General features: G+C 46.6%; 3 protein-coding genes, 1 long non-coding RNA gene and 1 other non-coding gene across 8 annotated transcripts; all 5 read left to right on the top strand.

Annotated features, from left to right (window-relative positions):
* The first annotated feature begins 5380 nt into the window (after nt 1-5380).
* On the top strand, nt 5381-19504 carry Pdlim4 (PDZ and LIM domain 4). Of its 3 annotated transcripts, none has more exons than XM_057775168.1 (7): nt 5381-5541; nt 10417-10568; nt 14214-14292; nt 17986-18167; nt 18353-18513; nt 18828-18945; nt 19080-19502. In XM_057775168.1, the coding sequence occupies exons 1-7, from the start codon at nt 5449-5451 to the stop codon at nt 19282-19284; spliced, it is 990 nt and encodes a 329-aa protein (XP_057631151.1). In that variant the 5' UTR covers nt 5381-5448; the 3' UTR covers nt 19285-19502. The 3 variants fall into 3 exon arrangements, with proteins under 3 accessions (XP_057631151.1, XP_057631150.1, XP_057631152.1); XM_057775167.1 differs by having other exon boundaries at nt 18353-18516; nt 19080-19500; XM_057775169.1 differs by lacking the exon at nt 18828-18945 and having other exon boundaries at nt 18353-18516; nt 19080-19504.
* A 21672-nt stretch (nt 19505-41176) lies between these two features.
* Slc22a4 (solute carrier family 22 member 4) lies at nt 41177-98460 on the top strand. The gene is made up of 10 exons (XM_057773553.1): nt 41177-41943; nt 69084-69187; nt 71290-71444; nt 78789-78960; nt 83527-83653; nt 89761-89861; nt 91039-91253; nt 92727-92909; nt 95269-95404; nt 97967-98460. The coding sequence occupies exons 1-10, from the start codon at nt 41551-41553 to the stop codon at nt 98040-98042; spliced, it is 1662 nt and encodes a 553-aa protein (XP_057629536.1). The 5' UTR covers nt 41177-41550; the 3' UTR covers nt 98043-98460.
* Nucleotides 52141-52247, top strand: LOC130878834 (U6 spliceosomal RNA). Its single transcript, XR_009057460.1, has one exon. It is a non-coding gene; the product is annotated as a U6 spliceosomal RNA (small nuclear RNA).
* Nucleotides 98461-101368: 2908 nt separating the features above from the next.
* On the top strand, nt 101369-133785 carry LOC130876873 (solute carrier family 22 member 21-like). 2 transcript variants are annotated; one of them, XM_057773554.1, is made up of 10 exons: nt 101369-102210; nt 112050-112153; nt 122469-122623; nt 123483-123654; nt 125159-125285; nt 127793-127893; nt 128957-129171; nt 130659-130841; nt 132045-132180; nt 132513-133785. In XM_057773554.1, the coding sequence occupies exons 1-10, from the start codon at nt 101818-101820 to the stop codon at nt 132577-132579; spliced, it is 1653 nt and encodes a 550-aa protein (XP_057629537.1). In that variant the 5' UTR covers nt 101369-101817; the 3' UTR covers nt 132580-133785. The 2 variants fall into 2 exon arrangements, 1 of the variants encoding a protein (XP_057629537.1); XR_009057367.1 differs by lacking the exon at nt 132513-133785 and having other exon boundaries at nt 130659-131959; nt 132045-132178.
* A 4145-nt stretch (nt 133786-137930) lies between these two features.
* On the top strand, nt 137931-142050 carry LOC130876874 (uncharacterized). Its single transcript, XR_009057368.1, has 3 exons — nt 137931-140843; nt 141071-141308; nt 141773-142050. It is a non-coding gene; the product is annotated as an uncharacterized LOC130876874 (long non-coding RNA).
* Nucleotides 142051-142591: the final 541 nt, after the last annotated feature.

Genomic DNA, 142591 nt, shown 5'->3' with positions numbered 1-142591 from the left:
CATTTTTTCCAAATGAGGCAATACAGTGTGTGTTACAAAGGCTTAATTGTTCAGCTCTCAGTCCTAGAACAGTGCCTGACACAGAAGGCTCAAAAATATCCATTGACGAAATGGACAGACCCTAAACAGCATGTGCCACAATCCCAGAAACACCGTTTTCACATTCTCGTTTTTATTCTACTGGAGGCGTAGAAATAGAGACGTGACCTGGAAGTCCCCAGCCAGCCGAGGAGCCCGGGATGTCAGTTCCAGATGCTGGGAAGGGGCAGAGGGTCCTCAAGCTTGAGAATAGTTGGTTCTGGCCAGGCCACTGTTGAGTGTGTCTGTAAATGTGTCACGAGAACAAGGGTATAGCCCTACAGCTGTGCTGGGAGTCCAAACCCCGTACAGCCACACAAAGCAACGTGTCAGGCAGGGGAGCCACGGTAACCCAACTGCTGTCGTGGCAGTCCCTGTGGTCTGTCATCTCTGCTCTTTTGGTGTCGCCTTTCCTGAACCACACAGCAGTGTTTCTCTTTACTGGGATGGGAGAAAGGAAGGTTCATGAATCCCTGCTTTCGTCTGGGAGTGGTGATGGGCAGGCCATGGTCAAAAGTGTTGAGGATGTAGAATAAACACATCCCAGCTGCCAGAGGATGCAAAACACCCAAGAGCTCTCAGTAGGGCTCTGTTTCAAAGCATTGGGATTAATTCTCATCTTTTCACTGTCGACTTGACTATGTTTGGAATCACCAGGGAGACACATCTCTGGCATGTCTGTGAGGGCATTTCCAGGGAAGTGTGACTTGGGGAAGGAAAACTCGAATGTGAGTGGGTGACATGATCTGGGTAAGGTCTCAAACTGAATAGAAAGGAAAAAGCAGGAGTGTGAGCGTATGTGTTCATCTCACTGCATCTTGATGGGTGATGTAGCATGATGGGTGACCTCACACTCCGGCCTCTCTGTCTTCCACACCACGGTGGTCTGAAGTCTCAGACCAGGAGTGAAAATCACCCGTTCTTCAAGTTTTGTTTGTTTGTTTGTGGGGTCTTTTGTTTGGCTTTGTTTTGTTTTGTGTTTCTGGTCAGCTATTTTATCCTAGCAACAAAACCAGAAAGTAGTGACTATGGGGGCTGCAGGGAGAATTACAACATTCGGAGCTGGGAGAGGCTGGAGAATCCTGGGCAGGCTGCCTGCATCCTTTGGCCTGACTGACAATTGGGTAAGTAAAAAAGATGAGGGTCACCCTAAGGCAAGGGTGAGGCTGTGCTGTCTTTTAGGACTGCTACCTCAAGGACTCAGTTGCTCAACACCCAAATCACGTGGGTTGCACGACAGTGGCTGACTGGCTTCTTGTCACCTCCCTATCAGGGCTGGGCCACCTCTGCCTCACCCACCTGCCTTCCGCCTCCCCTGTGTGTGAGATGCTATCCACCCCAACAGGCCTCAGGGCTAGGGCCTCACGGGCTCAGCTGCAGACACCTGTCCACACCCTGCCACCCAACAGTGTCTTTGTTGGGTCCCAGAGTGAGCTGGTTTCCCCTGTGAAAACAGACTCCGAGCAGGTCTGACAGGAGTGACGGAAGCACAGGTGGTGACTACAGGGACAGCTGAGATGTAGCTATTCAACTGCAGAAGGACTACAAAAGGAAGGCGCCTACCCAGCGTCTATGACCAGATCAACCACTTGAAACTCTGTGAACTTGGGGTGGCCCTTCAGAACTCCCCCAGAATCGGTTTTCTGAAAAGCTTTGTTTCTGCTCTGAATTCTGCCCTGGAATCTGGCTCAGGCCCAGCAACTGGGCCCCTGTTGGCAGAATCAGCTTTGTTACTGTTTGGCCCCAGGAGACTGACTCTCTCCAGAGCTTCCAGCATCTCGACCCCCTTAAAGATGGTACCCGGCACCCCAAATCCCAGTCTCTCAAGTCCCATTGACCCGCTGGGCTAGATGCGCTGTCAGCATTTCCTAATTGTTGTTGAGGGATTGAATGGCACAAAACTGGAGCTGGGAAAGTCCCTTTGTCACAGCCACACCCTCTTCTGTGTTCTGTGGAACCAAACACAGCTTAAAGGCCAGCTGAGGCGCACTCTTGGTAGTGTTTTGTCCTCCCTGGACATGCTGGACACATTCCCTACCACCTTACGGCTGTACCACTCCAGCCCTCCCTCCTCCTGCATGGTGCCTGGCCCATGCCTAGGGCCTGACTTGGCTCCCTATTGCTATAATGGTCAGTTAAAACCCCTCGGGAGGCCCAAACAGTCCTCCCATGGCCTGTTGTCCTATGTGCATACAGATTCTCCAGCCCCGGACCTTAATCACAGGCTACTGAGAGAACACGTCCTTGGGTGACCACAGGTAATGTGGCCTGGAGCTGGGCCAGACAGGACACAGAAACAGGAATTTTTCAGTTCTCTCCTCTGGTGGCTCTCTTGGACCCTGCCATGGTTAGAACTGTGGATTGGGCACAACAAAAGGAGAAGACTTCCATCCAAGGATGCAGAACTCCACTAAGCTAGTGGCTGGGGCTTGAAGGAGGGACACACTGGCTCCGAGGAGTTGAACCTGAACAGAGCAGGCTCCACCCACAGATCAGTGACCACTGGGCCACAGCAGGTCAAGGCTCTTAGTCGTCTGACCCACACTGTGGCCTCACAATAAGGTACTTCAAGTGTGAGTTGACCCACCAACTTTACTCCACCCCACTCATGGCTGTGCATGCCCCTGGACACTGAGCTTAGCATTCCCTAGGCCTGAAGTTGTTCCTGTCCCGCTCTCCCCTTCGCCCTAGGCTCAGGCCCAAGGGCATCTCCCAAGGGTATTTGTTCCTGTTGGAGCCTGCCAGCTCTGCCAACCCATCAAGGAAAGAACACTGTGGTTTCCTCTGGCCTTAGACAGTCCTGGCTACACGTAGAGGGCCTGGGCATCATGCCCTGAGCTGCCTGGGGCTCCCTTGAAAGACAAGACTACTAAGTGTGGTCTCTAAGGCAGCAGGAGAAGAAGTCTTCATTCTCTTAAGCCCCCTCAGATCCTCCTGGTCTCTTCCTGAACCATGGCCAAGCTCTAAGCCAAGATAATGATTCCCATAACAGTTATGGTGTTTTTAATAGTCAGGCTCTCTATTGGGTACCAGAGAAAAATGAGCTGGACACAGTTCTTGTCCTCACTGGGTACCTCATCCCCAGCCCTTGGCAGCCTCAGGCCTTGGCACATGGAGGCCACTCAATACATTTTTTTCTGGTTGAAGGAGGAAGGCGTGAAATGAGCTGTCTGGTTTCCCTAGGCAGTTCATATGCCCGAGGAGCCATGAAGGCCCCTAGGTGAGGTGAGCCGTGACCATCCACCACCTAGACTCACCTTAAGAAAACCTTTAGCTTTCATAGCTACCTTGTGACCTGTTCCACCACAACCATGGGGGTTCAGCAACAGAGCAATCTTCCAGGACCAAGGACATCAAGGCAGGAAGGGAACTCCGACACCTTCACGGAGGGAGTCTTAGAAGTGTTGGAGAAGCCGTAGGACCTGATGCTTAGTTGACCTGCTGTTCCAACTTCAAGTTACCTCAGGAGTAGCCACACGATATGTCCATGCTAAGGACTACAGCCCAGTCTCCAGGAGCACAGCCTACCAGGCTTGTCTCCTACGGCAGAGACGGGCCTCTGATGTGCTCAGGTCAGGGGCATTACCAAGAGCCCATGCAGATGATAGCAGCCCTGGGTTTGGATATTCTGTGTCCTTCTAAGCTGCCCAGACCCTGCACAATGGCATGGGAAACTCATATAGCAGATTCTACAACCAACCTTCTTCTCCCCTCCTCCTCATAAAAGCTTCTGGAGAAATATTATAAGGCCAGCAAGATCATGTTCAGGAAGACTTGAATCACCCCCATTCCCCACCAAGAGTAATGAGGAGGTTTCTGTATAGGCAGGTCTTGGAGATGTGTAGATTAATAGAAGAAGCAAGAATGTCTGAGGAAAAGTTTCCAGAACCCACTATGAGGTGCATTGGGTGGGAACATCCTCGGATTCTGGAAGACCTACCTGCTCTTTTCCCCCAGCTCCCGGCAAGGTCCATCACCTTCACATTTGCTGTGCTCTCAAGTTCACCATGAGGGGTCTCTGACCAAGGCCCACGGTGTATGCTCAACCCTCAGGACAACCAGTGGTAAATGGTGGCTGAACCCATTCCACTTCATTTAGTGAATCTAATTGTGTTCCCCCCATGTTGTGTGTTCTCCTCACCCCCCCCACCCCCCAAACATGCATCATTGTCACATACACTATGAATGTCACTCTCCCAACTGAGGAGGGCAGCACCCTCCCTACCAGGAAGACATCCCCAGATGGGGCATCCCTTACTTTGTACCTGTCAAGCCATCAGTACTTTTTGATGCCAGAGGTTAAAGATCTAATCGTCCCTCTCATCTTCCTAACCCTTACCTTTAACTAAGAAGGCACCCCATGGGTTGCCGAGAATATTGACTAATCTAGGAGCCTCCTCTGGGTCTAGAGAAGCGGTTGATGTCTGATGTGGTAAGACTGAGGTACCCAGAGAGTGGTCTGGACAAACTATGGCACCTCCAGAAGCTGTTAAAGGACATCCCGGCAAGGAGAGAAGAACCCTGGGGAGGGGACTCCAGACACTTCCACTCCTCCACTCAGACAGAGACAGTCACCACTCCAGCCGGTCTCCTCTCCAGAGTGCCAAGAGACACAACACTCCTTGCATACAAGATGGCTCTAAGGGAGATGGCAGCAAGAGAACCAAGAAGCGGGGATACCTGGAGCGATCGTGCACCTTGCTTCTAGACGCCTCTAGGAAATCAGCCTAGCCTCTGCAAACTAGTTTGAGCAACTTTCTGTTTCTACTCCACCCATTCCCACCCCATCCCCCTAAGAGACCCACTGCCTGCTGCTGGCCTGGGTCGGTGTCCCTAGTCCAGGGTTACGCAGGCCCGAGGTTCTAACAGCGGTGTTCACAGAGCTCCACATGCTGAGAGGTGGGGAGGCAGGTCGGGCCCGCCAGAACCTGGAAGTAGTTTGGAAACAAGGCGCGGCCCCATCCCCCATCAGAGCCACCGCAGCCCTGCATCCCTCCCCGGGCTAGAGCACCGGCCCGTAAAAGCGACTTCAAAGGGCCAGTGCCTGGTGTCTGAGCTTCCACAGCCTGCTCGGCTCCGCAGCCAGGCGGGACCTAGACATCGGAGCGGACCCTATTCTGGGGGACTTCAATAAGCGGGTTGGGGGTGAGGGGCGCAGCCTGAGAAAGTGAGGGGCGGTCCTCGGAGCCCCCCAAAGTGGGAGGGGTCAGGAGCCCGCGGGGCCAATCGGTGTGCTCGGGGCGCGGACAGGACGGAGGGGGAGTTCGGGGGCGGGCAGGCCGGGGGCGGGGCGCGGCGGCCAGGCAGCGGCAGTGGCGGCGGCGACTCCTCCGTGTCCGACTCCTGCTCTGGCTGTAGCTCCGGCCCGCGATGCCCCACTCGGTGACCCTGCGCGGCCCTTCACCCTGGGGCTTCCGCCTGGTGGGCGGCCGGGACTTCAGTGCGCCGCTCACCATCTCGCGGGTGAGTACGACCCCCGCGGGGCAGCGGGGTGGTCCTGGGGCTGAGCCCCTGCTTTTGTGGTAGACGGAGGACCTGGATCCTCGACGTGCCTGAAGCTTGAAAGCAGAGTGTTGGTCTGGGTGACCTGCGTGCCGTGGAAGGGAGTTCCAGCAGAGTAGCGCAGCCCCACCCCCCTTCCCGCACAGTCTGCCCCATTTGGTGGTGACTCCCCAAAGGGTTCACACACTCGTTTCCCACTGACTTTCTTTAGGGTAAGTCACTGTGGGACCAGGGAAGAACCCTCAGACTTGGTCCAGGAGTCTGGGCAGCTCTACAGAGGCCCAGAAACTCCTCAGACCCAACCCTGCCTAAAGTTTTGGGACAAAGTAACTGAAAGTCCACTTCCCCTATCAAAGGTCTGGGTAGTCCTAAAGGGTCTGCTGTCCTGAGAAGTCCATCCACTTCCCCACTCGGACCTTCAGTTTCTCCTCTCCTCCCAGTCACTCTAGGGGAAGCGACCAAGAGGTACTGTTGGCTTCCAGGCAAAGGGGAGACTATGAGGTGTCATTCCACCTCCTTTACAAGCCAGGAACCAGTACACCCCAGTCCAGGTCCTCAAGAGTCCCGGGATCATACTCTGCTCCTAGACCTGGTGCCGAGGAGGAAGAGGAAGGGGCACAGCCCTGGAGAGGTAGTTAGTCTGATGATAGAGGGGAGGAGCTCAGGGCCTGAGGCAGGGATTCCCCAGCCTTGGAGCCCAAAGAGAAGAGAGCCTAGGCTCTGCCCTTGGTGGCTCCCAGGCCAGAGGGAGGAGACAGATATGGACATCCCTTCTCCCCACGGAGACTCCTTGAGTTTTGGGGACTTGTGTCAGGGGACTGAGATCCACTCTCCTGCTTCCACTAGCCCTAAAGGCTGGGCCAAGCTTTAGAGACTTCTTCTCAGTTCTTGGGAAGGGATAGGCACCCACCCGGTGGGTGTGGAATCATGGAATCCTCTATATGGGAGCTTGGGTGACAGGCAGGACCAGCTGTCCTGGGAGGCCTCCCACATCTGTCTTCTCCACCAGGTCCCTTAGACCAAATGAGGTCTGCCTTCAGCACATCCGGGAGACTTTCATCTCTTTGTTCCTTCCCCCTTGAGATCACCTCTGTCTGTCTGTCTGTCTGTGTGTGTGTGAGAGAGAGAGAAAGAGGCGGGGGGGGGGGATGAGAGCATCTATGTCTGCTTGGTGGATCATGCTGTGTATCTACAGAGGAGGGCTGGTGAAGGTGTTAGGACAGTCAGCGGGCCAGGCACCCTGGGTGTGAGGCCGCTGACAGGCTCAGTGGCCACGGCTGAGTGCTGCAGGCGGCTGAGAGCTAAGACATCTGTTGCCCACGCGGCTGCCTGTCCAACGGGGGAAAGGCTTCCACACGTCAGCAGAGGCTGCCCCGGCCTGTTTGGCACTGGTAGGGGCTTGGAGGGAGGAGGTAGAGGCCCCTGGTGGACAGATGACTTGGGAGAGAGGCATCCTTTTCATCCCCCAGAGTCATGTGGCAGTAGTACCAGTGGTGGAGCCAGGATGACTGAGCCTGGGTTAGGGTGGGATTTGGGAGCTTTACAGAGCTGGGGAGGCGCAGGCCACAGCTTGCCTAGCAGGTACCTCAGGGGCAACACTACAGGGACTGATGATGTGTGGGCGTGTCCTCGCTAAAGGGCTTCTAGATCCCTTCCTGTGTCTTTCCAGAGCCTCTCCTATGTTTCCAGAGCCTCCTTTCCCCCAGAGTCCAGTAGAAAGGAACAGCCACATGCGGACCATAGAGGGGATGATTGTTTAGCTGGGCTGGGAGCTTACAGTCTTTGTCCAGGTAGCCTCTGGGGTCCCCAAGGTCAGTGATAGGTAAACTATGATGACTACGGCCTCTTCCAAGCATCGCAGGATGCCAGACTCCACCCTCTCAAGTGTTGGTACTAGCACCTTCCCAGCAGCCAGTTCTTGGAATGAGCCTTGCTGTATACCTAGCCTCTTATAGAGATGTTATATGCCATGAAGGTCTCTGGAAGTCCCCATTGCAATCCTTAGACTCCTGGCCTCACATTGTAGATTGGGAGACCGAGGCACAGAAAAGTTAAGATACACAGGGAAGGGGAGTATGAGCTGGGATCCAGGCCTGCTTGGAGTTTGCAGTGACTGTCTGGTGAGACGATGCGACCCTCTGTGGCTCCCACCCACCACAGCCGTCTGCAGTGGGCACAGCAGGGCCTGGAATGTGGCAGGTGAGGGGGCTGACTCATGCCCTAGATTTCCATCTGACCTCACTACCCCCATCTTTCTGCTGTCTCTCTGGTTATCTTGTACTGCACAGCTCGACGACTGGCCAAACCCCACCACTTCCAGTGATTTCCTTGTTTGGAATGTTCCAGGGTTCCCAACCCCATGAGAGACGTCAGCATCTCACCCCAGGGCCTATAGACCCTGCAGTATCTGGCCCCTGCAGCTTCTCTTACTTCTTTGCTTCCACTTTTCCTTCACTAGTGATGCTCCAAGTCGCACAAGGCCCCTCCTTCTCTCATGGATGAGCCATTGTATGGCTGGGTTTCCACCCGGTGTACTATCTCTACGCTTCCTTTTTGCACAGATGCACAGTAGCTTACAGGGTAAGCCTTCATTTGGACCCAGTTACCTAGGTTAGAATTCCGACTCAGCTGTTTATTGATTAAATATTTCCTTGTCTTCTTTGGACCTCGGTGGCTTAGTCTAGGAAATGGGCTTGCCGTGAGAATTCAGGAGACAATGCGTACAGAGGGCAGCTGGGAGTCACGGTTTCCTGGCTTCGAGCCCTCTTTGACCAGAACTCCCTAAGCTCAATGGCACTGGCCACATCCCAGCCACCTCTGCTTCCAGGAACTTCCTCCACCTACAGGGACCTGAATGCACCCCTTGTGCTGGCTGAGTCATCTTGTAGCCTGCTAGCGCTGAGGAAGAAGACTCCTGTCCAGTGGGGGACTGGGCCACAGTGCCCTTGCTCCAGCCCCCTCCTTGTTCATCTGTAGGCATGAGAACACCTTTGGCCTCACTTGGTGACTGAGAGGTTACCCTGTGCCAGATACGGAAACGTTCTGGCACAGATCGGGTATCCGTGAAGAGCAGGGAGCTCTGACAGAACCTTGTCAAGAGAATGGGGCCGGATGGTGCCAAGTGGGCACCTGCCCCAAGAGGACAGGCTTGTGCAAATGCTTGGTGCCCAAGCCCAACGAGTGAATATTTATGGTGGACTGGTTGGCTAGAGCATCACACTCTAAAAGAGAAGTTTCCTTGAGCAAGATGGGGAGATAATTCAGTTGGGAAAGTGCTTACCATGTAAACACACGGCCTAGGTTTAATCTCCAGCCCTCTCATAATAAAGCCAGGTGCAGGGCCAGGGAGATGGCTCAGTAGGTAAAGTGCTTGCATAAGATTCTGAGTTTGGACCCCCGGGACGCTTGCAAAAGCTGGATATGGTAAAGCATGCCTGCGACCTTTGCACAGGGGTAGGTGGTGACAAGCAGATCCCAGAAGGTCACTGGCCAGGGAGTCTAGCGAAAAATGGTGAACTCCAGGTTTGGTAAGAGTCCCTGTTTCAAAACGATAAAGGCAGAGAGCCATAGAGGAAGACACTGATTCTGGCTTCTACACAGGTACACACAGGCAAGCACACACACACACATACTCTCTCTCTCACACACACACGCACATGCACACACACGCACACACCACATGTATACACATGGGGGTGGGAAGAGAAAGCATATTTCTTGAGGCAGCCTATTTCAGAGCAAGGCAGCTTGGGCAGTGCCCACACCATGCTTCTAGCCAAGGAACTGCCAGCGCCTGGCTTTGTCCACTCTCTTAGAAACTGGCTGAGCTGAGCCTGCCAGGGTTGCCAGGAGCTCCCACCCCCGGTCCCACTGATAGCAACAAGGTCATTGGCAACTCTCAGGCCACAGGCAAGAATGGAGACTCCTTGTCTGTTTCCCGTCTGTCTCCAGGGTGCCCTGCCACCTCAGTCCCCTGGGGTTCTTATTTAGACATCTCTGTGTCTTTCCACACCCTCATCATATGATCTGTTGGGTTAATAGAGGACTCTAGGGGTCCTGCAGGGGACACAGAGTTGGAGTTGTGACCCCAGAGTACAGGCTGTCAGCTGGAATTGGATGGCTTTGAACTAGCCTAAGGAGGTGATGTACTCACCCCACTTCTAATTGTAAAGGTGTGTTGTCTATGCAGGGGTGCAGGTAATAGGGGCACAAGGAGTTACTGGCGGAGGAACTGGACTCTGCGCTGAGGCCTAAAGGAGGAGTGGGCTAGTTAGTAAACAGGGTTAAAGAGTCAGCAGAGTGTACCAGCTGGAAGGAACAGCATTTGGGGAAGATGTGAGTGCTGGCTGGTGCTTTTAAGTACCCTACAGGTGTTTAGATGGGATAACCACAGCGTGATGGAGCAGGTGAATGCAGGTGGGCATGAGAGGTGGGATGAACTAAGTAGGGTCAAGGGCAGCTTGAGTAGTGCGTTGTCAGTGTAAAATACCTAATACATATGACATGTCCACGCTCTGTGTGTGTCTGGGCATTTATGTCCTTGTGTGTCTGAGTGTGCCTTGCATGTCTTAGTGTACCTACACAGACTATAGCATTGCCCTTGTTCCAGGCTAGAAGCCCTTCCTTCATATATCCTTACATCTAACCAGGTTTGCAGGGGCTGGAGACGGGTTTTGAAATCAGAGGCCACAAGGGGACCTCCGCCACCCTCTTAGCTTGTCCACCCACAGGTCACACTAGCACAAGGCCACACTGGCCAGGTGCTGAGGTTGAAGGAAATCTAGCGCAGAAGGCCACATGATAACTGTGCCAATCATGTGATGTCTCTAACCACAGGTTCATGCTGGAAGCAAGGCGGCCCTGGCTGCCCTGTGCCCGGGTGACCTGATCCAAGCCATCAACGGCGAGAGCACAGAGCTCATGACACACCTGGAGGCCCAGAACCGCATTAAAGGCTGCCATGATCACCTTACCCTCTCTGTGACAAGGTACAGATGGGCAGGCTGGGCTGGAAAGGTGATAGGCCATGGGGGTGGGGGGGAGCGGGTGCTGGCCAACCTAATGAACTGAACCAGCACAACCTTTCTGCCTCAACTTGGAGCACACCATCCAGGCCCAGTCTTAGAGACTGGTGCTATCATGGAGCCTGAATAGCACTAGTTAGCCCAGAGTGCTTTGTTGCCTTTGCGGTAGAAGAAATAAGATCTTGAGCTGGGTAGCACACACCTACAATCCCAGTTCTTAGAAGGCTGAGATAGGAGCAGCAAGAGTTCAAGGTTAACCTGAGCTAAGTAGTCAGATCTTATCTCAATGCAAAACTCAAAATAAACAAATGAAAAATCCACGTCAGTCCTTTTCCCTCCTCCAGGGACCAGTTTGGGGACCAGCTCATCTGCAGACTAACTTAAAAATGCAAAACCTAGTGTAGGCCCACTTTACAGATGAAGCTAGCAAAGTAGAAGACACTTTTTTTAAAAAAAGTCACATAACTAGGCCATAGAGAATAAGTGTGCTCTCTCCTCCCTCTCCTCCTCCTCTTCCTCCTCCTCCTCCTCCTCCTCCTCCTCCTCCTCCTCCTCCTCCTCCTCCTCTAGTGGCTGCCAACCTTCTGACCAATCCCACAGCTGTTCTGCCTCAGCAGCTGTCTTTACCAAGGCCTATGACTCTGTTCTGGTTAAATCTGGATTTGGAACAAGCTTTCCTTCCATGGACCACGTAATACTGTGCAGCCCATCCTGAAGGGATGGGGGTGGGGGCAGGTAACTGTGCTCCAAAGATGGTGCTGGGACGAAGGTTCAAGCCTCTGCCTTTGCCTTGCTCAGGCACTGGCTCTTTAATCAGTTCCCATGAGCAGTTGTGGGATCTCTCCATCTGCCTTCCCCGCCTGGGTCCAGAGCCACAACTCAGTTTGCCACATTCACTGCTAACAGGGACTTTCCACGACCCCCTGCAGATCTGTGTGGGCGAAACCATCCCAAAACCACAACACAGTTAACCCATGCCTGATTGATCCATTGGTTCCAAGCCTTTAAACACGACGCAGAGGGTTATGAGGTAGCCCCTGCTTGTGCCTGGCCTGTGACCAGGTCCCTGTTGGGGTCAGGAATCTCGGACATTCCCTTAGCTCTGAGCAGCTCAGCTGCAAGTCTCTGCTCTATTTGGACCCAGAGGGCTCCCCAGTCTCATCTAGACCCTTCTATCTTAGGTACCCACACGAGCTCCGTGAGCCTGTGTTTCCTTTCCCATACATCCCGTTTCTCACTCTCTGCCAGACTGAGGCATGGCTGGTTAGGGGAGGCTTTGCCCACAAGTAGCCTCCGAGGCCTCCCAGTTTGGCAGGGTTCCTGGGCCCTGACTCACCTCTGGCTTTGTTCTCTAGCTGAATGGGGGCAGCCGTGGAGATGGCGGAGCTGGGGGGAGGCTCAGAAGGGTCCTGAGTCAGGAGATTCCCAGAGAGAATGATGTCAAGGATGGGAGCGGGGTGGAGATCCCCCTTCCTTCCTTCCTTTCCCGGTCATTTGTTCCAGTCTAGGCATGGATGGAGCCAGGAGGCCACTTCCCTATTGCATTTTGGGAATTGCAGTCTCAGAATGCCGTGTGGTCATGGAGCAGATGAGAGCACACGGTCCATGTCACAGGGCCATGCCTCCAACACGTGCTTTACCCCACCCCACCCCTGACCCCAGACTTCTGTCAGGGGCCGCCTTGTCGTCTTGACGCTGAGTGGTGAGGTTTTCTAACCTTGCTCAGTCAGAATGAAAACTCACGGCTTTCCCTCCCTCCACCACCTCCAGTCTTCACAAACTAGACTTGGAGGATTTAGCAACATGGCTACCTAGACTAGACCCTCAACCCAACCCTCTTCCTATTGGGCCTACCTACAAGGCCTTTGTCTCTGCTCCCTGTCCAGCTCACTCCTCGGGGCTATGCCAGGGCACAAAGCACGTCTTCCTCTTCCTTCATAGATTCTGCAGAGGGTCAGCCTGGCTAGATGAGGGACTTGGCATTCTGCTTAGAGCAGCTTCCCTGCCTCTGGCACCCTGCTAGCTTCCCCTGCAGACTGAGATGTGCAGGAAAGGCCTTGTTTCCCTCTAGACTTACTTTACATGGAGCCAAAAGCAGGCATCTAATAACCCGAGTCAGACCATATCTCTCGGGCCTGTTCCACGGATCAGAACCTTCCTCCTCTCAACCACGCCCTGCCACAGGTAGTCTCTGTTGCTGTCATTAGCACCTTTGCATAGCCCAGCTTTTACTTCTCGTTTCGTTTAAAAATGGGCAGCTGGAGCCACCTGCATAGCCCAAAGTGGAACTCAATATATGCCTAAGCCCTCCATTCTTATCTGACATCTTGGGCTATTCTCATGGCACGGGGTACTTGGTGCTCTTTGACCCTTAGACCCCAGGCTTATGCCATTCTGGGCAGATGTTTAGAAAAATATAAGGCAAAATAGCCAAACAAGGCATCCCTGTTTTGTCATACTGGAATTCGGAGTAGGAAGATGTGGTTAGAGCTATTTCAGAGGCGTCACTGGGGAACCTAGCTGAGAGGCTAGCGACAAAGGCTGCGAGGAAACCGTTGGCCTCCAGAAGACGGTGAGCAGAGTGAACAGAGGTGACAGATCACAGAGTCAGTGTGGATACCGTATTAAATCCCTGAGCCACTGAGCTGGGTGTGATGGCACACACTTTTAATCCCAGCACTGGGGAGACAGAGGCAGGTGGATTTCTGTAAGCTCAAGACTAACCTGGTCTATATAGTGAGTACCAGGACACCCAGGGCTACATAGAGAGACCTTGTCTCAAAAATAAATAAATAAATAAATAAATAAATAAATAAATAAATAAATCCCACCAGCAAGGGGGAAGGAGGCAGGGCTGAGCTCTGAGAAGTCCCAGGAGGCTTCTTGGTTGAGGGACATTATTTCCACAGCCTAACCAGACTTGCTATATGTCGCCTGCCAACCCAGGGTCCACACGCCCTCCTGGCTTGCCTCTCCTAGAGCTACTGAGTGGCAGGGCTGGGCCCAGAGCCCTTAGGCCCGCCTGTCCTGCTTATGGCAGGTTTATGATGTTTTTTCCCTCCTGAGTGGTGTTTGGCTTTTGGTTTCTATGGTGAAACAGGAATTTCCTAATGGCCTGTTTCCCATCTGGGCTGGGCAGACATCAGTGATGACTCTGCCTGAGAGGGTGGAGGCAGCAGGAGGGGAGGTACTCCCCCACAGCCTCCATTTCACCTCCCTGAGAGCCACCCAGGCCCCGGCCAGAGGCTGTGGAGGTCAGAGGATGAGCAGGACTGGCTCCCGGCTAATCCATGTGTGAGGCCTGGCTTGCTTTGCTGTGATCTGAGCCTCCCGGAGTGGAGTTTTTACAGTGAGGGAAAAGAGTGGCTGAGCTGCAAGCTCTTCAGGAATGAGATCAGGGAGGGAACACGTAGCCTTGCCTCAGGAGGGCAGACCTGAGCTTGTGGCTTCTGTAGACACTACTGTGCTAAAAGGGGAAATGCTGAGACATAGCCTTTCTCCCTGCTGTGAGCCCTAAACCTAACCCCTCCTGTCCCTGGTTCCCAGGCATGGGGGCGGGGGCTGATAGGCAGATACATCTCACCCCCCACCCTGAAATTCCTGTTGCAGGCCTGAGAACAAGAACTGGCCCAGTGCACATGACGACAAGGCTCAAGCACATAGGATCCACATTGACCCTGGGTCCCAGGTATGTACAGATGCGGCTGGCCTGGCGCTGCTGACTCGGAGTGAGACCAGGGCAGAGGAGCAGGCATGGCCCATATTCCACCTATACCAGTGAAATTCTTGATGTTCAGATGGTCAGGACATACAGTGAAAGAGAAGGCTCTTCTGGGCCTTGCCTGCCTATATCCCATGCTCTCGAGGTGGTGAGCACCTTCAATGGGCTTGTCCCGACTCCAAGCAATCCTGCATTCTTGGCAAAGGTGCCTGTGATGGACTGGGGCTGGGCTCCGTCTTGGCTCAGGGTTTCCACACACTGAGCTAAGGTTTACTCCCATACCCAGAGATGTCAGATCAAAAAAAGTCAACATACTTGAAGAGAGATGGGGTGGGGAGGTGTAAGCCTAGAGTCATGGGTGAACTTAGGTTATGGCCGCACCTGTCTTGTGCTAGCCTTAAATACTCTGTCCTTAAGAGAGTGGGGGAACCCGGATGCTGTAGGATCTCAGGAGGAGTAGCCAAGTGCAGCAGGTTCAGATCCCTAGAGCTTGCTCCATAACTGGACAAAGTGGACCCTGGGCTAATCTGTGATATAGCTTGATCCAGAACACTCAACATGCAAGGTGTGCTTTTGTCTGCTTTCTTCATTTGGAGGGAAAGACCAGGCAGAAAGAAGAGGTTTTAACAAGAAGTCAGAGGAGAGGGCTCCCCAGAGAAAGGAAGGGTATCCAAGCCCAGACCTTAGGACCCAGACAAAAGGGTGTGGGAAGCGGAAATGTACATGGGCAGGCGGGAGAGCATTTGCAAGCCCAGGGGCGAGAGGCCAGAGCAGAGAGAGGGTAGGGAGGGGGGGGAAGCATAGCTATCAAGAGGCTCTCAGGTCCTTTGTCCTGGACTTCAGCTTGTCCTGGAAGACATCTGCATCTTTGAAGCATTCTTTGCTTTATCTGAGGTCCTGCGGGCAGGGAGGAGGGGACAGATTTGGCCAAAAACAACCAGGCAAGGAGGACCAGAAGGTGGGCAGTTCCTACGAGAAGCCTACCCCCTATCAGAGCTCCAGTGCTGAAAGGGCAGTGGAGGGACTCACCGGAGACCAAGCCGGTGAGCCCCAAAGACCAGGGGCTGCTCCCCTTTAGGGTTGGAAGATGGGGTGCAGAATGGCTCCCCTTTAGGCTTTGGAGACTGCGACTGTCGAGTGGCTTCCCTACAGGGTCAGGCGGCCGGGGCTGCAGTGCAACTTCTGTCCCTATTCTTTTCCTCACGGTTTCCTTCAAAGGCCACTGTGCCTGCAGTGGTGGCCCTTACTGTAAGGAGACTGATTTTCCACAAACAACAGAGCAGTCCCCACCAGCTGCTGCCCCCCTTTTGTACTTAAAAGGTCTGGGCTCCATGGGTGGCGACAAAAACACCCTACCCACCCCTGCAGGGCTGTGTCCCCAGAAGCACAGACACAAGGCTCATTGTCCCCACACTGTTCCCACCCTCTGAGTGCGGGGGTGGGGCCAGCTAGAACCATCAGAGAGGGAGGAAACCACACTTAGCCCTAGGCCAACACGGGGCACCCCTGGCATGCATCCTCCAAGCGGGGCAGGGTAACTATAGCCTTAGAACCACATTCTCTGCAAGGCCACAGGAGACCCCCTTTTCTCAAGGTCCATGTGAGACAGAGGGCCTGTGGGCCACCCAGAGTGGAAGAAGCTTAGCACCAAGGAAAGCTTTCTGGTGTGTGGGGTGGGGGTGGGGGTCTTGAACACCCAGACTGCTGCGACTCGGCCTTGAAGAGAGCCACCTGTCCCTCTGGGTGCAGTGTTCACCTCCATTCATGTTGAGTGTCCTGTCGTCCTGTGTCTAGTCACTCTCTCGTTGACATTCTTCTGAGAATGCACCAAGCACACCAGTACCAGGCTCAGAGCATAAGGTGTGTGGTACACTGCCAGCCAGAGAGAGGAGACAGAGGAGAGGGCATGCAAGAATTCCCATAATGGCCATCCAGCCTGACATGGGGCTGTGCAATCAGTCATCTTCATCCTGAGTACTTCATCCTGAGGAGCCATGATCCTGGGCCCATCCCATTCTCCAGGTTAGGGGAATTAACGGGTTCAGAGAACAAAGTGCTCCAGGGGGTGACAGAACTGCCACTCAAACACACACCAAGGTCACCACTGAGTTCAGACCTAGGAAAACCCCTGCATGGGTGGCCATGGGAGGAGCCGTAGCTCACTGATGACCCTGCAGTCAGCTCCCACACCCTGCTGGGTGGGGGTGAGAGGGTGAGTGAGGGACCACCATCCTCCCAACCTCTGCTTCCTCACTCCCATTCCCCCCCTTTCCCACTGAAGTCGCATGCAGCGCTCAGCCCCACCCCCTCCCCAGTCCAACCCCTACCGACCACAACCCATCTGGTCCCCATTATAGGCCGGGCCTGCCTGCCTGCCTGTCTACCCTGCAGAGGCATGTGTGCGAGTGCTCAGGTTTCCAGGGCCTTTCACTGGGGACCAGGGGTCCTGCTGCTGCTGCTGTCGCCACCACAGCAGCATTGGTAGGGCCCTACTTGGCCTGCAGGACTCTGGCCTTTGTTGAAATTTGAGGGACAGGGTATGCCCTACCCAGCTGATTCTGTCCTGCAAAGATCAGGGGAAATCAAGGCAGAGCCTGGCCAGTTTGACTGCTTTAGTGCTGGGAGCTGCCTGAGCCCAAGATGGTCTCTTTCCCGTTAGGGAGCATTCTCTTTCCTTCTCACCTGGGCTCCCTGTCCACACTGCAGAGCAGAAATACACACACACACACACACACCCATGATGATATATATATATATATATCATCCCCTGGACTGAGACACAGCGATGGTCTAAACTTGAGCTTTATCCCCTAAATGAGGCCGCTTCACCTACCAGGCCAGGTTTAACCGCTTGACCTTCCCCAGGATGACAAGCACTGGCACCCAGTGTGTGTGACCTTGCAGGCATGAACAAAGGTGCACGTAGGGAGATTGGCTGGCCTGTGTGTATTGTCCTAACCCATGTATATGTCTTTAAAGGCACTTGTGAGAGTATGTGTGCCCCAGTTCACATGGCTGTGGACACACTGTGTGCCTTGTGCCTGTGGGCTGAGGTCAGCACAACTTTGGACTCCACACAGACACAGGCCCCCGGACCCTGTTCAAACCCACACCTCAGAGCTCCTATCCTGTCCTTATAGGCTGAGGAGCCAGCGCAAGCCACTCCTCACCCAGTTCTTTCAGCCATAGGCACTGGGCTTCTCTTGGGGTAGTGGGGCCCAGTTTCCACTCCTTGTCTGCTGCTCTTCAGGAAAGCTACAAAAATGGGGAGCAGGGATAGGATGCAGGCCATGAGGAGCTGACCTCATGGCGGCACGCTTTTACCTCAGACTTCCCTCTGAGGGGCCTTCACAAAAGCACATGGGGCCCTTCCAACTATAGGATAAGGGTTTCTTTTTGTATTTCCAGTCATGGACCCCTTAAGTGCTTGGGTACAAAAGCCTGGAAATGTCAGAGCAGAGGTAGCTAACCAACATAGAGACCTGGGATAGCAGGGTGAAGGAAAGAGCATGTCAACAGGAACTGCCCAGAGCTCAGAGAACTGATGCTGGCACCATAGCCTAGAGATGTCAAAGGAGTGGCCAGCAGTGGACAGAGAGGACTGGAGAGTCAGCAGCAGTGGTCAAAGGTCTCCTAGTGCCTCAGGCCTCACTCTTCCAGGACTGCAGTCCAGTGACCAGCAGGCGGTCCTCAGTCTCTGGGTTTGGGCTGGACGACAACAGATCAGGCCTGGGATCTCCATACGGTCAGCCATCTCGCCTTCCAGTCCCTCACAATGGCAGCAGCAATGAGGTCACCCTGCCAGCCCAGATGAGCACTCTGCATGTGTCTCCACCTCCCAGGTAGGACAGAGGCCAGGCTTCTGAAGCCACACCCAGATCCATCCTAATCCATCAAATCTCAGCCATTCCCATCCTGGCCCCTAAAACTTGATCTTGGAGCCCTGCGTAGTTATAGTCTGACTTATAAGGCCACCGGAACCAAGGCTGGAATGATCACATTAGTCTTCCATCTCTCTCCTGTCCAGCGCTGACACAGCCAGGGTTCTCCCTCGGAACCGGGACTGCAGGGTGGACCTGGGTTCAGAAGTCTACAAGATGTTAAGGGAACCAGCAGAGCCAGCAGCCTCGGAACCCAAGCAGTCTGGATCTTTCCGCTACTTGCAAGGGATGCTAGAGGCTGGTGAAGGTGGTAAGGCTCCCAACACCTCTCACCTGCCTCCCCTCTCTCCACAGGACCCCAGCTCACCCTCTGTTTCTCCAGCCCCCAACCAATGCACACCTTCCAGCCATCTGCCCTTCTTCAACTCCACCACGTCTGTGCCTTCACCAAGCCTTCACCCTCTGATTTCCACTCCACCACCACGTGGCTCCCCCCTTACCTCATACCAACCAAGCGCTTCCCCTCTAGGCTTCTGTCCAGGGCCCAGAAGTAGCATCCTACAGAAATGGGGGTTTTAATCTCACCTACCCCATTCATACAACCTGCCCTCTGGATTTCAGGGGAGCGGCCTGGGTCTGGTGGTCCCAGGAACCTCAAGCCAGCAGCCAGCAAGCTAGGTGCTCCGCTGAGTGGCTTGCAGGGGCTACCAGAGTGCACGCGCTGTGGCCACGGGATCGTGTGAGTACCCCCACCCTGCTGCCCACCCTGCTGCCCACCTGCACCACCACTGCCACACCTCTGCTCTCCAGGGCCCCGGATGGAGGTTTGTCCTAGAATACGTCCATCACCTGCCCCTCTTTTCCCCACCACAGGGGAACCATCGTCAAGGCAAGGGACAAGCTCTACCATCCTGAGTGCTTCATGTGTAGCGACTGTGGCCTGAATCTCAAGCAGCGTGGGTACTTCTTCCTAGATGAACGGCTGTACTGTGAGAACCATGCCAAGGCACGAGTCAAGCCACCCGAGGGATATGATGTGGTGGCCGTGTACCCCAACGCCAAGGTGGAAATCGTCTGAGCTGGGAAATCTTGCCTCGCCTGCTTCATTTAATGTCCCCCAATGGCCCGTGTAAATATATGTCCTCCTGGCCTCTCTAATAAAGTCCCTCTGCTTGCTGGTGTCTGGTCTGCCAACCTCCAGTACAGGCCAAGGCTCCAGTGTGCCGCAAGATCAGTTCAGGTGCCAGGCCTGTTCTAGACACCAAGTTCGGTGACGAGGCAGGCAGGTCTCGTGTTGTTCCTGCAGCCTAGGTTGGATGGCAGACTGTCATAAGGGATAGCTTCGTTAATACTGAAGTCAGGTGCTGCGGTGTAACAAGGAGTTTGACCTGGGTGAGCTTAGGAAAGATGATAGCTGAGACCCAAGAGATGAGGGAGGCAAGAGTCACCACAGAGTCAGGAAATAGTCAAAGGTAAGCATGGGCCATGAAGGCCCTGGTGTGCCTCATGTCAGTGTGAGTGGTCAGAGGTGAGCCCTAGCGACCTCCATGAGTGGTATTCACTTCCTGGTTCTCTCTCTTCTCAGGTTCTTCCATCCTTTCTATCCACACAAACTCACTCCCTTTCCCCCACCGCTTCTATCTTCATCCTCCCACTAGGGGGCGTGCTTGATTTCTCCATCATGAGACTAAAGGCAGAGATTTAGAAAGAACACGTGCCAGGGAAAAGAAGATCACATCCTCTCTCTCTGGGATCCTTGGTCCAGCATTAATAGAAATGCTGTACTTCTCAGATGCCCCCCAGTTCACTCAAAGTGGGGTCTGTCTTATGCCTTGTGGTGATATGAACCTATTCAGATTATCATCTTTAAAAATATAAAATTTACAGAGTTGAGGAGTGACTATTGATGGCTGTGTTTTGTACAGTCTGGAGAATGATCTACAAAAGCCATATTCTCAGTTTTGAATGAGTGAGTTCATTAAACATATAGTAAGGCGAAGTAAAAGAATAAATGTCAGATGGATGCATGGTTAGACACAAAGCAGAATCAACAGCACTCAAAACACCCCAGCAAGAATTGACTAGGGGGAGCCCCTTTAAGGCAGTCAGCTGGAGTTTCTAACAAAGAGAGTTCCCTTGGACGAGGCTTCCAATGAAAGGACAAATGGCAACAGATAGGGATGACATCATCAAATGGACAGTCACAGCATCCATCAGATACTGGCTGGGGAAACCGAGGCAGTAGCTGAAGTTTCTGAGTGAACCTTCTGTAGCTGAGCTTTCATATCGAGGGATAGCCTGCAGTAAAGCCTGGTGGAGACGCACTTGTAGCCGTTCTCAGAGGCGCTGTGTCCTTCCACCCTGTCAGAGCTAGAAGGAAAGTCCATCCACAGAAAGGAGCCTTAGAAGGCACTTTGAGGGGGCTGGAGAAATGGCTCAGCAGTTAAGAACATTGGCTCCTCTTCCAGAGAACCTGGGTTCAATTCCCAGCACCTACATGGTAGCTCACAACTGACTGTAACTCAAGTTCTAGGGGCTCCCATTCTCTCACAAGACATCCATGCAACCCAAACGCCAGTGCGCATAGAACAGAGGAGGAGGAGGCACTCTGAGAGAAACATGCTTGGGTTCGAAACTGATAAGGAGAGTATCCCTGATTCCAGAATCGGCTTCTCAGTGAACTCAAAGAACACACAGTAATTTACCAATACAATGTGCATCCCAAGCCCGCAGCTCTCCTGGATCCTAAACCTGTGGACCCATCTCCCTGCTTGCTCTGGGTGAGAAACTACCATGGCCATTCGATAATGAGCCCAAATAATGTCCATTTATTGTGCGTGTTCTGTGCTACCGCAGGCAGCACAAAGCTGTTGTCTAGTCCCATTCTACCCATCTGCGTGCAGTAGGACCCCTTTCCTCACGCTCTCCGACGCTGTTTGCACTGTTCCTATATGATAAATAAAGCGCAGCATGGAGGAGCTTTCCTTTTCCCTTGTTCTGATGATTAATGATGTTAGTGATGAGCCTTCAGCTGTCATTCACTGTGAGCTGGCTGCATGTCCAGGGCTGAAGTAGCAGCAGGGAACAGGGTGTCCCTCCCCTCACTCCCTAAGAGTAGTTCCCATAGAAATTATCTGAAGAGGCCGGGCGGTGGTGGCGCACGCCTTTAATCCCAGCACTCGGGAGGCAGAGGCAGGCGGATCTCTGTGAGTTCGAGACCAGCCTGGTCTACAAGAGCTAGTTCCAGGACAGGCTCCAAAGCTACAGAGAAACCCTGTCTCGAAAAACCAAAAAAAAAAAAGAAATTATCTGAAGCTTTTTGTCCATTTTCCCTGAGTTAATTTAACTTCTTATCAATAATTGGTAGGAATTTTCCATACCCCACTGTGTGTGTGTATGTGTGTGTGTGTGATATTTTTTCCCTGTGTGTGCACAGGTGTATGAAGACTAGAGGCCAATGTTGGGTGTCTTCCTCTTTTGCTTTCCCATCTAATTTCTGAGACAAGGTCTCTAACCGGTTCAGTTAGACCAGGCTGCAGGTAAGCTCCAGGCTCCTCCTGTCTCATCCTTCCCAGCATTGCAACCATGGGTAAGCTTCCCTAGCGTATAGGTGTATGCCACCACACAGAGCATTTTATGTGGGTTCTGGGCTTCTGAACTCAGGCCCATTTCACCAAATGAGCCATCTCCCCAACCCTTTCCAAACTCTTATAAGAAGCCCTGCAACTGATCTATTTGCTGTTCCCGTGACATCATGTGGCTTCAGTTATGACTGTGTTAGAGTTTAACAGCTAATCCTTCCACCTCATTCTCTCTTTACAAACATCTCAGAGGTGTTCTTGTTCATTTCCAGTAGTCAGTGAGTAGCTGTGCTGTGCCCAGGAAAACAAACATCTCTGAACCGTGACTGGAGAGCTCCCTGGATCTAGAGAGAGAGCTGGCAGAGAGGTCTTTCCTCCAGAGAGCCCCTTCCCACCCCCAGAAAGTCAGTAGCTCTGTCCCCATGGAATGCACCACATTCCTTTTATTCTCGTGCCTCCGGCACTACCTGTTTTCTCCTTGTACCAAGCCTAGAGATATCTCTGTCCTGCCTAGACCCCAAGGCGTGTGGGAGCTCTGGGGTCAGCATCAACTCTTGTGCTTACATGTGTGCTTTTACACTCATACACATGGGTGCACACACACACACACACACACTTTCCCTCTGCTGTTTTCTCTCTGATTCCTATAAGCTTTCAGTGGTAAGTAAGTCCTGGAGAACAATTGCTCAAATCCTGCACCCCCAGCCTCAGTTTATCCATTCAACTAAATATTGACCAAAAACCTTCTATGTGCCAGGCATATTAGGAAACCATTTTGAACAAACAGAACATGGACAGAAACTGGGGCTGGAGGAGTAGGTCCACCAGTAGGGTGCTTACCCAGCATGTTACAAAGTCCCGGGCTCAGTTATCAGCATTGCATAATATGGGAGTGGTGGTACACACCTTTAATCCCAGGACTGGGGAGGAAGTGGTAGGAGAATCAGAAGCTCACGGCCATCCTTGACTACGTAGCAAGTTCTAGGCCAACCTGGGCTATATGAGATCCTTTTTGCCCACACAAAAGCACAAACTGTAAACAGTGGTGTGGAAGGAATGAGGATGCTCAGTGAAAAACCTATATAATTAGCTTTATACAAGGGGTCTGGAAAGCCCTCAGAGAGCAGGTGACACAAGCAGGGACCTGCGGTGGTGATGAGCGTAGACAGGCAGAAGGAGCAGAAAATGCAAAGGCCAAGGAAGAAGCTGTGCTCCTGTGTTCTAAGAACCCTGAGCAGTACCTGGAGAGGTGTGAGCGAGGTGGCTGAATAGCAGGTTAGGTCAGGGTTATGTGGGGGTGAATAACATAACTGTGTTCATCTTGTAGACCTTGGCAAGGATTTTGGCTTGTACCCTGAGACGGGAAGCCAGAGATCTGGCATAATCTAGACTTACGGTTTAACCAGATGGCTCTGGCTGCGGTGGGGGAGACTCTACTGTAAGGGGCAAAGGTGGACGTGGGAAGCATGACTGCGTCCATCCCTGACTAATTTCTAACTAGGCTGCGTTCCTCCACCTCTAACACTGCCCCTGTAGAGATCCACTACATGTCCTTCCCAGGCTTTGTAAGAGCATGGCCTCCCAGTGTGCAGTCCTGTCCTCAGGCATGTTCCCAGGTGAGAACAAAGAGAAGTTTGAAGGCCACAGTGCTGTGTTACTTGTCTGTTAAGTCTTCCACGGCTCCTCACTGCTCATAGACAAAGTCTAAAACCCCAACCCCTGCTCACGAGGTCCTGTGAGGTCAACCCTCCTACCCCCGCTCATAAGCCTAGAACTCCAGAGATGCCCATCTGTGCTCACCATCCAACAGATGCTCCCATGCTTCCTTGATCTTTGGAATTTGAAACCTAACCTTGCCTTCTGCTTCTCTGAATGACAGACAAGCTTTATTATTCCTCGCCCTACTCCCTGAGAGATAAATAAATAAATAAATAAATAAATAAATAAAATAGCGAGTAGGAAGGGCCCAAATGCTTCTGTGTGCTAGTATTCTGCAACCAAGGACCCTGCCAGGCTGGCCTTCACAAGACCTGCTGTGTTTCCAAAGCTGATTGACCTTGAACTCCTGATCCTCCAGTGCTGGGTTGCAGCCTTGTACCACCACACCAGCTCCCTCCGAATTACTTAATGGAAGCAGAGTCCGTAAAAATGTTTAAGGGTAGTCAAGAGGTGTCTGCATTAAGTGAGAACTGTCCTATGTCCGTTTGTCACTGTGGGGAGCTATGTCTGGACCCCCAAAGAAATCAGACCTCATCTGCACTGGTGTCTGACCTGGACCCATTTGGGGCTGTAAGGCTGAGGCCTCCATGGTTTCTACAGGGCCCAGGACTGTCCTCAGCCATGTTCACTAAAAAACCCTACTAGCCAGGTCTGAGTATGTCTCTCTCCCCAGCCACTCAGAGATGGAGACTTGGAGCTATTCAATCCAAGCACCAGCTTGTTTATGTCAGAAGCAGCAGTGGATGGACAGACAGACACTCTCCTACTTTCTGGGGTATGTCTCACCTGCAGGCAGATGGGAAGCCAGTGCCCAGCCATAGACTCAGAGGAAGGAATTACACTGAATGATAAGTATAATGAGGCTTATATGTCCCAGGCCTTCCTGCCAGCCCTGTTTAACTGTTCTTATCTTTCTTTATTCCCTGCATCAACCTGCAAGGAAACAAGATGATCCCTGTCTTGTGTATGAACTCAGAAAGGCTGATGGCCTGGCCGGGTTCCACACTCTTCAGCTAATCTCAACAGAAGGAAAACTAGGGCAGATGTGTCTTTCTTCCTGAAAAGTGCTGCTTGCTCCACCAACAGCCTGGGGGCTGACCACGCTGCTTCAGACTGGGCATGATCTGTCTCCGATTAGCAAGATCCCCAGAATAGCCCAGAGCACAGGCTCACTCGCTGACTCAATGCAGACCTCGACTCCCCCAACCTGCCTGGACACACAACAGTGGCAGCTGGGCCCGAGTCAAAGCCTTTAGTCGCCATGACAAAATACTGGAGCTATAAACTAAAACGTGGGAAAGCTTTCTTTTGGTTCCCAGTTCCTATCCATGGTTGGTTGGCACTACTGTGCTGGGGCTGTGGCAGCATGGTAGATCGTAGCTGAATGATGGAGGAGGTCTGTTCGCCTTATGGTGTCCAGGAAAAAGCAGAGAAACAGGGCCCCAGGATCCCCTTCAAAAGCGTGTGTTCAATGACCTGGCTCCCTTCTGCTACGCCCGCCTCCTGAAGTTTCTCTATTTCCTAATAGAGCCAGGGCTGGCGACCAAGGCTTGAAGATGTAAATCTTCAGGGGACATCCAGGATCCAAGTTATAGGACCCCTGAGTGAGAACAAGGCTGGTGCCCACGGCATCTGGTCGGCGACTCAGAAACGAATGAGCCCACTCGATGAGCTGTCTGATGGGCTTCCAGGGTCAGGTCACGATAGCCAGTAAAATGGCTTGTCCTAGCTCCCTAGTGGTCCCTGGAGCTGCTGAGAGTCAGCTTGGTGTTGCACCCTCCCAGTCAGAGCCAGCCACATCTCCCATGGAGAGACTTCTGTTCGGGGCCGATCTCAGCCCTGGCTCTCCTACAATATTAGAGACTGGATGGGACAGTTAATCAACAGGCAGAGTGCCAGTGGGTGAGGCAGGCACAAACAGGCACACACACATGTGCATGCACACACACCACACTAGTGCACACTAGTGTATCTTTTCTTCAGCTACAGCTTAAAGCTTTTGTGGAAAGAAGTCTCCGAGGATATTCTTTGTGCTTCTCTGGCAGCCTCCACTAAGCAGAGAAATTGCTACACAAGCAGCAAGCGGTGACGCTAAAGCAGACGCCCACCAAGGTGTCTCACAAGAGTATGCTGACCACTGGCTACTGGCTGGCATCATGCACTGTGTGAGTTTTGCATCTTTATGATGCAAGTTGAACAATCCCAGGAGTATGCCTGTCCACAATTTTTGTGGCAAACTAAGTACAGTTTTACATTTTTGTTACTATTATTTTATAAATTGGTGCTTTGCCTGCATGCATGTCTGTGTGAGAACATCGGATCCCCTCTAACTGAAGTTATAGACAGTTGTGAACTGTCATGTAGGTGCTGGGAATTGAACCCAGGTCTTCTAGAAGAGCAACCAAGTGCTCTCAACCTCTGAGCCATCTTTCCAACATCAGTCTCTCTCTCTCTCTCTCTCTCTCTCTCTCTCTCTCTCTCTCTCTCTCTCTCTCATGATTTCCTCTCTCAGTTTCTCTTTTTCCCCATTAACTAGATGAGATGGGCAGCAGATATCTAAGCAGAGGGCAGACCACTAGGGTGGGTTCCTTCATTGCTTAGATTACTAAAAATAGATGTTCAGGACTGAAGGTCTGAAAACACGCCTTCAAATGATAATACTATCTTGCAAACAGAATTATTGTTCAAGGAAAATGGGGTGGAATTCCCTCTGTGTATTTATGGTTCATCTCAGAATAAACATCTTCAAAAGAAAGGATAATCGGCTGGGCAGTGATAGTGCACGCCTTTAATCCCAGCACTCAGGAGGCAGAGGCAGGTGGATCTCAGTGAGTTCGAGGGCAGTCTGGTCTACAGAAGGAGTGCCAGGAAAGGCTCCAACATTACAGAGAGAAATCCTGTTTCAAAATATAAAAAAATAGAAAAGGACAAACCTTTGATTAAAAAGGGAAACACCCGCAGTGTTTGAAGGTCCTCTTGAGTATGACTCACTCTAGCCCCCTGGGTCAGGAGAGATGTGACCTGCCTGCACTGCTTTGGGGTTTCTGCCAAGTAGAGGATCAACCTCTGCTTCTGCCACCCCAAGATCTTTTCCCTCTTTTCCCAGAGAAGCTGTACCAAGACTCTCCCCTAAACCTATGGAGCCCCTCTTCTTGAGAAAACCACTTACTATGGGACCAATTCCAAGCCAAGAAAGGGAATACTTACCCATCGCCAAGTTCCGAATGGAGAAGGCAGTCGAGTATGCTTTTCATTACTTCTGACTTGCATAACTTGGGAAGACATACTCCGAGGTCTGAGTGCAGATCCCAGAGGATTTATTTCTGGTATGAGGGCGATCTTTATAACTCACACTCCCACATGAATAGATTCAAACGGTCTTTCCAACTCTTCTGATGGGAGAAGAGTTAGTTGTATTGACAGAGGCTCGCTGGTAAGCAGCATGCTGATCAGCCTGATGACATAGCTTGGAGACCTAGTGAAGAGGCGACACCAGGGATTCCTCCACTGGGGAGGGTGGGCCAGTTTAGAACATTATAGGTGTGTGTGTGTGCTTTGAGGTAGCCAGTCTGGACTGGATCTGGAGTCACCTAGGAGATACACCTCTGGATGTATCTTTTAGAGAGATTCCAGAGAGGTATAACTGGGTGGGGAAGACACACTCTAACTGTGAATAGCATCACCCCGTGGTCTGGAAGTCGCAGTCTAAATACAAAAAGAAATAGGAGGGGCACTCTAGAGGTTTGCACTGCTCTTCTAGAGGACCTGAGTTCTGCTCCAGAACCCATGTTAGTCAGTTCAAAACCATAACTTCATATCCCTGTCCCATGCTCTTCCCACTTCGATGGGCCATATCCCCGAAACTGTATGCTAAACTCGCCCCTTATTTCCTCAGGCTGCTTTTGTCAGGTGTCCTGTGGCAGCAAAGAGAGAAGTCACCAAGGGGGTGCAAGAACCGCTGCAAGCTAATAAACCTGCAGCTGATTGGAATAAATGGCAGGGAGCCAGCAGATGCCAGCTGAGCTCCCTTTAGCATTGATGCAGAGGGCAAGGGGATGTCTTCATAAACATGCCTCTTGTGAGGATAGTGAGATGACCCAGCGGGTAAGAGAGCTCTCAGATCTCAGTACCCAGATTTGTATTTTTAAGTTACGTGTGGCTCTGTGCCCATGCCCATAATATCCGTTCCCCCACTATACCATACAGAATAGGGAGTCAGGAGGGTCACTGGGGCTGATTCCAAGTTTAGTGAGAGACCCTGTTTCCAAGAAACAAAGTGGAGAGTGATAGTGTAGGACCCCAGATCTCTTCCTCTGAACTCCACATGCACATAAGCATAGGCACCTGCACACCCAACACATACACCACCACCCCCAAACACACCATATGCATACACACACATATACTTTCACCCTCTGGAATTCTAAAGGGAATAGCAGCCAGATAATATTGGGCAACTACTTCATATCTAAAGAACTTCACACATAGAGAGGAAATCACAGCAACTGTTTATAGTCCAAAGACTAACATTTCTCAATAGGTAGAGACTGTCCTTACGGTTTTCAACAACAAAAACGTGGCTGAACAGGAGACAGAGAAGAGGGTTTAAACAATCTTCCCCTTGGCAGCTGCCCTCAGTTCCCTCTGTAACCCAGGAGGAAGAAAGGAGTCATTTCCAGCCAGAGTCCATGGCTTCTTCCCTGAAACCTGTCACCCACTAAAACTGGGACTGAAGCAGTGCACATTCTGCAAGCAGGAGGGACACTGGCCAGGGGACTGCCCAAACTGGTCTTGGGAGGGAGGGTAGGGGACCAAATCAATTCATTTCAGTTCTCTCTTGAAAAGATAAAGACTAACAGGGTAAAGGGGCTCTCAGCCTGGCTCCTTTAGGACCATCCAGGTGTGTATCAATGAGGCCTGGGTTACCTGGGAAACAACTGGCAGGGAAGCTGAGATCTTACTGACACCCAAGGCTGGTCACTAAATAAGGTACTATATCCAAGAAGGAATGAGACAGGGGTTGGGAAGAGGAAAAACTAAACTTTTTCTCAAGCTTTTCACTCATGACATGATTTCCTTAAAAAAAAGAAATTAACGACATTTTTGTTTATAGCTCACACCTCTAACCCCAGCACTTGGAAGACAGAGGCAGACAAATCTCTGTGAATTCCAGGCCAGCTTGGTCTACAAAGTGAGTTCCAAGACAGCCAGAGCTGTTACATAGAGAAACCCTGTCTCAAAAAACAAACAAACAAACAAAACCAAACAAACAAACTAAAGAGCACTGGTTGCTCTTGTAGAGGACCTAGGTTTGGTTCCCAGTACCCACATGGCAGCTCACAACCGTCTGTAAATCCATTTCTGGAGAGTCTGATGCCCTCTTCTGATCACCATGGGCACCAGGCATGAACATGGTGTACATACATACATGTGAGCAAAACGCTCACACCAATAAATAAAAACAAATAAATATTTAATGTGTAGCCCAGGCTGGCCTCGAACTCGTGATCCTCCTGCCTCTGCCTCCTTCAGCAAATCCTACCGGCGTGCGCCACCACAACCGGCCAAATAAATACTTAAAGTGAGGCTCAATATGCTTCTTCAGGCTTTCCTATTTCCATCTTACTGGCTAAGAAACCAGGGATGGGAGAATGTAGGGTCTGTGACTCATAAATGAAATTATATAAAATATTCATCCTAATTTTTCTAATCCCTATGCTCTATTGGCAAATCTTCCTGGGGTAATAAGTGCAATGCTGTCCTGTATTTAAAGGGCTCCTGTGTCCCATTGGACTGAGTTATTTGCCTTCAGGTGGAAGGATCTGAGACACCGCAGGACTGTGTTCCCACAGGGATCCAAATCACCCCATGAAGGACACATCATACTCGCTCTGACCAGGCTCGAGGAACATGGAGGAGGAGAGAGCAGAAAGGTTGTGAGAGCCAGATGTTGAAGGAGGATAGTTGCAGAATGTTGCTGCGCTCATGAACTGTGGTCACCTGCACACGGCCTGTACTAGATCAAGCGAGTTAACATCCCCCCACAGATGGGGGAGGGACTCACCAAGCCCTACCCGGAACTGGGGGAGCTACAAGCATTTGATGCCTATTAGGGGAGGGAAGGCAAGTTTTCTTCAGGAATGTGGCTCCTGGTAGGTTAGCCATGCTTCCAAAGGACGGCTCTATATCCAGGAACATAGGGATAGCATGTCCTGGACTCAGTGAGTTATTACAAAGAAAAAAGAAAGACATAAGGCTGGGAGGGGATATGGTGAAGGGCCTGCGAGGAGCTGGAAGAGGGTAGGAGAGTGGATAAGATTAAAATACATTGTATACAAGTATGAAATTCTCAAAAAGTAAATTAAAGATACATTCCAAAAGGAATTCTCCCTACACGTTTCTGAGAAATCTTGAGCAAGAACTGAAGACAATTAAGTCTGGAAGATGAACCTTGTTACCATATGTAGACAAACCACAGAGGGAAAGCCAGTTGAAGGAGACCTCGGACAAAGACATAGTAACAGTCTTCAACTGGTCGGCTGAAAAGGCCTCCAAGACCTCCAAGGCTTCCAGTGAGAAAGCGCAAGTATCTAAAGAAATGGTGAAATACTTGTTCAGTCTGGTTTCTGTAACTGTGATAAGCACCATGACCCAAAAAGTAACTTGGAGAGGAGACTGTTTATTTCAGCTTACAGACTGATGGAAGCCAAGGACAGGAGTTTACCTGTTGATGGGAGCCATGTAATTGAGCCTTTAGTAAACTCAAGCAGTCACTACTGAGTGACCCCACATTCAGTCTGCCAGACATAAACCACTTCATGGATGTGTTCATGAGCAAGTGACGGCTACTGGTGTATTGGCGCAGCTGCTGGATCCCTTAAGAGGGTTAATAGCTTATTTCTCTAAACCACTAGTTTCTGTGTGGTGGGGTTGGCCACCTTGTTTGGGGACAGTTGCTACAACTTGCCTTTTCATTAAAGAGGCAGAAAAATTATGGAGCACTGATAGATGTGGTACCAGGTCCGCATTGTAGATCCGGTTCCAGGTCCGCATTGTTCTAGGAACCAAAGGCCGACTCTGGCTGCAAAGCGGTCAAAGGTGATAGAAAACCCTTTCCATCTGACTTTCCAGACCCTCAACCCTGCTCCCCTGCTGCCTGGATCACAAGAGCCTCCAGTACAGAGAGAGGGTCTCAACCTGAGGGTCAAATGGCCTTTTCACAGGGTCTACTTAAGACCATCAGAAAGCACAGATATTTACATTATGATAATGGTAGCAAAATTATAGCCATGAAGAAGCAATGAAAATGGCTTTGTGGTTGGGGGTCACCACAACATGAGGAACTGTTTTAAGGGTCACTGCATTAGGAAGGTTGAAGACCACCATTCTAGTACATGACTGCCTGGAAGGGAAGGATCCGCCATACCCAAGCAGATAAGACCTACCTCTGTGAGATGCTGGAGAGTGTGGTGGTAGACAGGAGCAGCAACAAGAGCACAGAGTCCACTGTGGCTCTTTGTCAGGAGCCATTTCAGGCTTCTCCTTTCTCACATCTCACAGGGCCTTGAAGGAAAAATCTTGAGACAAGAAAACTTAAAGTTAGCCAAAACATTACGTGCTGACCGTGGAGACTCAAGCTCTGGAAAGCACCACAGAGTGTCTTCATGGCTTCCTGCTTATCACTAACAGCAGGTGTTCTCGTCACTGACCTTGCAACTGCCCTGCTTAGCTACCAAACTGCCCCACTTAGTTGCCTAGCTACCAAGCCCCTCCTTCCCTTCCTCCTTTCCTCACTTCCCCTTTGCCCTAGCTCCTTTCTTAGAAGTATATAAGACATCAAACTTGCTTCAATAAACGGGATGCCTTGACAAGGAATACTGCTTGGCGTCCGTTTCTCTCTCCTCCCATGTCTTTCAGATAGTGCCTCTTCAAGACCCTGGAGTAACTTAGGACCTGCTGGGCGGGTCAGTTCTTACTCTCCCTGACCCAGAACATATTGCTTTAAGGCAAAGCCAAGTATCTTTCTGGAAGAGCCCGTCAATGAAGCCAAGAGTGTACACAACAGTGGTTTCTCCCAGTCACTCCCAGTAGGGATCTGTGGCTTTTTCACCATAGCAACTCTGGCGGGGTGGGAGTGGAGGAGAAACTTGGAGCTGGTGTCCGTACTGGAGCAGGAAACAAGTCATGGGCTCTGTTACTATTTGCATAAAAAATGTCCCTCTCAGGCTTATGTGCTTGAACACACGGTCCCCTGGTGGGGGTATTTGGGGAGATATTGAATACCTTGAGGCAGGAGGCATAGTGGAGGTGTGTCCCTAGGGGAGTTCCTCTGAGGCCTCTAACCCAATCTCACTTCCAGTCTGGCTTTCTGCTTCCCACAGCTCACACTCTTGCCAGCATGGCTTCCTGCCACAATGGACTGTACGCTCTGATTCCTAAATTAAAAAAATCTCTCTCTGTCTGTCTGTCTATCTCTGTCTCTTTCTTTCTCAAGACAGGGTATCTCTGTGTAGCCTTGGCTGTCCTGGAACTTACTCTGCGGACTAGGCTGACCTTGAACTCAGCGACCCACATTCCTCTTACAGTCATGCACAACCACTGTCTGGTGAAAGCAAACCTCTCCTAAGCTACTTCAGAGAGGAATTTGGTCACAGTGGCGTAAAGTAACTAATTAGCTCCAACTAGGAAGGATTGGGGGTCTTATGAGAACTCGGTGATAAATGAGTCCCAGTAAGAAAGTTTCTGAGCTGTCCTAATGCAATTGCAAAGTCTAGAGGATGGAGAATGTGCCGGATAGCTTTCCGTCACTATAGCAAAACATCTGAGATGATCTGCAAAGATAAAGAGTTATCCAGGCTCCTTGTTTGCAGGATTCAGTCCACGTTGGTTAGCCTATTATCGGGACCTGTAACAAAGAAGGACCTCATTCCTTGGGTGTGTGGCAGAGCAAATACATTTACATGAAGCAAATGAGCAAAAGAAGCAGGAAGGAGTAGGGGGGTGCTTTTGAGAGTACACCTCCAATAAATCACCTAAGGTTCTCCTGTAAGGTTCATCTCTTAAAGGTCCCACCATCTTTCAACAAGGCTACCCAAGGGACACATTGCCTATGGGAAATGTTTAAGATTCAGACTATAGCAAAGTGGGGAGAGCTTAATGGAAATCAGTCAGGTACCCTAGGCAGAGTCAATGGCAAGGCTATGGGGAGGGCTGGCTCAGGGGTTAAGAGCACGAGGACCAAAGTTCGGTTCCCAGAATCCATGTCAGGAGGCTTACACTTGGATGTAACTCCAGTTTCAGGGGATCCAGTGCCTTATTCTGGTCTCCCCAGGTACCCATACACATGCGCACATATATGCAGCTACACACACAAATAAAATTAAATAATTCTTTAAAAAGTTAGGTTGAGGGGCTGAAGAGATGGCTCAGAGGTTAAGAGCATTACCTGCTCTTCCAAAGGTTCTGAGTTCAATTCCCAGCAACCACATGGTGGCTCACAACCATCGGTAACAGGGTCTGGTGCCCTCTTCTGGCCTGCAGGCATACACACAGACAGAATATTGTATACATAGTAAATAAATATTAAAAAAAAGTTAGGTTGAAATTTTGACTTAAATCCCATCCTTGGTAAACCACCAGGACCACTTTGCCTGCCTGTGTGCAATCATTCTGGCCTGTTAGGCCTGCTTCTTGCCTGTTTATGTGCGATTGTCAGGCCTGCCTGCCCCTGCATCTCCCTATGTCTATCCTCTCACTCCAGAACAATTTTGCCCTTCACATTATCCCATCCCTCATATCTACAACCAGTGTTGGCTCCTAGTCTTGAATGAAGCCCCGAGCAAGAGAGAGATCATGGTTTGCCCAAGGGTGGCACAAGTTTCCTACCACTTGGCCCAAATAAGCAGTGTTTTCCTTCCAAAAAGTTTTTAAAAGATACGCTGTAGTTGGGCTTTTCTTTGAGCTACTGGCTCACAAAAATCCATAACAATGTAAAATATTTGAGACTAGTGATTGTTTAAAAGTAGTCTCAACAATTCACTCTTCAATTCCATCATTTCTACATTATATATATATTTCTATATTATAAATTCTATATAAAAATAATTAGATAAATATATATTAATTACATTATTAAAATTATGAAATTATATAAATAAATAAAATTGTAAATTATAAAACTTTAATATATATTTATATTATAAATTGTATATAGAAATGATGAGATAAAAGAGTAGATTGTTGAGTCTACTGTTAAACAACCACTAGTCTCAAATATTTTACATTGGTATGGATTTCTGTATATCGATACAAATTTAAAGTTATTTTTGTTAGACTATATATATTTTTCTACTTTTGTTTAAGGTATTATACCTATGCAGCTAATTTTAAAAGTTTTATAAAGTTTTAGTGTTTAAAAACTATATAGGATATTAAAGAAATACAGGCTAGTAGTCCGTCATCTACAACAATCAAACTGATAGTCATGTTAGGTGTGTTTTCAAGGTCAAACAGAGATACAGTTTAAACAATAGATGGTCTTCAAACACTTCAAAGATATATAGACTATGGTATCTAAACTGTTTAATAGTATGAGGCTTTTCATGACAATGAAATATGCCTGCTCCTGGCAGCACCATTCTACTTCAGAGAAGATGATGGACATCAAAAAACTTTCATATGACATTTGTTTTCTTTGTGGCAAAATTTAGCCACTAGGCAAAGAAACTTGCCTCAACTGCTGAGAGTATGCTGTTCAAATTGAACAAACAAGATACAAAAGAAAGTGAGTCTCAAACTTTGTCAAGACAGGGTTGGACAATTGTTCAAGAATACCTGCTTTACAGAAAAGTCTGTCAGATATTCTAGGCCTGTAGATGAAAGACGGATGACCCAACATTACAGAGGAATCTTGGGTGATTGTCCAGGCAGTGAGCTATTTTTCATTTCTCCTAGTTTTGAAAGTTGCTCATTCTGTACTTCCTGTTTACTCAGCTAATATTATATACTTCTCGGGTCTTTGAAAGGGTTGAAGACTAGATAGTTTTAGTAACTATTTTCCTTAGTCTTGATAGAAAAGTAATTAGGTATGAAACCAGATTCATCAAGATAAACTAGGTAAAGGTGTATTTTCTCTTAATTTGCCAAATACAAATGGACTGGACATTGTGAATGTAAATCTTATCTGATAATTATTTTTATTGTGTATAGTTTCATCTGTTAAGTTAATATCTTCCCTTTCTAATTAGGTAATACTTGATAATTGTTCTTATTGTATATAGTTTTACTATGTTAGAGTGAAAATCTTTCCTTTTTATTTACACAGAAAGGGAGAATGTTGTGGGATAATCATTTTGTACACTGTGAAGATGTATCACTCTGATTGGTTTAATAAAAAGCTGAACAGAGGTTTCAAAACAACAAATTGGTGCCCAACGTGGTTGACTATATCCATGTAAAACCTGAGAAAGTTTAAAAATAAATCCTAGACACAAAAGATCAGTATTAAACAGTGTTTGGTAGCGGCATTTTCTTGGGTGGGCTCTGTTTACTAGAAGCAAGCAGAGGCATGATTCCTTTAAGAGAGGTCTTCCTCATTTGGTGGTAGCGAAAATAAAAATAAAAAACTTGTGGTTTTGAAATGGCACCTTCCTGGGTCAAATGGCTCTGACTCTTTCAGGAGGTCCTACTATGGAGCACTTGGGGTTAGGAGAAAAGTAGCTGAGACCATGTCCGCGGTTCAGAGCACCGCCCCCCCTCCCCCCCAGTCTGAGCAGGCAGCAGGATCGGGTGTATTAGGAGTACACAGGCAGGAGAGCATGGCTGATTCCCGCCACCATACACAAAGATATTTCCAGGTTATGCATTGCACTGCATGGCAGATTTAGCTTTTACTCAGATAAAAAGGGTTTATGTGCTGCACACTTCTCAATGTTAAACTGATGAGCATGGCTCCAACACGGCGGTCTCAGAGGCAGTGAATGGACTTCTGCCGTGTTGGACTGGGTGGAGCAATCAGGCAGGGCTGTGTTTGCCCTAGTAATGCAACCACTTAAGAAGCTGTTCTGGTCAGCAAAGAATTACAGATATGCAATAGGACAGATTCAGACATAAAAGATCTCTAAATGGGTCACAGTGTTTGATAAATGTATGTAGGCTTGGGGGAGAGAAGGAAAAGAGTATAGAGAGTTATAAAAAGAATGAAGTCATTAAAAAAAATAAAACCAAGTCTTTAAAAAGACAGAGTACAGACAGTAATAGATTAAAGGAGTAAAGATAATATAAACTTGTAGAAAAAGTAATAGAGTAAGAAAAATAAGCCATGTAAAGATGGATTATACACAGAGAGTCTGGATTATGTATAATATTGTGTTTTATTTGCATTTTTGACTGTGAATGAGCTAAGTACAGAGAGACATTTCATTTTTACAGGCTGCTAAGATAAACCAACAAAAAGGTATCTTGACTTTAAAATTTGGGTCTAAGGATTTGTTGCTTTGGAAAAGAGGTTCTACTTTTTTTCCAGACTAATACGATTTGATGGACCAAGACCCCCCCAAAGAGTAACCATGAACACCCCCCAAAAATTACTTCACCCAACAAAAAGCAGGAAGCAGTTTGGAGATAACTATGCCCAAATTCTCAAAATGATTGTTTATAAATGTTTGCTTACATTTAAAGGGGGAGATGCTTAGAGATGAATACTTTGCATTGGTATGGATCTTGGTCTGTTGATACAAATTTTAAGTCAATATTGTTATATGCATATTTCTGCTCTTGATTAAGGTATTGTGATTGTGTAGTTCATTAAAATATAATCTATAATTAAGAAATATAGGTTAATATATAATAGTCAAGTTTGTAGTCATGTTACTTAGGTTTTCTAGATATATAGGGATATATTTAAGTTAGGTGGGTATTCTTCAAATCTTTCAAAGACCTTCAAAATATAGCATTCAAAATGTTTTAAGAAGTTAGGACTTTTCATGACAATGAGACACATCTGCTCCTGGTAGCACCAATCTACTTCAAGAGGATGATGGGCATCGAAGAGTCTCCTTATGGCATTGATTAGCCATTTGGGCAAGAAACTGCTCTTGCCTGGACTGTTTGATGTTATGCTGTATGAACTAGACATGCAGGACCCACACAAAAATGACCTCTGTACTTGTCTAAAGTTCCTGCTTCATGAAAGAGTCTGCCAGACATTCTGCAGGACACAGAAGAAAGTGACTGACAAACTGTCAATATAGGTGGAACTGTCTTTGAAATCTCTTGCTTCATGGAAAAGTCTGCTGGATACTATAGGCCTGTAGGCTGAAGATGGATGCTCCAATGGTATAGAAGAACTTTGGGTGACTGTCCAGGCAGTGATATCTCTGTCAATTCTAGAGTTTTGGAAGTTCCTTACAATGCACTTTCTGCTTTCTTGGGTAATATATCCTTCTGGAATCTTTGATGGAGTTGAATAATAGATAGTTATAATTATAGTTTTCCTTAGTTATTATAAAAGATAAAGTAGATATAAATATTGTAACTGTAATTCTTGCTTATCTTGCTTGTTTTGTTATATGTAATTTTTCTGTGTTTAAGTTAAAATCTTCCTTTTTATTTAAACAGAAAAGGGGAGGTGATGTGGGATTCCCCTCTATATGCTGTGAATATCATTGGTTAATAAAGAAATCTGCCTTGGCCTGTGATAGGGTAGTGTAAAGCTAGGCAAGGAAAACTAAACTGAATGCTGGGAGAAAAAAAGGTGCGTCGAGGAAATGCCATGTAGCTGCCACTGGGAATAGACATGCCAGAACCTTACCGGCAAGTCACAGTCATGTGGCGATATACAGATTAATAGAAATGGGTTAAATAAAGATGTAAGAGTGAGTCAATAAGAAGCTAGAGCTAATCGGCCAAGCAGTAATTTAATTAATATAGCTTCTGTGTGGTTATTTTGGGGCTGAGCAGCAGGGAACAAACAAGTGGCCTTCTACAACAAACAGCCAATGGCTAGGCAGGATTTCTGGACAGAGAGAATGCTGGGGAGAAGAAGGTGGACACCAGGAGACACAGAGCAAGCAGAATGGACAGTAAGGAGATAAGGTAATAAAGCCATAGACAGAAAGTAAATTAATAGTAATGGGTTAATTTAAGTTACAAGAGTTAGAAACAAGCTTAAGCTAAGGTTGATTTTCATAATTGATAAGTCTCCATGCCATTTTTTGTAAGCTGGTGGCCCCGAAAGGAAGATATATATATATAGTAGTCTTATCTCTAGACGCAGTAAACATATTTCCAACTACTTCATAATACTGTTGATAATATGTGTAGGGGTCTCTTTGATCATTCAGCCAGCAGTTTAACAACCCATGGAAGACAAGGAGGTAGTTTGGTTCAACATGACTAAGTAGCAAGTGGTGGAGTATTTAAGCACAGCACAATTCAGTGAAAATTTCCCTAGTGATAATTAACTCAATCTATGTGCACAATAAAGCTTAAGACACAACTGTATCAAAATTCTTTGTAAAGTACATGTGACATTGTCCATAAAGATAAGTTGTGTAGATAGTCAAGCTCATGATAAGGGACTGGGGAGGATCTGGTGCAAAGATCATCAGACTATTAACTATGTCCATCCCAAGCCTTCTGGGCAGATAACAGGCTGTGCATCCCTCCCTTTGAAGAGACAACCCTGTGCTTAACTAGTAACATTACTGGTTCCCCTAGTGCTTATCTGTGAGTACAAGAACCTTCATACCTCCTGCAATGTGGGGACTCTATTGTTGCAAGCTATTTGATTACTCCGTGTAAAGTTTGTTACTGTGATTGGTTTAATAATAATAAAAACAAACCTAAATGGCCAATAGCTAGGCAGAAAGTATAGCAGGGATTTCTGGACAGAGAGAGTTCTGGGAAGAAGAAAGGTGGAGTTGCCAGCCAGACACAGAGGGAATGAGACATGCAGGAGAGGTAAAAGTCATGAGCTATGTGGCAACATGTAGATGAATAGATATGGGTTAATTTAAGTTATAAGAGCTCGTGGGACAAGCCTAAGCTACAGACTGAGCTTTTATAATTAATAAGTCTCTGTATCATTTTTGTTTTGTTTTGTGAACTGGCAGCCCAAAGGAAAATCTGTCTGCACTTTATTCCAGTTCTTTCTCTGGCTAAGATCTTGTGATGGTTAACTTTGTCAATTTGACATAGCCTAGAATTGCTTGGGAAGAAAGTCTCAGTAAGGGATTGTCTACATTGGGTTAAACTGTGAACATGCCAGTAGGGGATCATCTTAAATTAATGTATGTGGGAAGACCCACCCCAGTGTGGGCACCACCATTCCCGAGGCAGGGTATCCTGAACCATGTAAGAGTGGGAACATCGAGCTGAGCACAAGTGAGCATGCATTCATTTCTCTGGGTTCTTGGCTGTGGCTATGACTAGATGTTAGAAGTTTCTGCCTTGACTTCTCCACAATGAGAGACTTCAACCTGAAGTTGAAAGCTGAAATAAACCCGTTCTCTCTTAAGTTGCTTCCTATTGTACCACCACAACAGAAATGAATGCGAAAGAGATCTATTATAGACTTACAACTATTTGAACTGGGCACAAGGATGAAGTGGGAAGATCCCTCAGGCCCAGAGGAGTTTAATAGCTGCCTGGACATCTTAGCAAGATCTGTGTCTACTTGATTGGTGGAGTGCTTGCCCAGCACCCACAAAGCCCTGGCCAATGTCTGATGCCTCACATTGCATCAACCAGGCATTGGGGTACACGTTAATGTTCTAATAGTATTGGTATTTTAATGTTAGTCAACTAACATTTAATATTTTGTTGTTTTTTGCTTTTCTGTCCTTTTTGGCTCTTTTGGGGGGCCCCACCACCTAGCTCCCAAATAAAACATATGGAGGTTTAATTATTACTAATAAATGCCCTGCCACAGCTTGGCTTGCTTCTTGCCAGCTTTTAACTTAAATTATCCTGGCTACTTTTTGCCTCTGGACTTCCCCCCTCCCTTTTTAACTTCTGTATATCTTACTCCATGGCTGGCTGGGTAGCTGGCCCCTGAAATCCTCCTCCCCTTGCTCTTCATTGCTCCCCCTTGCCTCCTTTCTCCTTCTATTTATACTCTCTGCCTGCCAACCCTGCCTATCCTTGCTCCTGCCTCAGTATTGGCTGTTCAGCTCTTTATTAGACTGTCAGGTGTTTTAGACAGACACAGAATCACATCTTCATAGAGTTAAACAAATGCTGCATAAACAAAAGTCACACAGCTTAAAACAATATTTCCCAACAGATCATTAGTCAAAAGTAAACTGCTTCATATAAGTTCTTGTCTCTGGTTGGGTTTTTTTAGTAGTTTGAGGTGGAAGACAGACATAGAGGCACACATCTTTAATCCCAGCACTTGGGAGGCAGAGGCAGGCAGATCTCTGAGTTGAAGCCAGCCTGGTCTACATCGGGAGTTCTAGGACAGTCATGGCTACATACAGGGACCCTGTCTCAAACAAACAAGTAAAATAAAAATAGAAGGCATAAACCAGAGTTGTCCTGGCACATCAGGCAGCATGGTCTTAAACGACAGGAAAGAAAACTGAAGTTCCAAGTGGTGGGAAGTCAGCCTAACAGTAGGGGTAAGACTGGAGGCTACCAAAAACAAGAACATATATATCTTGTGAAGGTGTCAATCTTGGAGCTACAGACAGTTGTGAGCTGCCATGTGGGTGCTGGGAATTGAACTCAGGTCCTCTAGAAGAACAGCCAGTTCTCTTAACCACTGAGTCATCATCTCTCCAGGCCCCCAAAACAAGAACAAACAGAAATCCCCTTCAGTCTCTCGGGGAGGGTCTGAGAAGCAAGCTGGTTTGTGTAAAGTGATGGGTTCCTCAGTCTGTCATATCACCAACCCCATGGATCCCAGGTCACAGGTTCCAGCCTGGGCTAGGACAAGGTGTTCCCAGGGCCTTAGATGTGGATACTGAGCAGAGAGAGGAAAAGGCAGTCTCGGCCCTCCTTTGGCCACCCTGCCAGATCTGAGAGCCAAATCTCACTAGTTTGTCCTCCTTCTCTTCCTTACACCCTTGATTCCTGGACAGGGAACCGGCCTTTCTGCAATAGAAGGCTTTTCTGTCCAAAAGGCTTTGGCACCCTGCCGCAATAAAGAGCCCTGGGTGCCAAAGGACAAACACCAGGGCCCTGTTGTGAAAAACACGACTCCATTGCTCCCGAGTGGGCCTGCGTCCCTCTGGTGTCTCCTATAGAGGCCTCAGGGAATCTTGAAGAGGACACATGGACAGCTCGGAGGCCTGTAATCCGGCCCTTTTAGTCCAGGGCGTGTCTCTGACTCAGCACGACTTCCCGCGTCCCAGGCCACAGTTGCTTCTTTTCAAGGTGAGGATCCTGCTGTTCCAAGGACATTTTTCCAGTCCCCCGCTGTCCAGTGACGAGCTAGAGCCACGCCAAAGCACAGAAGTGAGCTCCCACGCTGGTGTGTGTGAAGAGGTGGCATTCCTGTCACCCACAGAGGTCTCCTGCGAGCACGGATTTAAATAAGTGTCGCGTACGCCCGCCGGAGCTCAGACTCCAGACTGGCACCGTGGAACAACGAACACCACCCCCGGGCTAGGCCTGGCACGACGCGGACATTGAAGCCAGGGTCAACCCCTTAGAGACCTTGCTCTCCGGACGCGCTCCCCCCCCCCCCCGTTGCTCACCCTCCCACGTGGGGCTGAGAAAATCGGAGCTCCGGACTTGCTGCAGGCACGTTGCACAGCAGATTCTAGCTGGAGGCCCTGAGTGGAACCCAACTGGAGGCGGAGCCGACCCGGGAGCACCGCCCCTCTGGGTAAATGCACTAGCCTCTAGGTGCCTCGCCCGCACAGGGGGTGTGGTCCCGAGAACTCGGCTTTCCCCAGCTCTGCGCCAGCTCCTGGGAGATTTTGCAGCACCTGCAGCCCGCTTGCATTCAGCCACACCAGGAAGGCCCCGACCGGGAGCCTCAATCTTCAGATCCTCTTTTACCCTCTCCTGCAAATTGTGAAGGAAAGGTTGGGAGCATGCGGGATTACGACGAGGTGACCGCCTTCCTAGGAGACTGGGGCCCCTTCCAGCGCCTCATCTTCTTCCTCCTCAGCGCCAGCATCATCCCCAATGGCTTCAATGGGATGTCAGTCGTGTTCCTGGCAGGGTCACCGGAGCACCGTTGCCTTGTGCCTGACACCGTGAACCTTAGCAGCGCGTGGCGCAACCACAGTATCCCGTTGGAGACGAAGGACGGACGACAGGTGCCCCAGAGCTGCCGCCGCTACCGACTGGCTACTATCGCCAACTTCTCTGCGCTGGGGCTGGAACCGGGACTGGACGTGGACTTGGGGCAGCTGGAGCAGGAGAGCTGCCTGGATGGCTGGGAGTACAGCAATGACGTCTTCTTGTCTACCATCGTGACCGAGGTAGGTGGCAGTGCTTTGCTGGAGACAGACAGTTGGAATGAACACTCCGCTGCATCAGTGCCCCCAGCAGTCCCTGGCAGTGCCTGGGTTAATGTCACACTCCGTCTCAAACCTCCCAGGCACAGTGGAATTACAAGTTCATTTTCAGCACAGGCTCAGAGTTGGTGAATTTCTGTGTGGCATGGAAGGGATGGAAAAGAGTGTTGTCACCAACTGCCTTTTCCTTTCTGAGTTTCACAACAGATAGAGTTTCTCAAGAGCGTCAATGCTTCCCTGGGCAGGCCAAACCTCATTGCGTCTTGATACACAGTCAGAGATACTTCCTGGCCACAGAGGAGAGAAGGCATGTGGTGGTCTGTTGAGCTCAAGTATGGACACACACCAAGGAGCTTGCGACAGAGAAGGGCCTCTGTGTTGAGGCCCCAGTTTCTCCAAAAGGAGGCTGCTGTCTCTTGACGCTGGTTGGAAGCAAGGAGTCAAAAGCAGAAGCTGGCCTTTGGACACTCATGGAGGGACCCATACTCCCATAGGAAGTGTCAGCTGGTGGGCAGGGGCTCCAGCTGGGACCACCTACCTCTATGTGGTCTGGGAAGGGGTCCCCTAAGTCACCAGAGTCTGGATGTGGACCTATTCCCTTTCCCTGTTTTCTACTGCACAGAATACTCACAAGCTCTTGCCTCTTAACATATTGTGTTATTGGAAACATATATTGTGTTTCTTGATAATGACCAGGTGATAGCAGGTCAAGACACACACTCTTTCTGGAAAGAGCTTCCCCAAGGACTGATTACCTGCTTTCCCACCTCCCAAAGCTGCCTCTGTTCTAGCTTTCTCCCAAGGGGGCGAGGGGGGGTGTAAAAGCAACAACAACACAACAAAAACTATGTTCTTCCCAAGGGAGGGGGGCGACCGCTAACAGCAGCCTCGCCTACTTCTTTATCTCTTTCCCTCAGCACCGCGTAGCAGTCATCAAAAACATGTGTCTGGCCCCAGGGTGCAGACAGCTAGGGTGTGGGTCCCAGCTGCAGACCTAAGATGCCTGTGGGGGGGGGCATACCAGCTGTGTTGAGAGTTAATGTCAACCCTACTTAGTGTTGGATGTCAGAAGCCAAAATTCAAATCTTGGCTTGTTTTATGTGTGACTTTGAGTAAATAAACTTCATGGAGTAGCTAGATCTGGAGATACAGCAGGAAGGAGTCGTAGAATGTGAGGCAAATCTGGAGACAAGGGATGGCCCTGTTCAGCAAAAAGCATGGCCGTTCCTGGGAATAGGAGCCCTGTAGATTGGGTAGGTGGAGTTCAGGAGAGGTTAAGAGGCTAGAGCTAACTCTAGGACCAGCTTGCGTGTATTCTGAAGAACTGACTATATTTTGGGGACCTGGAAATAACAAGCCTATGATTTATGTTTTTATTTTCTTTTGAGACAAGGTCACAGGATATAAGCTTGTCTAGTGTGTAACTCACTGCACATCCCAGACTGGCTTTGAACTCACAGTGATCCTCTGCCTCCTAGATACAGAGAATTAGAGCTATATACCACCTCTCCCAGCCCTATCTGTGCTCTTAGAGCCCGATCTAACTGCTATGGAAAGCAAGATTGGGAGAAGGCTGTGGAAGTCACTCCTGCAAGAGAATACTCAGTCAAGGGTGACAGCTGTGAAGGATGCAGGGCTCATGGAGAGTGGGTGAGCCTGCGCCCCCCCTCTGAATCCCTCACGCTAGCACCCTGCCTGTGTCTGGTCCTCGGGTGGCCTTGCTGTGCCTGGCCCCAGGGCATCTAAAACTGAGAACGAACTCATCCTTCAGTTCTGGAATTATTCCCTGCATTAGAGTTGGAGGTTAGACTCACTGGCTGCAGCCTTCATGGACACCGGGTTTAACCTGGCTGCTGTCCTTCTGGATGGTTTTGTTTGCCTGAGGCTTGTGATGGGGGGTAACTACCAGCTTCCCAGTCCATAGGTGCCCCACCATGCTGTCCCCGGAGGCCTCTGGGCACTCCTAGTGACTCCTTCCTCATGTATCATGTGTGCACACGTGACCTGCTTTACTCAATGGTCTTTCTCTCCCTCGCTTGCTTTTTTGGATGGTGGGAGTCAAAAGGCAAAGGGCGCTGGTAGCTGGAAAGAGGAGAGGAAGCAAGAACCAGAGTGAGTAGGGTGGGGTGGGTCTCTCCAGAGGGGGCAGTAATTCAGAGTCTGGGTGGTAATTAATCGAAATAGAAACAAAACAAGTATTGAGAAGAATGTGGGGAAGATGGAACTCCCGTGTATTACCCGTGAGAATATGTCACTAGGTCTCAGTTACCACTGCAAGCCCCTGACATAAGCAGTTTATAAAGAGACAAAGTCCAGGCCTGTGATTATTGCCTCCTGTTGCTCTGAGGACCCGTGGTGAGGCAGAGCATCCTGGTAACGCGGGAGCGCTAGAGTGAAGCAGCTGTCCTTGTGGAGAAGACACATAGGAGGGAGAAGGAGGAAGAGACCGGGCCCCCAAATCTCCTTCCAAAGACCTAGCTTCCTTCCAGCGGGCCTCACCCCTTCAAGAAATCCCAACCCAACCCACAGCAGCTTTAAAGCTGGGAGCCAAGCCTTCAATAAATACCTTCCAAGAGACACTTAAGATCCAGCCTACGTCCCAGCACCCAAGCAGCCGAGTCAGAAGGATTGCTATGAGTTCCAAGCCAATCTAGGACACAGCGTGAAACCCTGTTTCCAAACAAAACAAAACCCAAACCTCAGGAGAAGGCGCGATGACACAGCTGCCGTGAGAAGAGTGTTACTGTCCTTCAAAAAAGTAAAAACAGAAGAAAGTGGGTGTGGTGGCGCATGACTATAATCCCAGAGGCAGGAAACAGAAGCAGAAGCCCAGAGTCATCCTTGGTTACGTGATGAGTCTCAGAGCAGCCTGTGATACAATGACCCTGTGTCAAAGAATGGTGGTAGTGGTAGTATAATAGAATTACCATACAAACAACCCTTTCCACTTTAGATAAACACCAAAAGAATTGAAACCAGGGTCTCTAAGACTTATCTGTTAGGCTGGGAGAGACTTAGCTGTTAGCAGCATGTGCCCTTGCAGAGGACCGCAGTTCAGATGCCAGCATCCAATTCAGATGGCTTACGAGCACCTGTAACTCCAGCTCACACCTGCACTCTCCCATGTGCACATTCACAATGAATACATATTACAAATTACCCACCCACCCGTGTTCATAGCTGCATTGTTCTCACTAGCCCAGAGATGAATGCACCCTGATCTCCATCAACTGCTCAAATGGATAAGCAAAATGTTGTTTATCTGAGCAACAGAGTTTGATCTCTAAGAGAAGGCAAGTTGTGGGCACAGGCTCTATGAATGGCTGGTGAAGACATCATGCTTGCTGAAACAGGCACATCACTTCACTTACAAGACTCGGGTAAAGCACAGACATGACAGCATACCCCTGGAATAGCACAGAGGAGGGGAGGAGGAAGATCAAGGTCAGCCTGGGATATATAGTGAGACTCTTTGTCTCAAAACATGACGGGGGAGGGAGAGAAAGATGTTGAGGAATATTATTTTCAGGTGTGTGACTTTTGTTTACACTGCATTTTTTAACTCTGAAGCTGTGTTACTCTGCCTGTCCAAAACACCTGATGGTCCTAATAAAGAGATGAGTGGCCAGGAGCGAGGTAGGAGCAAGGACAGGCAGGGCTGGCAGACAAGATAAATCAAAGGAGAAACTAGAAATAGGGGGCAAGAGAAGAAGGAGAGGAGGACATCAGGACTCCAAACCACACAGCAAGCCATGGAGAAAGAAGTAAAGTAAGGTATACAGAAATAGAGAAAGATAAAAGCCCAGAGGCAAAAGGTAGTTGGGATGATTTAAGATAAGAAAAGTTGGCAAGAAACAAGCCACGCTAAGGCCAGGCATTCACAACTGATGATAAGCCTTTGTGTGGTTTATTTGGGAACTGAGTGGTAGGCCCCTCAAAAAGCCAAAAGAATAAAAACATCACACAACAGAGAGAGAAAAAGAGAGAGGAGGCAGAAAGAAAGAGGAGGGTGGGATATGAGATAATTGTAGGTTACTGTTGCTTAATGTGCTTCAAGGACACACGGCCATTCCCAGCATTTTTGTTGTTGTTTTTTGTTTTTCGAGACAGGGTTTCTCTGTGTAACAGTTCTAGCTGTCCTGGAACTAGCTCTTGTAGATCAGACTGGCCTCGAACTTAAAGAGATACGCCTACCTCTGCCTGCTGCATGCTGGGATTAAAGATGTGCACCACTACAGCCCAGCTCCAGAATTTTTTTTTTTAAATCATAGATGCTAGAGTTTTCTTTCAGAGCCTCATGCCTATGTAGCCAGTGCTCTTGCCCACTAAGCCATCTCCCCAGCCCTCTCTGTACAATTTCTCAAAGAGTAGATGAGCAGTGTCCACCTCCAGAGCAGTGGCCTCGTGTGGGCCGTATCATTTGTGACAGAAAAATGGTGTCACAGGTTGAGTAGTGAACAGCACTAAGGACAGACCCTGGTTACCTTCTTGCCTGCATCTCTGCCTGGGCATTGTGGGTATTTGGGGAACTTTCCCCAAGGCTTGGGTTGTGGCAGATAGAAAAGGTGATGACATTTATTGGATGAGAGTCGAACCCCTGTCCCCACAGATGCAGTGCCTGGACTCTGAGAGCAAGGATGTGCCGTAGTCCGTGCTGACTTAGCAGTGACAGTGAGCGACATGACCTCACCCTGTAAGGCCGAGCCCAGGGCTCCTGACAGGTCCCTACATCTCGTGACAAGAATAGAAGCACTGTCCTAAGAATGTGCCTCTGCCTCATCCTCCACACCCTGATATTCTCCAGAATGAAAAGTCCATCCGATTGCCCCTGCGCCCCTCCCCAGGAGGACGGGGTCAGCCAGGAGTCCAGAGAAATGCCTTTCATGGTTGTCAGGAGATGGGAATCTGGTGTCTGGACTGTGGCTCCCTTGTGTGCACCTGTCTCTGTGGGCTTCCACATACAAGACATTTCCTCCCTTAGGGGCTGTGTGTGTGGTACAAGCCATTCAGTCTGTGTAGTTGCTAAGAATCAAATTTCTTATCCTTGTTTTGAAATAACTTAGATTCAAAGAAAAGTTATTAAGATATACAGCTAGCTTCCTCTGACCTTAGCAATTTCTTTATTGCTTTTCTCAGACAGGGTTTCGCTCTGTAGCTCAGACTCACTGTATCATCCAGATAGGGCTCCTCTTGACTCTGCCCCCCATCCCCATGCTGGGATGGCCAACTGTGTCACCACACCCATATCTGGCACTATCAATTTAAATTACCCATAATGCATTTATCAAAGCCGGGAAATTAACATTGGTCAAAGTACCAGTAGCGTCTCATGTCTGTGTTCTAACCCGGTCCATCGTCCCACCACACTTCGCTGTCACGTCCTGGTCTCCAGTGTGAGACAGTTTTTCTGCCTTTCCTGATCTTTTGGGACCATGATGTGTTTTCTGTGTTGTTTTAATGAATGTCTCTCAACTTGGGTTTGCATAATTTTCCTATCTATGCAGTTTGGGGTAAGAATGCAGCTGAAGTGTTATGTTTTCCCGGCGTCAAGCCAGATATGTAATGCTGACGGGGTCTTATTTGCTAGCAATATGAACATCGTTCATTTGGTTGAGTTGGTGTCTGCTGGATTTTTCTGCTATCACTGTTACTGTTTTCCCTTTCATAGTTAATAAACATTTGAGGGGAGATATTTGGAGATAATACGAATTTTACCCCGAGTTTAGCACAGATCTCCAGACTTTGACTGAGATGACTAGTTCTGTAGTCTTTGCCTAGCGGTAATCTGAGATGGTTCTAGAAATAAATGCTTCCCCTCCACAGGCGTTTGTTTCTGTGTATATTTATTCATGTATGCGTGGGCTCACATCTGTTTATTTCAGTTAATCAGTTATGCCTACGACTGTCCTTAATATTAATGTGTCAGAATATTAAGCTATATGGCCTTGAACCAAGTCATTATTCCCTTTAAGGAAAAAGAATAAGAATACAAGGTGAGGGGTTTCCATCTCTAGACTCTGGGCTGGAAGTTTCTGTGATCACCCCAAGGAAGGGAGTGTCTATCCTATCTAGTAGCTAAGTTATCCACAGGGTGGTGTCTGTGCAGGAACAGAGAGAGGCAAAGATGTGTGGGACTTGAGATAGGGAGCTTCTGTTGGGGAAGAAGGGACCCTGAGCACCCTAAACATCCTGCGTGATAGTAGACGATTTTCTGCCATGGTGGTCCTACCTTTATCTCTAGGGTCATGATTTAGTTCTCCTGAGGCTGAAGGTGTCTCCTGCCCTGAGGCTGAAGGAGCAGAGAGACAGGCAAGGGCAGGGCACTGGGCATGAGCTGGCTCTTGTGTGTCTTCTTAGCCTTAGTCCACAAACTAGAAGCACCTATGTGAACCAGACCCAGATTCACCTAGGCTCTGTGCTTCAGGCCTCAAGGGAGTCCTGTGTCCTCAGGGCCAACCTGCTCCAAGACCCTTCAGTAGCCTAACATGGAGCTGCTGCCCACCCTAGCTGCTTTTGCCCTCTTCTGCAGCTGGCTATGTCCCTGGGAGTCTGGGGATATGGTAGCTGGAAGTGTGACTCCCTCATATAGAACCTGCACAGAGGGCCTGTGCCCCAGGAGGCACCAGCCTTGTGCCACCCTTCCTGGGGTCAGGACACTGGTTTCACTCATAGCCAAGTTTTCAGACGAACATAGGGCCCCGTTCCAAGTTCATAGGGAGCTTCAGAGGATGGGAAGGAAACAGGGGCACTGACTAAGACAGTATGGTGCTGGCCACTCCAGCAGACTTCATCTTGCAACTGAACTTAATACAGACTATTTCCTCTGGGGTTTAGGCAGGCCTGGCCAAGGGAGCAATGGGCAGTTTGCTTTGTTCTACTCCGGCTACTGGAGTTGTACAGGTCAGAGCCTGTGACAGCTCAGAAGTCCACCACTGGGTCCTGACATGAGGCTCAGGTTTAAATGGAGGACAAGAACTCTGCTCAGCTAAGGAATCCTGGTCAAGGTGTGGTCCCGCCCATCATCACCGTCTGGACTCCAATCTCTCTGGCAAAGTGGGCTGACAGGCTGCCAGACTGCGTGAGATTTTCTTTCCAGAAAGCAAACAGGCCATCTGGCTGGCACCAGCTTCCCAGAATTTTCCTTTTCCTAGGAAAATTACAATTTCTTCAGGTCCATTATTGCAGAGAGGAGAGTACAGGTGTCTCTTTAGATTACCTTCATCCCTGCCAGGATGGTTATAGGATACTCTAGGATACCGCTGGCGGCTAGGGTGAGACACTTGTGCCCTCCCTGGAGTCATGAACTAAAACACTGGGCCCCAAGACACCGAATTGGCAGCTTGTCTGTCAAGATGGCTTGAGTATTAACTAAATCCCTCAGCACTCAGATTTTCTCTCATGGTTCCAAAGGCAGCGTTCCGGCCAGCTCCAGGGAGACTTTATTTCCTGTCAGCCTTCAGAAAGCATGCTTTTGCCAGTAAACAGAGGAAGACTCGGGGACTGCCCCTGACTTGTGTGTACTTCCCTGTCTACCGGCTGCTCTGTCACCTTGGGGCTGTGTTCCTCTGACAACTGGCTCTAGGATGTCAGAACGCACCTTTGTTCTCAGGCTATTTCAGCTGCCAAGCCTCGGTATAAACAGACTTTGTTCATCCCTCCCAGTGGGTAGCAGAACCCATAGACAGAGTTCAAGGTGGCACGGTGACAGCAATCAGGCAAGCTAGTCAGGAGGGGCCTGGCAAGTGCCATGGGTCTCGGGCAGCACTGCTGTTCCTTCCTGTTGCTGGTTATTTTCTTATGTGGAAGGGCTGTGTTGGTACCCGACACATATCTACAACCCCACCACCACCACCAAAAGACAAAAATCTCTATGTGACCTAGCCAGTGTGGAGGGAATTGGGGGAGAGGTGGAGAAAGGATGGGGTTTACTGCTATTATACCACAAGTTCCCAACCCACTGTGTTCTTATAAGTAGGGTATCCGAGGCTAGCAACTCCTGCTCAATGTTTGCAAGAGGACTGACAGATGTGGCAGCCCTCGCCTGCAATCCCAGAACTCAGGATGCAGAAGCAGGAGGATTCTAAATTTGAGGACAGCCTGGATTACACAAAGAAATCCTTTCTCAAAGTGAAATAACTAAATAAGTCGCAGTGCCTGGAGCCAGACTCATCCTGACTCCTTTGCGGGGGGGGGGGGGGTCCCTGAGCAGCGGCTGGTACAGATTCAGTCTATTTGTTCATAGTCCCAGAGTAGGGCCTGGGAGGCCATGATAGATCCTGTCCCCAAATACAGGGGCAGATTCGGGTCCCCTAGGACCTCTTTTCCAACTCCACCTTGTTTCTCAGACTTTCAACTCACAGCTATTAGCAGAGCCCCATGCTCCTTGGCCATTGCTCTAACCCAGAAGTTAGACCCGAGGCAGTAAAAGAATGGCTTTCTTTACATTTTTGGACCCCAAAGAGAAAAATTCTTAACTTATGTCCACCTTGTCTATAGCAATATTGCAGTTTACAGAAAGGATTAAACAGAAGCCGACTTAGGAGGCTGGGGTGTAGCTGGGTTTGATTCCCGATGTTGCATAAACTGGGTGTGTTAGCCACACCTGTAATGCCAGCATCTGGCGGGTAGAGGCAGGATTGCCAGGGGTTCAAGGAGCCTCGCTGCATGGCTAGCTGGAGGCCAGCCTGGGATACATAAGAGCTCGTCTCGAAGAAGAAAACAAAAGCCTGAATATGATTTATAAGTCTGCACATGTAGATTTGATGATAAGTTAACCAGAACTATGAAATGGATCTTTTCCTGCAAGTCAGCTCTTCTGGCCACAGCTCACAACCTGCTCCTCATTCTTGCGCAGAACTTTCTGGATAAAATTTAACTTTGTAGATCCACTGTTACAGCCAGTTTTTGTTTTGGTGGTGTCCTTGGTAGAACCCCAGACCTCTTGCACCCTAAGTGAGTGCTCTCACACTGAGCTACTTCCCCAGCCTTGGGTAACCACAGAACTCCTCACCGACACCTCTCCACCTTTAGTAGCTCTTTCTGTAGCCCAATCCAAAGGAAGGAAGACACGGAGATCATTATTAGTTTTAGCAGTTGCTTGTCTTCCATTGTTTATAAAGAAACATATGAAGTTGATCTTGTATCCTGCCACATTACTAAAGGTGTTTATCAGCTGTAGGAGTTCTTTGGTGGAGTTTTTGGGGTCGCTTATGTACACTATCATATCATCTGCAAATAATGCAAGTTTAACTTCTTCCTTTCCAATTTGAATCCCTTTTATCCCCTTATGTTGTCTTATTGCTATTGCTAAAATTTCAAGAACTATATTGAAGAGGTATGGAGAGAGTGGACAGCCTTGGCGTGTTCCTGATTTTAGTGGGATGTGACGATAGGCCAAGGAGAATGGCACGGGGTTTTGATCATACTTCATGTTCTGGCTTTGTGGGAGCCTAGACAGTTTGGATGTTCACCTTCCTAGACCTGGATGGAGAGGGGAGGACCTTGGACTTTCCACAGGGCAGGGAACCCTGACTGCTCTTGGGACTGGAGAGGGAGGAGAAGAGGAGTGGGGGGAGGGGGAGAGGGGCTGGAGGAGGGGGAGGGAAATGGGAGGCGGGGAGGAAGCGGGAAAATTTTTTTTTCAATTAAAAAAAAAAGAAACATATGAACTGGGCAGTGGTGGCACACGCCTTTAATCCCAGCACTTGGGAGGCAGAGGCAGGCAGATCTCTGTGAGTTTGAGACCAGCCTGGTCTGTCTACAAAGCAAGTTCCAGGATGGCCAGGGTTACACAGAGAAATGCTGTCTCTAAAAACCAAGGAAGAAGAAAGAAAAAAAAGTATAATAAGTAAATAGCCAAGAGGACCAAAACAAAACAAAACACTTGAAGCAAAATATTTGCAAAGCATGTATGTGACAAAGGCGGGTGGGGGGATGGCCGATCATTAAAATGAAATACTTCCCCTACAGAGGACCTGAGTTTGGTTCCCAGAATCCACATCAGTTTTCGGTCCAGAGACCTGATGCTCTCTTCTGACCTCTGAGGTCATCTGCTCTCTTGCTTTCTGAAAAATAAGGCAAACTTTTATGTCAGAACATATGCATTAAAGGACTTGTATCCAGAATGTGAAAAGAACTCTTAGAATTTAATAATAAAATGACATGCATACTTCGGCAGCACATTTACTAAAATTGGGAAGATACAGAGAAGATTAGCGTGGCTTCTATGCAAGGATGACACGCAAATCCATGAAGTGTTGCATAGGAAAAGAGAAGACAAACCAGCTTTCATAAAGGGAAAATCACTTGGTTATTTTGGAGAATAGTTATTTCTCCATTTCAAAAAAAATTTACAAACCAGCAAGTAAATGAAAAGATTCTCAGACTTCCCAAACAGCAGTGTCTGCTTCCTGATGAAACAGACTTGTTACAAACTCTCTCTCCAAAACAAAGCTAGCGTGACAACCCTTCTTCTCCCCCACACCCTGGCACACAGAGATGGATACAGTCAAGAAAACAGGATTCTTGTTCCCCGTGACTCACAGTGTTTCATCCAGAAAGGCCACCAAGCCCGGCCCCACCTCATCCCTGCATTCCCTAAGCTCTGGGTTACAGCAGCTAAAACCTGGTGAATGCAGCCAGGAAGTCAGAGGCTGCCATTCTTTCTCCACCCATCCCCTGCAAACAGTGGCAGCTCTGTCCACCAGTCATTAGGTCCAGAACCCCAGGGCCTTGATTGCTTTTTCCCCTGCTTATTTCTGGGTCACAGGTTCCATGCAAGAGAAGAAAGCCAAGAAAGTTGGTGGGGGAGAGAGAGAGAGAAGCCAAAACCACACAAAGGGCTTGCCCACAGTCAGCGACTTCCTCATGAAGAGGTGTCACCCTCAGAGGAACAGGCCGCTTTCCCTGCCCGCTGCTCTTACGGTTTCACCTAGGATGCAAGTGGCCCAAAGATCACTGAAACTGTCTGTACACGGGAGAAGAAGCCTAGGATTGCTCCAGAAAACAGCAGGGATTTTGTGGTAACTCAAAGGTATCTCTAATAGAGCAACCAGCTAATCCACAGGTCACCTCATCACCAGAAAAAAACATTGAAAAAGGCAAAAAGCAGCTGAGAGCATCCTTTCTGAGGTCAGAGCAAACCTCAAAATGACTCCACCCAGTGTCTAACTAGAGGTGACCAAGCTCAGTGGTAAACATGGGCAAACCATGAACGTTAGTCCACCGGGAAGTGACATAGCCTTGTAAAAATAAAGAAGAGAAGTAACCCAGACTTCTGCTTCTTCAATGTTTAAGATTTATTTGCCATTCTTGGTTTATTTAGTATGTGTGTGCATGTGTACAGCAGCATGTAGACTTCAGAAGATCAGTTCTCCCCTTCCACTCTGTAAGTAATAGGGGTCAGGCTCCGGTTACCAGGCTTGGCAAGTGTCTGCACCCACTGAGCCATCTTGCCAGCCCCTGCTTCTTCAATTGTAAATAAATGAGTTAAATAGTAAACTCCAAAATATTTACCTATTTTGCATTATTACATATTTAAACTTTTTATTTTATGTGCATTGGTGTTTGGCCTGCGTGTGTTTCTGTGTGAGGATGTCTGATGGCCTAGAGCAGGAGTTACAGACAGTTATGAGCTGTCATGTCAGTGCTGGGAATTGAACCTGGGTCCTCTGGAAGAGCAGCCAGTGCTCTTAACCACTGAACATCTCTCCAGCCCTCATTATTTCATTTTTTTTTAAAAATTATTAAATTTTTCATTTATTTTACATACCAACCACACAGTTTCCCTTCCCTCCTTTTTTCCCATTCCCTTCCCCCACCTCCTGTCTATCTCCCCCATCCACTCCTCCTCTGTTCAGAAAGGAGCAGACCTCCCATGGGAGTCAACAAAGCATGTCATATCACTTTAAGACAGGACCAAGCTCGTCCCCCTACATCAAGGCTGGGCAAGGCATGAGAAATGGATTCAAAATGCTAGCTCAAGGACCAGGGACAGGTCCCAATCCCACTGCTCCACAGCTAGGGGCCCCAGAAACAGACCAAGCTACACAACTGTCATCCATATACAGAGGGCCTAGGTCAGCCCCATGCAGGCTCCCTAGCTGTTGGTCCAGCGTCTATAAACTCCCATTAGCTCAGGTCAGCTGTCCCTATGAGTTTCCCCGTCATGATCTTGACCCCCCCCCCTTGCACTATGATCCCTCCTCCCTCTTGTCAACTGGACTCCTGGAGGTTGGCCCAGTGCTTGGCTGTGGATCTGTGCATCTGCTTCCATCAGTTACTGAATGAAGGCTCTCTGTTGACAATTAGGGTAGTTACCAATCTGATTATGGGAGGCCAGTTCAGGCACCCTCTCCACTATTGCTTGGAGTCTTCCTTGTGGATTCCTGAGTATTTCCTGAGTGCCAGGCTTCTCCCTAACCTCAAAATGCCCCCTCTATCAAGATATCTCTTTCATATTCTCCCCCTTCATCCCACCCCCAACTCAACCAAACAGATCCCTCATGTTTCCAACCCCCCTCCCTGCCAGCTCCTAGTTTACCCATGAGACCTCATCTATTTCCTTTTCCCAGAGAAAACCTTATGTCCCTCTTAGGGTCCTCTTTGTTACCCAGATTATCTGGGGCTATGGATTATAACCTGGTTATCCTTTGCTTTACATCTAATATCCATCCACTTATGAGTAAGTACATACCGTGCTTGTCTTTCTGCATTTGGGTTACCTCACTCAGGATTATTTTTTTTTCCAGTTCCATCTATTTGCCTGCAAATTTCATGATGTCATTGCTTTTTACAGCTAAGTAATACTCCATTGTGTAAATTTACCACAGTTTCTTTATCCATTCTTCAGTCAAAGGGCAATAATGCTGCTATGAACATAGTTGAGCAAGTGTCCTTTTGGTATGATTGAGTATCCTTGGGTATACTCAATATTGGTATAGCTGGGTCTTGAGGTATATTGATTTCCAATTTTCTGAGAAACCACCATACTTATTTCTAAAGTGGGTGTGCAAGTTTATACTTCCACAAGCAGTGGAGAATGTTCCCATTACTTCACATCCTCTCCAACATACACTGTCCTCAGTACTTTTTTTTAAATCTTAGCCATTCTGACGGGTGTAAGATGGTATCTTAGAGTCATTTTAATTTGCATTTCCCTGGTAGCTAAGGATATTGAACAATTCTTTAAGTGTTTCTCAGCCATTTGAGATTCTTCTGTTGAGAATTCTCTGTTTAAATCTGTATCCCATTTTTAATTGGATTATTTGGTACCTTTATGTCTAATTTATTGAGTTCTTTATATATTATAGAGATCAACCTTCTGTCTGATGTGGAGTTGCTAAAGATCTTTTCCCATTCTGTAGGCTGCTGTTTTGTCTTGTTGACCGTGTCCTTTGCCTTAGAGAAGCTTTTCAATCTCAGGAGGTCACTTTTATTAATTATTGATCTCAGTGTCTGTGCTATTGTCATATTTAGGAAGTGGTTTCCTGTGCCAAAGTATTGAAGGCTACTTCCCATTTTTTCTTCTATCAAGTTCAGTGTAATTGGATTTACACTGAGATCTTTGATCCACTTGGACTTGAGTTTTGTACAGGGCGATAGATATGGATCAATTTGCATTCTTCTACATGCTGCTATCCAGTTAGACCAGCATCATTTATTAAAGATGCTTATTCTTTTCCCTAATGTAATTTTGGCTTCTTTGTCAGATATCAGGTGTTTATAAGTATGTAAATTATCAGGCAGTTGTGGCGCACACCTTTAATCTCAGCACTCAGGAGGCAGAGGTATGTGGATCTCTGTGAATTCAAGGCCAGCCTGGTCTACAAGAGCTAGTTCCAGGACAGCGAAGGCTTTTACACAGAGAAATCCTGCCTCACAAAACTAAAATAAATAAATACGTATGTGGATTTACATCAGGGTCTTCGATTCAATTTTATTGATCCATCTGTCTGTTTATATGCCAGTATCATGCTGTTTGTATTACAGAGATGGTGATACCTCCAGAAGTTTCTTTATTATACAGGATTGTTTTAGCTATCCTGGGTTTTTTTTGTTTTGTTTTTTTCACATGAAGTTGAGTATTGTTCTTTTGAGGTCTGTGAAGAATTGTGCTGGGATTTTGATGGGGGTTTGCCTGAGTCTGTAGATTGCTTTTGGTAAGATGGCCATTTTTACTATGTTAATCCTACTGATCCATGAGTGTGGGAAATCTTTCCATTTTCTAATATCTTCTTCAATTTCTTTCTTCAAAGACTTAAAGTTCTTGTCATACAGGTCTTTTACTTGTTTGGTTAGAGTTATCCCAAGATATTTTATATTATTTCTGGCTATTGTAAAGGGTGTTGTTTCCCTGACTTTTTTCTCAACCCATTTATCATTTGTATATAGGAGGCTGCTGATTTAATTAATCTTGTATTCAGCCACATTGCTGAAGGTGTTTATCAGCTATGAGTTCCCTAATAGAATTTTTGGGGTCTCTTATGTATACTATCATATCATCTGTAAATAATAAAAGTTTGACTTCTTCCTTTCCAATTTGTATCCCCTTGATCTCCTTTTGTTGCCTTATTGTTCTAGTAGATATGGAGAGAGTGGACAACCTTGTCTTGTTTCTGATCTTAGTAGAATTGCTTTAAATTTCTCTCCACTTAATGTTTGCTGTCAACTTGTTGTATATTGCCTTTATTATGTTTAGCTGCATTCCTTGTATACCTGATTTCTCCAGAGCCTTTATCATGAAGGAGAGTTGGATTTTGTCAAAGGTTTTTTCAGCATTTAATGAGATGATCATGTGGTTCTTTTTCTTTATATGATAGATTACATTGACAGGTTTTTATATGTTAAACCATCCCTGAATCTCTGGGATAAAGCCAACTTGATCATACTGGATGATTTTTTTTAATGTGTTCTTGTATTCGGTTTGCCAGTATTTTATTGAGTATTTTTGCTTCAATGTTCATGAGGGAAATTGATCTGCAATTTTCTTTGTGTGGTTTGGATATCAGAGTAACTGTGGCCTCATAAGAAGAATTTGGCAGTTCTTTCTATTTCGATTGTTTGAAACAATTTGAAGAGTATTGATATTAGCTCTTCTTTGACATTCTGATAGAATTCTGAACTGAAATCATATGACCCTGGGCTTTGGGGTGGGGGCTTTTAATGACCATTTCTATTTCCTTAGGATCTATATCTATAATTAGATTATTTATCTGGTCTTGATTTTGGTGTGTGGCACCTATCAAGAAAATTGTTTTACATTTTCCAAGTTTGTGGAGTACAAGTTTTGAAGTATGACCTAATGATTCTCTAGATTTCCTCAGTGTCTGTTGTTATGTCTCCCTTTTCATTTCTGAATTTGTTAATTTGGGTTTTCTCTCTCTGCCTTTTGGTTAGTTTGGATAGGGGTTTATCTATCTTGTTGACTTAAAGAACCAACTCTCTGTTTCATTGATTCTTTGTATTGTTCTCTTTGTTTCTAATTCATTTATTTCAGCCTGGAGTTTGATTATTTCCTGCCACCTACTCCTCCTGGATAAATTTGCCTCTTTTTGTTGTAGAGCTTTCAAGTGTGCTGTTAAGCCACTATTGTGGTATTTCTCCAAATTTTTTATGTAGGCACTTAGTGCAATGAACTTTCCTCTTAACATTACTTTCATAGTGCTCCACAAGTTTGGGTATGTTGTGGATTAATTTTCATTGAATTCTAGGAAGTCTTTAATTTCTTTCTTTATTCCTTCCTTGACCCATGGTGGTTCAGTTGAGAGTTGTTCAGCCTCCACGAGCTTGGAGATTTTCTGTAGTTTGTGTTGTTGTTGAACTCTTTAACTTTTGCTGAGTTAAAGGGGTTATTTTAATTTTTTTGTATCTGTTGAGTTTTGCTTGATGACCGAGTATGTGGTCAGTTTTAGAGAAGGTTCCATGAGGTGCTGAGAAGAAGGTGTATTCTTTTGTGTTTGGATGAAATGTTCTGTAGATGTCTATTAAGTCCATTTGAATCTGCTACTTCCCTTGTTTCTCTTTTTCTGTCTGGCAGACCTGTCCATTGGTGAGACTGGGGTATTGAAGTCTCCCACTATTAATGTGTGGGGTTTGATGTGTAGTTTAAGCTTTAGTAATGTTTCTTTATTGATGTGGGTGCCCTTGTATTTGGGACACAGATGTTCAGAATTGGGACTTCATCTTGATGGATTTTTCCTTTAATGAATATGAAATCTCCTTCTCAATTTTTTTAATTAATTTTAGTTTGAAGTTCATTTTGTTAGATATTAGGCTAGCTACACCAGCTTGTTTCTTAGGTCCATATGGCTATAATATGGTCAAAGAACTATAGGAAATTAGGATGGTAAAAATTAAAAGAGGCATGGAGGACATTCTCATCAAATACAGAATACAAATAAAGAGGCAGACACTGTGTGTGTGTGTGTGTGTGTAAAGTAAATAGAAATTGTGTGTGTAAAGTAAATCGAAACTCTGGAGTGAAAAGAAACAAGAGCTAAAAATAAAAATCCCAAGAAGGTGTTGGTGAAGAATTGGACTGGTAGAAGAATGAACCAATGAATTTTTAGATAGAAGATTAAAAATTACAAAATTCAAAGAACAAAGAGGGGAAAGGAATAACAAATGTACAGAGTCTCAGAGAAACATGGGATGCCACTAATGCACCAATATATACACAATGGGAATAAGAGGAAGATAAGAAAAGAACAGCAAAAAAAATATGCTCCAAGAAGACAACTTTGATGAAAAACATTGCTCACCCCGTCTCAGCAGCTCAACAAACTCAGTAGAGTAAGACAAGGAAATCATTATTCAGATATGTCATAATAAAAATACTGAAAGATAAACACAAAGAGGAAAGTTTGAAAGCAGCAAAAATATGACTTGTGACATACAAGTGAGCTCAAATGTGGTTAGCTTTTTGTGTTCATAAATAACCAAAGACCAAAGGTAGTGGTGGTGATGGGGGAGGCATTCTAACTGCTGAGAGAAAACAACGCTCACTCCTACCAGCACCTTTTGGTGTATACCTCTTTAATTTAGATCATCCATTGCTGGGGGGGGGGTTGTAAAACAGGACTGCCACTTTGGAAAATAGAATGAGAACTCCCCTAAGGGTTAGACAGAGACCTACCCTATATCCTAAGTATTACACCACTATACATATAATTAAGAGAAATGAAAATACATGCCCACACACATAAATACTTATGAAGGCATTATACACTGTAGCCAAAAACAGTGCAATGCCTATACATTTAGATATAAAACACATGCTATAGCAATACTGTGAATATCATCCATCACTAAAGAGGAAGAAAGCACTGACCCAGGCTTCCACAGCATGAGGAACTTTGAAAGCATCACCCTAAGTGAAAAGGGCCTATAATAAAAGACAGCATAACAAGGCAAAGATGTGGCTCAGCATCAATGTGCTTGCCTAGCATGGGCAAAGCCCTCTGTCCAGCCCCTAGTACTACAAAACAAAACAAAATCAAACAAATTTAGGTCTATATGGTATGAACTATCCCTCCAAAAGAAACTCACATGATCAGAAAATAGATGAGTGTCATAGGCTGGGAAGAGAAGCCAACAGGGTTGCCTGCTAATGGGTTTGAGATCTAGTTCAGGAGTGATGAAATATTCTAAAAGTAGGTGTCGAACCCGGGAGATGGCTCAGAGAGTAAGATGCTTGCTGCACATGCATGAGGACCTGAGTTTGGATCCCCAGAATCCATGTAAAGACAGATGCAGGATTGTGTGTCCATGATCCCAGGGCTCCTATGACCAGATGGAAGGCAGAGGCAAGAGAATCCCCAGAAGCTCATGAGCCAGTTAATCTGGCATACCCAATGACAAGCAAAAAGAAACCCTACCTCAAACAAGGCAAGATGTCCCAACCTCTCTGACCTCCATACATGGACCATAGCAAACAGGCACTAGCATTATTACACAAAAACACACATATATACATGCACACATAAATGCACAAAAACACAAGGACCACAATCAGATACTGGCAGTATTACACAGAAACACATAACATACATGCACATGTGTACACACACAGAAACACACAAAGGATAGGAGACACTGCTGACTCAACTCTCTGGCTATATTAAGAACTGCAGAACTATACATTTTACAAGCATAACTTCTGCAGTGTACATCATATCTCAACAAACCTGTCATTAACAGAAGAAATTAAACACTCGGGGTTCTTGTTTGTTTCTGTTTTTTTTTTTTATTTTGCAGATGATCAAGAAATTTCACAACCAAGTTATAAAGAAGGAGCTGGGGTGGATATGTACTTTGTTGTTAACTGTCAGCTCTTCCTTTCCTCCTGGGAGGAGGATGACCTGAGAGGACACTGTAGAGACCCGTTGCTAATTCTTAAATGGACCGATGCTAATTTCTCACTCACAGTCATCTCTGGGATTAAGTCTGTTTAGAGAAGGATTTTATACCCTATGGTAAGAGCTTTCTAACTTTCTTCATACTTGAATGGAAGTTTTATTTCTAAGAATCTTTCCTCAAGCCACATTCAAGAGTAAACACTTAGCTTGTTACCCATGCCGCTTTAAGCCATGGCTTTCCTTAGTGGAGAAGCACAGGTCATTTGAGAGGGAATTTTCTTCTGAAAGAAGTTTGTTTGCACTTTTGCTTCCTGTCTCAGGAGGGACTATGGTCTGTCTCTTCTTTAAAGATGATGAGAAGGGGGGCTGGGGAGATGACTCCATCAGTAAGGTCCTCTTGCCTGCCTCGAAAGCATGAGGACTCTGTTCGGATCCCCAGTAACCACATAAAAGCCTGACATGATGGCGTGTGCCTGTAACCCCAGTGCTGGCAGGCCGTGGAGACAAGCAGACTCCACTGACTCCAGGTTCAGTGAGAGACCTTGACTCAAAATACACACAGTGGAGGAAGACTCGTGTGCATACACAGGCACCCTGACCCATGGCCTGCACAAACACACCCACAGACACAGGTATGTCTACCTGTGTGCATGCATACAAGCATATGCATGGACTTCACATACATACAATTTTTAGAATAAAGCAGCAGGCTGCTAGAGATGAATGTGTGGGCAAAGTCACATGTCAGAAGTGCCAGAATCTAAGAAAACCTGTCTTCTTTGCTCAACATCAGACTGCCTTCTGGGGTTTTCAATTTTGTGCAGGATGCATCTTTACGGTCCTTCACAGCTTTGGTATGAGCTCACAGTCATCTCTGGCTCGAACTGCTTGGAGAATTAAAAATCAAAGGTGTCTTTCAAGTGCAGTGCATGGTACTCCCTAGCCCCAGGCCCCATTTTTCTGTTACTCTTAATTGGCTAGTATTCATTCAACAACAGTTTAGTTATGTACCAAGTGCCCAGCCTGTGTTGTTCTAGGCCATCTAAAACACAATTGTACCGATTATTCAGGTGTAAGAACATTACCCTTCTGATGAAGGATAAGAGGGAAGGCTGCCTTGTTTCTTTCCCTCTAGCTAGAGAGCAAGGATGAAGTAGCCCAGAATAGAACCTGCTCACAACAATGCTGGGTTCATGCAGACACACGGGCATAGCTGGGCTGTCTTGCTTGACCTTGAGCTTTATGAAGGAAAGAACTATGTCCTGTGCATGCCCAACACAGACCCTGGCCTGGGGCAGGTGTTTAAAGCTCCACTAAACCAGTCCACTAAAAAAACAATTTGGACGAGTCCCTTCATTGCTCCCATGCCTTCATTTATTCACTTATGAAACAAGAAAAAAAAAAAGGAGTACCCATCCCATAGGACAATGTTGAGAGTTCTTGAAGCAATAAAATGTGCATACTAAGCATCTAGTATGGCCCCTGGGTGTGGTGGTACAGGTCTGTAACCTTAACTCTTGGGAAAATCAGAAGTTCAGGGTCATCCATGGATACATAGCAAGTTCAAGGATAGCCTGGGCTATCTGAGACATTGTCTCAAAATAAAAATACACTGGGGTTGTTGTTCTTATTATGATTTATGTTGGGAGATGTAAGAAGCCGATAGTGACCTTCCATCTCTTCTTCTCTTTTTTGTTTTCCTCCCAGCAGTGATAAGATTGAATCCAGAGCTTATGTATGCTGGGCAAGCACTCTGCCACTGACCTACATCCCCAGTCTGTTCCTCATGACCTTTGTGACCTGGTTTCTATCTACTGAAACAGAACCGAAGGACACATGGTACAGCTAGGTAGATCACACTCTGCTCTGTTGCAGGAACCCCAGTCCTAGACCCTGAGGATCTAGGGGTGCACATCTAGTCCTCCTTCCCCTGCCTAGCTTGAGTTAGCTGGTTGCCACTTTTAATCTTCTCAGAAAAGAGAGGGGAAGTCTGTTTTGAAAACATTAATGTTTGGCTTAAAAGGTCATCCCCAGAATGAGGCCAGCCATGCCCCAGCTGGTCAGTGGGGCATCCACCGTTAGGCTCTGATCCTCTGACTAGATGTATGTTTGTGTGTTTATGTGTGTACCCACATGTGGGGAGAAGTTCCATCCAATCGAGAGAAACGGGTCTTCTAACAGATCTGCTATGGCTGTTGCCAAGGGGAGTTCACTGGATCCTGGCTAGGACTTTGTCTGCAAACCCAAGCTCCTTATGGCTTTCCAAAGAGACTCCTTGGGCACAAAAGCTCTCAAAAGGAGACCAGAGCAAACCATGGACAGCCATGTTGTCTAATCACATTTACCAGGATCTCCAAAGACATGCAGTACCCCATATGGGACTGAGGCAAATGGCTGCTTTGTGTTCATGACTGGTCAGGACACCTTGTTGGGCACCTCTTCCTCTTCATGGAGGGAAAGAGCTGTACCCACAGCTGTAGATAGAAGTTTCTGTCCTACCTAGTTCCACATCCACTCAGTCCCAAAGAAGCACATAGAGACTTGTATTAATTATAAGTTGTTTGACCTATTGGCTCAGGCTTATTATTAACTAGCTCTTAACTACTTAAATTAATTCATAATCTTTATCTATATTTATCCATTTGGCTTGGTATCTTTTCTCAGTGAGGCATTTTCATCTTGCTTCCTCTGTATCTGGCTGGTGACTGCCTGTCTGCTGTTCCTCTTCCCAGAATTCTCCTAGTCTGATTGCCCCACTTATACTTTCTGCCTGGCTACTGGCCAATCAATTTTTTATTAAACCAATACAAGTGACAAATCTTTACAGTGTAGTATTTTTACAGGATATTTACAGTATTATCCCACAGATTTCCTTTTCAAAACAAGAACCCTGAATCTATTCTCCTTTGTTTAGTTCTTTTCTGATCATTATCCATAACATCTTGTAACCAACATGCTAAACAAAGACAAAAATTCATAATCCATTTTTGGGGAATTTGGTCACAGTTATCTAGGCTACTTCCTGCTGATTGAGGGGTGCTGATAATCAAAAAAAATTAGGATTATGGTCAAATCCTGACTAAAGTATTCTGTAAGGCTGAATCATCTCAGTCAGCAGCCTTGAAGCTGTTCTGAATGTAGAACTCAGAGGAAACCACAACAGAGGCACTCTGAAACATTGGATCATCTGGGCTGTCTGTTCCCATTGGCGATTTTTCAGGGGGGGGGGTCTTCCTTGATCAAACCTTATTTTTCTTAACACAGAATGAATCCACAGCCTCTCATTTCCTGTGGAAACAAAAGCAAAACCTGTTCTCCAAGTGACATATCTTTGGACTTAAATTTTGAAGTCGAGGCTTTTTCAAAATATTTAGGTTGGATTAATCCAACAGCATTAATAATCAAATATCTTTTAGCAGCTGTTGTTCCTCCAGCAGTCAAACAATTCAAAGACAACACAATAACATACAGCATCCAGATTATCTGTGTATTTTCCATCTTTACATGGCTTTTATTTTTTACTCTATTTGTTTTATTTTTACCTTTAAATCTTGTTTTTGAGTCAGGGTTTCTCTGTGTATCTTTGACTGTCCTGGAACTCACTCTGTAGATGGGGCTGGCCTAGAACTCCCAGAGATCCACCTGCCTCTGCCTCCTGAGTGCTGGGATTACAGGCGTGCGCTGCCATGCCCGACTACTCTATTACTTATTTTAAGGACTTTCTCTATCCTTTTTCTTTTCTCTCCCAAGCCTATATTTTTTAAACACACTGTAAACCATTTAGAGGGGGTTTTCCCTGAATTTGTCTTTACTGTATATCTCTATCTTTTTCTGACCACATGAGTCTTTAATCCATTAAACTGCATGGCTTGGATTAAAGCTGAGGCTTTAGCAGCTGGCTTCTTCCTATTCTTTAGCTGTATGAGAGTCTAGCTTCATGTTGGAGGTACTGGCAGGAGCCAGATTTATTGCCACAGCTCTGTGGAGTTCCTATGTCCAAGCCACCACCAAGAAGCCTATGCTGGTTGCTCATAAACACCACTTAAGTGTTTGGTGGCAGAGCCTCTTAAAGAGCTGCAAAGTTTTTGCCTCTAATGCTGAGTCAGAAAGCCTCTCTTAAAGGAGCCACACCTCTGCTTGCTGCCAGCAAACAGAGCCTACCAGAGAGAAGACAGTTACCAAGAAGCTGCACTTGACTCTGTTCTTGTCTGTCTAGAATTTTTTTTTAAAACTTTTTCAGGCTTTATGTGGAAATTCTTGCCAGATGTTTGGGTGCCATTTGTAGATGGAAGTTTTTGTCCAGCCTGGTTAAGCAGTTATTCAGTCCTAAAGAAACACACAGAAGCTTATATTAATTATAAACTGTTTGGCCTTTTAGCTCAGTCTTATTATTAACTAGGTTTTACAACTTAAATTAACCCAGAGTTCTTGTCTATGTTCAGTCACGTGGCTTGGTACCTTTTCTCAGTAAGGCATTCTCATCTTGATTCCATGGTTTCCAGGAAAGAGAGTTGCAGGGAACTGATCCAATTTCCACCCCTACTCCCAGCACTCATGCTTTGGTCCAAAGAAAACAAGTTTGATTACCATTCCCAACAGGCTACCTCATGATAGGCAACCTATGCAGTCACACAGGGCCTGTACACTTGATCACAATGTTCTGCTTTGGGTTATGAAATCCTTTTTCCCCCTTTTTTTTTTTTTTTTTTTTGAGACCAGGACTTGCTGTATAGTGCTGTGGAATAATCTTTTCATAATGATGTGTCTTCGCCAAGGTACCTTCTGAGTGGGTTAATAAAAAGCTAAATGGCCATTAGCTAGGCAGGAGACATAGGTAGGAGAGTCACGCAGAGAACTCTTGGAAGATGGGCAGAGTCACCAGCAGGCACAGAGGGAACAAGAAATACTAGAGGACAGGTAAAAGCCACAAGTCATGTGGCAACACATAGATTGATAGAAGTTGGTTAACTTTAGTTGTAAGAGCTAGTTAGTAACAAGACTAAGCTATTGGCCAAGCCATTAATAATATGTCTTCATGTCATGGTTTGGGAGCTGGCTGGCAGGACTCACCTACAGTATAGCACAGGCTATCCTCAAAACTCTTAATCCTCTAGGCTTACACCACCATACTTCTCTGGAAACCCTCAATTTCAGTGACTAGGAAGATGGCTCAGCCAATAAAGGTTTGCCATGCAAGCAGAATGACCTGAATCTGCTCCCCAGAGCTCATGTGAAAAGTTCAGTGTGGTGGACTACATTTGTTATCCCAGCACCGGGGAAGGTAGACAGATCAACCTCTGGGGGTTTCCTAACCAACTGGCCTTGCCTAATTAGTGAGACCCTGTCTCAAAAAATAAAGTGGATAGCACTTGAGATGTGATAATGGATGTTGACCTCTAAAAGGTGTGTGTGTGTTCATGTGTATGCACACGCACACAAGCGTGCACACACACGCTGAAAGAAAAGAAGAGGGAAGGAGAGAGAGAAGGAGAAGTGAAGGCCACTTAAATTTTGTCCTTGCCACTTTTGAACCAGGGGTCCAGCAAGTTCAGTTTGTATTAGGTAGAATTCCCACCTCTTGTTTTTGCTCATACTGGGTCTGGCTCTGTCTCCATAAGCCTCTCTCTTTCCTTCCTGTCTCTAAGTCCATTTATTTATTTATTTATTTATTTATTTATTTATTTATTTATCTTTAGTGTCTCAAGGTTTCTCTGTGTAGCCCTGGCTGTCCTGAAACTCCCTATGTAGACCAGGCTAGCCTTGAACTCAGAGACCCATTTGCCTCTACCTCCCAAGGACTGGAATTAAAGGCGTGCACCCCCATGCCAGGCACTAAGTCCTTTCTTTGCTTCTCTAGTTCAAATTCCTGACAGTGAAACAGTTTTTGTTTTAAACCACAAAGAAGAGAACGTTCTATGAAGCTCTTTGCTGCCCAAATGCAGCTGAATAGGGACGGTTAATGGTTTGCATGGTAAAACCACTGCTGGCATAAGATTTGTTGCATTTCGTGCAAGGCTGAATGTGGTGACGGAGGCCTTCTACCCCAAATCCTAAGCAATTATTGTCTGGTGTCATATTCCTGGAAGAAGAGTGGGAGCTCTTTGTCCTGCCCTTGGAGACGCAATGACAAGTCTCTGTGTGTCAGGGTTCAATCTCGAGCCGCTTTCCTAGCCTTGGCCAGCTTTTTGGGAGGAAGGTAGCCACTCGCTCAGGTACACTGAGCCTACTCCTTCTAGTCTGTAGGGTGAACAAGCCTAGGAACCTGGCTGGACAGCAGCAGAGGACCGATTGCCTGTCCTGTCTCTTGGAGCCCATTCAGGGACCTCAGGTCCATTTTCATTTCTGAGTAATGTCCTCTTTAGATTTATTTAACATTAATGTAGATGGGTGGGTAATGGGGGGGGGGTAGGCGTGGGTGCATGTACCACAGTGTGCATATGGAGGTCAGAGGACAACGTTCTGAAGCTGGTCCTCTCCTTCCACTCTCAGGTGGCCGAGCTCCAGGAATTGAACTCAGGTGGCCGAGCTTACTCAGCAAGCACCTTAACCCCGGAGTCATCTTGCTGGCCCCATTTCTTGGTGATTTATAAAGAAAGAAGACTTGGGCTGGCAAGATGGCTCAGTGAATAACAGCTCTTGTGTGGCTGCTCATGCACCTGAGTGTGAATCCCTAGGACTCGTGTAAAAAAGTCAGGCGTGGCTGCACATACCTGTGACCCCGGCATTAGAGGTTGGAGACAGGTAGATGCTGGGAGCACACTGGCCAGCTAGCCTAGTCTTAATTGGGAACTTCCAGTTCTGTGAGAGTGAGAGGCTCTATTTCAAGGATATAAGACAGGATGTGATAGAGAAAGACACCTGATATCTTCTACCCTCTAAAAGTGTGGATACACACTCACATGTGTGTAATACACACATATAAAACCATACACATATACCAACACACACAATAGAATAAAGGCTGGCTCAAGTCAAGGTTATAAGTGCTGAGAAGTTCAAGGCCAGCGGCTATGTCTAGTGCAGGCCTTCCTGCACAGGGCATCTGTGCACAGGGCATCAGTGCAAGAAGACATGAAACTCGTTTATATCTGTCCTCTAACAAAGCTGCTGTTCCCTTTGGATTAGGCCCCACCCTGATTACCTCATTTTTTTTAATCACCACCCAAAATTCCTATCTCTAAGCACCATCATTGAATTAATTATGTTTACTTCCTTAACACCTCACAATAGGGATTACATTTCACCATGAGTTTCAATGGGAACAGTCACACCATAGCACCAAGTGAGGTATCAGTCTGGATAAGTGATTGATAATCTCAGATTGACCCTTGGGTTGCTTCTGAAGGCGAGGGAGCTGAGTTCCTGGTCCATGTTCTTCTTCTGCAGAGCCATGCTTGGGCATCCTACCAGCATCGTGAGCCTGGAGCAGCCTTGATGGGAGGAAGTCTATAGGGGAGGCCTTAGGTCTCGGGACCTAGGCAGGCTGGTGCTCTGCAGAAGGCATGACCACGAGGGTCACGAGAGTCACCAGGCCCTTCTAAGCTGAGCGGCTGGGGTAGCAGAAGCCATTGCCACAGGCAGACCCTTGGGCATACAGTCTGCTTTGACTCCTGGCTTGAGTTTTTCTCGCCTCCCTGACTTTGTTCGCCTTGATCGCCTTAGCTTTTTGGTTTATGCTTTCCATTTGTTAGTGTTTCTAACCCCCGCTCCCACACTACAGAACTACAGAATGCAGTATGGAATAATGCACATGCAGGAATTGTTTTAAATCAACTACACTTTGAAGGCAGTTGTGGGGAATAAGAACAGACCTGCTCCACAAATGCCACAGATGTAGGATGCCCACACAATGGAGCAAGGGGTAGGCTGGAGGGTCCCTCTCCTCTGCTAGCCCATCTTGTGGACTGCTCCCCCACACACCTCCAGGACAAAATATATGAGCAGAGGTCACCAAGCACACTTTGAAATCTCTGCAGCCTCCCTTGAGACTGGGCTGAGCTGACTCCAGGGGAAATCTGGGAACAGAAACTCTGGCTGAAACTGGTTTTATGGATCCACCAGCAGGAGCTTGTTAGTGTGGTAGCAGTCCACAGGGCCTGGGGACAGGGAGGAACCACACTGCTGGGAAGGCTGGGTGGGAGGGAGGGTAGAGGAGTGGAGGAAGGAGGCTCAGACACCCCTTGGAAAGGGTGGGGCGTGCTGGCACAGTGGCCCCTGGAGTGGGTTAGATGCTCCATCTATGTTTGAGGAGACCAGGGAACCAAGACTTCCCAGAGAAGTGCTTAAAAAACCCACAGCGCTGAGGTTATTTTCATTCTTCATCAAAGGAGATGACGTTTTACTCCTGGACCAGCTAGCTGTGCCCTCTGCCCTTCTCTTCTGGCCTTTCAAAGCTCTCTTCTGTCTTCTATAAGGTAGAGGAACGAGGATCTCTTCACTTCATACTGCTTTGTGATTGTGGGCTTGCCAACCTCCTTATAGATAATGCAAGCAGGTTGAAGTCATCTCCTCCCTCCCGAAGAGGAAGCTGTGTCTCAATGGGAGGCAGTAGTATGCCCCCGGGCTTCTTGTCACATTGAATGGCAGAGTCAAACCCAGAGCTACGAGGCCTGTGCTCTTTGCACAGAGCCAGCAGGCTGGTGCAAGGGAGGACAGTGCACCTGGCATCCATCTGGCGCTCCTTGGAGCGGGGCACGGGTGGGTCCTGCTGGAGGACTGGGCTCACGTTGCATGCTGTCTTGTTGGCAGTGGAATCTGGTGTGTGAGGATGACTGGAAGACACCCCTCACCACCTCCCTGTTCTTCGTAGGCGTTCTCTGCGGTTCCTTCGTGTCTGGGCAGCTGTCAGACAGGTAAGGATTCTGAATGGGGAACAATGAGGTGGAGCTACTTATCAGTCCACAGCCTGTCTTGACGCAAGGCCAAATTCATAGGCTTTTTACACAGACAAGGATCCTCGAGGCACCAAGTGGATAATAGGAGAAGCCTAGCATTTGGGAGGCTAGGGTCTGAGGAGAGGATTAAAGGTTCAATGTCAACCTGAACTCTATGTCAAGACCCTGTCTGACTAACTAAGTACATCTTTCCCAGATAACCTAGTGTGCAACCTTGACTGTAGCACCCCTACGTAACAAGACCTGCCCTGTCTAACTACTACAAACTAGCTAAGTAAATAAGTAAGTCTTTCACAGGTGGTACTAACACGTAACCCTCACCTCCGCATCCTGCCAAGACTTCTGTCACACTCCCAGTCTGAACTCACAGGGCTTTGACCAGCTTTGATCAAAGTCTCGACCCCAACAGAAAGTGGGGCCCTTGTACCACAAGCCCCTTCACAGAACAGGATGCTGGTATTATCATTGCCCCTGACTTGCCCCCAGCTCTTGACAGGGCAGGAGTGGGTGACATGTCACTGCCACACAAACAGCCAGCAGCTAGAGTAAAGCCAACTCCTGTCAGATAGGCACTCTCTGAGGCTGGGAATGGAGCCATGGCTGGGCCTGCAGCCATAGAACTGACCCAGGCTGGCTTTTGGTCACCAGAGCCTGCAGGCTTCACAGGGACAAGATTGCATTATCCCGAGTTGTGTCCTGCTTGCCCTATATGTTCTCTTGTGACCACAGCAGGTGGGAAAGCTAAATAGCAGCTGGACAGCGCTTCCTGGGAATCTGCCCTCCCCACCACCAGCTTTCAGGCCCAGAGGGAATGGGGCAGGAATGTTCCACCCTGCCCACTGGTCACTACCGGAATAAAACATTAAAGCTTAAACCAACCAGTGACACAGCAGACATGGCTGAGAATGGCATCGTCCCAAAAAGCAAAGGTTTGCAGCTGTAGAGACACATCTGCATAACACCCCAAGGCTCAAACTGCCTTGCAGACAAATAATATTTGGGAGAAGTCAAGTGCTGGCATGAGTGTGGGTGCTCCTTGACTTTCTGTAAGCCCTGTCCTAATAAACCCACCCTAAACTGAAGAGATTAGATCAAAAAGAAAAAAGAAAAAAAAAAAAACTCTTCACACGCCTAATATGACATGCTAGCTCAGCAAACAGGCAGATGTCTGTCAGGAGTGTAGCTCACTGTCGTTGCTCAGCACAGAGAGAGAGGCCCCCAGGCCACATCCGTGTCCAGCAGGGAGAGTGGGGAAATCCCGAGTACAGGATTCCAAGCAGGGATTCTAACTAAATGCAGAGCACTTCCCACCATTGCAAAATCATGAAGTCCTAGGTTGAACCACTGTGAATCAAGGATTGTCATTTTTCAAGCTCGCTGGGTGGTTCCAAGTGCAGCCAAGGTTAAGAAGCAGCAGCCCCTGAGGGGGTTTCTAAACATACAGAATTCCCATGGCGATGACAAAAGTATCTGCAATCTGTCCTTTCTGTCTGACCCACTTCTCACAAATGGTGTGGCAGTTTCTACCAGTGGTGCCTCTCTCTCTCTCTCTCTCCCTCCCTCCCTCCCTCCCTCCCTCCCTCCCTCCCTCCCTCCCTCTCTCTCTCTCTCTCTCTCTTTCTCTCTCTTTCTTTCGAGACAGGCCCAGGATGGTCAAGGATGGCCTCAAAACCACTGTGTAGTCCATGGTGGCCTTGAGCTTCTGATCCTCCTGCTCAACCTCTCAGGCGCTGGAATTACAGCTATGCACCTTCATTCAAGCTAAGCAAGCCCTCTGTCTACTGAGTCAGACCCCTAGCCCTCCCATGCCTCCTTCTAAAGATCAGATTTGTCCATGTGGTCATCACAGAAGATGCCCGTTTCCTCCAGAAGCAAGACTTGGCACCCCGGAAGGTAGTTCCCAGGCAGGTGGATGCTGGAGGCCTCTCCAGGGAGGAGGCAAACAGGATGTCAAAGGGAAGAGAAAATATCTCAGTCTTGAGACAAGGCAGACCCTATGGTGAAGCTAGGCTTGGTGTTACAACACATTCTGAGTTATGCTGTTGTGTTGTATTCTATAGGTTTGGCAGGAAGAAAGTCCTCTTTGCGACCATGGCTGTGCAGACTGGATTCAGCTTCGTGCAGATTTTCTCCACCAGCTGGGAGATGTTCACTGTGTTATTCATCATTGTGGGCATGGGCCAGATCTCCAACTACGTGGTGGCCTTCATACTAGGTAGGAATGACTTTCGAAACTTGGTGTCCCTTCTTTCCACCCTGTGAAATGCTGGGCAGGAGGGAGTCCAAAGTGTCCTCAACTTTAGATACATGTGTATATCTAAGGGGGGCTGCAGCTATGGGCACCTCAAGCCAGTCACAGCCTGGCAGGGGCTCAGAGGGGGCCATCTGTACTGGACTAAAACCAAGAGCTGGAGCTGGGAAGAAGTAGCCACACAACAGTAGACACATCCTCAGGAGCAAGGGGCTTGGAACAGGAGATCCTGGGGTCGGGGAGACTGCAAGGATGTGAAGTCCTTGATCTGGGCTATAAAGGCATAAGACTGGTGGCCTACGAAGGGACTCAGGGAGGTTGATAAGGCGTATACGCAGTGAGAGAGTCACTTGCTCAGTGGCAAGAATTTGTCCCACATGGGCAGATCTGCTGTGGCCTGGATCTGAGTTCATGCCCAGAGCAGATGAGCATTGCACAGGACGGCTGCGCCGCTCTGATAACAGTTCTCCTGTTGAAGGGAAGACCAGGCTGAGAGAGCGGGCAAGCCATCAATTCCTAGGCCCTAGGGAGGTCCTGGACCCTGTCCAGCTTATCTGGGGGAAAGTGAGGTGAGCTTCACAGAAACCATTCAGGACTGTTCTCAAAAGTGTGAGCCCCTGATTCCCCCCCCCCCAAATCAGGACAAGAGGAAATGAGAGTCACCCCAAGCGCGATGAACATCAAGTCCTACAATCTTTAGAACAACCATGCTAGCCGACCCCAAATTACCCCAGTTTGTCCCTATTGTCCCAGCATTGATTGTCTCTTCAATAGCACTAATGCCTTTCTTGCACCTGGCTATGTGGCTCTGATTGATCTCAGGAACTTGTGACTCACTGGCCTTGGCAATGGTGTGTTCTATTAGCCAAAGACACGCACACCCTCTGTCAGGCTGCCAAGGTGGAATTGTCCAAATTCCATTCCTTTAATTATTGGTGAAGGGCTTCTTGCCACAGGCCCCGCCTCATGTCTGAGGAGGGGAGGACACAAGAGGAGAGGGAGCAGGCAGGAACCACATGGTCCCAGCAGGTGGCCCTCTATTGAGCAAGCCCTGGCATGAAGAGAGTGGTTCGCCGGGACCAGGGGTGGAACAGGAATTTTTCCGAGGTCATCTGTGAGGCCGCATGCATATTATCGGGAAGCAGAGATAGGTGAAGGCTAAGTTTTAGGACAGCTTGGGCTATGTAGCAAGACCATAGCTCATAAAAGCAAAACAAAACTCACCATTAAGAAAAATTGCCATTCTGTAGAGAGCGGAGAAGTTTGTGCTGACCAGAGAGCTGCAAACAGTGACTGGTGTGGCCCTGGGGGAGACCTGAAGGTCACTCTGGGTAGAAGGATGAATCCAGAGCAGCCCAGGCTGGGATCGAGGAGGGGTCTATGCAAAGCAGTCACCCTTCTGATGCATCTGGCTTATTTATTTAGAGTGTGTGTGCGCGCACGTGTGAGCACAAAAGTGTGAGCACAGGAGTGTGGGCAGGTGGAAGGCTGAGGGAAACACCAGGAGTCTTTCACAATTGCTCTCCATCTCTTTCTTAATGTAATGTTTATTTTGCGTATGGAAGGGGTGCACGTGTGCCTTAACTCATGCGTGAAGGGCAGAGAACAGCTTGATGGGGTTCCTTTTCTCCTTTCTTCATGTGGGTCCCTTGGCTTCACCTCAGATTGTCACAAGCCAACCAGCTGACCATTCACCTTATCTTTGGACATAAGACCTTACACTGAGCCTGGAACTCAGGCTAAACGGGCTGGCCAGCCCACCCCAGGGATCCTCCCGTCTCTGCCTCACCTACGCTGAGATTTCAAGCATGTTTCACAGTGCTCGGCTCTTTTAGGTGGGTCCTAGGGATTTGAACTCACTTTCTTATTCTTGCATGGCAAAGACTTTATCCCCTGGCTCAGCCTCCCAGGACCCCAACCCCAGGTGTTCAAGACTCATAGAACAAGACCTGCTCCTCCAGACAAACAGGGGCTCCAGCTCTGAGAGCCTTTACTGCGAGAATAGGGCAGTGCCACAGCTCTGGCCTTCTCGCTCCCCACGTGGCCATGGTCTCACGTTCAGGGTAGAGGAGGAGGAGAGGGCCAGGTCAAGGGTAGGTTGGAGCTGAGGTATGTCAAGTCAACAACCAATAGAGGGCTCCCTGTCGGCTTGGGTCCACACCCCTCATCCTAGCGGGCCCTACAGGAAACTGCTGACAGTGGGTCCTGGGATAACATTTGTACTAAGACCTTAGGTCTGAAAGCCTGTGAGTGTCACTGAAAACTGATCTGTCCCAGACCAGGCGGAGTTCCCAGTCAGTTCCTGAAAGGGAGAACTTAGTGGAAGGACAGACTCCGTGGCCGCTGGTTTTCCTGCAGCGCAGCAGCGCCCTCTGGTGTTTCAGGACTAAAATTGCTACATTCCAAGGGCATTTGTTGGGGTTTTTCCGAGAAGCCAGATTTGACCCCAACCGATTTTCATTTAAGAAATTCTGTCTGTGCCTGCACTTTATCCTCCATGCTCTGGGAAAGAATCTAGATGCTTGGTATGGTAAAAGTTCAGCTTGGAAATTAATCTTTGCACTGATTGCAGAAGCTGAATTCTTTCCAAAGTTGTATGGAGTCTCCTTCTGGGCTGCACTTAACTCTCCCTAGGCTTGCCAGAGTCTTAGGTTATACAAAAGGCCAGCCAAACTCTCCAAAACAACACAGTGTGGAGGAAGTGGGACTCAAGATCAGGGTCAATGACCTCCCGCACCCCAGCTTCCCCCCAGACTCCATGTCATTCTCAGGCACAGCACTGTAACCTGCCCACAGACTTCTGGGTAAAATGGCAGCAGCACCCTCGTTTATCGTCTATAAAGAACTGCTTTTCTGTTTTCTACAGGAAAGCCTAATCACCTCCTGTCTCGGCTAATTCATCAATTCAGTATTTTCCAGGACTTCTAACATCAACACCCGACCACTACCCCGCCCCTACCCTGCTATCCCATGCTAGGACAGTTCTTTAGACATGCTTAAAGCTCGCCTCCTCTGGTCCATATGTTTCCCTTCAGTAAGGGTAAAACTGATGGCGCCTTCTACAGCTTTGGCTCTCAGAAATCTCAGATTTCTTTGAAATTGGGCTATGCCAGTTATGTAACTTTTATCAGCCTCATATTTATTTTTATTATTTTCACTTACCTCTTAATGTATTTATCTTTGTGATACTGAGGATCAAGCCACGGGTCTCCTGAATACACTGTGTATTTGATGTACACACCAGTCCTTAAATGCTTTTAACTTGAAATGTAACTTTGACTTGTTATTTTAACGGGATGACGTAGCCGAATACCAGACTGGCTTAGCTCAAAAACCAAACTTTTATTTTCTGCATCATGACAGCATGGCATGAGGCCCCTGGTCACACTATGTCATTCGTCAGGAGGCAGAGAAAGATGAACACCTGTGTCCAATGTGCGCGCTCTCTCTCTCTTCTCTCTTCTTCTTCTTCTTCTTCTTCTTCTTCTTCTTCTTCTTCTTCTTCTTCCTTCTCTCTCTCTCTCTCTCTCTCTCTCTCTCTCTCTCTCTCTCTGCACCCTGACACCATCCACATTTAGGATGGAACTTTCCTCCTCAGTTAACCCAATCTCAGTTAACACCCTCACAATTAAACCCAGAGATTTGTCTCCTGGGTGATCCTAGAGCCCATCATGTTGACAAGCAATATTTTAACCGTCTCTGGGGGATTTAGCATAGAGGAACCCACACTCTCCCCCACATTGTGACATAGGGCACACCCTCTCAGCCCATCCTAGCAGATGCACATTTCTCAGGCTTGTTTCCTGAGCTTGAATCAGCTGCAGGCCTCAGCTGCATTGCGGTGCATGTCCTGCTGCCTCCTCGTGATGTGTACCTAGTTGTTCCTGGAGCTGACTGACAATGAAATGATGTAAAATCCTCCTGGGTGGAGGAGCCAGTGAGTGGACATAACTTCCTAGGGGTGTGGTCTCAGCAGAGCCAGGACACACCCTTTGATATGGATGTAAGGTTTCTGCTCTTGAGAGACACTGAGAAGCCACGCTTTGCCTACAATCATGAGTCTATGGGGCAGAGTAGGAGGACGGGGATCTGATGAGCAGAGCTGGAAATAATTTCTGCCACAGGTCTTTATTCTGGGTGAGCACACAGAGAGTTTATTACATCTGCCTACTTGAGGCCCTCTCCTGATGTTCCCTAAAGAGAACTGCTTGGTTATTAGCCAGTTTAATGATCAGACTATGAAAGACATCCATGGTCTCATTCATCTCCCCTGTGTCTCCACTAGCATCCCAGCTGAAGGACTGATCCATAAGACCATGGGTTTGAGCAGGCAATTTTCCTCCTGAAGGCTTGACATGCGTAGGTCGACAAATATCATCAACATCACTACATCACTGTAGTTCATTTGTTTGCTATGGGTTTAGGGATTTTTTTTTAAATGCTGAGTTTTTTTTTTTAATATTTATTTATTATGTATACAATATTCTGTCTGTATGTCTGAAGGCCAGAAGAGGGCGCCAGACCTCTTTACAGATGGTTGTGAGCCACCATGTGGTTGCTGGGAATTGAACTCAGGACCTTTGGAAGAGCAGGCAATGCTCTTAACCACTGAGCCATCTCTCCAGCCCCGGGTTTAGGGATTTTTATTTGTTTGGATTTTGTTCATTTGTATACATGCATGTGTGATGTTCATATGTATATATGTGTATGTGTGGTACCCCTGTGTGTGCATGTGTGGAAACCAGAAGTTAAAGTCATATGTCTTCCGCTATACTCTGTCACTAAATCTGGAACTTACCCATTTCAGCTACGCCAACTAGCCAGAAAGCTCTCAGGATCTTCCTGTTTCCATCCCCAAGTGCTAGAGTTACAGATGTGTGCTACCATGTCTGGTTTCCATATGGGCTCTGGGGATTTGAACTCAGGTCCTTATGATTGACTGACGACCACTTTACCCACAGAGCCCCCAACCCATTTATTTGTGGGGTTGGTTTTTTGTTTGTTTGTCTTTGAGACATGGTTTCATGTAGCTCAAGCTGGCACTGAACTCAGTGTATGCAGCTAAAGAACTCCTGAGCCATCCCCCTTATACTTCCTGAGCGCTGGGATCTTAAGTGTGAGGTGTCACATCCAGTTTGCATCACTGTCACAGATACACGAATGTGGACAAGTGGCTTTAACTCCTTATGCCTCAGCTGAATATTTGCAGGGCCGGAGTCAGAGAGTTCATTATGTAAGCAGTTAGCCTGGAATGGGGCTTAGAGAAGGGCTCAGAAAAGCAATGGCTGTGAAGATAATGGTGCTGACAATGGTGACAACGATGGTAATGATAATGATGGTGGTGGTGATAATGACGATAATGATGGTGGTCATAATATGATAATGATAAGTGATAGTGACTGATGATGGTGGTGATCGTGTATGTCTTGGTTACTGTTCTGCAGCAGTGATCTCACACCCTGATGGAAAGCAACTGAGGGAAGAAAGGGTTTGGCTCAGCTTACAGTTCCGGAGGGGCTAGAGTCTATCAAGGTGGGGAAGGCGTGGCAGCAGGAGCATGGGGCTGAGCTGGCAGTCAGGGAATAGGGTGATGACATTTTCTCCCCACGTAAACATGGAGAGAAAAAGAAGTGGATTCGGGCTATAAAACCCCACATTCTACCCTTAGATGTACTTCCTTCAGCAAGTCTCCACCTCCCAAAGGCTCCATCACCTTCCCCAATAGCGCCAGCAGCTGAGACTAAGTGTTAAAATACACAAGCCTATGGGGAGCATTTCTCACTCAAATGACAGCAATGTATAAGGAAGGGAGAGACCCCAAAAGTTATAGAGCATTAGGACTAATAAGGAGTTGTTTGTACTGTCCACCTTGATCCACAGGCTGGCAGATCTCTGTCCTTACCTGCTACCTGGAGCATAGCTAACTCATCTGCTCTACGACCCTGTCCCAATGCTACCATTTATCTACTGACCTCACACACAAATGAGAGTCTCAGTCCTCTGTGATTTTCTTTTCCAGATCAGATTCTCTGCTTCTAGATTTCTGCTTAGGAAGAACACGCGCGTGCACACACAGGCGCACACACACACACATGCACACACACACCACATACCCATTCATTATCACATCATAATCCCAGCCGAAGACAGTCAGGCTATGGTAAAATGTGTTCATTCATAAATTAAGGAAAGATCTGGAAATGATACTCAAGAAGGTCAAAGTAACCAGACACCACCCTAGGGAGAGTCTGCAGGCAGTGGGATGGCCCTGGGGTTAGAAGTCTGGTCTGCAAAAAAGAACTGTGGAAATTGGGAGACACCCAGCAGGAGACTATGAAGTTCAAGGTCAGCCTGACTGTTCTCAAGAAACTGAAAGAAAGATCAGAAGGAAACCACAGAGGGGTGTGACTCCCTTCTTCTAGGACCACGTCCCATGCAGGGGTGCTGCCCACATTTGGGAGGGGTGATCCTAGCTCAGCTAACCCAATCCAGAAATTCAGACATGCTCATAAAGTTTTGTCTTCTGGGTGAGTCTAGATTTTTCAATTGGGCAATCAATATTACTAGTGTGGGTAGGCCTTACACAAAAGGCCAAGCTCTTGCCCTTGGCCATATCTCTGTCCTTAGGTCAGAGGGCCCAGAGTGGATAGAATTCTAATGTGCTAGAATCCTAACCCGAGCGACAAGGCCATCTCTGAAGACCCGCTGCTAGTGACCTGCTGTGTACTTGCTGCACGGGACAGAAACCAGCTGCCAACACATCCTTCCCCAGCACTGCCAACTGCATGCGCCCTTGAGCCTTTGCACTGGGTGCGTGTCCAGTGCCGGGGCGGCCACTGCAGGGACAGCAGAACCGCTCCTTCCCTGTCCCATCAGCGAGCACTGTCTACCTGGGGAGCATCAGTTCCAGTGCTGACCACCAGCCCTGGGAATATCCATAGGCAGCTGGCTTCTGGGTGTCACATCCAAGGGTTCAAGGACAGGAGTGCGTCCTGACAGCCGGAAGTGCCACTGTTGTCTCCTAGGCCAGTGTCTGTTCACAGTTGCGGACAAGCGTCCCACACCCTGACTCCACACAGTGTCTCAAAAGAGCCACTCCTTGTCTCCTGGACAGGACCGTCTGTGTCTCCCACTGGCTTCTTATTCTGGAAATGCAGCATTCTCAGAAGGCAGATGTTCGAGTTTCATTGGTAGGGCCCTTGTTATGCGCCCATGGGTTCAATCCCGAGTAATGGAAAGAAACCCTATCTCAAAAAGCAAATGCCGAAGAGAATGGAAACGCTAACTCTGCCCTCTTGTTTTGAACAGGAACTGAAATTCTGAGCAAGTCAGTTCGAATTATCTTCTCCACATTAGGAGTCTGCACATTTTTTGCAATCGGCTACATGGTGCTGCCTCTGTTTGCGTACTTTATCCGAGACTGGAGGATGCTGCTGCTGGCGCTGACACTTCCTGGGGTACTGTGTGTCCCCCTGTGGTGGTGAGTACAGCCACCTTTCCAAGTCAGCCTTCCGCTGTGGCAGGCGGGCCCAGAGATGAGCCCACTGCCCACCTAGCTGCATGCTCTGTACTGCAGCTTGTCCTGGTGCCCCCACACCTCCAGCACTCTGCATCTCTGTGAGTGGGTGCATGCACTGTACAAAGCCTGGTTCTCGGGAATGCCAGCTTTCTTCCAGATGCTTCCCACTCCAGTCCCATGCCCATTTTCTTTTTGTCTGGGGAGCTGGTACTGTTAGGCAATGTTTTAAACTCTGTCCTCAGTTTTGGGCCCCTTTCCTTTCTTTAGAAATCCCCTTTCTTTATTCAGCCACAGTTCAGATGGTCCCAGCTACCCATGAACTCCACGTACATGATGCAAAGAACAGAACCAGAAAATAGTGCCCTGTTTTTCTTTTTATTTCCCAAACAATACACTCCAGCCACTCTTATACTGTGTTTGCATTTTATTAGGTGTTGAGAGGCTGATGGTGGGTAGCTCAAAGGCAAAATACCCAAGGCCTATCTCCAGCAAACTCCTCACAAATGGAGTGATACACATTGTGTTGGATATTATAAGTAATCCAGAGATATATGCATACAAAATGTGCATAGATTATATATAAATCTTATACCTATTTTATTTGAAGTTGCTTTGTTTTGCTGTGCTGGGATGGAATTCAAGATCGTGTGCATGGCAGCAAACATCTTCCACTGAGCTACACTCTAGTCCCAGTTTATTTTAGATGAGACCCTGCTATGTTGAGCTCCTGGCCAAGTGGTCCTCTCACCTCAGCTTCCTGAGTAGCTAGTGTCCAGGCACACAAACCACTGTGCCTGGCTATGTCATTTGATGTAAGAGGGTAGAACATGAGAGAATTTGGGGATCTGTCAGAGATCCTGGGATCAGTTCTACAGCGACCAAGGAACATGCAACTGTTCTTCATAATTAGTATCTAAGGTGTACTTGTTACATATGTGTGCTTTGTCCTAAAAATGATAATTATTTTTCAGCAGAATTTCCAGTATTCTAGGCTTGCCCTGGACTCCTCAATATGAGCGAAGGGTGGCCTTTTATCCTTCTGCCTCTACCTCCCAAATGCTAGGCTAACAAGTGCTTGCCACTACAAACAGTTCATGTAGCGCTGAAGATGGAACGCTGAACTTCATGCATGCTCGGCAGGCTCTCCCTGAGTTATATGCCCAGCTCCCCAAATCGGCTGTGTTTGAACAGTCTTAGCGAAGGTATTGTTTCTCCTATGGCAACCCTGCCCCCATGGAAACATTCATTTTAAGATGGAGATTGAACCTAGATCCCTGTGCATACTGGGAAAGTGGTGTGCCACTGAGCTATGCCCTCCAAGGCTTCCCCAAGCCAGCTTTAGGACAGCAGTTGTGGAAATAGCCAAGTTTGGAGATCTTGACTAAGTCTTACCAGGTAGGGGGTAACTGGAAGCTTCTGGAAGAGAACGAATTTCTTGTTTGTTTTTGTTTTTAAAGACAAGGTTTCTTTGTGTAGCCCTAGTTGTCCTGGAACTCGCTTTGTCGAACAGGCTAGGCTCTAACTTAGAGATCTGCCTGCTTCTGCCATCCGAGTGCTGGGATTAAAGGTGTGCACCACCGCCCGGCAAGAACAGATTTTTATAAATAGAAGTAAAGTTCTAGTCATAGCCCCCATTCAGAATTTCTCTTGCTCTCTCATATTTAAACAGGACAAAAGGAGACTGCTTGCACTGCTGTTTCCTTCCTCTCTCCTAATTCATCTTGGTTTTACTGCGTTCTGTCAAAATCCGGTCTTCTAGAAATGGCCTATTTTACTAACTGCTCAATTGCCACCTGCTTACATGGCTAAGTTAATAAAGGTTTCTTTGGTCAGTTTGTGGCATTCACACTTTGATTCTCTTGGTCACCCTGTGACACTTTCCTGGGAAACTGCCTAGAAGGACCTTCGCCTTTCTGCAGCTGTCTTGCAGCCATGGGAATTGACAAGGGTCCCCCTTGCCCTTATCTGAGGGGAAGGCTCAGCTGGCCTCCTCCAGGCTACTTCCTTTTTCCCCAGCCTGCTGTGGTTTTACAGCAGTAACATTTGAGAATGAGAAGCATATGAAGGTTTAGGTAGAATTAGTATTTGGAAAAAAAACAACCTTTCCTGGCTTGCTTTGCTTTGTTTATGACTTCACTGGGATTTGAAAGATCACTTTTTTTTTCTTTTTTTTATTGTTTGTATTAAGCTATATATTTTTCTCAAATCCCCTCACTTCCTCCTCTCTCCCATTCTACCCTCTCCTGTGACCAGATTTACTCAGGAGATCTTGTCTTTCACCTTCCTATGTAGATCCATGTATGTCTCTCTTAGGATCCTCTTTGTTGTCTAGGTTCTCTGGGACTGTGGCCTGTAGGCTGGTTTTTCTTTGCTTTATGAGTGAGTGCTATTATATTTGTCTTTTTGGGTCTGGGTTATCTCACGTAATATGTGTTTTATAGATCCATCCATTTGCCTGCAAATTTAAAGATGTCATTTTTTTTTTACCACTCCATTGTGTAAATGTACCACATTTTCTTTAACCATTTTTGGTCGAGGGGCACCAAGGTTTCCATGTTCTGGCTATGACAAACAATGCTGCTATGGACATAGTTGAGCATGTGTCTTTGTGGTATGATTGAGCGCCTTTTGGGTATATACCCAACAGCAGTATTGCTGGGTCTTGAGATAGATTGATTCCCAATTTTCTGAGAAATACTAATTTCCAAAGCGGCTGTACCAGTTTGCATTCCCACCAGTAATGGAGGAGTGTTCCCCTTACCCCACAATCTCTCCAGCATAAGTTGTCATTAGTGTTTTTGATCTTGGTCATTCTTACAGGTGTAAGATGGAATCTCAGAGTTGTTTTGATTTGCATTTCTCTAAAGGCTAAGGAAGTTGAGCATTTCCTTAAGTGTCTTCCAGCCCTTTGAGATTCATCTGTTGAGAGTTCTCTATTTATTCTGTAACACATTTTTTATTGGATTATTTTTTCTTTGGCTGTCAAGTTTCTTGAGTTCTTTGTGTATTTTGGAGATCAGTCCTCTGTCTGTTGTGGAGTTGGTGAAGATCTTTTCCCATTCTGTAGGCTGCTGTTTTGTCTTGTTGACCGTGTCCTTTGCTTTACAGAAGCTTCTCAGTTTCAGGAGGTCCCATTTATTGTTTCTCTCAGTGTCTGTGCGTTATATTTAGGAAGCGATCTCCTGTGCCAATGCATTCAAGTGTACTTCCCTCTTTCTCTTCTATAAGGTTCAGTGTGGTTGTTTTTATGTTGAGGTCTTTGATCCATTTGGACTTGAGTTTTGTGCATGGAGATAGATATGGATCTATTTTCATTCTTCTACATGTTAATATCCAGTTATGGCAGCATCATTTGTTGAATATGCTTTCTTTTTTCCATTTAATATTTTTAGCTCCTTTGTCAAAAATCAAGTGTTCATAGGTGTGTGGATTGATATCCAGGTCTTTGATTCGATTCCATTGGTCCTCCTGTCTGTTTTTATGCCAATACCAGACTGTTTTCATTACTGTAGCTCTATAGTAGAGTTTGAAGTATGGGATGTGATACCTCCAGAAGTTCTTTTGTTTTATGGGATTGTTTTGGCTATTCTTGGTCTTTTGTTTTTCCACAGGAAGTTGAGTATTGTTCTTTCAGGTCTGTAAATTCTGCTGAGATTTTGATAGGAATTGAATCTGTAGATTGCTTTTGGTAAGATTGCCATTTCTACTATGTTAATTATACCTACCCAAGAAAATGGGAGAGAAAGATCACTTAATTTTTAAAATGTTTATATATATGGGTGTTTTGTCTGCATGTCTGTCTGTGCACCATATGTGTGCAGTGCCTGGGACAGCCAGGAGAGGGCCTCAGATCCCCTGGAACTGGAGTCACAACAGTTGTTGGTGACCAGGTGGGGCCAGGAATTGAACCCTGGTCTTGTGGAGGAGCAGCCATGCTCTTAATCTACTAATTCTGGAGAGACAGCATTGTGAGAGTTAGTTACTATGCTGATTTATCTGGAAGTTTCCAATGGAACCCAGGCTGAGGGTCAGTAAGGAAGGCAGGCCACGCCCCACACAGCTCTGCCCGAGAGAAGCTCCGGATTGGTCACTTTTCCTGTTGCTGTCACAGAATGCCTGACAAGGAAAGAAGGGTTTGCCCGGGCTCACGGGTTGGGGTACAGCCCATCACTGCAGGGAGGCCATGGGAGCAAGGACTGGAGGCTGCTGGCCACACTGTGTCCACAGACAGGAAGCAGAGAGCACGGAGAGCTGGCACTCAGCACACGTTCTCCTCTTATTCAGTCCAGCTGCGTCAGGTGCCTTCCCACATCAGCTAACACAGTCCAGAGCTTGGCACCAGCTTGCCCAGAGGTCCGATATAAATTCATTGAAATGTCATGCTGTATGCTAGAAATGGAATTTGTGTGCTGATTAAAAATAGAATGTTTGCAAGACTAAAATGACCCAGGACTATTTTGCTATGTGTTTGCTAACATCAAATCCTGTGGTTATAAATGGTTATGAACCATTGCAAATGAATCCTAGGTTTATTCCCGAATCTCCACGGTGGCTGATATCCCAGAGGAGATTTGAAGAGGCAGAACAGATCATCCAGAAAGCCGCAAAGATAAACAACATCGTGGCCCCGGCAGTGATATTCCATCCTCTGGAGGTGAGTGAGCACGTGTGTGCGGATGCCCTTTTGAGATCAGCTCTACAGTCTTTCTTTTATGGAGTTTAATGCAACTCACTGTTTGTTAAGTGCCCACAAGGCACCAGGAACCCCACTGGGTATCAGGGATGTGATCGTGCTTACATTCTCAGATAAAATCTTGGGAGGCATGGTGCTGCACACCTGTGGTCCAGCCTTCTCAGGAGGTGAAGGCCTGAGACTTCTTACATCTAGGCACTTAGGGCCAGATTGAGTAACATAGTAAGATGCCATCTCTCTTACTAAAAATATGCCTAAAGTATTATTTATAAATTAAAAACAGTTTTAGGCATTTGTGGTGTTATGTTCTTTTTTTTTTTTTATTTGTTTGGTTTTTGTGGTTTTTTTTTTTTTTTTTTTTTTTTTTTTTTTTTTTTTTTTTTTTTTGAGACAAGTGTTCTCTGTGTATCTCTGGCTGTCCTGGAACTTGCTTTGTAGACCAGGATGGCCTCAAACTCACAAAGATCTGCCTGCCTCTGCTTCCTGAGTGCTGGGATTAAAGGCGTGCGCTACCACTGCCCAACTTGTGTGTTTTGTTTTGTTTTGTTTTGTTTTTATTTGTTTCAATGCATAAGCCCAGTTGTTAGTTGGCAATTTTATTCCCTTAGTACCTAATTTGTGTGATTCCTTGTGAATTATGGATATTAACCCCTTGTCTGCACTGTCACTGGTAAAGAATTTCTATGAAGTACTTGCTCTGTGATCGTTTGCTATATGAAAACTTAATTGCACGTTTTTCTGTCTGCTGGCATTTGGGGATTCTCCTCTGCCAGTAAGGTTCTGTTCTTCCTTACCCTAATTTCTGGAAGAGTGTTTAAGGTTTTTTTTTTTTTTTAGAAGTTTTAGCATTTCTGGTTTTAAATTAAGACCTTTTGTCCATTTTGACTTGATTTTTGAACAGGTAAAAAGATAGGAAACTGATTTCATTGTTTGCAGGTGGAGACCCAGTTTGCCAGTATCATTTGCTGACCAGGCTATCTTTCTGTTTTGCAAGTTTCCAGTTTGTGTTGGCATTTGTGCCTAACCATTGCAAAGTCACATACTGATGATTTTTATAATGTGAAACATATAACATAAAGCATATAACATATAACACATAACCTGTCTATTGGTTCTTTGGGAATGCCACATCATGCACCCCAATCCCACTCATCTCCCAGTCCTTCCATGTTCACCCTTCGCCCCTGTATCCTTCTCCCAAAAGAAGAAAAACAAATCCATATCCTTCCTCCATCTTTCCCACCTCTCCAGCACGTATTCCTTTGTCATAGTGCCCTTGGGCGCTGCAGTGTGTCGCACAGTATCCCTTTTGCTCAAATAGCTTTTCCTGCAAGTGTTCATTGCAATGACCTGTTGGCCATTGATACCCCATCAGCACCGGACCATCACTGAACCCCTCTTCGATGTCTGCTATTGCCCTGAGTCATGGAGATCCTGCAGCTATGGTTCTGAAGGACCAGTCTCTTCACGTGCTCCAACAGCTCATAGATGGGGTAGTCGTAGCAGTGGGCCAACTCAAAGCCCTGGATGTAGGCCGAGGTGGTAGCTGTGTTGGTCAGTCTGGGCTTCCACGTCTCCTGCACCCCTGCCCTAGGAAACAGCTCTCCTGCTCCTGTGCCCAAGGCTGTGGCCATCTCTCCCATGAGGGGGTGGTGCCAGCTTTTCCACTGGGGTGGCTGGTAAGGGTTAGAGCCAGTTCTCCTTAGGCCAGTGAGGGGCAGGGCCAGCTCAGCACAGCTCTCAGACCTCCACGTGGTCCTGGGTGTCAGAGAAGACCCTGGGCATCCTCATGATCATGGCCCTCAGCCACAGGTCAGGCCTGAACAACACCATGGATTCAGGCAACAGTGCAGATCACCCAGATCAGGATGGTCCCAGCAGAAGCATGGCCCTTGGACATCAACACGGCCTCCATGGTGGTCCAGACCACAGGCATCCATCTGGCCCTTGGTGGAAACACGGGCCATGTACATCAACACAGACTCCAACTGTAGAAGAACCACGGACCCAGACTTGGTCCTCGGCTGCAGCCCAGGCCAGAAGTTACCATGGCCTCCGGTGGCAGCACAGGCCCCTCTGATCAGTAAGGCCCCAGAAGCAGCATTGCCCTTGGGCAGTAGCATGATCGCAAGTGGTGGCCCAGACCACAGACCTCCACCTGGCCTGGCCTTCGATGGTAACACAGGCTACAGACATCAACATAGACCCTGGTTGCAGAGGGCCACGGACCCAGACATGTCTGTTGGTGGCATCAAGGACATCACATGGTCTCGGGTGGTCACACAGGCATTCACGTCAGCCTGCCCTTCACTGTCTTCCAGCCTTCAGTTTTGCCTCTCTCCACAGCACGTGGACCACTCTGCTCATCTCTCCAAACATTTCCCCACCTTTGCTCATGGTAGGGAGACTTGCTGTATGGCACCCACAGCAGGCCTCTTAGGCTGATGGCTTTGAAATACTCACCGTACCTGGAAAACATACACTTGAGGGCTGGTCAGCCCGTGATCCCCTGTATCCTGAATTACACCAAGGCCTGCTAGAAGAGCAGTACATGTCTTCGGTTGTTGTGTCGTCCACGTCCTCAATGCCCGAGAGCACGGGCTCAAGGCTCTGCTCCTGAAGGCAGGCGGCCACGTGGAGATGCTGATATACCATGGGGTTTACTCATATTGTGACAGTGAGGGCTTTTAGGGTGTCAGGTTAGGCTGGTTCCTGGAGACGAGAAAGCTGAGACAGAGCCCCCACGCAAAACTGTAGGAGGCAAGCGCAGTTGATGCAAAGGGAAGTAATGACAGAGGAAAGAGGCTAAGAACCCCAAGAAACAGACACTACACGGCAGCTGTACACAGAAAGATAGCGGGGTGGCCAAAGCCTGAAGAGGCAAGTTCACACTTGGAGGATGGTGAGATTAACACAGATGAGCAGAGAGGTCAGGATACTGCTGGCCGGAGGAGGGAGAGGACCCTCAAGGCCTTGGTGGTTGCATCAGTGTTACACATGATGTGTGCTAGGGCCTGCACTACTGGCTTCATCAGCAAGCAGAACTCTGTAGGGGATGGCGGACATGTCAGTGATAGACCCCAAGGACTTCAACCATCCCTGGCTATAAGGAACCTTTCTAGAAGCAGCTACCATGGCCATGGCTGGAATCTTCATTTCAGTGGCCACGAACCCAGACTCTCAGAGGGTTACCTGGACAAAGCATCCTTAATCTTTGCTGTTTGAATTCACAAGTTCACCCCAGTCCCTAGTAAACTTAGACACAAAAAGGACGTTGTCATAAATAATGCTTCTGCCTTTCAGGGCCATGTGTGTATTAGTATTTATCAGATGGAAAGTTTCATTCCTATCTTCAAGAAATGTAGTGTGATAGTGTGGTTATGGAGATAATATCTACACCATAAAATTGACATCAACAAAAGAAGAATGAAGTCCAGAAGCACAAACCCCTGATGGGACCTTTCTTCTGCCTGCTGTGATGTGCATCTGTCTTGAACTGGGCACACCCACTAAGGGAAATGGATCCCTTGATTTCCTAGCCTGGACAGCTCCCCTGCCCACCACCAGCTAGGACCCTATGTAGGAGTGTCTGCAGCAGCCTGTACCAGCCAGTGCAGCCTTCTCAGAAAGCCGGTGAAGAGACCATGAGGTACAAGGTAGTCTGCCTGACTCACGTGATGCTCATAGGTAGCCACTCATAGGGCTCTAGCTATGCGCTCCATTTTTTAGGAAAGGAGATGGAAGTACAGAGAAATGACTTGCCAGAGATCACACTGCTACTGAGCTGTGGTTTTTCCTGGGTTTCTCTGGGATCGAGTGCGTGCTCTAATGAATGGCAGTTTTCAGTTTTCCGTTTTTGTCGAGGTTATGCTGTTAACTTGGACTGGAAGCCATGTAGAGTCTCATCATCTTGAAGAGCAACCTTAAGCTTCCCTGGCTTTGGAAGAAGCCCCTTCAACTGACTCATGTACCTTATCCAGAGACATTTGGGCGGCTCATCCCAGATCAAGGACAATCATGGATTCAATAATATTCTTGTCCTGATGTTTTTGCACCCTTGTCACTAATCATGGTCACCTAAGAAAGCTTTAAGTAAACAGGTTCCCAGGTCTCCAGTCCAGTGAAAGATTCAGAGGAATCTGGCCTGAGGGGACCTGGCAGTCTGCATTCCAAAAGAGGCCCTATAGAAGTGGGATGTGTTGATCCAGCCTGGCCCTTGGGTCCTGTGATGTATGTGGGATCCCTAGAGCCCTGCATGAAGATGTCCAGGTCCCACGAGTTTAAGCTTTCCTTTGTGCTAACAACTATATTATAATATATTATATTGTATTATATTATATTATACATTGCTGGATATAAATCACCAACACCTTGCAACAGAGAAAGAGCACCATGAGGGCTGAAAAGATGGCTCAGTAGTAAAAGTGCTTGCCACATAAATATGAGGACACAGGTTCAGATCCCTAGAACCCATGCAAGTGTCTAGTAGGCATGGTGACCCACTTATAATTCCAGCCTTGAAAGGTGGAGACAGAGTGTCTTAGTTACTTTTCTATTGCCGTGACAAAACACCATGACCAAGGCCACTGAAGTCATTTAACTGACCTTGGGTTTCTGAGGTTTAGCCTCTAATGGCAGAGCAAAGGCGTGATGGTAGGAACAACTGAGCGCTTACATCCTGATCCACAATTAGGAGCCAGAGAGAGCACATTAGGAGGAGTGTGCCTTTCAAAACCTAAAATCTGCCCCCAGTGACGCCTGCTCCACCAAAGCCATACTTCCTAATCCTTTCCAAACAGTCCTGCCAGCTGGAGCTAAGTATTCAAATATATGACCCTATGGGGGCATTCTCATTCAAAACACCACACGTGGGATCCCTGGAACTATCAGGCAACAAGATTAGCCATGGTAGAAATTCTAGATGTGGTTGAGAAAGCTGGTCTCAGCAATGAGCTGGGAAAGTGATGGAAGATGATTCCCAGCATCAGCCTTGGGCCTACATGTGTACACATGCATGTGTGCGCGCGCGCGCACACACACACACACACACACACACACACACTGACCCCTAGACATTTTGGAACTTCATGGCTCCTTCAAATCACTAGGCTCTACAGATCCCAGCTCAGTGTGATAAAGGCTAATCACATGTTAAAGCTGAGTGGAGGAAAAGTTGGTCAGCACTCATCAATGAGGCTGAGGTCATTTATTTTGAAGGCTTCTATCTAAAATTGACCACATTAAGCATTTCAAAGCATTAGAAACTCAGGAAACAATATGGGAGATGGGCAAAAGAGCGAGAGCCAGATGATGAGGAGAAATTATGTGAAATGCTAGCGTTTGGACATGGCATAGCCATTGCACTAGGAACTTGTAGCAGCTGTGGTTACTGCAAGCCCCAGCCCTTCAACATCCCAGCATGGGAGTAGGAGATCACATCCATCCCTGGTTCTAGCTGAGGAGTTATTGGTCGGTAATGGCTGCTGGTGGGGAAAAAGTCATTTTCTTCATGGGTGCAACATGAAGGAGGAGGAGAACATGCTGGGAAAAAGACAGATTCCAGAGGGAGTGGGAGAGGAGTATGATCAAAATCCACTAGAGGCATGCATGAAATTGTCAAAGCCTGAATTTAGAATTATGTTGTAAATAAAGAGAATAAGTACCACACTTGAAGATGTTCTTGCTGGCCTCAATTTTTGGACTTTAAAGAGCTATCAAAAGTTCTATAAGAGTTGTAGGAGTGGGCTAAGATGTAGTCCCATGGTAGAGAGCTCACTTAGCACACGAATGGCTTCAATCCCCAGTATCAAACCTGGCATGGTAATGCATGCCAGTAATCCCAGCACCAGGGAGGTGGAGGAAGGAGGATACAAACAAGATCATGTTCATCTACATAGTGAGTTAAAGGCCAGCCTTGAGATACATGAGACCCTATCTTAAAATAATAACAGTAATAATGATAATAACATTTTTTAATTAATTTTTTAAAAAGAGTTATATGCCCAAGTTTTCCCCATAGGTACTTCCTGCCTACCTCTTTATTTCATGTTTTATTTATGTTATTTTAGCTACAGGAGCTAAATTCCTTGAAGCAGCAGAAAGTCTTCATTCTGGACCTATTCAAGACTCGGAATATTGCCACAATAACAGTGATGTCCGTGATGCTGTGGTAAGCAATGGGCACTCTGGGAATGCAGATGTGTGACACCCAAGTATGCAACTGGTTTCCTCTAGTTGGAAGGAATGTGACAAAGCCTAGGCATCCCCCGCAGCAAAATGAGGACTGTGGAATGCTAGACATGTCTTGGATTGATTGGTGGAACTGAATACTGGGAAAGCTATAGGTAGCAACAAGTCTGTAGTATGAGACCCTACCGTGGAAGGTGATGGGATTGAGGCTGCAGATGCCCCTGGGGACCAAAGCAGAAGTGTTAAGTCTCCACCTGCTTTCTGGAACTGGAATGGTGAAGTTAGTGTCACCTGCCTCCCCAGTAGCAAATTAATATGTGATTTTAAGGCACAGAAGTAATGATCTGACTTTATTACCTAGATTTAGTAACAAGTCTTCAAAGAAATAAGGAAGGAAAAGTAATAACAACCTATCTGCCCCAGAGATGACAACACACAGACACAAGCACACACAAATACACACACATGCACATGCACACAGACAGACACATGCGCACACACAGCTGAGTACCAGAATTGGCAGGCTCTCTACTTTAGAGCAATGCTGTTTTGCAATTAGAAAAACATCAGTAAGAAATATCCTGGGCCACAGCCGCTGTGAGCTCTCTTCACTCTTAGCTGTCTGCACACATCACTCGTGCAGTGTATCCCTACTAATGGCACCAGGAGCACCGCGTGTGAGAGTCACTGGTTCTCTGCAGAAGCAAAGTTAACTTTTTCATTTTGTTTTGGATCAGTCCTATGTCCCCACCTGGTCTAATAGAGACCCAATATGTTCTGAAAGCTTTCTTCAGAGATGTGTGTTCTCCTGTCATGTTCAGATGTCCTCAGGTGTCCTCAAGTGTCATGCTCAGGTGTGTGCACTGTTGACTTGTAGTTTATGCGGAATGGCATTGTTCTATAGCACTTTCTGCAAAGACAGCAATATTTATAATCTGTTTTGGCCACCAGCTCATGTAGCCACTAAACATGTGAAATGTCATTTCAACTGAGAAACTGAGCTTATAATCTCAGTTTAACGTATTTCCACGCAAATAGTCCCACATGGCTAACACCTTCTTAGAGGACAGAGGGCCTAGACCAATTCATGACCATCATAAAAGTTCAGAGAGCCGTGGGCCACTTTGTTTGTGATTTATCATTTGTCTGTCTTTCAGGATGCTAACCTCAGTGGGTTACTTTGCTCTGTCTCTCAATGTTCCTAATTTACATGGAGATGTCTACCTGAACTGCTTCCTCTCTGGCCTGATTGAAGTTCCAGCCTATTTCACAGCCTGGCTGCTGCTACGAACCCTGCCTCGGAGATACATCATAGCTGGAGTGCTGTTCTTGGGAGGAGGTGTGCTTCTCTTGATCCAAGTGGTACCTGAAGGTAAGAAGTTAGCCCAGGCTAACAGCATCCCGGAATACCTGGATACATTAATGACCTAGAGTGACCAGCCTCTCATGAGTCACCACTCCCTCGTAACACAGCTCTGACATCACCAAACGTTCATCAGTCAGATAGGCAGGTGACAGCTGACCGTGACATTTCCTATGTTCCCAACAATGGTGCCAGCAGGGTATGGTGGCCCATCCCTATAATCTCAGCACTTGGGAAACAAAGGCAGGAAGATCAGTTCAAGGCCAGTCTCAGTTGCATAGCTAACTTGAGGCTAGCTCGGGCTGCATGAGACACTGTCAAAAACGCAAACAGAAACGGCAGGATAGTGCACACAGAATGGCCCAGTGGGTAAAGGTGCCTTCCACCCCACGCTAAGGACCTGACTTGCATCTTTGGAACCCCATGGGGGAAGGAGAGGACTGACTCCAGCATCTCTTCCTCTCCCCACACCTATGCCCTGACACACACACACTTGCCCACAGACATACTAACTAATAAATGTGGGGGTGGTGCAATAACACCAAACAAAAACTCCAAAGTCAAAGATAATACAAAGGGAGATGTATTTCCTTTCCCTAATGTATCTAACTTTCTCCTTTTATTAAAAGACAAACTGGTATATTATTGATACATTGTAATATGTAAAGAAAACTTTCTTTTTGCTGTTAACTGTTTAACCCCTGCAGTACTAAGGTTTAAACCCAGGGTCTTGTACTAGCTGACTATATCCCCAGCCCTTTGTTTATTTTTATATAGAGGCAAGGTCTTGCTAAGTGACACAGCCTGGCCTTGAACTCATTACATAGCCTAAGCTAACTGTGAATTTATGATCCTCCTGCTTTAGCCAGTGAAGTATTAGTAGCTGGGATTACTAGCACGCACCGAAGGATATCTCAGTGTTAAAGTACATAAGGACCAGAGTTCAGATCCCAGAACATGAATTGCTCGGCAGGCATGATGGTTCACCTGTAATTATAGCCTTGCATGACTACACACATAGAAAATCATGCAAACAGCATATACATTTGTACACCACACGAATGAAAAGAAAGAAGAATTTCTTTGAAAGCATGTACCACCAAGCCCAACTAGAACTAGATTTCTTAATAATAAAAATTAGGAAAGGAAGGGCTGGCCCCTCTCTTTAGAGATTAAACCTAACTATATTAACATCTAACAACTCACTATGAAACTGCTGTAACAACAACAACAACAAAAAAAAAAAACACAAGTGGACAGGGGCCACAGTATTCATTAATAATCTAGAATAAGAGCAGCTCCAGGTCAAGGCCACCCCTTGCCTTCCATCGTCAACCGTGTGCTGACGGGGATGTTTAAGGACAGAGTCTTGTCCAGCAGTACTTTATGAGGAATCACCACACCGCAGCAAAAGGAGACCATAAGGGAACCGAGTTCGTTTCAGTTCTAGAAGCACCTGTCTGAAATGAAGCTCTTTTCCAGATTATAGCTTCGCGTCCATCGCCCTGGTGATGCTGGGGAAATTTGGTGTCACCTCTGCCTTCTCCATGCTGTATGTCTTCACAGCAGAGCTCTACCCGACCCTGGTCAGGAACATGGCCGTGGGCATCACCTCCATGGCCTCTCGGGTGGGCAGCATCATCGCTCCCTATTTTGTTTACCTAGGTGAGATTCCTCTTGTTCTGTCTTCAAATTCATGGTTTATTTTAATTTTTTTAATGTATTTTGCATGTGGGTGCTATGTGCGTTGTGTGTGTGACCAAGGACCTTCTTTGGCCAGTCCCCTCATAGGAGGGGTTGGTGAGTGTCCTGTGCTTGTCACATACTCTGCCTGGTTAGTTTCACAGCCCGGCTGCAGGAACAGTTCATCTTAAAGCCCTCGCCAGTTTCTTTTCATGATGATTCCCAGTGACCCCTTGGATGTAGTAGTAAGATCCTCCTGCTATGACTCTATTAGTTTCCCTTTCTCTCTCTCTCTCTCTCTCTCTCTCTTTCTCTCTCTCTCTAGATTTAGCAAATTTTGTATTTTATGTTTGTGACGTAAGCATAGCACTTTTGTCCCTGGTATCCAGGGAGGTCAGGAGAGAGTGTCTGATCTCCCTGGAATTGGTGTCGTGGAAGGTATGAGCCACCATGTGGGTGCTGCGAATGAAACTTGGACCCTTTGCAAGAGCAACAAGTGGTCTTTACCACGGAACAATCATCCAGGCCTGAATTCTGAGGATAATACTGAGGATAACCCCCTCAGTGTTAGCAGGAAGCAGGCAAAGGGATGGAAAGAGCAGAGATTCTAACTAGTGGACAGGAGTTAGGAGTCCTTATTCTTGGTGGAACCAGACATCAGAAGGGTTGTGAGAGCAGGGGCAGACAGGCACAGAGTGTCAGGATGAACGGCACACAGAGGATGCTGAGTCCTCCCCAGTGGTCCGGTGGCTAGACTCAAATTTTCTCTGTGGCCGGGCGGTGGTGGCGCACGCCTTTAATCCCAGCACTCGGGAGGCAGAGGCAGGCGGATCTCTGTGAGTTCGAGGCCAGTCTGGTCTAGAAGAGCTAGTTCCAGGACAGGAACCAAAAGCTACGGAGAAACCCTGTCTCGAAAATCCAAAAAAGAATAAAAAATAAAAAAAAAATTTCTCTGTGGTATGAATGAGTTCTTTATAGTACAAAGAAGTCAGTCTTCTGTACACATTTTATACATGTTTTATAAATATTTCCCTAGGTAATCATTTAGAGTTTACTTATGTTTTTCTTTTGGGTTTTTTGCTTGGTTTTTATTTTTTCAAGAAAGGGTTTCTCTATAGCTTTGGAGCCTGTCCTGGGACTCTCTCTGTAGACCAGGCTGGCCTCGAGCTCACAGAGATTTACCTGCCTCAGCTTCCTGAGTGCTGGGATTAAAGGCAGGTGCCACCACCGCCCTTCCCAAGAGAGAAAGTTTTAGTTTCTGTATAATCAAATATAGCAGTCTTAAATAATATTGAAAGGGGCTTAAGTGGGATGTTGTTCAGTGTTCTGAGCCTAGTCTTCATTAGGAATTGACTGGCATAAACAGACTTTCTTATTTTTCTTCCTGACATGTTGGTTATCTACCAGATCAAACATACACACACACCCCAGAGATGAATTCTCAGGAAAGGTACACTCTAAAGCCAGACAGAGAAAGAAACACATTTTCCTAAATTTAATACACCCTGCACAGTTGCCGAGCACAGCTGCCGAGCAATACTTGACAGCATACTGTGTAGGGTGGTGCCAATTCTCACTATACTTCTCAGCTACACTTAGATGATCCAGTGCTGGGCCACTGGTTCACAAGAAGCTGAGCCCAAGAAAGATCCTTTAATAGAAGATGCTATTTCTCTTAACCATACAAGGCCACAGAGAAGAGATAAGACTCAAGAGCACTGTTTACCTTATCAGCCAAAAAAAAAAAAAAAAAAAATACTACATGCATGACTGTTGTTTTTCTGTTCTGTGTACAGAGAAGCAGCAAAATGAGGGACTCTTGTCCTCCTGTTCAGTAGCTCCATAAAGAGAAGTCGAGCAGGGCTAGCATGGGGCTCAGTACAATCCTTGCCTACTAAGGAAGCACAAAGCCCTGGGTTTGACACCCCCCCCCCCCCCCCAGTTCTGCTTAATCCTTGGATAGAGTCACAGAGGTGAAGGCAAGAGAATCAGATATTCAAAGTCATCCTCAGCTACATTGCTAAGTCCTCTCACCACCGATCTCAAGTATTCACACCTAAGGAAGCTTTGACAGTGAAGACATCTATCCAAGGAACATCTGTCATGCACGGTTGAACAATAGCTTAGAGCCTAGCAGTATGCTAATGTACAACCAGGGGGTAAATAATTATAGGAGCAGGCTGTGGCATCTCACTAAAACAACCTGTGGTATTTTGCTGACTATCCTTCTTCTGAAAAAGTTTAGCCTAAATCTGTTCTCACAGCCTGTCTGCACCTTGACAAAATGACTCCCAGGAGCATGTGTGTATCTAACTGATGCTCTGTGTCTGGTGCTTTACAGGGGCCTATAACAGACTACTGCCCTACATTCTCATGGGCAGTCTGACCGTCCTGATTGGAATCATCACGCTTTTTTTCCCTGAAAGTTTTGGAGTGGCTCTACCAGAGAACTTAGACCAGATGCAGAAAGTGAGAGGGTAAGTAGCAAAAGGATTGGAAGAATAAACGTGAGAGAATATTGAGCATGGTCTGGAAAAGAGGAGCTCTGAGTGGAGATTAGCGGAGGGGCACTGAGGAATATTGGCATGGCGACGGTGGAGGGATAGAGACCAGTGGGGCAGGAGAGAACAAAGCCCAAGAAAATAAAAGATCTGGCCTCATTATATAGTGTATATATAAGTATACATATATAATATATAAGAAGATTGTAAATGTTAAGACAATTAGTGTTCTTATTAGTATATTGCTTCACACTAAAGATTGTGTGTATCGAGCTCTTTCTAAAAGATGTTTATTTTCCTTAAGAGTTAAAAAAAACAGTCATTGCATTCAGAAAAAAAGTCAATAAAGATACCACAATTGTTTGGGAAAAAAGAAAATAAAAGAATTCAGAATATGATTTAAAGCAAACTAACCAACCACATATCAACTTAAAATCCTTTGGGAAGAACAGGGCACACACGTGTAGTCCAAGCTTCAAGGGAAGGGTAAGGTAGGAGGGTCACATGAATACAGGAGTTCAAGACCAGCCTGGATCAAATGATGAACCCCCTCAGTGCCCATTCATCCATATATACATGCATACATGCATATGTAAAAATAATCAGAATTTTTAATAAAGAAAAAAATACATCAAGATAAATTCTAGAAAAATATTTAGAACTGAAAATACAAAATCATGAATCTACAAGAACAAAACAATTTGTGTAAATGTGAGCAAAGAGGGGGAGACAAGATCAAGAGCTAAAGGTCATCTTACACACTGAGACCCTGGCCCCACACCAGACAACCAACAAAAAACAGCAAAATCAAAGCTGATAAGAAGGGGGAAATATGTAAAGCACAAATGTAGACAGAGGCTGATGTCCCAAGTTCTGCAGTCGTGGGAAGAGGTTTTGCCAGCAAAGGACAGGAACTGGCTACTTAGAGAAGGTAAAATTTAACTGTGCAGCACACATGAAAATCAGTCTACTCATCATACGTCTAAAGAAATAGAGGAGCCCGTGAGATGGCACAGAGGGTGAAGGTGCTGACCACCAAGACTGGGCACCTGAGCTCCGTTCCTTGATCCGAGAGTGAAAGGAGAGATTTGATTTCCCCCAGTTATCCTCTGTAGTAGATACCATTCTGTTGTGGTGATAAAATGCTGTGGCCAAGAACAGCTTACACAGAAAGGTTTATTTTGGCTTACAGTTCGTTTGCATCCATGTAAAAACCAGGCATGACTTCTGTAATTCCAGTTCCAAGAAAGCAGAGGCAGCGCTGACCCTGAGGCTTGCTGGTCAGTCAATCCGGTCAAATTAGTGAGCTCCAGGTTCAGAGAGATACTGACTCAAAACCCTAACATGCACCTACATACACATTTGTGCACACACACATCCACACACACAAGAATACAAATCTGGGTGTTCCCACAATTTGGCTCAATTCTAACACCACACCTAGCCATCAGACCCCTCAAGTGTGAGGGCCCAATCCCACACCTTTCTCAAACTGTGGATGCCAACTACAAGTCGTTCTCACTAATGTTTGACTTGGCTACAAAAGTCTGGGGTCCCACAGCTCCCATCTTTGTGTTCAGCCACTTGTTAGGAAGCCTCACAGCTTAGGGAACACTTCCCTCACCAGCCGTCAGCACTGTCTGAGGAAGAATACAGGCAGCTGGGTGCTGGAAACCCTGAGTGTGGGGCTACTGCTCCCCTGACAGCAGAGGCAGGCCATGGTTCAGGAGCTCCCCAAACCTCACAGGATGCAGATTCTCCATCCTGTGCGCTTGATTGGTCACTCACTCTATCCCCACCCTACCCTTCTCTGCAGAGGTTGAGAGAGCAAAGCCACAAAGGTCTGTGCTCTTAAATGAAGGCTTCTTCTGGGAGCCTGTCCCCATGCTGGGCTAGCTAAGCGCCCTCATAGAACTCAGGAAACCACAAGAGATTCGGGAGCTTGGTGCCAGGACCCAGAGGCAAAGCCCAAAAAGGTGTAAAGCTCAGCGGTTAGATGGAGAAACTGACTCTGAGCTGCATCGGCCTGGCTCCGAATTCCCAACTTATGGCGTAAATTAATTAATGGGGAAAGTATTTGTCTTCTCAACCGTCGGTCTTCCCATTTATTACATGGGAATATTTCATGTGACTGCCTGGGGGTTCTGTGAAATAAAGTGTTAGCCGTGGCAGACCATAATAAAGCTAAATCCGTATGTGTAGATAATGGTCTGTCAGAAATTTGTACAGGTACTTGTGTTGATAATTCATCTAATCATTCTGATTCTTCAGTGTAATTCTTCAGTATTGCCATGAACTCCCTACTACCCCTCAATCCTTTCTTCATGGAAACTGAAGCGCTAAGATTCTAGGTTTTGTGTTTAATCAAGAAAGTAGCTCAAATCCTACGTCATGAGGTCTGCACCTGTTAGGTTCTTTAGTTAGAATTCACAGGTTTTTCACTGATCGAATGGGGAAATGTTTTCCGGCGTCAGACTGGTGTTTTAAGGAGAAGAGTCCTAACTGTTTAATTTTTTTCTGCCACTGTTTTCTTTCCAGGTTCAGATGTGGGAAAAAACCAGCAGCCTCTGTGGACGGAGAAGAAAACCCCAAGGTTCTGATCACTGCATTCTAATAAGGGGTCCCCTGCACTTGGCAACCTGAGACACAGATGTGAGATGACCCGGGGGTGATGGAACACACCTGTAATCCCAGCGTGTAGAGGAGGGCAGGAGGATCAGGAATTCAAGGTCAGGAGTGCCAGACCAGCCTGGACCACAAGCAACCTTGTCTCAACAAAAGAAACCAAATCCAAGCCTTTAGTGCTGAAAGGGACTGACAGGAACGTGGGCGTTAAGCTGGACTTGTGGAGAAAGGCATGTTGTCCTCTAAACTCTGGCCCTCTCTTCCAGATAACCTTGTTTTTAAGAACAAACATTTCTAAAGTGTCTTGACCACTAACTAGTCAGAGACATAGGTTTGTAAGATTTTTCTTGAAAAGGTGTTAGTCAAGGACTGGCAAAATCCATATGAAGATTAACACACATTTCCAAAATGCTATCCAAATAAAATTGGTTGTATTATCACAACTACTTGATGGTGACAGTGTTTGTGTGTTTATGTGTCTGTGTGTGTAAGGGTAGAGTTGATCCAGCATGTTCAAGATGAGAGGAGTTTCTGTAGCCAAATGATCCTTGGACAGTAGGTCCTGAGCCTTTGATGTGTAGTTGCCACCCTGTGCTAAAGAGTCAGAGTCATATCAAATAGATGTACAGTTCATCCATTGATCTGCAGACTCTGCTGAACACTGTCTTCACACGTATCACCCGATCATAGGACCAATGCAGACAAAGAAGTCTTTCCAGATCTGAGGGCATGGCTCAGTTAGCAAAGCGATGGTGGAGCATGAGGATGTGGTGTCAAAACCTAGGAAGGCTGAATGTGGCCTTTATGAAATATAACCATGACTATTAAAAATACTAGCATGCACAGGTCCTGGGTTAAATCTCCAAAACCAAAAAAATCCAACCCCCCCCCCAAAAAAAAACCACAAAAAACATTGAAAGAAATTTTCATAAAATAGGAACATCTTGTAATGTTCAAACTATTAGCAGATCCAAAATTTTAAAGGCCTTAAAATTATACTATCCACTAAGGTAACCACTAACTAGAAGTAGCTGCTAAGTATTTAAATGAGCATGTCACTAGATTCAATTGAAATGTCCTATAAAATACACACTGAAGTCTTAAGACTAAGTATGGAAATAGGGATTAATGATTTTTGATAAGAATCAAATGCATTTTAATACTTTCTATGCCAATTTTATGATGAAATGATAACATTTCAGATACATGGGGTTAAATATATTATTACAAGTTGTTTCATACATTTTAAAGAAAAGTTTTTCTTACAGTGGTGGGATCAAACGCAGGGCCTGGCGCATGCAAGGCAAGCACTCTCCCACTGAGCCACATGTGATATTTTGTGTGTGCTCTAACAGATAAAGCTTGCCTAAAGATCAGAGGGCAGAGCTAGCCACTAGTTAACCAGGGAGTGGTGGCACACACCTTTGATTCCAGCACTTGGAATCTCATGCCTTTGATCCCTGTACTTGGGAGGCACACGCCTTTCATCCCAGCACTAAGGAGGAGGAAACAAAGTGATATGGCTGGGTGGAGAGAGGAATAAAAGGCAGTAGGAGACAGGAGCTCAGCCCCTTCTGTCTGAGAATTCAGTAGAGGTAAGAAGTCCCTTTAGTGGCTGGTTCCTTTACTTCTCTGATCTTTCAGTATTTGCCCTATATCTGACTCCAGGTTTAATTATTAAGACCAATTAGAATTCACGCTACAGCCCCACCCCAGCTCTAAAAATTTTTAATATGCAGCATTGCCAGGTAAAGCCCAGGACACCTGCTGACAACTCAATTTCACCTAACCCTCCCTTCAGGGGACATAGTTATAATTAAAATTGTTTCTTCTTTATCTAAAATTTGAGTTTAACCAGGTAGATTTTTCATTTATTAAATCTTGAAATTAACATGTATTAACTTGTATTGATTAATTAATATGTATTAATTGTATTCATATGGTTAATTTTAATTGTGATGGTTAATGTCAACTTTACGGCATCTAGAATCATCTAAGAGAGACACCTCTAGGCATACCTGTGAGGAAGTTTCTAGACTGGGTTAGCTGAGCTAGAAAGATGAACCTTAACAGTGGGCAGGCCTGGGGTCCAGGACTAAATAAAAAGGAGAAGACGAGCTGAGCACCTGTATTTATCACTCCTGGCTTCCTGACTGAGCACAAGTGGCAAGCAGCCTCTACTCTGGCCACCATGCCTTCCCAGAGTGACTGACTCCACCCCCAACCATAAGCCCAAACAAACCCTTCCTTCCTTCAACTGGTTTTCTCCAGCATTTTGTCTCAGCAACAGGAAATGTTACTAATACAAGGGCTACCAAAACAATTTTAATTTAATACTGTATACCTGTTGTGCTCACCTGCTGTCCCTGCTACTTGAGGGAAAGAGACAGGTGGTCATTTGGGGTCAAAGTGGTAGAAAAAAATCAGGTCAATACATCAAGCTCCATTTCATAGATATAAATAAAAAATATTACTTTAGAATCACACAATTGCTATTTTTATAATCGATCTTTCTCTAATTTCAGGAAATACCATTTGCACAAAATAATGGCTTTCATTGTGAGATTATTTGTTTTGAGGCTGTATTTCATTGTGTATCCCTAGCTGGCCCCAAATCCACAGAGATCCTCCTCCTTCTGTCTTCCTAGTGCTAGGATTAAAGGGCCCTGCCACCAAACCTGGCAGGTTTTTTTCTTTGTTTGATATTTTTACCAATCAGCTCCTGAGTTAACTGTAAAAATAACTAATCAGAGGGTTTAACCCTAGACTAAGATCCTTAACCTTGAAGCTAAATTTTTACATTTGCTTAAATCAATTTGATGAAAGAATGATTTCTTAAGAACATAAAGCACAGAAAGGAATCGGAAAACTAAAGTTCATTGTTCGCAGCCTCATGACCACGGTCTCAAAATCTGTCTCAATCATTTCAGTGAATATTATAATTTTATGTGAATGGGCATTTTGCCCGCATGTGTTTTTGTGCACCACGTGTGTGCCTGGTGTCCAGTAGGGGAGAAAAGGACTTTCGTTCCCCTGAAACTGAAGTTACAGAAGGTTGTAAGCCACCGTTGTGTGCTGGGAATCAAACTCAAGTCCTCTGAAGGTGCAGACTCTCGGTGGGATACAACGAAAAGTTAAGAGGGGAGGCTATTTAATACTTAATATCTAAGCCTTCCCCCACTGAACACCCAGCCTGGTCCCCAAGTCCCTAAAGGGGCTCTACTTGGGGGTGTGGCCTCAAAAGGCCCGCCTCCTTTCCAGCGGAAGCGGGGAGCTACAGAGGTCCCGCCCCCAGCACCCCCCCCCAGCCCCGCACACTCTTGAGGAGACCTCAGCTCAGGGCTGCCCTTCACTACCCGCCCAATTCTGAAGCCAGGCTCCGACCCGCTTCTGCACTGCCCAGCCAGCTCGGAGTCCTGGGCCGGGGCCGGCGCCCACCGCGGGTCACCCAGGCTCCTACCCTTCCCACTATGGCGTGCCTCAGAGCTGACCCGCAAGGCGGGCCCTGTGGCCTAGGCCCAGACCCAGAGCCCGTCATGGCCTCACACCTAGGTATGGTTGGCGCTGGCGGGTCTGAGGCGGCGGGAGAAAATCACGAGCCTGCCCCTTCATAAAGGTCAGTAAAAGCCGTCCGCGGGCCGCTGGTGCGCGACTGGTGTTCCGCACGCACGCCGCACGCCCGCACGCGCACTGTACACTGTGCCCCGTCCCCTGCGCCCGGCTGTCTTCAGGTTCTCCATACTCGGTGAGCAACTAAGGACTGTATGTCAGCCTACGATGACCTGACCGCCTTCCTAGGCGAGTGGGGCACCTTCCAGCGCCTCATCTTCTTCCTCCTCAGCGCCAGCATTATCCCCAATGGCTTCACTGGTTTGTCAGCGGTGTTCTTGACAGCGATCCCGGAGCACCGTTGCCGCGTACCGGACACCGTCAACCTGAGCAGCGCGTGGCGCAACCACAGCATCCCGTTGGAGACGAAGGACGGACGACAGGTGCCCCAGAAATGTCGCCGCTACCGACTGGCTACTATCGCCAACTTCTCCGCACTAGGACTGGAGCCGGGACTGGACGTGGACCTGGAGCAGCTGGAGCAGGAGAGCTGCCTGGATGGCTGGGAGTACAACAAGGACATCTTCCTGTCTACCATCGTGACCGAGGTAGGTGGCAGGTTCCTGTCAGCATCTGGTGATAAATGCGGGCGACGGTTGTAGTCCTTCGTCCAAGGCACAGGCTCCCCGGTGATGGGCATCCTCCAGTCAGGACGCCCAGGAACACAGATTTATGAAATGACTTCTAGCCACGGTGTGTCCCTCAGAGCACAATTGTCAGGCTGGCCATCCGTCCTTAGAGCCACATTGAAGATGAAGTCCAGAAGGTCCTGCTTCTAGGAGAAGCCCTAAGGTTCTGAGTGGTGCGACTTTGTCTAGTGATGTGATCCAGAGGCCTCCGTCTCAGCGTTTGTGTTCAGAAAGGGATGCTCGGCAGAACTTTTCTAAGTTAAGGAAGCATGTGTCCCAAACTCTCTTCCTTTTCTCTAGTTACTCTCCCTCCTTCACTAATCCTCACCCCAAATGAAGTCTCATCCTGCCCCATGAGAGATGCCCCATGAGAGATTCCCCAAGAGAGATGCCCATTGAGGATTCCCCATGAAAGAGGAAAGATGCCCCATAAAAAATTGGGGTTTTTTGTTTGTTTGTTTGTTTGGTTGGTTGGTTGGTTGGTTGGTTGGTTTTGGCTTTTCCAGACAGGGTTTTTCTCTGTGGCTGTAGAGCCTGTCCTGGAACTAGCTCTTGTAGACCAGAGGATTGCTATTTCTTGAGGACCCCTGGGTCTGAAGATCTCTATTCAGGGTGACTTTAGGGAGGGGGTTGAGACCAGGTTTCCTTGTCTTTGGAGCCTGTCCTAGAATTAGCTCTTACTTTTCCTTCTTCTGGATTTTTTTTTTTTTTTCTGAGACAAGGTTTCTCTGTAGCTTTGGTGCCTGTCCTGGAACTAGCTCTTTTAGACCAGGCTGGCCTCGAACTCACAGAGATACACCTGCCTCTGCCTCCCAAGTGCTGAAATTAGAGGCATGCCACCACTGCCTGGCTATTATGGGTGACTTTATATGGAGTCCTTTCCACAGTATTCTGAGACAAGAGCGCTGGTGGGGTTTAATTATGGCGTGTAGCCTTCATGTGGAGAATGATGGAAACCTAAATCCTCATCCCCTTGCTCTTTATTCTTCGGTGACTCTGTCCGACCCATTGCAGTCTCTCAGCTGGAGATGTGACATGCTGTTTAACGGTGCATGTGGATGTGTTTTGGGGACTTAGGCACCAATTGTCATTTCCTGGGCTCTCAGCAGTACTGAGTATGCAGAACAATGAAAGAGCCCTATGTGATACCATTGGGCACTGAATGTCAGGGATAGGGATTGATCAGTTAGGCCTCCTGGAGGAGATAACTTCTTGGTGAACCTAGCCATTAGGTCCAGATCCAAGAGCAAGAAATGGTTACAGGAGGATGTATAGCAATAGCAATAAGGAGAAGCTAGGGGTCCATGTATGGCTTCTAAGCCTCCTGGAGGCCGGAGACTGAGCTTCCCTCCTTATGGAGGCTCCCAGGTATGTTGTTTCAGGGGGTTGTGATCCTTCAAGGGTAGAGTCTGAGAGTGTCCCCGCAAAAATCACTGCCTGCTTTCTTTGGATGTTTGAGAGTTGGTGTCTCCAAAACCTATGCCTAACCTGCTACCTAAGTAAGTAGTTAGAGTGAAAGTTAAAGGCGGTGGTGGCGCACGCCTTTAATCCCAGCACTCGGGAGGCAGAGGCAGGAGGATCTCTGTGAGTTCCAGGCCAGCCTGGTTTACACAGTGAGTCCCAGGACATCCAGGCCTACACAAAGCAAAAATGAAACAAAAAGCCAGTACTGACTAAGTTGGTTAGTGCTTTTGATCTGTGAGTCCACAGAGAAGAGATTCTCAGTTGCTCCACATCCTGGTCTCCAAACTCACAGTGCTGGGAAGCAGTGGGATCTGACAGAGGCTACTGGGCGACACCAGCTCCTCAGATCTGTTTCTGGCTGCCCAGAGACGGGCAGTTGAAATCTAAAGGGACTTACTGACATCTCTTGAACTTTTACCCTGACCTTGAGGGTACTGGGTCACTTGTGTCACTTGCCTTCACTCACTGTCATGCTGCTTGCTGCCTAAGGTGGACGCAGTACTGTTGAGCTCCCCAGAGGAAAACTAAGCAGCAAAAGTCCAGATCCTTTTGACCTACCGCTGCTGCCAATGTCATCGTGTCTTTTTTTTTTTCCCCAATGGATCTGGATGTTATTGAGCTGTCTTAGCAGTTTCGTAAGAGCTGTATGCCCTTTCACCTACTTACAGGTCAGCAGTCTTTGCGGGAGGCGAGTTTAATACTTTACTTAGCTCTTTTGTTTGGGAATACTGGAATGCCTTACTTGAAGTTCAAGGCTTGTCCTCTTAGATGAGCAACTGCTGTTGAAAGCTGCTGCATTAACATTCTGATGACTTTTTCCAAGACCTGATCTCTTTCAACCCACACCTAGCCTGCTGACCATAGCAGCTAGTCAGTCCCCTGCCTGCTAAATGTCTCTAAGCCTGCCTTCTATCCCAAATCAAAGTAGAGGTCTTTTAAGTACACTAGTATTAAATAATTATTCTCCTCCTCCTCTTTCTCTTCCTCCTTCTTCCCTTCCTCCTCCTCCTCCTTTTTCTCTTTCTCTGTCTCCTTCTTCTCTTCTTCCTCCTCCTTCTTCTCTTCCTCCTCCTCCACTTCCTCCTCCTCCTTCTCCTTTTCTCCTCTTTATTATTCTCTTCCTCCTTGCCTTTCTTCTCTTCCTTCTCCTTCTTCTCTTTTTCCTTCTCCTTCTTCTCTTCCTTCTCCTCCTTTCCTTCCTCCTCTTTCTTCTTCTCTTCCTCCTCCTCCTTCTTCTCTTCCTCCTTCTTCTTCTTTTCTTTCTTCTTTCACTTTTGAGTTAAATATATGCATGAAATACTAAACTTTGCAATAGATTAGATTTCTATTTCTCCATGAGTCTTTTTTTTTTTTTTTTTTTTTTTTTTTTTGGTTTTTCGAGACAGGGTTTCTCTGTGGTTTTGGAACCCGTCCTGGAACTAGCTCTTGTAGACCAGGCTGGTCTCGAACTCACAGAAATCCGCCTGTCTCTGCCTCCCAAGTGCTGGGATTAAAGGCGTGCGCCACCACCGCCCAGCTCCATGAGTCTTGACAGGATACTGGATGGGGGAGATTTTTTTATTGAAACATCTTTATTGGATGATTGGGTGAATAATTTATGAGATATTTTATAATGCTTAAGAACTAACTGATAGACAAAAGATAAGCTTGAGGAGCCACAAGATTGACTGGAATGCTTTCAGGGAAATGTGATTCTCCCCCTCCTCCCCCACTTGGCTCTGTGTGTATTGAAAACCAGGCAGTTGGGTTGGCCAAAAGAAAGAGATCCTTTCTATGAGGTCAGAGAGCTTTGTGAGACCACGTTTCAGGAAAGCTTGGTGAGCTACATGCTTGTAGGCTGGCCCCTCTTCCTGCCCCTTGCTCATCTCTGGGACACCTGGCAACTCCTACCCACCATGCTGTACTTCTGATCCAGGACTACCCCTTCTTCTGAGAACCTGCCTGTTTTTTATATTACTGTGCCACCTGCTCTGTGGTTTCACAGAAACCCTGCCAAGCCTGCAGGCAGAAACATTTCTGTATGGCTTTCTGGTGCCTATGAGTCCGGACTCCTTCAGCTGAAGTCTGGCATGGCGCTGCATTGTCCTACACCATACCCATCTCTGCTTTCCATGATTCTCTTGCCAAGGCATCAGCAGGACTCCAGCTTGTTCTCTAGTGTTCGAGACTAGCTTTTCCGGCTGTCTTGCCTCTTGCCTAGGTCATCTTGGAAAGTGGGAATTCTTCCCACCATTATCCACAACCCACTGGATGAAAACTCCTAGCACCCTAGTTGGTGGGTTTGGCATGAGTCTAATAAATAGAGACCAGAGAACCTTGGAGCCAGGACCTTACTGCTTACCTGTGTTAGCCACCCCCTCGCCCACGCCCTGCCCACTTCTGAGATCCACAGACACTCATCTTTGCCTTGGTAGCTACATGGCAAACCAAAGCCACTTGCTGGCCCTAACTCCTTGTGCACACACAGCCATAGTAGACACAGCTGAAGGAGCAGTCACACTGAGCCCTCTCTTACTGAGAACCAGCACTCTGGATCAGGGTTCAATAGTGACACAGTCAGGAGTCATAGAGCAAAGAAAAGAATTCATCCTAAAGATGAAAGTCTGGAGTTCATCTGGACTCTGTGCAGATAGGCACAACACCGTAAAGGAAATGATGGTGTTGAAGGGCGGTGGCCCTTTTATCCATTGAGCCACTCAGCCATGTATCATTTAGTTCCCAGGTCATTGCTCTGTTCAGGGCACGGTGGGCATGACAGAGGTTGTTAGAGCAGGTACTACTTCTCTTTCCTGAAAGCCCTGAAGCAAGGATCCACTATAATTTTTTCTTCAATTTTATTTTGTGAAATTGAGTCTTGCTAAGTTGACTAGGCTGACCACAAGTGATCTTCCTGCTTCAGATTCCTGATTGTTGGGACTATAAACTCTCACCATTAATTGTAATAGGATTCACCATTAATTGTAGTGGGGGACAGAACACAATGTTTTAGGGAAAGTAGGAAGTGAGACCTTCTAGTGTGCTTGGTCACTGATGCAGACACACTAGGTACATCTCAGGGTGATTTGTGCCTCTTGGACATAGATCCTATCACTTCCTCTTCCAGCTAGTTCATGGGTGCAAGAACATTTAGTCCCAGAAGACTGTATCCTCTCTTTCTCCTCCCTCCCTTCCTCCCTCCCTCCCTCCCTCCCTCCCTCCCTCCCTCCCTCCGTTCATCCCTCTCTCCCTCTCTCTTTCTCCCACCCCTTTCATCCCATTGTTGAAAAGAATATTCATTATATATGAGGTAGAGATGTGCTTTTTTGGCTGAGAGGTGACTCAGGGTAAGTATGCTTGCTGACACTGGATCCCAGCTCCCACACTGAAAAGAGGAAGGAATGGAGGGAGGAAGAAAGGAAGGAAAGTATTATCTGAGGTTTCTGTCCTGCCCAGTTCCCACAGTTGTTAAGTCCCAAAGAAATCACAAAGAGTTCTACATCAGTTATAAACTGATTGGCCCATTAGCTCAGGCTTCTTATTAACTCTTATAACTTATATTAGCCCATTATTCTTGTCTGTGTTAGCCACATGACTCGGTGCCTTATTCGGCGGGGCAGTTACATCTTGCTTGTTCCATTGCTGGGCCAGGACTGCACATTAGGACTTCCTTCTTCCCAGAATTCTCCTGTTTTCATTTGATGTGGGAATGATTTCTTTCTAATCTGTTGCTTTTATTGGTTAATTAATAAAGAAACTGCCTAGGCCCATTTGATAGGCCAACCCTTAGGTGGGTGGAGTAAACAGAACAGAATGCTGGGAGAAAGAAGCCGAGTGAGTCGCCATGATTCTCCCACTCCAGACAGACGCAGGTTAAGATCTTTCCTGGTAAGCCAGCTCATAGTGCTACACAGAATATTAGAAATGGGTTAGATCAATATGTAAGAGTTAGCCAATAAGAGGCTAGAACTAATGGGCCAGGCAGTATTTAAAAGAATACAGTTTCTGTGTAATTATTTTGGGTAAAACCATGCAGGCAGCATGGGTGCCGGGGACGCAGCCCCGCTGCTCTTATTACAACATTCATTGACCCACCTATACTTCCTCCCTGGCTACTGGCCAATCAGTGTTTATTTAAAATATAATTGACAGAATACAGACAATTGTCCCACACCAGGAAAGGGGTGTGGGGCTTATGAGATGTCTAAGTGTTAAATAGCATTTTGTGCTCATCCAGAGGACCTGAGTTCTGTCTCTAGCACCCATGGGCAATTCACAACCACCTGTTATTCTGGGTCTAGAGGATCCAGTACCTTCTGGTCTACACAGGCAAGTATACACTTGTAACATACACTCACATAAACACATAAAGTTTAAAAAGTCATAGACAAAATTCTAAAATCATTTTTAAAAAGAGAAATAGAAAGCTGGGTGTGGTGGGGCACACCTTTAGTATTAGCATTCCAAGAGGCAGAGGCGGTGGCTCTCTGAGTTTGAGACCACAGCAAAGCCCTGTCTCAGAAAGCAAGAGTGTGGAGGGAGCCAAGCATAGTTATGCTGTTTAGTGAGAGACCCTATCTCAAAGGAATAAAGCAGGACACCCAACATACTCCTCTAGTCTCCATGTATGTAGGTATAAAGGCCTGTACAGACATGCCTGCACATATACTACATATGCATTACATAATAAAAAAACATATCTTCTTTTATAAAAGCTCAACAGTTGTTTTTTTCTTAAAGATTTATCTTTGTGAGTATTCTGCACGCATATGTTTGAAGTACCACATACATGCAGTGGCAAAAGAGGGCATGGGATCCTCTGACAAAAAACTCATCAGTGATTGAGACATAATTGAAATAAAGAGTCTATCTAAGTGGACAGTTTGGAGAGCTCTGGCACCTATGTTAACATACCCTTGAACCCACTACTACTAGAGAGACACATTTCTGACTAGAAAGAAGTGTGGACCCTGGTCATAGCTGTTCTCGATTCTCCAAGTTTGGGTCCCTTCTTCCAGTTCTCCATCTATGAAGCTTGATGCATGGCCAGGACTTCAGAGCCACCTACCAAGTAGAAGAAGCATTGATGGTCCTGTCTTCGGGTGCTTTAGTTATAGCTGAGTAGCCAGATGAGTACAGGAATACTAGGTTCGTGTGTAAGCTCATCAAGCAGGAATGTGTAACTTTGACTATGATCCCACCCCTCCAACCAGAATTCAGGCCAAGTCCAAATGCCTACTGCATTGGATATGAAGGTTGGCAGGTGAATGAACAGGTGGGAGTCACCCTGTGCTTTTGAGAACCCTTGTCCTTAGCTGACTATTCACAGGCTCCCTATAGCCAGTAGGAGACAAATATTAATGTAAGCCAGGCCCTGGGAGGTATCAGGGACTGTCAGTGGGAGTCCCTGTAGGTGTCCAGGTAGGGAAGAAAACCCTGTGAAGAGATAATGAAAACCCAGTTCAAATTGACTTCATCAAACTGGATCAGACTTTGATGGTTTATTCCCAATATATTTAAGCCTAGTGCAATTTTGGGGGAAAAGTTTCCTGGTGTAATACAATTCCCAGTGTACAAAGAAGAGCAATTACGTTGAAATGCAACTCAGAGTATAGTCGTTTCATCCACGAAGATGGGTTCTAGAGATAGGCTGTTTGTACTAGTTTAAGGGCCTAAGGGTCTGGCCTAGTCTGTCATATAGATAGCATAGAGGTCATTTGGGCTATGAGCCATCTCAAGTCCTAGTTGTAGGAGCTTGGGGGAGCCTCTGGCTATCAGGGTCACTTAGATAACTAGCCACCTCCAGTCCTAGTTGTGGGAGCTTGATATGGCCTATGGCCTGGCCAGACAGATAACACAAATCACCAAGCAGTTAATCACTTGCAAGTCTCAGCTTTCTGGATGGAAGAAGAGGTTTTTCATCTTTCTTATTGGAAAAACAATCCTGTGTGCTTAACATTCCAGGTTTCTCTGGTGATCTGTGGGTACAAGGACCTTCATGCTATGCTCCCAACAATGTCAGTGGTGGGTGGCAGCGTAGTTATTTCATTGAGTTCACCTCCTACCCAGACTAAAGACAGGATAAATCAAGTAGCAGGAGTGAAAGCCTGAAAGATGCTGCCATGCCTACCTATAGATGAGTTTGACTTGCTTTTATATGCTATCCAGCCTCGAAAGTGTGTTTGGGAGACTTATTGAGGTCCACAACTCTAGAACTCAATTGTAGAATCCTGTGTACATTTTCTTTTCCTTTTTTTAAATTTAAATTTATTTTTTTAAAACAATCTTTTCTCATTTTACATACCAATCCCAGTTTCTACCACCTCCCCTCCTCCTGCTCCCCCATCTTCTCCTCCACCCCATCCCTTATTCACTCCTCAGAGAAGATAAGGCTTCCCATGGGGAGTCAACAAAATCTGGCACATGGCTTTGATGCAGGACCAAGGCCCTCCCCACTATATCTAGGCTGAGCAAGGTATCCCTCTAAAGAAAATGGGCTCCAAAAAGTCAGTTCAAGCACTAGGGCTAAATCTTGGTCCCATTGCCAGTACCCTTACAGACTGCCCCAGCTATACATTTGTCACCCACACTCAGAGGGCCTAGTTTGAGCCTGCTGTCAGTCCAGAGTCAGTGAGCTCTCACTAGCTCAGGTAAGCTGTTTCTGTGTGTATCCCTATCATGGTCTTGAATCCTTTGCTCATATTATTGTTCCTCCCTCTCTTCGACTGGACTTTGGGAGCTCAGCCCAGTGCTTCACTGTGAATCTCTGCATCTGCTTCCTTCAGGCTCTATGACCATTAAGATAGTCATCAATCTGATTACAGGGGAAGGCAAGTTCAAGCAATCTATCCAGAATTGCTTAGGGAACACTCATATCACAAGGACTTTGCTCAGATGTATTCATAGCAGCATTATTTGTCGTAGCCAGAACCTGGAAACAACCGAAGAATGGCTAAAGAAAGTATGGTACATTCTTTTCCTTTTTTACCTTTCCTCCTCCACATCTTCCTTTTTTTTTTTTTCTTTAACAAAAGACATGATCTGATGCAGCCCAGATTAACCTTGATATTAACAACCTTGAACATTGACATTCTGATTCTTCTTCCCGGGCTGGAGAGATGGCTCAGTGGTTAAGAGCATTGCCTGCCCTTCCAAAGGTCCTGAGTTCAATTCCCGGCAACCACATGGTGGCTCACAACCATCTGTAATGAGGTCTGGTGCCCTCTTATGGCCTGCAGACATACATGCAGACAGAATATTGTATACATAATAAACAAATAAATATTTTTAAAAAAGGGTTTTCTGATTCTTCTTCCCAAGTGCTGGGATTATACGCATGAATCACCATACATGCTTTGTGCAGTACTAAGGATTGAACCAGGGCTTCATGTATGCTAGTCAAGCACTCTACCAACTCAGCTTCATCCCAATCTTCTGAATGGATTTCTTGTCTAGCATGGATGTATCAGTCCCAAACCATCACAATGGACGTGTTGATAAACAGCTTCCAGCAACTTACCTCATTTCATCTTTGTTTTAGCAAAAGTAATACATTTTATCGTATTTGAGAATGAGTAACCATAATGTAGCCTATGACAAACAGCTTCACAGAAGCTCACATGCTACCTGCCATCATTGACTCCTTCAGCTTTAGGACGCAAACCATTCATATGGCTTTAGCAGTCACATATGGATGGTGGTCACTATAGGAACATTTATCCATCTACCTAGTATCTGGGTGCTAGCACCACCAAGGCAGGTGGAACCTGGAGGAGCAAGAGCATCTAGGTCCTGATGCTCAGCATGCTTGACTCCTGCTGGTCTCTGCTTCCTTTTTGACTTGGAGATCAGCTGTCCACAATTATCCCCTAACTCATCCTAAGTACATGTTACTCCAAAGTGAAGAGCTAGTCGTATGCCTGAGGCAGCAGTGGAGGTTCTTTATGGGCAGCCAGTTGGGTGCCCTCCACACCCAGGTACAGGTGGACTGCATGAACCCAGGACAGCAGAGAGGCCTGGCTGTTTATTCCTCTGCCACCAGCCTAGAAGACATTCTCTGTGAGATCAGTACTCTCCCAGCCTCTGCTGAGTGCTGGGGAGGCAGCAGGCTCTGTGGAAGGCAAGCAATAGTCTATAAGAGACAAGATGGCGGGGAGGCTCCTGCTTTCTCTGCATTGCTGCCCAGATGAGCCATTGCTTGTGTTAGTGAGCACATATACTCAGAACATTCAGGGATGCAGGGTATTTCAGTTCATTTAACAAGAAGCCTTACATTTCAGAAAAGAAGTGAGTGATGCATCCCTTTGCTTTTCCTACAGTGGAACCTGGTGTGTAACAATGACTGGAAAGGCCCTCTCACCACCTCCTTCTTTTACGTGGGTGTGCTCTTAGGCTCCTTCATTTCGGGACAGCTCTCAGACAGGTAAGGTGTCTGGTACTGATCAAGGAGTATGTTCCTTTCCTTTGATTTTAGCTGATGGTGTTCTCTTAGACCATAGCCATTTGTTTCAGAAGCAGCAGCATCTATGTCTAGCATGGACTTCCAACAACTTCCAAATGGGCCAACCTCTCACGTAATTTCCCAGTTCTTGCTGAGCAGAGAAACCTGAGCTAGCCAAGCCATGCGTACCCATGGTCCAATGACCAGTTGCCTTGCCATGATTCACTTCTATATACATGTGGCCTCCTTTCCCTGGGAGATTATAGCACTCTCTTATGAGAAAAAAGGGAAAGAGAGGTTGACGCTATCCATGTGTGGATGTGCTGTATTGTAGAGCACTAGGCAATACCATGGTGCCCACCTCTGTATTCTAAAGAAAGGGTTCTTTCTCCCTGAGCAAGGTAAGAGAAGATTGAGATCTCACTGGTCAGTTGGTGGTGTGAGGAGCAGAACTCTGGTGTCCCTTAGGTAAGTGGCCTGTGGTTATAGCACTTACTGTATGACCAGGATAATGGATGTTATTTGTTACAAGCATGGTATTTATACAGATTTAAAGCTTTTATCTGAGTTACATCAATGGCTCAGAGAATTTTTAAAAACTTGAAATTAAAGCAGTGGGTGATGGTGCACACCTGTAATTCCAGTATTCAAATGGCTGAGACCACAGGAGCAAGAGTTCAAGGCCATCTTGGGCTACTCAATGAGAACCTGTCTCAGAAGCCAAAAGTAACAACTCATAAAATTATATGAAAACGGTTAGGGATTATATATATGGAGTTGTTGTTATGTTTGATCAAGGTCAGTAGTTTTTGTGAAGTTCTCAGAAGGGTCTATTATGCTATATCCCTTTCTTGGAGCTTTGTGATCTATCACAGACTCCTGAGGTCAGAAGAGAGGTTTGCTCCGGAGCTTTGGCCATGGTGGCTCCGATAGAATTCTTCTATACCCAGTAGAGGGTGCTGCAGCATCCGGCTCAGAGAAAAGTCCAGGCTGAGACAGAATGTTATTCTGTCTGGGAAGTAAAGCTCTGTCACATACACTAAGGTGATATGATTACACATTTTTATCTATGGATCATCATCACTTCATTACTCAAAATTTGGGGACTTTGTGTGTTGTTTTGTATGTTTTTATTTATTATTTGTGTATATATATTGGAGATGTATGTATGCCAGAATGCCAAAACATGCATTTGGAGGTCAGAAGAAAACTATGGAGTCCCACTTTTACTTCCAGAAATCCAACTGAATTCATAAGGCTTACATTTGCTTTTTGTGGGTCCTTTTTTTTTCTTTAGATAAGGTCTTTCTTGCCTTATGTGACCTGGTATTTGTTATGTAGGCCAGGATGACATTAAACTTGGGGCAGTCCTCCCGCACACCTTCCTGATGCTAGAAATAAAAGAATGTACCACCACACTCAGCTAATGAAAATTTACATAAGTGTATATTTCATTAGAATTATTTTCAGGAGTCACCAAGTGATTAAAAACAAAAATACTCAAAGCTACCAGGTGCATTAAAGAGGTCAGTAGGCTGCCAGTTGTGTTGGCACACTTCTTCAGTACTTGAGGAGGCAAAGACAGGTGGTTCTCTGAGTTTGAGACCAGCAGTGTGTTCTAGGACAGCTGTTACACTGAGGAATACTATTTCACAGAGACAAGAAAAATTAAAAACTAAAGAGGTCAGTAAGCTGTGACCATAGATTGCCAACTCTGGATTTCCCTGCTGGAAAATGATGTTTCTCTTAATCTAGTAACAAGCATCAACAGATGGCTTTCATTGGTTTAGCAAATATGTAGTATGTAATGAGTGTCAAACACTGTTCTACATACAGCAAACCCTAAATGTCAAAGAGGTAACCATATCCTTACAACCCTCTGAAGCAGGAACTGTTATTCCCATTCTATAAGAGTGGAAAGTTAAACACAGTAGTTAGGTTACATAGGGGCAAGTAGCTGGTTATACTGAGGCCCAGAAAGACTTGATCCTTTGGTTTTCTAGACTACTGTTAAAGACTTCTGCTCACCTGGAACTTGCATATTGGCAAGGCAAATAAATGGATTCAACTTACTGAGGAATTGATTGTTTTCCTTGGCAATGGGAAATAATAATACCAGAGGCCAGGGTACTGTGAGAATGTCTGACGGGGCCAGAGGAAGCTTTACTGAGAAGCAAAGCATGAGCTGAGAGTGGGAAGATGAGTAGAAATTTGTGTCAAAAGTGGTGGAGAGATGAAGAGATTCCAGGCAGGAGGAACAGCCATGCAGTAAAGTCTCGACCGAGGCTGGGGAATAGAAGTCCACTGTGGCTGAGGTCTGGAGAGTAGGGTAGAGACAAAGGGCCAGAGGCAGGCAGAGGCCTGAGCAGATGGGCAAACTGGGCTTAGCTTAGATCACAACCAGGCATTTGGGTTCAGTGAGAAGCCTTGAGAGTTTTTTTGTTACTTTTTTTTAAACTTGAGTGTGACTATCAGACATGCATTTTAAAAAAGAATTTGACAGTCTAGTACTGATGGAAGGAAAATAAGAGAAACCTTTTTTTCTTATGCACACACACTCTCTCTTTCTCTCTCCTTTTAGTTTTTGGTGTTTTGTTTTTTCAATACAAGGTTTCTCTGTGGGACAGCACTGGTTTTCTGGAACTCCCTTTGTAAATCAGGCTAGCCTTGAACTCACAGAGATCTGTCTGCCTCTGCCTCCTGGGATTAGGCGTGCACTGCCACACCCAATTTACAAGAGAGAACTTAAAGGGATCAATTAAAACATTTTCAGTGGTTCTTTCAGAAGATGATAGGGGCTGAGCATAGGACCAAGGCTGGAGAGATGAGAGTGAAATCAGGAAGACTTGCCGACTGGTCACATGTGGGGAGTGCGGACAGAAAAGGCCTCTGCCTTCATTGCTAAGACAGAGAACCACATTTGCAGGGGAGACATTGGATACAATAGGAAGGTATTGAATTTGGGGTGATTACAAGACCTCTAATTGGAGAGATTCAGTGTGTTGTTGGATGTATAGCTACTCCGTGAGAGGTTCCTGTAGGTGTAATGGCAGAGGAGGGGCAGGAGCAGGCTGAGAGGTTCTTCAGGTAGAAGTGAGGAATTTAAGGGTAGAATGACCACTGAATCTCAAAGGAATTGATTTGATGTCAAAATCAAGGAGGAAGTGCCCAAGCTGAGTGTAGAAACCACGCCAGTTGTGTGCTAGGTTAAATAGATCTTTATGAGCCATCTTAAGAACCTTTGTGCCATGCATGGAACACTGTGATCACCTGAGGAAAGGGGAAGTCCCACACTAAAGGGTTTGCTCCCAAACAAACAATGGAAACAAAATTCATGAGCATGCTAGTCATCACCTACAGAGGGGGATGGAGTGTGTTGGAGACCTTCTCTGAAATTTTTGAGGCAGGGAGCTAGGGATGTAGCCCAATTGGTGAAGTGTTTGGCTAGCATGCATGAAACCCTAGGTTTGATCTACACACCGAATAAACCAGGTGTGATGGTGCACCCCTGTAACTCCAGCACTTAGAAGACAGAGGCAGGAGGATTACGAGTTTAAGGTCATGCTCAGTTACATAGTGACTTACAGGCCAGCCTGGGATACATGACACCCCTCTCTGAGTGTGTGAGTGTGTGTGTGTGTGTGGTGTGTGTGTGAGTGTGTGTGTGTGTGTGTGTTGGCTTTTGCACCTGAAATCTCTTTTAAGCAAGCTTGCTCAGCCTGGAAATGAAAGCACTGAGTGCTGTGTTCTGACTGCGGTCCTCGCCTGCAGCGCCCAGCACTGCCATAGCCTGTTACACAGCCAGAGACGTGCTGGGGCTTGTGAGGACGGCTCTGCACCTTACTACTTCTGAGTACGAGGCTGACAACTAAACCAGATTATGGCCTCAGTTGGTGTTCAGAGGAGCAGCAATAACTTTTTAATATGGGAGAAATGTTGAGCTTTCTTCCTGGCATATTATTAAGTCGAAATTAAAATGAAATTAAGATAATTTTATATTGTCATGCCTTCCCCCCTCCCTGAGATAAAGCTTCTCTGTGTAGCCCTAGCTGTCTTGAAATTCACTCCATAGACTAGGCTAGCCTCAAACACAGAAATCTGACTGCCTGAAATTGAAGGCATGTACCATCACTGCCTAGCGCATTGTCATGCCTTTTATGTGACAATATCAGGCTATCATTTTGTATTATGAGAGGTTCAACACTGGGAAGAAGTAGATTAATAGTTCCTGGTTTTGTAAATATGTATGTTTGCCATTTTGTTGACAGCCTTTAAAAGTGAGGTCTGTGGGTGGGCGAGATGGCTCTGGGTAATGGTACTTGCCAAGCTCAGCCACCTGATGTCTGTCCTAGGGACCCATGTAGTAGAAGGAGAGAACCAACTCCAGCAAGTTGTTCTCTGACTACCACATGTACTGTGCCACCACCCCATCCAGAAATATAACAAAGTAAAAACAAAGTTCAAAATGAGGTTTTCTGGTCTAAGTATGGTTGTGCATGCCCATAATCCAGGCACTAGAGGCTAAGCAGGAAGGCAGACTTTGAGGGTAACCTGAGCTATATGATAAGACTTGGTTTAAAAAAAACCAACACTTGAGAGGCAGAAGCAGGTGGATCTCTGTGAGTTTGAGTCCAGTCTGGTCTACAAGAGCTAGTTCCAGGACAAGCTCCAAAGCCAAAGAGAAACCCTGTCTCAAAAAGCCAAAAAAAAAAAAAAAAAAAAAAAAAAAAAAAAAAAAAAAAAAAAAAAAAAAGCAAAAGCAAGTTTCTTTTCTTCACAACCTCCAGCTGCCAAAGAGTAGTGGTATGAGAGATCTAGGTTCCCTAGGTCTCTCTCATCCTGAGCAGCCTTTGGAAGGAAAGGGGTAGAGTTTGTACTAGACTGCCTTGTACCTGTGGCATGCCCTCCTTACAGAACAGTGCACAAATGGGAGTCTCCTTCTTGACTGTCTAATAGCTAGAATGCCTTTTGTAATTTGAGCTCCCTTCTTCCTCCAAAGGCTTCTGTTGGGCAGCTAATGCTTGCCGCTCAAGCCCTGTGTTCATCACACACACACACACTCCCCAGCCATAGTGTATATGCTCATAATCTGGCTCCTCTCTCCTCTTAGTGCTTTTTCTTGGCCACACAAATGGCTCATGGTGGCAGTTTCCATTACTTCAATTCCTGGACTTCCTTCACAGCACCAAAGAAAGTAAATGGAAAGTGTGTCATAGGATTAATGACGGTCTCTCATTCTAGGCTGAATGCTCCCCCTCTACCAGCAGTTTCTTTTCCTTTGGATCTCGCCAGTTCCTTATTGTCAGAGAGATCATCTCAGGATGCCCAGTCCCTGCCCTTAGAGTCTGAGTTCCTTTGTTGTGTTTCCATGGACCTGGGGACCATTCCTTTTATGCCCTCGTCTCAGTGTGTAATGGTGTGTCTGGTAGCATGGTTGATTAAAGCGTGATTGATATTGTCTCACCAATCAGACAGTAGCTTCTTGAGGGCAGAGGTGGCATTCTTTTAAAGCTGAAATATTCCCAGTCCTAATATAAGAAAGTAAGCATTCATTGAATGCACATGGTATGAGCCAGCCCAGACCAAACTCAAACAGAATCTGCTGCTTTCCCCAGATTGACTTGTTGCTTCCTTTTTTTGGCACCCACTTTAGCAACAACAAACCAACAAACACATTTGTTTTTTTAAAGTAAATACAGATACAGAAAGTATCATAGAATAATTGTATGGTTTGATGAATTATTCCAGGAAGTAAGCCGAAAGGTTTTGCACTTGTAGTCCAAAGGTGGGGAGGGATTGAGGTGGATTGTTCTTTTGGAGTAGGAGATTTATTAACATCATAGATAGGCAGACAGCAGCATGACAGGAATATGGGGAAGAGTTCAGGCCCGCGTGCATAGTGGCAGTCTCTTCTACACTTTTCATAGCAAGGGGTCTGGGAAGGAGATTAAAAAGTTTCCTTTTATCCCATGGTTGGCTGTTGCTGGGAGTAATCAGAGAGTGATAAGTTCAAGAATGCAGGTGATGAATAAACATCTCCCTTAAAGGGTCATGACTGGGGGAGTCTTTAAGGATGGGGAGGGTTAGAACCAAGAAAAAACAAGTTTACTTTAGTTCTGGAAGCCAAATTTAGATTCTGTCATTGTCACAGTTCAACCACAATGGAGTGGCCTAACAACTACCAGCAAGTCAATCAGTAGAACTTTGTGCCTCAGAAGCCCATCCAGTGTCTGCCCCACCCAAGTTAGCACCCATGAGTAACCACTTCCAGGCCTGGAGACGCACTCAGCAGTGAGTGCTCACTGCTCTTGCAGAGGCCCCGAGTTCCATTCCCAGTTCCCACATTAGGCAGCTCCCAGCTGTCTCCAGCTCCAGCTCCATCTGTGGGGGATCTCATTTTCTGGTCTCTATGAGCACCTGTACTGACACATGTATGTATCCCCTACCCCACAAACATATATGTACACATTATTCAAAACAAAAATCTGCAAAAAAGCTTCCATTGAATAAGGTTATAGAAGAACCACTTCCATGTAAACAGCTGGGTGCTTTGCTTTATAATCCCAGGGATGGAAAAGCAGGAGCAGGAGCTTTTTTTCCAGCCACCCTAAGCTAATGGGTGAGTTCTAGATGCCAGTGAGAAACCCTGTCTTAAAATGAGGTGAACAGATCCAAGGGTCACCTGATGCCATGTGGCTCAGGCAAGCAAAAGTCACCCATGGGGCTGCCTGGGTCCTCATAGTCTGATGTACCTGAAGGCATCCACAGGCCCACTAAGTGCCTTGAGCACCAGGTAGGTAGTTGCCATTATGATGAGCAAGTCTATGGTGGAGAAATGGGAGAGAAAGAGAAGCAGAATTGTTCTTGTGCTATGGTAAGAGGCAGTTCTGAAGAAGTGAGGGTGGTGATGAATTGACTGATGTTGGTGACCTGCCTGACACTGGGGCCAGGGTAATGTCTAGGCCCAGACTGCAGCTGAGGGTCATGTCTGGGTCCATGGCCCTACTGCATCCGGGCTCTGTGTTGATGTTTGTGGCTTCTGATATGATGAAAGGACATGCAGATGCTAAGGGTCTGGGCCACCACCTACATGTTGGTGTCCAAGGGCCATAGTGCTCAGGAGGCATGCCAATCTGAGTGGCCTGTTCTGCCACATAGAGCCATGGTGGTGCCTCAGCTGCTGCCAGTGACCATGTCTGAGTCCATGGCCCTGCTACAGCCAGGGTCTGTGTTGATGTTCTGTGACTCCTGATACCACTGGGGGCTGTGCAGATTCCGGGATCTGGACAACCACCTGAGTCCATATTGGTGTCCAAGGGCCTTATTGCTACTGGGGCCATGCTGCCGTCAGGGCCATGGTGACATCAGGGCCTAAGCTGCAATTGGGGGCCGTGTTCCTGCTGCAGCAGGGATCTGTGATGATATCCATGGCCCATGTTGCCATAGAGGGTCATAGGAACCATGTATGTTGAAATCCAAGGGTCATACTGAGCCAAGCCTGTCCCTCCCTGGCCCTGGGATAGCTGGCTCTGCCCCTTGCTGGACACTGCAGCAGGAGAGTGGCCCTGCACCCCTATGGAAGAGCTGTCCACCCACACTGCTGAGAGCTGGTCCTAGTGGTAGGGGCCTAAGAGAGCTGGCTCTGTCCCTCGCCTGACCGGGCAGCTCAGCTACCACCCAGACCCACATCCTGAGCCTTGGGTTGGCCCACACTAACGTCTACCCCATCTCTGACGTGCTGGAGTGTGGGAAGGGACTGGTGCTGCAGCGATAACTGCAGGGCAACAGCAGGCTATCTGAGAGGAGTTTCAGCAAAAGTGCAGTGATGATGCTGTACCAGAGGCCTTGAACTAAACCAGTGGCTCATTGCAATGAATATTTTGTGGGTGGGGGCTGATTGGACATACTGCATGAAGTGCCACAATTCCTGGTACCAATAGAATGAATGAAGAAGTATTATAAAGATTGAGGAGTGAGGTGAGTTTTGTTTTAAGTAATTTGGGGGGCGTGCTGCAGGGGTGAGGGAGGGATGTGGAGGGACTGGGAGATGGATGGTGTTGGGGCGCATGACATGAAATTCCCAGAGAATCAATAAAGAAATAGGTTTAAAAAAATGATGTGGGCAGCTTCTGAATAATGACACTGAGATTGACTTCGAGTTTCTGCATGCATAAATACACGTGCACAGGAGAACACGTATACACACACACACAAACACACACCAAAGAAAACCTCCAAACTGAGATTCTTGTTGTAAAGAAGATATGTAAAGAGAGCAGAAAGCTTACGTCCAGGGAAGGGATTGATGCGGTTTTTGATGGTACTCAGTATAACTACAACACAGTAGGCAGATGGACACCTGCAAACCTGAGGAAGCTTTGTTTCAGGTGTATCCGAGGGTGTTTCCCACAGTGTGAGAGTCTACATGGACTGAGGAGAAGGTCCTCCATGCAGACAGTGTGGGTGAATGTATTCTCCAAAAAGAACCATGACCAAAAGAAAACAGAAGCATGCTAATCTAAGAAAGACAGCAGTCTGCACTGTAGATAATGATGCAAGTCTGCTGCTCCTCTGACCGCCTTCAAGCAGTTCCCCGTAATCTGTCCCTGTAATAAACGGTTTGTATGTTGGGTTGTTTCTGTAGTTGTTTTTGTTTTCATTTGTGCTGGAAGTTGAATCCAGGTCCTGGTGCTTGCTAGGCATGCCCTCTGCCACTGAACTATGCTCATCTCCTCCCATTATTTTGAATTACAAGTATCATTATCTATAATTCATTATGCTACATATTTCATATTTGTATCATTTCCAGTAGTTACTATTGTGCTGATCTGTTGAAACTTCCACAATAAATGAAGAGATGGATTTTTTTTGTATATCTGCACTTGAGAAAGATAAAAATTTCTCCAGATCTCAGCCCCTTGGGTGACCCATGGAGGGTTTTGTTGTTGTTTTTTAGGGTTGTTGTTTGTTTTCCCAAAGATTGGGGGCTGGAGAGACAGTTAAGACATTTAGAGCACTGACTGCTTTTGCAGGGCTTAGGTTTAATCTCCAGCATCTATATAAAGGCTCACAACCATCTGTAACTCTGGTTCTAGGGGATCTAATGCTCTCTTCTGACCACTGAGGGTACCAAGCATAAATATTATGCTCAGACATATATGCAGACTAAACACCTATAAACATAAAATTAAAATTTTTTAACTCAAGCAGAAAAAAATCAGATTGCTTGTCTGGTGACCTTTTACATTCTCAACATAAATGTTCTTACTGGCAAAAATAATGACCTGAGTTCAACCTCCAGTACTCATATGATGGATGGAGATATCAGCTTCATAAGTTGCCCTCTGATCTCTACTTGGGTGCACCCCAATAAATAAAAATGAAAGAAAAATTTAAAATGAAAAGGTTAGAATTGTGAACTAGGGTATACCTCAGTAGTAAAACGCTGACCTCGAACAAGGTTTCTGACCCTGGTATCACAGAAGAAAGACTCAGGTTACATGGTTGCTTCAGCGACCTACAGTTATTAAATCTGAGTGCACACAATTGCCAGGCATGTCTGTTACCACATTGCAGATTTTGAACCATTTCTTTGTATTTATAAATACTTTGCTCCTGAATGTTATATACAAGTGACTATTTTATGTTTATCAAAATATGTATGAATGTCTATTTAATTGTGTAAAGTATATGAAATTTCTGTCTTGCATTTATTTCTCAAACCCTTCTTTAAAATGTAAATAAATGTAGTTAATTTTTTTTTAACTTAAGCCGGGCGGTGGTGGCACACACCTTTCATCCCAGCACTCAGGAGGCAGAGACAGGCAGATCTCTGTGAGTTCAAGGCCAGCCTGGGCTACAAGAGCTAGTTCCAGGACAGGTTCCAAAGCTACAGAAAAACCCTGTCTCGAAACAACCCCCCCCCAAAAAAAAAAAATTCACTTGGGAGAGAATATACTCAATATGTTACAAAAGTCAGATTGTCATGCAACTATATATTCAAGTTTTTTACATGTATTTTGTCTTTAAAGTTATTATGAATATATGGATTTAAACATAACAAATGCCTGTTTAGCCCCTGTAGTCACTAGCATCAGTGAGGCACTGCCTTTGGGAGCAGCCTGAATGTCCAGGCCTCAAATTCATCCTGGCAAGTATGGAATTCAGTGACAGCATGGGGACAGAGAGTAGAACCACCCTGGTGCCAGTCCTTATAACAGGAGAAAGCCCCTCTCAGTGGAACCAGTTGCTGCTGCCTCTCTCAGCTGTTTCTCTGTGATCCTCCTCTCCTCCCCAGGTTTGGTCGGAAGACTGTGCTGTTTTGGACCATGGCCATGCACACGGGGTTCAGCTTCCTGCAAGTCTTCTCTGTGAACTTCGAGATGTTTACTGCACTGTATACCCTTGTTGGAATGGGTCATATATCCAACTATGTGGCAGCATTTGTCCTGGGTATGGACATCAGTTGGAGTTCAGTTCTAGATACTGTGTTTCACTTTTCTGGAGACAAGTTGTGATGTCCCTCAGGGAAAACTGGCTAAATTCCCCAGTAATTAAACCTAGCTTACCAGCTGGGAAATTGAGCCTGACAATGGTTTCTGACTTATGATGTCCAGTTCTCTTCTGGCCTCTGACTTGTGGCCCCTGGGCCTTATTAGTACTTAAGCCATTAACTAGGATTCACCACGGGGCATCCATTCTTAAAGACTTGCAAGGCAAGGGCCTATGTAGCTAAGGAAAGGAGGCACAGCAGCGTGGGGGGGGGGGGCATGAAGGACAAGCTCCTCAGGAAAGGGAGATGCCAAAGAGCATTGGTGGCTGTCAGTGTCTGCCAAGGACAGTGAGCTGAGAGGTCCACCCTTCAAGGCTCTGACTCAGACAAGCCACCTTGTTCCCACTGGAAAGCTTCTGGTCTCCCTGTTTGGAAGAGCCTTGCTGAAGCAGTCAGATCACTGGGTTCCTTAGGCTGTATTGTGGAAAGCATTATTACTTTCTTTTCACATTTCCTAGAACAGCCTATTTTCCTCGAAGGATAATAGTTAGCATGTGTGGCTGGGGATGATGATGATGATGATGATGATGATGATGATGATGATGTTTTCATGAGAGCACTGTTGCCCAGGGATCTCAGAGAAACACCCAGGAGCAAAATCAAAGCAGACTTAGTTCAGATGCAACCCTTCCCAGGGCCTCAGAACACAGCTAACTCTGGCTCCCTCCTTGTCTCTGCACTGAAAATGATACCACAGAAGAGTCATAAGAAAATAACCCCAATTAATGATTAACTTTACTCCTCCCTTGTTTTGAACAGGAACAGAAATTCTCTCCAAGTCAATTCGAATTATATTCGCCACCTTAGGAGTGTGCATATTTTTTGCATTTGGCTTCATGGTGCTGCCTCTTTTTGCATACTTCATCAGAGACTGGCGGATGCTGCTGCTGGCAATCACTTTGCCAGGGGTGTTGTGTGGGCTTCTCTGGTGGTAAGTGTGGCCCCGCCCCTTGGGCCGACTGCCTTTGGGAAGGCTTCTGTCTCGTGTCCAGTAGAGGGCAGCAGTAGTTCCCAAACCCCAATTCTAGATCCCAGAAAAAAGGTAGTGAATATTATTTATAAATCAGGTCAGAAAGTCTCTCCATACTCAGAAAAGCCTGCTTGTCCTGTGTCCTGTTCTAGGCTGAACTAAGAATTTGCTGCATGCAGATAGGGACCAACCTAACCTCTGGGGAATTCTCAGATCCTGGTACAAGACAGCAAGACCTGGGCTGTAGATGCTTGATGCTGAGGTTCCAGGCATGGGTGTCGGGAGGTAAAGAAAGGGAGAGCTTCAGAAGTGAGCTTCCTTGAGTGGCTCTGCAGAGGAATGCAGGCTCCAGCTACACTTCCAACAGAGGGGCATTGATCAGGCAGAGCATAGGCCTCAGAAATAAGCCATGGAACTTGACAGAGGAACCAGGCAGGAATCACTCCTTCCACTAGACCGGACTAAGGTGAGATCCTCATCCATGTACAGTGGTGAGCACCCTGGAGAATAGTGGGAGAAGAAATAGTGCATTATGGCTCCTGATTATGACAGAGGAGAGAGGGCTGCCTGGGGACAGGGAAAATATCCAGTAAGACTCCAGCCTTGATACCCATGCTGCTTTGTGGAAAGAGACTGACGAGTCCAAATCAGAGGTGGAGTGAGGAAGAAATGATGTCAAGTGATCGCTGCAAGTTTCTGTGGATGTTGGGGACAGAGTAGAAGATGGCAGGATCTGACTGTGCCTAACTCTCAGCACCAGGAGCCCATCCTGTGCTTGTCTCCTTAAAGCCCACAAGGGGCAGCACTGCTGCAGACGGGCAGGTGCCGGCCTGAGTGGAGATCACCTTGGGATGTGCAGGATGCTTGAGTTTTCCTCACTATAGTCAGTGTTCAGCAGAACTCATAGCTTAGGGAGTGCTGGGCCATCTCTGTTTCTGGCTTATGAAAACACCTGATTGTAGAAGGAGGTGAGCAGGCCTGCTTTTCGTCCCGCCCGGCTCCCGCATGGTTAGCTTTACACCCGAAATAACAACACACAAACTATTCATTTAAGCACTGCCTGGCCCACTAGTTCTAGCCTCTTATTGGCTAATTCTCACATCTTGGTTAACACATTTCTAATAATCTGTGTAGCACCACAAAGTGGTGGCTTACCAGGAAGATTCTAACCTGCGTCCATCTTGGAGAGGAGTGCTATGACGTCTGACCAACTATACTTTCTTTCTCCCAGCTTTCTGTTCTGTCTACTCCACCTATCTAAATCCTGCCCTATCAAGAAGCCAACACAGTTTCTTTGTTAACCAATGAGAGTAACACATAGACAGGTGACCCTCCTCCATCACCTGATACTCCACACACTCCCTCTGCACCTGAAACCTCATTTCCCGGCTCTAGTTAAGCATGCCCAGCCTCTGGAAAAGCAAGCGAACAGGAGGCATCACTAGAATGCACTTGTACCTTTCAGGTGTATTCCTGAGTCCCCCCGATGGCTCGTCTCTCAAGGCCGAATTAAAGAGGCAGAGGTGATCATCCGCAGAGCTGCCAAAATCAATGGAATTGTTGCACCTTCCCCTATCTTTGATCCAAATGAGGTAAATTTGTGTGGAATGTGGTGGGGAGACTCACACTGGTCATTTTAGGTCAGCACCATACAGCACAGCTCATGGGAGCTCAGTCCTTACTCTACCCAAACCCCAGCCATCCCTAGAGCAAGGTCTGTTGAAATGCAGAAGTTAAAGGCATAGAGAGATGATTCAGTCTGTAAAGTGTCTGCCACATAAGTATGAGGACCTCGGTTCAGATCCCAGCCACCAACCAAAAAGCCAGGCATGGCAGAGTGTACCTGTAATCCCAACACTGGGGAAACGGGTACAGAAGGATCCCAGGGACTTAGTCAGGACTGGCTAGTCCAGCCAGCTAACCAGTCAAGGAGAGATCCTGTCCCTAGTGTAAGGTAGAAAAGTGATTGAGGATGACACCCTAAGTCAACCTCTAGCCTACACACACACACACACACTCACATTCCTGTGGTCCATACACATGTACACCCATGAACATGTAGACACTCAGACCTCAGAGGGTAAGTAATGGTTCTAGATACCTATTCTCTCCCATGGACTTTTTTTCCATGCTTACTTTACTTCCTATCCAAGTAACATAAAGTAACAATATATTTTAACCATTTCTCTTTCTTTATTTCTGTTTACATAGGCTCTCAATATGTAACCCTAACTGGTCTAGAAATCTGTATAGACCAGGTTGGTTTCAAACTCACAAAGATTTTACTGCCTATGCCTCCAAAGAACTGGAACTGAAGAGATATGCTATCATGTCTGGATTACTTTTGATAATAAAATGCCTTTTATTAGCAAGAGGCTTCCATCCACTTTATAGCTTTCTGGAAAGTCACTGTTTCTTATGCCTCAGGGTGTAGTTGGATTTTCTTTGGACCACCAGCTCACAAATAATAAATAACACAGAGACTTATTATTAATTACAAAAGCTCAACCTTAGCACAGGTTTGTCCTAACTCGTTCTTATAACTTAAATTAACCCATACTTTTTAATCTACGTTGCGGCTCAATACCACAGCTCTGTACTTCCCACCCTGCTTCCTCTGGGCTGGCCATTCAGATGTTTATTATACAAATCACAGCATTACATCTTCACACGATGTACAGATATCACACAACATCAGGGATTGTCATCGAAAGATAATCTGAACACTGGTAGATCTGCACTCAGTAGTGTTCTGTCTCTGACAGCTGTTTTTTCTGATGGCCATCTCTTCCCTGTTCTCATATTCCATGAATGATTCCTTGTAGTGTAAGCCGCAGGCATGTTTGAGATGCTCTGGGCTGATGAGGACTGGGGGCTAGTGAGAGAGGAAGCAGTTGTTACAGGCAGCAAAGATGCTGATAGCCACCAAGAGTCCTTAAGTGGTGGCCCAGCAGCCACAGTCACTCATCACTCACCAGCTCTAGAGGCACAGAAGTCAGGACTGGAATGTGACTGAGGTCATTTAAGTGGAGTCAGTCTGGGTGAACGCTCCAGCCTCATTAGCACCACTGAGGAAATGGAGCTGTTTCAGAATTTTTTTGAGTCCAGGATGATTTTTCACTGAACTGCTGAGTGGGTAAAAACAAGTTCCCAAAGTGTGTTGGCTACGAAAGAGCATCAGTGTGTTTAGACATGTGATTTAGTGATGGCCTTGGCTCTGCTGAATCTCATAAGGAGTTACTCTGGGTGAAATATGGGTTAGTTTTTCTATTTTCAATTTGATATTTTTTTCTGGAAGAAGACCAGTAACTACATAGTACAAGAACTCAAAATATTCGTTATTTAAATGTCAGTTCAGTAAAATACACAGCCTTATTTTTCTCTAACTGAGATAGCAGGAAGTCATCCTTGCATGGGAAACCTCAAAGTCCTCCCTGAAAGGTGGCAGTGAGCATGGGCAGGGTAATCCAGTGAGGTGGCTGTCACCTTGTGGTGTAGGAGGTCCTTTTGTCAGTGTATTTCTTTTCTTAGTTAATGAATAAAGAAACTGGCTTGGCCTGTTGATAGGGCAGAATTTATGTAGGCGGGGAAGACAGAACTGAATGCTGGGAAAAAGAAGGGCAGAGTCAGGGGATGCCATGGATCCACGGCTGGAGGTAGCCGTGCTGAGACTTTGCTGGTAGGCCACGACCTTGTGGTGATAAACAGATTAATAAAAATGGATTAAATTAAGATGTAAGAGTTAGCCAATAAGAAGCTAGAGCTAATGGGCCAAGCAGTGATTTAATTAATACAGTTTCTGTGTAATTATTTCTGGTCTAAGCTAGTCAGGTGGCTGGGATGAACAAGTAGCCCTCCTTGCAACAACATTGGTTTTCAATTGCTGGATACCTCTCTTTATCCCTCGCCCTTCAGTTTCCTTTTGTCATTGACTAGGCCTACAGGGGGTCTTGGTCATCAAAGGTCACTATACTTCTGTCTTTTCAAAGAAGAACCTTAGGATGCTCCCTAAATCTTGAGAAGTAGATGGTGAAAATAATGGGTTGCAGGTCTACAAACATTTTCTCCTTCTATACCACTAACTGTATTCTTCCTGCAGTTACAAGATGTAAGTTCCAAGAAGCCTCACAAACACCACATTTATGATCTGATCCGAACCCGGAATATCAGGATCCTCACCATCATGTCCATAATCCTGTGGTGCGTAAGTGAGACCTGCCTGAGCCTTCCCCACTCTCAGGACTCTTTGTCTATAGGCATGCTCAGACCGAAGCTGAAACCTCTGTCCTCACATGATACAAGGTTGTCCTTGTGATGGATGGCAGCCACAGGGACATAACAGTTCTTTTTTTGTAGTGGAAGCCCAGGAAAGGAGACAGTCATCAGGAGAAAATGTTAGGATCTAGGGATTCCAGAAGGGAATCCCACAGGTCCTTCCTGTCCCTTGTCCCCTCCCTCAGTAGATTCTGTGTGGTAAATAGGCAGGAAGAGACTGTCAGCAACTCTGCTACGCTCATGGAGACAGAGGGAGCTCTCCTACAGTGGGGCCACGGTGTTTGTCATTTGCACATGCACCCTGCACATCCCCATGCCTGGCTGTTTCCTCTTAAAAGTGTTCTCTGTTGATGACCCACACCCTGGCTGGGACAGTTGTGGGTTTGAAGAAGGGTCTCAGTGAAGACACTTTATCCTTTAGGTTCCAGGGGCTGCTAAGAGCTTTCTGGAAACATGAAAGTGGGATATGGCCCTTCTGGGATGTTCATAGAGCAGTGGTTCTCAACCTTCCTAATATTGCAACCCTTTAATAAAGTTCCTCATAGTGTGGGTTCCCCCAACCATAAGATTATTGTCCTTGCCACTTTATTACTGTAATTTTGCTACTGTCATGAATTATAATGTAAAAATTTCTGGAGATAGAGGTTTGAAAAAAATAGTTGGGACAATGGATTTTTATAAATGTTTTGTTGTAAGATTTTAATGGTGAAATGCAGGTTGGGACTTCTCCCCTAATGATTAAGCCAATGTCAATTAATAAATCATTTTGCTGAGACACTTTCTTTATGAAATGTTGTGAAGGTGCATTGGCAAACTTACCCAGGGAAAGTTAACTTTTGTGCTAGGAAGTAAGGCACAGGGTGAACTACCCTTCCATTCCCTGTATCAAGAACAGTTCAGAACTTCCTGAAGATGAATGTCTTTCAAGGTGTATGGTTCTGGGGTGATGGGTGCTCTTTCTCTGGGTCTCTTTTGTTCCCTGTTGCAGGCTGACCATATCTGTGGGCTATTTTGGACTTTCTCTTGACACTCCTAACTTGAATGGGAACATCTACCTGAACGGCTTCCTTTTGGCTGCTGTTGAAGTTCCAGCCTATGTGTTGGCCTGGCTGTTGCTGCAGCATGTGACCCGGAGATATTCCATGGCTGGTTCCCTTTTCCTTGGTGGCAGTGTCCTTCTCTTATTGCAGCTGGTGCCCTCAGGTTAGATGGTGTTTGTTTGCAGGACTGAGTCTTCTGTGTTCCACTTTCCTTGAACCAGGAAGTGAATACAGTCAAAACCATTAGATCTGTGTTACAATGTACACTGTTACAGTGTCCAACGCTCACTTAAAAATCAAGAGGTTACCCAGGTGATAGTGGCGCACACATTTAATTCCAGTACTTGGGAGGCAGGGGCAGGCGGATTTCAGTGAGTTTGAGGGCAGCCTAGTCTAGAAAGAGAGTTCCAGAACATCCAGAACTGTTACACAGAGAAGACCTATCTCCAACAAAAAAGAAAAAGAAAGAAAGAAAGCCAGGAAGAGCACTTCAGAAAATTTGATAGAAAAGGGAAAACTAGTCACACCTGTAATCAAAGCACTTGGGAGGAGGATGCAAGAGAATGAGAAGTTCAAGGTCTTTTTTGGTTATGTTGGGAGTCAGATGTCAGCCTGGCCTACATTAGAGCTCTGAGAGGGAATGAGCCCAGTATACTTCAGGGTATAAAAGGAACTAATAAGTGAAGACGAGGGAGAGGTAAAAGACAACTGAGGCTATGGGCAGGACTGTGCTGGTAAAACTGCCTTGATAATGCACTAATAGACGGGAGGAACCCTTTCTGACAACCTGGGGAACAGATGACAAGCCTCATTTGTCCATCACATGGCAGAATCATTCATGGCCCTATGAATTTTGGGACCGGTGGTGGTAACTGTGAGACTGAACAGAACAACCCGGTGTGTGGCAGAAGGAACCTGGGAGTGACTGCAGTGCCCTCACCTGAGCTCAGAGTGACCTGTGAGTCACAGTAAAGTCGATTGGAAGATCATCCCTAAATTCAGATGGCTTATAGATATTTTCAATGACTTTATTATACTTATTTATTGGGAGCAGGGAGACATGCTTCCAAGCGTACATGTAGAGGTCAGAGGAGAGCTTGCAGGAAGTGGGAAGAGTCAGTTCTCCCCTTGCACTGTGTGGGTCCTGAGAATCACAAGTTCTCAGGCTAGGCTGAAAATGCCCTTACCCGCTGAGTCACCTCAAAGCCCAGATCTGTGAACTTGTTGAGTAGACTGCAAGCATGAACTGAGCTAGAGCCGGACTCCCACATGCATATGCAAGTCCTGGTTAATTCCACGGTGCCCTCAGTGTGAGCTTCTGCAGAAGCAGCTCATCCCTAACACAGGAAGACTTCTGGAAGGCAGGCAGATTGGGATGATGGGCACATACTGTCTGGGCCTCTAGGTTGAGGAACACATTTACCCTCGTATAGCTAAAGTGCCCAGTCTCTTTGTAGGAATCCCCTTAGAAAGAAATCTAAGCCATAGTGTTTTCTCCCAATAGGAAGATATAGAAATTGCCCAACTCTCTCCACCCTGAGTCAGGGAGAAAGTAAGTTCATTCTAGGCTAAAAAGGAAGAGAACTCCTCCAGGGCAACCCTTACACACTGGTCCCTCTTGCCTTTGCTATCATTCCTTTGTCTCTCCAGACTTAATTTATTTGTCTACTACCCTGGTGATGGTGGGCAAGTTTGGAATCACCTCTGCCTATTCCATGGTCTACGTGTACACAGCTGAGCTGTACCCCACTGTGGTCAGAAACATGGGTGTGGGGGTCAGCTCCACAGCATCCCGCCTTGGCAGCATCCTGTCTCCCTACTTTGTTTACCTTGGTAAGTACCATGGAGCACTGGAGCGATGGATGGGACAAAAGCTCTAAGTACCTTATATGTGAGCTGGACACAAGCACCTATAATTAGCAGGATGCATCCGTTCTGGGACCCTGGGTGGAGAAGGTGCTTTCCAAGTGTAGTAGGGAGAAGGCACCCATTTCAAATGGAAGATAGCTCATAGACCAGCTAGATGGGATTGAGAGAGTCTTGGTGTGTCTATTTCGATCTCCCCAGACCCTCCATCACCAACTAGATTTCTTCATCCTAAGAAATTCTTTAGGGAGCCAGTTTACTTCACTAGAGGAATTTCTTCTTGGAGTTAGGAACATGGAGAGAAACCTGTCCATCCAAGAGGTCTGAGCGATGGACTGACAGTTGCCGTAGCTTAGAACACTTCATTTCTTCAGTGTGTATGTTGGGATCAGAGGACAATTTAGGGAAGTCTTAAAATAGTTCTTTATTTGAAGCATGTGGATCCTGGAGATCAAACTCAGGCCACCAAGCTTAGCAGAAAGTATTTTTACAAGCTGAGCCATTTCCCTGGCCCCATTTCACTTTCAAGATCGTGGCTCACTAAGTTGTGTGAGCTGGACTTGGACTTGCTCTGTGGCCCCAGCAGCCCTTGAACTTTATCTCCTCTTGCCTTGGCCTCCCAGTAGGTGGCACACAGGCCTTCATTGTCACACATGACAGGGTGTTTATGCCCTGTGAAGATCTACCTTCTGACATTATATAGCAGGACTCCTTCCTGGACGCTGCTGCTCCTCTGTACATCCCTAGCTCTGGGGAGGACCTGCCAGTGTCCTGAGAGTAGCAGGTACTCTGAAGGCCTGGTACATGGCTCTAAAGGGCTGTGGCCCCTTGTCTAACTGGCATGCAAATCAAACTGGGACATATCTGCACAGGTGGAAAGTTGCTCCTGTCCTAGACAAGTACCTTGTGTTCCTTGGGAACCCTGCAGCATGGTGACTCTGCTTCCCTGTACCTCTCCCTTGTCCATTGTGAACACTGCTGGAACTCTGGGCACATCTGTGCCAGGACTGGGTTCTGAGACTCTCTAGATGCCAGCCTTCACTCTAGCAGTCTAGGCTTTGGGAAACACTGAGACCAACAGTAAGGTGAGTCGTATATAAAGCCCCGAGGAAATAGAGGGTCAGAAGGAAACCAGTGTCACTGTAACCTGGGTCCTCTGCTTGACCACAGGTGCTTATAACCGCCACCTCCCTTACATCCTTATGGGAAGTCTGACCATCCTCACAGCTGTCATCACCTTGTTCTTCCCAGAGAGCTCTGATGTCTCTCTCCCAGACACCATTAACCAAATGCAAAAGGTCAAAAGGTAAGAGACCTTCCTTCTCACAGTTTAGATGCATTTGGTCAGGTTCTGACCATGTCCTTAGGCCCCAACCCCTTGAACTAGTGCTCCCTGCACACTGTCTCACAAATGCTGAACTACTTTAACCATGGTGCTGTAAGAGCAAGGGCCTGATCCTGTGTGAACAGGTGTCCACGTGCATGACCATAAAAGCAGCCACTCTAGTGCAAAGACTACGGGAAACTTCAGAATCTGCCATGTCTTTGGTTTTTCTCCAGATCTGGCTTGTTTGTTTTGAGACTGATAAGTATTTTTGTAACATTTGTAAGTAACATTTGTTTTCCTTGTTTTAATAGAATAAAGCGTAGGCCACACCAGAAACAAGTCACCAAAAATGTTGTAGAAGCTGCTCCAGAATCCTAAAAAGCACAGCCTTCTAACACCCCTCCAGAAGGTAGAAAATCTGTGTGTTGTCAGAAATGCTGTCAATTACCAAGGGCTTTTTTGTTCTGTTGATGTCGTGTCTCATGTGCTCATGGATGGGTGCATCTGCCAGAGAGACACCTTCCTCGAGGGACACCAAGGCTAATTGCAGACAGCTTGCCCATCCCATTACAGTGGTGGACTTGGCCCTTCCAAAGAAGTCAATGAGTCTCTTGAATCAGTGGGACTTGGAAGACTATGCAAAACTTTGTAAGACGGGTAAGGTTGCACAGATAGAGATGCAGGTCCATTTTTCCCTCCTCTCCCTAACTGACAGACTCACAGGAAAAGGAATAGGTGTTGCTAGGTGACAGTGTGCTTGGTTAGGATGCACAAGGCCCTGAGTTCCATAAGAAGAACCAGAAGGAAACAAAACTTCTTCAGAAAATAAATGATTCCATGGGGAGTTTGATTTCTCATCTTTCCTAAGTTACAAAACTCCTTACTGTGATTGCTTTAACTCACAACAGGAGAACACAAGACCTAGGGCACCCTAGAAGGAATGAAGGTGGTCAGCAGTGTGTGGGCGGTGACTGCTCAGTCCCACAGCCAGCTGTGCTGTGTATGTCTGGTCAGAGTCCTGGGCTTGTCCGGGCCATGAGAAATCCACTGTTGAGGCCACGGCTTGGCTTCCACTGCTGTGTAAATCAGAATCCCTGGCTACCAGACGCTTACCTGTGCCTTGAAGGGCATGTATGGGGGACAGAGTGCCCCTTCCTTCTCTCAGCACTGTCATGGGATTGTTGTGTTTGTCATCTGTTGTTGTGTCTCAGGTTATTCACCCTTCAGCAGAGACTTGGGAGCAGTGTTTCTCAGCTCTGCATTACCCTGGCTGGTGTACAGTTGCCGCCATGGAAGTGCAGTTGCGCCTCCCAGCCTTAGCCACTGTCACCGCTCTGAGTGCCCAAACAATAACACTACGCTTGTTCCTTTTACGATGTATAATCATGGGGAAATTCAAGAAAGAAATGTTGTGTTGACAGTCTCTCAGAGTTGCTGGCTGCAGCCGTGTAACATCGGCGGGTGTTTTGTGTTCAGTGTGATTATCCCTTCTGATATTGCACACACTTCACCTTCTTTAAAAAAAGAAACAAGCCGGGCCGTGGTGGCGCACGCCTTTAATCCCAGCACTCGGGAGGCAGAGGCAGGCGGATCTCTGTGAGTTCGAGACCAGCCTGGTCTACAAGAGCTAGTTCCAGGACAGGCTCCAAAACCACAGAGAAACCCTGTCTCGAAAAACCAAAAAAAAAAAAAAAAAAAAAAAAAAGAAGAAAAGAAACAATATTTGGTGGAAACTACTGAAGTTCCTTGGGCAATGAGATAGCCTTAATAAACAATGATATTTTAAAATAATAACAACTACCTATAATCTTTATTTCTAGAATTGATTAGGATTTGTGGGATGGCTAATCTTGGTTGTTCTCTTGACTACATTTAGAATTAACTAAAACCCAAGCAGCTAGGCGCACATGGGAGGGCATTCTTAGTTGGATTATTTGATGTGGAAGACCTCCCCTAAATCATGGTCATTTAATGTCAGAAACGTCACTCTAAACCTGGGCTGCACCTCCTGGTGACAGCTCACAAAAAAAGAAGATGGAGGAAGAAAAGTTTTTACTGCCTACTTGCCCTCTCTTTCACTGGCTAGTTCATCAATCCTGTTCCTAAACCATTCCTTCACTGGTGTTAGAATTCACTTCTAAATTCTAGCATGGACTGAAAACTGACAGTCCACTAGGACCTCTTTGGTCCTCCTCCAGTACTGGATGGGATTGCTGAGACATCCAGTCATGTGGAATGAACAACTCCCAGATCAGTAGCCTTTCCATCAGGTATAGCCACTGTTGAACTACCCAGACCACCTCCGCAAACCACTCTAATAACTCCCTTTTTAATATCTTGCTTCATTCTCTCATTTCTGTTTCTTCAAAGAACCCTGACTAATCTACCTAGAAATACCAGCATGCAACTCTTCTGTAGGCTAACTATTAGTGTTCAGGGTTAAGATTTAACTAGTACTATGCTATATAGTAGGCATCTACCCAATATTGACCATGATTTGCACCAGCCTGGTACACTCAGCCTGCGTCTCCCTGGAAACAGCCTGAGCTCAGAGCTTCTGTACAGTTCTGTACATACCTGGAGCAGGAATGCAGAACAGGGAAGGAGGGAGGCCCAGTCCTAGGATGCTTACTGTGTTGGGCAGCACCTAAGAAAGAAACTGCAGGGTCCTGGGTCTCTGAGGAAGCCTGGGAGATGCATCTCAAAACCGTCTTGCAGCACGGAGAAAAGTGGGGAGCATTTGCCTCATCACCCATTTAAAAAGACAACACTGGGGTCTCTGTTTCCTATACACACAAAGATCCTGTCCCTTGGATGGAATGCATGAAGCTGAACACTGCTGACCCAAATGTAGCCCTTCAGGCTGCACCTCATCAAAGCTGCCCAAAGCCTGCTTGAACTGGCCTTGGAGCTCCTGGGTAAGGGGTAGAGCAGAGAGCACTGGGCTGGAGTGGTGTACAAGACACACATGTTGATGACCAGTGTTTGCCAGGGTGATCTGTGCTGGAAAATACGATGGGACCTAAGTCCAAAGCTCAGCTGTTGCTTGGACAACTGAAGGCCGTGTCACATGACAAGCAGGGGCTTCTGGCTCAGGAGTAATACAGAGCAGCATATCTGGAAGATTCACTTTTCTCCCCTCAAACCAGGTCCTGAGCTGTCTTTCCGATGGCATGCCTTCTCAGGAACCCCAGATTATAACTGCACTTCTCCCCAGCATACCCTGCTGTGAGTGAACAGCTCCTACACTGGCTTTTGTTCTTGGGGTCTGTTTCCAGACATTCAGATCCTCCTAAAGCAAACACTGAGCTGCCTGAATGCCCTGAGCTCTCTCTGTGGGCAGCGGCAACAGCTCAAGGCCCTTCTCCTGAAAAACCTCACCGTCTGCACAAGCCTACTGTACTTATTATATAGTCTGTTTTCATTGGAGCGATGTCTTCAGAAGGACCATCTTCAGGAGAGAGGCATGTGAGCCATGAGGCCCTGAATGTCTGTGGTCATTGGAGCTGGTACACACAACACATAACACCAGGAATGAGAAAAGATGGAGAACAAAATCTTTAAAAAAAAAAAAAAAAAAAAAAAAAGCAATCTCTCCACAGTCCAACGTGAAGGCACGGATCCCAGTATCCCAGTATGGTGGTACACATCCACCATCCCAGAATTTAGGATGCGGAGACAGGATCATCGTTTAAAGGTCTGCCTGGGCTACATTATGATACCCTGGTCTCAAAGAAAAGGTAAGGGTTTGCCCCCTCATTATTATTTCTATTCCTGGCAGCAAGCTTCTTTTTTCCCCTGTGTTCTCATGAATTGCTAAGCTAAACAGCTGTTATTTGACAAAGAATTATTCTACTCAACACTTCTCTAAGTGATACTGCACAAGATGGGCAGAAAGTCCTCTTCTCTTCTGGGTAATAAGAAATTTTTAAAAAGCATGCTTTTGAGTTAGTTTTTTTTTTCATTTATTTATGTTTAGAGATAAGGTTTCCAATATGTTATCTAGGCTGGTCTCAAAATCATGGGCTCAAGTGATCCTCCCACATCAGCCTCCAGTGTGCAGGGTTTATGGGCATATGCCACTGTGCCTCACTTAGACTTCCGTTTTCCTAATGGTCTTTGAGCTGATAGAAATTCTGGGGCAATATATCATCAACCTTGCTATGGTTTTGAACTGACACATCCTCCACAAGTTTGGGGTTTGAACACTTGTACCCAGCTGGTGGTGTTATTTTGAGGGGTTGTGAAACCTTTTAGGAAGAGCTAAGCTGATGAACTTAGTTTGCTAAAGCCATGTCTTAAAAAGTATAGCTGGGTCCAGAGTTACGGTCTACTGTGATGTGAGAAACTTCTAACACATGTTCCCACCAGCTATTTAAGTCATCTAACTTAATGTGTTCTTATTAAAAATTAAGTTGGGACTGGAGAGATGGTTCACTGGCTAAAAACACTAGCTGCTCTCACAGAGGACCTGAATTCAGATCCCAACATCCATATGGCCCCTCACAACCTACCATGATTGCGGTTTCAGAAAATCTGATGTCTTCTTCTGGCCTCCATGGACAACAGGCATATATATGGTATACCACATACATGCATATAGACACTTACTCATATAAATCAAATATATTCATGTGTGTATATGTATATACATATATATCTTTTTGTTTTTTTAAACACAAGGTCACTCAATATAGTGGCTCTCCTGGAACTTACTATGTAGGTCAGGCTGACCTTGAACTCACAGCAATCTAACTGCCTCTGCCTCTCTAGTGCTGGTTTTAAAGATGTGAGCTACCATGCCCATATTAAAATTAAATTTAACAACACAACATTGAAAAGATAAATCATTTATCTAATATATAGATTCTAGTGATCAATTTCAGGTACCCAGGCTCACACAAACAAGAGCCTTTACCCACTGAGCTGTGTCATTGCCCTTGGCCAATACTTTAGTAATTTATCCCTTATTGAGAAAGATATCAGAAAAATGCTCTGTGTGCTGCTTGTGTTGTTGAGAGTGAAGCCTGGGCCTCAAGCATGCTGTGCAGGTGCCTTGCCAGGGACTGTGTCCCCACTCCTAGTAAATAGTACAAAAATACAGAAATACTTATATAAAATAAGTCAAATTAAAATACGTTAAATAAATTAAATAAACATGTTTTTTAATCCTTCATGTCGCCCAAATGTATTCTTTTTGTGTTTCAGTCCAAGCTTTCTAATGGGACCTAGAGTCCCTGACCATGTGACATCCTAGAGAACTCAATGTCCCAGCTCAGGTAGTCAAGGCCCATGAGTACTCAAGCATGCTTCTGTAGGAACAGCCTGTGGGGTCTGAAGAGCTCTGTCTGCACAGGTGATTCTGTCACTCTGTTAAGCTGACAGAACTCAGGGACAGGGCCACCCTGCAGCTCTCCAAGGGCGCCTTGCTCAGAGAGGCTGCCTTGGGGGTGAGCATGCCTTTTGATGAGCAGCTGCTTCTCACTCCAGATGACAAGGATTCTGTCTTCGGGACAGAATAAAAGGCAAGATGTTTCACCAGGGGACACTTTAATAGTGACATTATTCATCCTTGATGGCTCATGTACAGACTACTCCTATTCTTGGTATCTTTTGAGGGGTGGGGGCTCATTTTTCTCTAGAGGGAAAGAGTTCCAGCACTAAACTTTAATCAGAGAGAGGGTGGAGACAGGTTGTGGGGGTCATTTATGGAGCAAGACCTTAAAGATGAGACTGGACCCCCACAAGGAAGACATGGCTGGTAGCCTGGTATTGAGCACAAGAGCATCATAAAAGTAGAGAGGTAAGACATGGTGATTCCTTGCCTGCCTGGCATCTCGCTTACTGCACAGAATGGAAGATTTGTGTGGCAGTCTGAATGAGATTGGCCCCATAATAGGTTTGATACTCAGATGGTGGAACTGTTTGGGAGGAATTAGGAGGTGTGGTCTTGGTGGAAGAGGGGAGTCACCAGAGGTGGGCGTTGAGGTTTCAAAAGCCCATTGCATTCCCAGTTTTCTCCTCCTCTGCCTCTAACTTGGGGATAAGATGTAAGGTATCAGATCCTTCTCCTCTGTCATGGCTGCCCATCTGCTGCCTGCCTGACTCTTCACCATGATGGTCTTGAACTTATGCTCTGAAACTATAAACAAACTGCCAATTAAAATGCTTTTGTTTCTTTGCTTGCTTACTTACTTATGAGTTACCTTGGTATGGTGTCTCTTCCCAGCAATAGAGAAGTAACTAAGTTTCCAAAATCCAAGGCTCCAGTAGATGTGAGGCCATCTTTGTGTCTGTGTGGGTCCTCCCCCAACCAGCAAGGAGACAGAATGAAGTGTGAGCTGTTTGCGGGTGAGAGTAGGAAGCATAAACAGGAACAAAAAGCCTAACCTGGAAAGACTGAAGTCTCGATGCAGTTCTGATGCCAAGAAAGGGAAGTGGGATGGAAGGACGCTGAAGTAGGAAGAGCTGCAGGCAAAAGGGAAAAGTGTGGGCTACCCTCACAAGAAGTGCGAGAATTCAAGCCTGACGAGGCAGGTTCCACCTGCTAGTTGTTCCTACAGGATTTAAACAAGATTTTAGAATCTAGATTTAGATTCGTGTGTCAGGGCCTGTACGTGCAAACCAAAAGACAGGCATCCTCTTCCTTCTATAATGTGGGTCCTAGGGATCAAGTTCATATCATCAGACTTGGCAGCAAGGGCCCTTACCTGATGAGTCATCTCATTGGCCCTTGTCTATCATTTAGGATGGTTTTCTAGATTTTGACTGATTGCTCTTATTTCCTCACTAAAGTATGTGTCTTGAAGGCAAAGACCACATTTATGTCTGTTTGCATTCGATCACCAGCTTTGGCAAGATGGCTGCATTTTTTGTGGTTTCTACCTAATGCGTAAAGTTTGTCTTTGTGTGTGTGTTTTGTTTTTGGGTTTTTTTTAATTATTACACTTGTTTATTGGGAGGCACACCAAAGCACACATGTGGAGGTCAGAGGATGGCTTTTGGGAGTCATGTTGTCCTCTCCTTCCAACAGATGGGTCCCAGAGATTGAACTGCTGAACCATCCCATTAGCCTGCTACCTACCATTGATTGAATGGTATATGAAAGATGTAAACTCGGCATTCACATTTGTATAACAGCACTAATCAATGCTAGAATGCTGAAAATCAGTGAACTTTTGAGTCCCCAAAAACCTAGGACCAAATATAGACCCACAGAAATCACCAAGACTCTAGGCAGCCTTGGCTTCCTAGCACTCTCGACAACTGTGCTGTCTATAATAAGGAACCATGTGTGGTGGTTTGAATGAAAATAGCCATCCCATAGACTCAGGGAGTGACTTTATTGGAGGTGTGTCCTTCTTGGAGTAGGTGTGACCTTGTTGGAGGAAGTATGTCACAGCAGGGTGAGCTTTGTGGGTACAGAAGCTCAAGCCAGACCCAGTGTCACTAACTTACTGCTGCCTGCCAATCCAGGTATAGAACTCTCAGTTATTTCTCCAACACATGTCTGCATATGTGCTACCATACTTTCTGCCATGATAAAATAGACCTCTGAACCTGTAAGCCATCCCAAATTAAATGTTTTCTTTTATAAGAGTTATGTGGTCATGGTATCTCTTCACAGCAATAGAACACTGACTAAGACATCATGGGCTGGGAGAGATGCCCCTGACAGCTGATACCCCTGATGCTCCATAAGCTTGAGAACCTGACTTCCATCCCCAGAACCCATGAAAAAGCCAACACTGGGGAGGCAAAGACAGGAGGATCTCTGGGGCTTGCTGGCCTGCCAGCCTAGCTGCATCTATAAGCTACAGGTTCATGGAGCGCTCCTGTCTCAGAAAAATAAGGTACAGAGTGATTAAGGAAGACATCTGACGATGACCTCAGGCCCCCACACTCAAAGGCACACACCTGCATGAAACCAGGATTTGGCTTTACCTGTGGGAATTCCTTCCTCTCTTCATGGCTGTTCTAGTCTAGAGGCTGTTGCTGTAATAAAACATTGATCAAAATCAGCTAGGGAGGAAAGAGTTCATCTTACAGCTTACAGTCCATCACTGAGGGATGTCGGGAGGAACTCAAGGCAGGAGCCTGGAGTCAGGAAGCTTACTGACTTGCTACCCCACAGCTGCTCAGCTTGCTTTTTTATACAGCCCAGGACCACTTGGTCAGGGCTGTCACCTCCCACAGTGAGCTGGTCCCTCTTGTATCAGTCATCAGTCAAGAAAATGCCCCCCCAAAGTCTGCAGGCCAATCTGATGGAAGCAATTCTTCAGCTGAGGGTTCCTCTTCCCAGGTGGATCTAGTTTCTCTTTAGTTGAGAAAAGTTAAGCAGCACCCTGTCTAAAACCTTGCAAGACTTTGTTTATGCAAAAACAGCCAGAGTTCCACTCTGCTCCCATGAGTCAGAACTGCCCTATAACAAGCAAGAGACTTGTGCAAGGCTTGCCTTGGATTTCTAATGTTCTCCATTTTCTTCATACTGCAGACAAAAAACACCTTCTGAGGAAGAGCTGTGAGCTGCTGTTTTCCTATCACTATCATTTGGGCTGTCTCTCTTTCCCTCTGCTCCTGCAGGAGACACAGAAACTTCCTGTGTATAGACCAAGGCCTCCATCCTGCAGAGTGTGTGCAAGGTACAGAAACACAAAGCAAGCGACTCGCTGTTGTGCAGTTCATTTGGGTTTTCATTCCAGTTTTTTCTCTGTATTTTCTCTCTCTCTCTTTCTCTCTCTCTCTCTCTCTCTCCCTCCCTCCCTCCCTCCCTCCCTCTCTCTCTCTCTCTCACACACACACACACACACACACACGGAGAGAGAAACAAAGATATAACTAACTGTATATGTCCTGTTTTTCCCAACAGCAAGTGTTAAAAATGCTTGAAGTTGCCACGTACTGAACTGAGCTTAAAGCATTCAGGCAAATTTTATGACAGTTTCAGCCTTGGCAAAAACTTGTTTCAGTGGACTAACCTCAGCAAATTGTGAGACTTAGTGTTAGAAGCCTTGCCCAAAGACTGCAGTGCATCCTCAGTGCTCTGTGTGCAGTGACAAAGTCTAGACTTCAAACTGTCCTGTCACCATGGAGACACTGCAAGCAAGGTAAGTGCATCCCCTGCTACTCAAGGGTTTGTCCTTGTGGAGCAGGCACCAAGTTCCAGGTCCACGGGGAAGTCAGGCAGTGGTGGCACATGCCTTTAACCCCTGCACTTGGGATGCAGAGGCAGGTGGGTCTCTGTGATTTGAGGCCAACCTGGTCTACAGAGCAAGTTCCAAGACAGGCTTGAAAGCTACACAGAGGAACCCTGTCTCGAAAACAAAAAACAAAAACAAAAACAAAAAAAAAACACAAAGAAAAGAAAAAGGAAAGAAAGAGAAAGAAAAGGATAAAAGGGGGTCTGTGTCTGAGAAAGGTGACCAGATGTCCTAATTTATGAAAACATGCAGTCTCCCTGTGCTTCATCCTGGCGGGTGTTGCTTTAGCACATTCCATTTAGAAAGTCACAGTAACTGGGTGTCAGCCCTCATTTTGTGGCTTGTTTTCACAAGTTATGTCTTTTCTCCAGGTCTCCTATCTTTGTCCAAGCAAAAATGAAGCAGCAACTGTGGCAGCTTCCTTCACTTCCCTATGAGTGATGGTGGGAAAGAGCGGTGTCTCCAGAATCACAGACACTGCCTCCATTCCTGTGAAGGAGGGCAGGAGAGAGAGGTGTCTCCAGAACGACAGGTACCACCCTCCGTTGGTTAGATTTGACCTTGGGTGTTTGGACCGTGATTGTGTCAGGGTCTTATGGAGCCCAGGCTGCTTGAAGCTCATGATTCCTGAATTTCCTGCCTTTCTACCTCCCAAGTAATTACTCCAAGTGTGACCTACTGCACCTTTACTTTCTGTCTCTATAGTTTTACACATTTCTTGCATTTGCATATAAATGTGATTATATTATATAGAGCCCATTGTGACTGGCTTCTGTCATTCAGTCACATCGCTCTGAGGTTTATTTTCATGTGACACAGGTCAGTAGCTGTGATGGCTAGTCTTGGTTGTCAACTTGACTGTATCTGGAATTAACTAAAACCCAAGTGACTGGGCACACTTATGATAATTAGATCATTTGGAGTGAAAAGATCCACTTGTAATCTGGATCTGTAAGGCAGGAAGATTCAAGTTTAATCTGGACCACATCTTCTGCTGGCAGCCTATATGAAGTTTTGGTAGTCACCAGAGTCCAGCTACTGACTCTGTGTGTGTGTGTGTGTGTGTGTGTGTGTGTGTAACTAATATATATAAACTATATATATATTTTATATATATAACTATATATAATATATATAACTACTTAGCAAAGTCTCAGGGACACACATATTTCAGATATGTAGCAAAACTT

This window comes from Chionomys nivalis, chromosome 7, assembly GCF_950005125.1.
Source record: "Chionomys nivalis chromosome 7, mChiNiv1.1, whole genome shotgun sequence".
In the NCBI taxonomy this organism is placed as follows: Eukaryota; Metazoa; Chordata; class Mammalia; order Rodentia; family Cricetidae; genus Chionomys; species Chionomys nivalis.
Note: the sequence above shows the minus strand (reverse complement) of the source record. Positions and strands in the feature narration are given on the sequence as shown.

Coding starts and splice junctions, on each gene's coding strand:
- Pdlim4 (XM_057775167.1), top strand. CDS start 5,449: ATGCCCCACTCGGTGACCCTGCGCGGCCCTTCACCCTGGGGCTTCCGC. Junction 18,517..18,827: donor GCTAGAGGCTGGTGAAGGTG/GTAAGGCTCCCA, acceptor TCTGGATTTCAG/GGGAGCGGCCTGGGTCTGGT. Junction 18,946..19,079: donor CGCTGTGGCCACGGGATCGT/GTGAGTACCCCC, acceptor TCCCCACCACAG/GGGAACCATCGTCAAGGCAA.
- Slc22a4 (XM_057773553.1), top strand. CDS start 41,551: ATGCGGGATTACGACGAGGTGACCGCCTTCCTAGGAGACTGGGGCCCC. Junction 41,944..69,083: donor TGTCTACCATCGTGACCGAG/GTAGGTGGCAGT, acceptor TCTTGTTGGCAG/TGGAATCTGGTGTGTGAGGA. Junction 83,654..89,760: donor TGATATTCCATCCTCTGGAG/GTGAGTGAGCAC, acceptor ATGTTATTTTAG/CTACAGGAGCTAAATTCCTT.
- LOC130876873 (XM_057773554.1), top strand. CDS start 101,818: ATGTCAGCCTACGATGACCTGACCGCCTTCCTAGGCGAGTGGGGCACC. Junction 122,624..123,482: donor TGTGGCAGCATTTGTCCTGG/GTATGGACATCA, acceptor TGTTTTGAACAG/GAACAGAAATTCTCTCCAAG. Junction 123,655..125,158: donor TTGTGTGGGCTTCTCTGGTG/GTAAGTGTGGCC, acceptor TGTACCTTTCAG/GTGTATTCCTGAGTCCCCCC.